The 144,179-nt window shown below is 38.4% G+C and overlaps 4 protein-coding genes and 1 long non-coding RNA gene across 14 annotated transcripts; 2 read left to right on the top strand and 3 right to left on the bottom strand.

Annotated features, from left to right (window-relative positions):
* Positions 1-50,271: 50,271 nt before the first annotated feature.
* Positions 50,272-53,437, bottom strand: LOC118806474. The gene is made up of 2 exons (XR_005007120.1): positions 53,179-53,437; positions 50,272-51,705 (listed from the first exon to the last, which is right to left on the bottom strand). It is a non-coding gene; the product is annotated as an uncharacterized LOC118806474 (long non-coding RNA).
* A 6,758-nt stretch (positions 53,438-60,195) lies between these two features.
* LOC118807291 (alcohol dehydrogenase class-3-like) lies at positions 60,196-66,498 on the bottom strand. 4 transcript variants are annotated; one of them, XM_036569275.1, is made up of 10 exons: positions 66,427-66,498; positions 64,450-64,491; positions 64,246-64,347; positions 63,480-63,630; positions 63,230-63,317; positions 62,848-63,067; positions 62,119-62,379; positions 60,889-61,021; positions 60,642-60,780; positions 60,196-60,401 (listed from the first exon to the last, which is right to left on the bottom strand). In XM_036569275.1, the coding sequence occupies exons 2-10, from the start codon at positions 64,465-64,467 to the stop codon at positions 60,377-60,379; spliced, it is 1,137 nt and encodes a 378-aa protein (XP_036425168.1). In that variant the 5' UTR covers positions 64,468-64,491; positions 66,427-66,498; the 3' UTR covers positions 60,196-60,376. The 4 variants fall into 4 exon arrangements, with proteins under 4 accessions (XP_036425168.1, XP_036425165.1, XP_036425166.1 ...); XM_036569272.1 differs by having other exon boundaries at positions 66,286-66,494; XM_036569273.1 differs by lacking the exon at positions 66,427-66,498 and adding an exon at positions 66,286-66,420 and having other exon boundaries at positions 64,450-64,599.
* Positions 66,499-69,737: 3,239 nt separating this feature from the next.
* On the bottom strand, positions 69,738-82,064 carry LOC118807289 (alcohol dehydrogenase class-3-like). Of its 6 annotated transcripts, XM_036569266.1 has the most exons (11): positions 81,877-82,014; positions 81,055-81,205; positions 77,721-77,758; positions 77,499-77,600; positions 75,479-75,629; positions 75,101-75,188; positions 74,741-74,960; positions 73,368-73,628; positions 72,561-72,693; positions 72,315-72,453; positions 69,738-70,273 (listed from the first exon to the last, which is right to left on the bottom strand). In XM_036569266.1, the coding sequence occupies exons 2-11, from the start codon at positions 81,125-81,127 to the stop codon at positions 70,249-70,251; spliced, it is 1,230 nt and encodes a 409-aa protein (XP_036425159.1). In that variant the 5' UTR covers positions 81,128-81,205; positions 81,877-82,014; the 3' UTR covers positions 69,738-70,248. The 6 variants fall into 6 exon arrangements, with proteins under 6 accessions (XP_036425159.1, XP_036425163.1, XP_036425162.1 ...); XM_036569270.1 differs by lacking the exon at positions 81,055-81,205 and having other exon boundaries at positions 82,002-82,064; XM_036569269.1 differs by lacking the exon at positions 81,055-81,205 and having other exon boundaries at positions 77,721-77,804; positions 82,002-82,020.
* A 2,301-nt stretch (positions 82,065-84,365) lies between these two features.
* tmem144b (transmembrane protein 144b) lies at positions 84,366-93,072 on the top strand. Of its 2 annotated transcripts, none has more exons than XM_036569277.1 (12): positions 84,366-84,469; positions 84,749-84,898; positions 85,601-85,723; positions 85,796-85,895; positions 86,704-86,784; positions 87,063-87,141; positions 88,343-88,416; positions 88,690-88,808; positions 90,020-90,139; positions 91,588-91,685; positions 91,816-91,869; positions 92,977-93,072. In XM_036569277.1, the coding sequence occupies exons 1-12, from the start codon at positions 84,376-84,378 to the stop codon at positions 93,058-93,060; spliced, it is 1,176 nt and encodes a 391-aa protein (XP_036425170.1). In that variant the 5' UTR covers positions 84,366-84,375; the 3' UTR covers positions 93,061-93,072. The 2 variants fall into 2 exon arrangements, with proteins under 2 accessions (XP_036425170.1, XP_036425171.1); XM_036569278.1 differs by having other exon boundaries at positions 84,376-84,474; positions 84,751-84,898.
* Positions 93,073-94,855: 1,783 nt separating this feature from the next.
* On the top strand, positions 94,856-106,296 carry gask1b (golgi associated kinase 1B). The gene is made up of 4 exons (XM_036569265.1): positions 94,856-96,820; positions 98,911-99,104; positions 99,767-99,993; positions 105,492-106,296. Exons 1-4 carry the CDS (start codon positions 95,998-96,000, stop codon positions 105,697-105,699), a joined length of 1,452 nt encoding a protein of 483 aa, XP_036425158.1. The 5' UTR covers positions 94,856-95,997; the 3' UTR covers positions 105,700-106,296.
* Positions 106,297-144,179: the final 37,883 nt, after the last annotated feature.

Here is a 144,179-nt window from a genome sequence, read left to right as displayed (position 1 = left end):
ATATATATATATATATATATATATATATATATATATATATATATATATATATATATATATAAAGCAATACTTGAGTACTTATGACCAGCTTATATGGATTTGAATGATGACATCAGAACTTTTATTGTGTAAATAATACTGCATCAACATAACGGCCTATAAAGTGATAGACATTAGTTCTATTTCTGACATTGCTGTAAAGTGTCTTTCCCTAGGAACCTTTTGATACTTTTCATACATGCTGTTTCTATATTATTTTAGTTTCTTTTATAGAGCTGATGCAGTTTATGGTGATCTTACCACTGTCTTATAAATGGAACAAATGTCTGTCACCTTAATTTTAAGTCCTCTTGTGTAAACACAATGTAATTTTCAATACGAAACATATTACATCAGCTTGCGATTACTGACATAAGCTATTTATAAATGTGTTATATAGTTCCTAAGTAGGTAACCCTCAAATGAACTCATTCTGCATGATTCACTTTAGATGCTTTGCACAAGTTTAAACTAAACATCTATTCAATTCAGCTTGTTTTTCCTTTTATATTGTAAAAATAACACTCATTCTTACCCAGCAATGAACAACAAATTTATATGATAAACACAATCATGTACATGCTTTTTTTATTGTGACCTCAAGCCAGAACATAATCCTAAGACTAATGTTATTTAGTAACAACTGAGATAATGTTTCCTAGCTAGGACATTGGTAGATCATCTACAAACCAGATGGGCAAAGTTCATGAACAAATTTTAAGTTAAGTGCTAAGGTGTTGCTAGGCCATTTCGATGTTACTGCAGGTGGCTGATAAGGTGTTACTGTAGGTAGTGTCTGTGTTATCCCAGTTTGTTGCTAAGGTGTAACTGGCCATTGTTATATTCTAGGTGGTTGCTTAGGTGTTGCATCGCAGTTTCTATGTTACCCCAGGTGGTTGCTAATGTATAATTGGCCATGGCTATTTTCCAGGCAGTTGCTAAGGTGTTGCTAGGCTGTTGCTATGTTATCCCTGGTGGTTGCTATGGTATAACTGGCCATGGCTATTTTCCAGGTGGTTGCTAAGGTGTTGCTAGGCTGTTGCTATGTTATCCCAGGTTATTGTGCTAAGGTATAACTGGCCTTGTCTATATTCCAGTTGGTTGCTAAGGTGTTGCTAGGAAGCTTCTGTGTTATCCCAGGTGGTTACTAAGGTGTAAATGGCCATTACTATATTCCAGGTGGTTGCTAAGGTGTTGCTAGGCTGTAGCTATGTTACCGCAGGTGGTTGCTTAGGTGTTACTGGACAATTCTATATTCCAGATGGTTGCTAAGGTGATGCTAGGCTGTTGCTATTGTATCCTAGGTGGTTGCTAAGGGGTTGCTAGGCCATGCCATGGTGCCCCAGGTGGTTACTAAGGTGTTGCTGAGCAATTGCTATGTAATATGTATACAAGTTTGTATATGGTGTCTATGGGGCTCAGCGTGAGAAACGTCCTTAATGACATAATTTGTCATAGATACATTTCAATTTTCTCAACATTCTGCCAAAAAGAACAGAATAATAAAATAAAAAAACAGTTGAATTTGTCAAGCCAGCTTAATAAAGTGGGTCCCAAATATGATTTATTTTTGTTTGAATTGTGCCCCCTGCATATCCAAAATCCACTTCAGCATGACTGCAACACTGCTAACTCTCCATATATTCGCTGGTAGATTGACTCTTCCCCACTCCCTAAACACCAATCTCTCTCAGCTCCTGCTCTTATCTCTGCTGCTGAAGTGGAGAACATATTTGCTCTGGGTTTTCCCACAGTGGGCCAAGGGGGAGGCAGGGGGATTGGGGGGGGGTGTCTGAGGATTCACAGAAACCAGACGACCATGCTCACGAAAAACATCATCCTCACCTTTACACTGGAGAGAGGAAGGGAGCAAGAGAGGGGCCCATCCAAAATGCAACATGACAGAATGTTAGCAAGAAATCCATTCAACTGCATGAGAAACTGTAACAAACAACTTATTTTTGTGTCAAAATAACTAAATTTAGAGTGTTACTGCATTCATGCAAGTTGGTTTGTGCTTGTTGACCACTTTTCTTCTACTCTGTTTCTTGAGGGAGTGTGAGGGGGCAGGGGAGTGTAAAGGAATGGGGGGATCCTGGTTTATCTGGCCACCCGCATGGTCATGCTGGTTGACGTGTACACCAGCCCCCAAATTACAAAATATGCTGGTTTTTCTGGTGACCAGCCATGTTGGTTTTTCTAGCAGGGAAAACAGCTGAAAAACTTTACACTTACCTTATGAATCAAATACATATTCCCAAAATCCTGAAAAAAAATGGTACATTTAATCTAATCTAAGAAAACAAAAAAAAATTATATATATATATATATATATATATATATATATATATATATATATATATATTATTTTTTGTTTTGTTTTATATATATATATATATATATATATATATATATATATATATATATATATATATATATATATCATTTGAAATTAAAAACACTCTAAATGCAAATATTATGATATAAACAGGGTTCTGTTCTATAAACTGATGCTCTATAAACTGAGTCTGTTCTACAGTTTTTAATTAGGTTGAATGAATAACTGATTCTAAATGTAGATATTGTTATATAAACTGAGTCTGAAACTAATCTGAATGAGATTTTTAACAGTGTTCTGTAAAGCTTGTCCAACTTCACAATGGTACCTGTGAAAAAGATGCATATGTGGTGGAGTTCAGTTCATTAGACCAAAATGTGATTATTAGGCCAAAATTATTTTTCATGTGTACCTAAAAGGAGGTGGTATATTAAGGCAGGACAAAAGTCATTATACTTTAATTGAAGATTAAAGGAAAACAAGAATTTTGTCTTTGGAATGATACGATGTGATGAATCATGCTTGATATGCTCACATAAACTAACAAGATAAAATAAAGCAATATCAATTTCATGTTTACTTGAAAGGCTTTTGAAGTAGATAAATTTATTAGGGTGAATGAATAATTACATGAATCTTATCAGTCCATAAGTCAGTGTGTGGGCTTCTTCTAGCTGGAGCTGTGTTGTGTCTGACTGATAGTAGTGTTAGAGTCACTCAGTAAAGAGCCGTGTTGACAGATAAACTATTGAAAGATTCCCTTTTGCCAGTCAGGTCATCAGTCAGTTCGCTATGATAGAGTGCAGCCCCATTTCGCGGGTCTAAACGGATGGGATGATGCTATCAGGAGAGGGGATGGGTGAACATGCTCCTCCATTCCATTCATCCCCCCATTCCTTTACACTCCCCTGCCCCCCTCAAGAAACAGAGCAGTAGAAAAGTGGTCAACAAAACTGAACAAGAAAAAGCCCCATTAACCTACTTGAGAAGTTACTGAAGGTTTATCTGTGAAGGATTGGTAGGCCTTAATGTCCACTATGTAAGATTCCACACTGATACTAAGACAGTCAGGATAAAGATGTAGCTTGTTGATGGAGTTGCTCCCCAGCTGGATCATCTTCTATGAGATGCTCCACCACAGCAATGCTTGTGGATTCAATGTAAGTATTTAATTAATTTTTGTTTAATTTATATATACTCTCCATTTGTCCAAAAGCAGATTTCTAGGTCTTACTGAGCACCAGAAAAGGAGACAGTGGCAAAAACTCTTGAAGAGCATGAGGAAAAAACACTGAGAGGAACCAAGACTTGAAAAGGGAACCCAACCTCCTCCTCCTTACTTCTACTGAGCTTTCTAAAAAGCTCTCTAGCTCAAAGGAGCAGGTCAGAAGGAGAATCTATCTAAGAGCTTGAGCAAGAACCACTGAGAGGAACCGAGCCTCAAAAAGGAGTAAGATCATGAAGAAGAACCACTGAGATTGGAACCAAGACACAAAAGGTGAACACATCCTTGTCTTCAATGTATTTCTATGGAGACTTCTCCAACAGATGTTGTCCCAAAATAGCTTTCCAAAAGCTTTCCAGTACCTTAAAGAGCATCACTGAAAGAAACAGGCAGGAAAGACTTCAGAAGCAAGAGAAAGACTCCAGAAGCAAGAGGAAGAAGCAAGAGAGGAACCCAGACTGGAAAGGAGAAACCTCTAAAAAGGAAGAAGAACCACTGAGAAGAACTCTTTAAGAAGATGGACTCCATCCTCTTCTGGGTGTCTCCAGATTTAGCAGTCAATTCCTTGAGGTTGGAATTTTTTCACAATTACTGAAGTAAACATATGCCAATTTTGCCAACTCAAAGACTCATGGTGTGCTCTTAGGCTTGAGTGGATCACGGTGACAGTAGTGTTGCTAGCAGGAGCCTAGCAGACCGCACATGGAGTCTGCTAGCCACATCTTTATGAAGGGACAGTAGGGTCAGTGTGGCCCAGCCAAATACTCCTCTTACTGAGGATTAGGAGCTGTCAGAATCCTCCGTCCCTCCCTTTCTCTGCTTTCTCTTCTACTTCAGTTCCTAACATTGCTGTGGACGATAGGCTTAATTAGCCATTGGTTGAGCCGACCAGCCTCGCCATGTTTATAGTGGATTAAAGCGAGGGACGGAGGGGTTAAGTCTGCCAGGCTCTCTGCCTGGAAAGAGGAGAGTGTTGTCATGTGTTGTCGACTGGCAGCCCCCTGCCTGCAGTTGTCTCCTCGCTAGCATTTGACTGACAGGTAGTGGGATTTAGCCGCCGCTTTTGCATGAGAGCCAACAAGGGAAAGTGAGCAGGACGGATTAGCTTGGATTATGTTGTCAGAGGGAGGTTTGACGGACAAACTGCAGAGGAATAAATTGCAAAATCTGTTTGAGGAGCGCCGCTATACCCCCCCCTCCTCTTTTTCTCTCCTCATCTACCACGACAGGGAGTAAAAAAAAATCATTAATAATTTATAAACAAGCCTGGCACATTACCTATGCGCCTCTGGCTAGCAGCCGTATTTACGCTAGCCATCTCTATGCTAGCCGGACTCGTAGGCTGGCTAATGTTATTTATTTAACAGCCTGACAGGCAGGTAATTGAGATAGCTGAAGCTTGACCTGAGGAAGCTCGCTTTTCCCAAGCTTGCACTCCTTCGTTTAGCTTTAGCCATGCACTACTAGCCTCTAGCACCATTCATTCTGGCCATCTGTGCACGCTGGCTAGTTTTTTTATTACCTCTGTTTACAGCTTTTGATGGATCTCAGTTGGTGTACGCTAACAGCTCCCAGTTAGCTTTTAGCGACAAGCTAAAATGGGGGGTTTAAGTGACTTTTAGAGCTCGAGCGTGTTCACTAAATGTACCACCGTGTTTATGATGGGCTCCATTAATTGCGAGCAGCTCTTGGCTGGCCTTCAGGCTGTAGTAAATCTCCGGCTTTCGTGATGAACTGGGCTTCTGTACGCTAGCCTGCTCTGCTTCATCTTGGCCCTCTCGCATACTCCCCTCTCAAGAGCTGTCTGTAATGTTTGCCTTAAAGGTCAAATTAAGCAAACCGTGTCTCTGTCTGTTTATAATGAATACTCAATTGCTACCCTGAGACGATTTTTATGCATATTTGAGTTGGGAATGAGATACATCAAACATCTGGGAGAAGGAAAAAAAAAGAAATAAAGTAGTTTAAGCTCATCGAATGTTTGAAATCGTGTGTTTACATGTACCTCATGAGCTTTAAGCTCCTCTGGAGAAACATGCATGAAATTTCACTCTATAATATCTCGGTCATATCTGTTTAATGTGCCTAGCTGTTTATAATGTTTATAATGGAGCTTGTGCTTTTTGTTCATGTGGCCTCCTACATGGCAAAAGCTTCAGTGCTACATTAACTATACTAACTATAGTTTAGTTTTCAGCTGGACTTAAAGGGGTATTTCACTAATTTTTCTAAAATCTCTGCATAATTAAACAGCTTAGATAATATTTAGAGTGGTTTGGTGTGAAATGCTCTGTTATATAGACACTTAAAATCAGGACTGTTCACAGTGGTGATAGAAACCAAGGTTACAACACAAATATAGCCATTTTATTTACTATCCAAAAACACCACAACATCTTCTGAGATTTTATATGGAATGTTGATGATGGTAAAGTAGTGATAAATCTGAAAGTAATGTGTTTTCTTTGCCTCACAGTGTCCTGCATGTACCGCTCCAGCATGTATGTACTTTAAAAAATACATTTTAAGACAAAATTTTCTCAAAACTATCGTAAACATTGATATCAGGAAGTGTATTCATAACCAGTTCAGTGTAATAACATTCTTTAAGTGTCACCAATTTCATATATCTGCATATTTGTGTCTTTGAAATGTTAACAGAGTCATTCAGAGTGGTTTGGTGTGAAATGCTCTGTTCTAGAGAAACTTACCGGGTCAGAATTGTTCACAGTGGTGGTGATAGGAACCAGATGTCCACCTCTAAAAGCTCCCTCACAGAAAGTTTTTACACAAAAATCTGAGATGTTATTTTACGATAGTTTTGAGAAGGTTTTGGCCTAAAACATAATTTTTAAAAGCCATTCAAGCCGGATAGTTACACGCTATAAGGATGTCATACAGCAAAATAGTCCCCAAAGAAAACTCATTATTTCAGATTTATCACTATTTTACCATCATCAACATTCCATATAAAACTTGGAAGACGTGTAGGTTCACTGGTGGTTTTGGATAGTGAATAAAATGGCTATATTTGTGTATCACCACCACTGTAAAGAAATCTGAGTCTCTACAATAAACCATTTCACACCAAACCAAAATAAAAATTGATGGTGTTTCCCTTTAAATGAACACTGTTAATACACAGCTTTCTTTCTTCCTTCATCTCTTCACTCTTTTCCAAAATGTCTGCGCATAAAAAAAAGGAAAGAAGAAGTTTCATACTTTCTTAACTAGGGAATCTTTGACATGCAAAGATGTTTCTGCAGGCTTCTGCTTAAGCGAATTAATTTCATGACGGTGCCCCCCCTGGGGAGAAATCTTAATTAGAATCACATGGCAGGCTGATTTCAGAAGCATGGCCCACAATATCAATGAGCTGATTGCATTCTGCGGCAGTTTGAAGCATTAAGCATGCACGTCTGTACGTTAAACATATGAATATGCATTGCCATAGAAAAATTTGCTCTCAGAATCAACAATGAGTCAGAGGTGTGAGCTGAATAATAAGGCATAAACAAGATTGGGAAAATAACGTGCTGTTAATCTTCCACTTTTGTCCTGGTGTTAATACTTAAGATTTAATTCATCTGTTGCTACTTTGGACACTAAATATAAGCATATTTATACAGCATTGGAGTTTAACTGTAAGTAATGTTGGGATAAAAAGTTCAAAGTTTATTACTGCAAACATTTTTTATGCATACTTATGCATACATGCAAAGGTACACACACATAAAATGCATGCTGCATTACAACTTACAGGTACAAGCATTAGCAACTAGCACTGTATCTCCGTATGACCATTCAATACATGATAGTCAGCAACTTGAATGACATCTGGAAATAATTGTATGATGAATATGAAAATGTTTTATTTCTAATCAGGCTACATTTCAGATTACTGAAGTGCAACAATGCCATCAGGCCTAATTAAACAGATGATTCTACTGAACTGGTTCAAAACTGATTCAGACCTCTAACTGACTTGGACTTTAGACTAAAATCCTCTGGCGTTGAGTGATTCTATACCTTAATTATGTTTATTTTATTAAAATAAATAATTGAAAATTCCATAGTGTCACTACCAAAACAGTTATAACACTACCTAAACTTTACCAATGTTGACTGTTTCAGTAGTGAAAATTTGAGCTCAATTTGAGCTCAAAAACAGTCAGTACATGATTAACAAACACAGCTTTGAACAGCTGTACACACATAAATTCATTATATTTTTCATTAAACTACAAAAAAGTGCTTAACTGCAGAAAATATGACTTCTTAATGTTCCACATGGATTTTCAGACTTTGGGACACTTTTATGTCAAAACAATGGGATCTAATTGCTCACAATGTGGCTATGAGTGACAGGAATGCAGCCTCACTTCCTGCTCTAAAATGCAGGGGTGTGGCTAAAATAAGGCTCCACCTATGGACTAAACTCTTTGGGTTTTAGTAGTGACCTGAAAACGTGGGGAAGCATTTTTCGGATAAAATTTATTTTTAAAAATTATAGTCATGAAATGGGCTCCCACGTGGCGCAAAGCATTGTTTTATTAAGCGTTGTATTATTTTATTATATGTATATTTTTTCACAAGTGTAAATTTATGGGTTAGGGTTTGGGACAGATGACTTCCAATAGAAAGTACCCTATAAATGATGATTTTGTATATATTTAGCTTATTACTATCTCAATGCCTTGGGTCTGAATAGATCAGAACCTAATCCATGTAAATATCTAAGGTCTGGATATGTAAGGTTTTTTTTTAATAGTTTTTTCTTGGTTTGATGTTTACCGTTTTTTTTTGACATTTTAATAGCATAATTACATAGAAAAAAATACGCAGTTAATATAAAAAAGGTAAGAATACAGTTTTTTAAAAGATCATTTTTTTTTCAATATTTCAAACTGTGTTTACAATGTATAGACCAAGTTGTCTTGTCATTATGTAGTCAGCATCTAACCCATACTGGGAACTCCAGGTCTATATTTATGTTTATAGGAATAGTTTTTTCTTGGTTTGATGTTTACTGTTTTTTTTGGGTTTTTTTTTTTGACATTTTAATAGCATAATTACATAGAAAAAAATGCAGTTAATATAAAAAAGGTAAGAATACAGTTTTTTAAAAGATCTTTTTTTTTCAAAATTTCAAACTGTGTTTACTATGTATAGACCAAGTTGTGTTGTCATTATGTAGTCAGCATCTCACCCATATTGGGAACTCCAGGTCTATATTTATGTTTATAGGAAAAATGAAAAATGAATGCTGTTTCGCAAACATAGCTCCAGTCATGCCCTGCTGTAAACAAAACTGCCCCATCGCTAACACTGCTAATGCTGCTGTGCACTGAACTGACATCATAAGACTGGCCTACCTTAACAAAATACACAAACCAGCAAGGTCCACCTATATGCAACATCCAATTTCTTCAAAACGCAGGACCAATCACGTGATTGTAGCACTTATGAAGACATATTTGTATTTCAAATCTGCGTGGAAAACTGAGGAAAGCATTTTTGTTTACCACAGAGTGAAACAGTGATGATTTTCAAAATCTCCATTCATTTTCCCATAGAGATAAACTGCTGAAACCCAGATGTCCTTATATGGTTGTAACGCTCAGCACAGAATGACAAGCCGATTTCGGAGGTCTGTATTGCTGGTATTTAGTTGTTGATATGTTTGTTAGTTATTTCTGTAAATAATCTTCTGTGTCTGATGATGTTTTTACAGAGTGACCTCTGACCTTCATCCAGAGACCCTGTAACAGCATCACGCTCCAGTGTGTAATACTCTCTCCATGTGAGTTTCCACTGTGTTCTGTGCTTGTTGGGACAGCATGTGTCTGGAGGGTAAGGATGCAGAGTGAGACGGGGGCTGGGTGGAGCTTTAACATTTTAATCAAATTCAGGATGTATGAGGATGATTAGTCAGTGCTGCTCTCAGAGTTTTGCTGTTTTGCTTGCGGGAAAATGCGACTACAAAGATTCATCCTGTACTGAAAGCCTGAGTCATCAAAGCCTGAGGATCAGTCTCGCAGATTAGCAATAACGTCTAATACACGATCTGTTTGTTATTGTTTAGTTTTAGCATTAGTCTTGTTTTGCTGAGGCTCAGCGGAAGATTTCAGGGTTACGGTGATGATGTCCACTGTGAATGAGGTCACTCACAATGCTTGGACAGAGTGTGTGTGCGTTGCATGTTCCCACGATGTCTGTTAAGATCTTCCAGCATCATGGTCATCATCTCATCTATATCAGAGGTTCCTGAACTTTTACAACTACAACAATCACAAGAAGATTTAACTGAAATGATTGTTTCTTCTGATTCACCTAATGATTTTAACCATTTATCAATGAGAGATGTATTCCATGTGATGGAAAACAAACATAACTAGCATTTTTGCCAGACCAATCAATGATAATTATACTTGATTAATCCTCTGGAGTCTGAGGGCATTTTCTTGATTTTTGAATATCTTCGTAAAGACTCTTCATACAACATGATACTCATATGTTTCATATCAAAATGCTCCATTATCTTCATCACTACTTTCCAAAACCGCTGCAGCAACTTCAGCAGCTGTACTCTCTCTGCACGCCATTTCACATGTGTCTCTGATGTGGACTGAATGAAGAATGAAGGGTTTCTGGCGTGATGGGTCAGTCCTTAGTGATTTCCTTAGTGTCCATTGGTCAGTTTCTCACAGAATGTAGACGGACACATGAATCCACCAGTTCCACATGGTGAGAGGCAAATGACATGTATCTCAGTCCCTCTTCATAGCCTCATAACTCCAGGCTATATATATATATATATATATATATATATATATATATATATATATATATATATATATATTGCGTATCTAAAATAATGGGGGATGCATTTCAATATTATTGCCTAGGCTTATCATTGAGTTATTAATCTTAAGAATTGCTATTTAGTAACTACTATGAATTATTCAGTATATATATAATGAATTATTTAGCATCTGCTATTAATTATTTAGTATATATATAATAAATTATTTAGCATCTACTATGAATTACTGAGCATGTATTATGAATTTTTTAGCATTTACTATGAATTATTTAGTATCTACTACGTATTATTTAGTATCTGTGACGAATCATTGATTATGTCTAATACTAAGTGAGAGTGAGGAACTGAGTTGCCATATGCAGTTTAAGACTTAGAGTTTAATGTGTTACATTATTGCTGGGGGATTCAGTTGGAAACGTGATGGTCACTGTCTTTCTCTCTCTGTCTCATTGTGTGTTTAGCTCTCCTGCCTCTGTTTTATCTGTAATGTGTACTATAGCGTGTGAGCAGCTACTGCCTTCAGTGTGGCCCATCTGTGAACTCTGCAAGAATAACATGCTCTCTTACTCTCTCTCTCTCTCTCTCTCTCTCTCTCTCTCTCTCTGTTTCTATATTTCTTTGAATCTGGTGTGGCCATTCTTTTCCTGCAGACTCAGCAGAAGTGTATCACCGCTGTTATGAGAAAAGAGATGACACACATCATCTTTTGTTGTTTTTATTGTTACTTTTCATTACTTTAATTCAATTCTACCCGCAGGGCAAGTACTGGTAATGAGATCCAGACAGAAAATCTCTCTTTCTCTCTCTTTCTTTCTCTTTCTTGCTCTCTCTGTCTCAGAATCTCTCTTTTTCTTTTTTGCAGGAAGTCCAGGTTAACACTGCCACCTGCAGTGACCACCCAGTATCCACTAACACTGTAGGGACGCTGATCCAGGGAGGATTTCATTTGACATTTTGGTCATTTTTGTCATAAAGAAAACAATTTTCCATTCATGCACGTGGCAGAGACAGCAGGGTTTGTATAATCGAAAGCAGCTACTTTTAATTACTTTTAATAATAAATTGAATTTTTAACTAATGCTTTGATGGTCATGACTTATTTTACCAAATAATTTATTCTTTAAATAATTCTTCACCTAAAAACTCCTGTTCTAATCAATAAGAGGGTTTATTAAGGCAGTTTATAGACTAATATCTTCTATTCATGTGTGTAGGAGCCTTTGCTGAGATTTTTTTATGAACTATTTTAATGAATATATTTTAATCCCTACTATGTTAGTGCACTGGACTGTTTATTGAGGTTTTTTTTTATAAAACATTGTCTCCTATTTTAGTATATAGAAGTCTGTACTGTTTTTTTTTGTTTGTATGAACTAACATCTTAACATCTACTATTCTAGCATAGCATTGGATCATTACTGAGGTTGTTTATGGACTAATATCTCTTATTCTAGTCTACATAAGTGCTTAATGAAGTTGTTTATGGACTAATATGTGCTAGTGTATTGGATTATTTAGTGAGATTGTTTATATACTAATATCTCCTGTCTTAGTCTATATGAGTGTTTAATAAGGTTGTTTATGGACTAATATCTCCTAGTCTATATGAGTGTTTAATGAGGTTGTTTATGTACTAATATCTCCTCTTCTAGTCTATATGTGTGTGTTTAATGGGGTTGTTTATGGACTAATATCTCTTATTTTAGTGTATTGGATTGTTATTGAAGTTATTTATGGACTAATATGTCCTATTCTAGTGTATTGGGTTGTTTACTGAGGTTGATTATGGACTAATATCTCCTATTCTAGTCTATATGACTGTTTAATAAGGTTGTTTATGGACTAATATCTCCTCTTCTAGTCTACATGTGTGTTTAATGAGGTTGTTTATGGACTTATCTTGGATATATCTTATTCTAGTGAATTGAATTGTTTACTGGGGCTTTTTATGGACTAATATTTCTTATGCTAGAAAATGAGTGTTTAAAGAGGTTGTCTATGGACTAATATCTCTTTTCTAGTGTGGCCTAATATCTCCTATGCTAATGTATTGGCTTTTTTACTGAGGTCGATTATAGACTACTGTTTCTTATTCTAGTACATTGGATTGTTTATTGAGGTTGTTCTTGTGGACTGTATATGACAAAAGCTATGCATTGAATTGACTTGATACAAATGTGTACATTATATCCACATGAATAAAATATATTACATCAACTGTTATTGCCCAAACTACGTGAACTGAAATTATGTGAGATTTGAATTGAGTAAATTCAGCTCATCCCATTTTATCAATGTGCGACACAGTAACAGATTTGTTCACCAACCAGGTGATTGAGCATCAATCCATGTCGCCTTAATAAGCTCTCATCCTCCATCCAGTCCTTAACCAAAGTGGCTATAAAAGGAGGCTAATCGCTAATCGCTGCCATTACTGTTTATCCTCTCTCTTAATCACCTCTGGCAATACGCTAACAAATATTATCTCATTCTGCTAAAGCCACTCTCTGCGTGGCTCTTACTGCGGCTCCTGAGTTTACCTCGGGATTTACTGGGCTTGGGAGTGAGTGGCGGCGGGAGGCCGAGCGCTAATCTACACGCCAAACTCAGGATTAGCCCGCTGAGCCAGGTGACCTCCGGGGCCGCCGCCTGATTGGCCACAGAGGAGGAAAACCTGTGAGCCGATTGGTCGAGAAAGAGTATATGAGGATGCATGCTTTTGATGCTTAATGCTCTTTTTCTGCTCTCTTTATTCCAGTCAAAGCAAAATCTATGGTTAAATTCTAAAATATCAAAAGAATATGACATAATACATTTTCTATTTATTTACTTTTATGTATGTAGTGAATCCCTCTCCTCCTTTCTCTCCCTGTCTTTCGTTCCCTTCCATCTGTCTCTCATTCTCTCTACCTTCCTCTTTTTCATTATATCTTTCTCTTCTCTTTTCTTTCCACTTTCGCTCCGGTTTTCTCTTTTTAACTCTCTCACACACTCTTTATCTCTAACTCTCTCTCTCTCTTCCTCACCTTCTCTCATCCCTTCCACTCTCTTTTCATCTCTCTACCTCTTTTCTTCTTTCTCTGTCATTTCTTCTCTCTCCCCTTGTATCTCTCTCTTTCTGTTGTCTATTTGTTCTCTCTTCCCTTTCTCTTTCTCTCTTTCTCTCTCTCTTTCAATCTCTCCCTTTCATTTTCACCCTTTCCACTCTTTTTCTTGCTATCTCTACCTCTCTTTCATTATTTCTCCCTCACTCTCTCATTCTCATTTTTCTCTTTTCCTTTCCTCTCCTTCTTTCTCTTTTTTCTCTCTCCCTCTTTAATCTCTCTCTCTCTATCTACTATCATTTCTTTTAATTTCAATAATTAACATTCTTTAACATAAAACAAGCAGGTAAAGAGCTTAAAACTGCAACACAAACAGCTCATTAATGGTCAATATTATATAATGGTTATATATAATGGTTGATATAGTTTCCTAGTTGGTTGCTAGGGGGTTGCTAGGTGGTTGATATAGTATCCCAGATGGTTGCTAGGGGGTTACTAGGTGGTAAATATAGTATCCCAGGTGGTTGCTAGGGTGTTGCTAGGCAGTAGATATAGTATCCCAGGTGGTTGCTAGGAGGTTGCTAGGTGGTTGATATGATATCCCAGATAGTTAATAGGGTGTTGGACCTGTAACATTGTGATGTAATTTGGGTGCATTTGCACCCCATTGTTACCTAAAAAAATAATTTTGCAATAATTGTATGAAAACCATATGTCTAATCAAAAGCCCACCATTCCCGATTCAAACAATCTCGGAGTTGAAATGGTGACAACATCTTAAAAACTAAAAACAATAGTGTTGTGTTTTGCTTTGCAGTGAACAACCAGTAATGACACAGTTCTTTAACATTTATCTTAAAATCGGTCAAGGGGACAAACTACTCCAGTTTCAGATGTTTCTGCAGGTCATTCCACACAGATGAGGCAGGAGCACTACACATAAAAGCTGTCTTGCCACATTCAGACCGCTCTATCAGAACAATCACACTGTAATAAACAGCATCACTATTAAACATCTCTATTGATCTGTTATTCATTCATTTTTTAGAGAAAACATGAGTGAAAAAATACAAAAAAAGGTTTAGAGATTTTCTTATGACAGTGAAGATAAATAAAAAGGTCAGAACCCTGACAACCAGCCGTTTCAGTGAGGAAACACTAGCGTGAGTCACTTTAACTCTCTGTGGAGCTGAGCTGAAGGATGGATCTCCTTCACTGCTGATATCAAGCATTTAAAGGATTACAGAGTGAACACATTCAGTGCGGACAGCCAAGACCTCTCTCTCTCTCTTTCTCTCTCTCTCATTCTGTCTCTCTCTGTTTCTTTCTCTTACTTCTTCCATCTTTTTTCTCTGTCTCTTCTTTCTATCCCTATACATTTCACCTTCTTTCTCTAATCCTTTCTTTTTCCTCTCTCTCTCTCTCCTCTCTTTGTTTCTGAGTCTTACCCTTCTCTTCTCTACTTTTTCTATCTTTTCTCTCTATCTTGTCTTTCTCTCCCTCTCTTTTTTCTTTCTTTATTTCCTCTCTTTCTCTTATTCTCTCTCTCTCCTCTGCCTGTTTTTCTCTCATTCACTCGTACCCTCTCATTTTTTCTTTCTTTTTGTCTTGCTTATATTTTAATTTTCTTATCTTTCTCTCTCCTTCCCCTCTCATTCCTTTGTCCCTCTCTTTCTCTTTTCCTCATCTCTCCTCTTTCTATCTCTCTCTGTGTTCTCTCTTTATTTCACTCTCCTCCCTCTCTCTCCTTTCTCCCTTTTCTCTCTCATACCTTTCTCTCTCTGAGTCTCTCGACCTTTCCCTTCCTCTCTCTCTCTCACTTTCTCTCTCTCTGTGTTCTGATGAATAATCCTCCATCATGTCTGACTGTCTGTGAGTTTCTGACCATAGTCTGACCCTGTCCGTGTTCTGTAGTCAGACATTTTTTGGGTTTTTTTTTTTTCCTCAGAGTGGACCGGACACTCATCAGTAAACACACACACACACACACACACACACACAGTGTCAAACTCATACATGACTAATAAACAAATATAAAAAATAAATAAGTATTACAAATGCAATATATTTATATTTCTAACTTTATTATGAATATTATTTTTATGTGTACAACTTTTAACACTTGCATATATATATGGATGGAACAAACTTCATGTTAAAGCCCTGCATGACAATACAATGTCATTTCCTTCATAAACAAAACTAAAATCATAATTGTGATGACTGGCATAAGCTTTTCATCAAAACCGCGATATTAATTTTTAAAATGTTATTTGATGCTTACGCATGTGTTACAATGTCCCTGTTTAGGTAGTTTGTAAATTTATTTTTTTCTTATTTTCTTTCAATAGATTTTAATGTTAATTTAAGTTTATAATTTGAGTGTCATCCACATCACATACTGTATTAGTCCCACTTAGTTTATAATATTTAGAGCAGACATACTTACATGATGAGTGTGGAAGGCTATAAAACATTAAACATAAGCTAAAAATACACAGTTAAAACAGTAACTTAAAATATAATGAAAATAATCACCAGCTACCCTCACACATCTCTGTGTTGTACAGTCATGCAGTAATACATCTCCCAAATCCTTTTAACAGCACTGATCTGCACAAAGATCTCACATTACAGGTAACACACAAACTCTGCACAGCCATCCATCAGATACCTCACTAATCCAGGAAGTCTCTCTTATCTTCCCACAAATGGACAGCAGAGGAGAAAAATCCTCCTCAAACACAAACACTGCATCTCCAAAGGTTTGTAGGCACCTGCTCCTCTAGCGTTTCTTCTGAAATGAAGGGTATTAATAGTGAGTTTATGCTGCAGTAACAGCCTCTACACTTCTGGGAAGGCTTTACAGTAGATGTTGGTACATTGCTGTGAGGATTTGATTGAGCATTAGTGAGGTCAGGTACTGATGTTGGGTGATCAGTTCCGGATCACAAACTCAAAGGTATTGAATGGAGCTCCATCATTTAGGCGAACACAGCTCCACTGCTCCATGGCCCAATGCTGGGGGGCTTTATACCCCTCTAGCCCACACTTGGCATTGGACATGGAGATCTTAGACTCATGTTTGGCTGTTCCAGAGTTACCCTTTCTATTGGTCCGTGTTTCTATGCTATTCTATGGAGAAGCTTCTAATAAAAAAGCTAAAGTCTAAAGCAGAAAGTTAGTTAGCTCTTTCAGTCACTTTACTGATCAGCTTTACCTGCAATGACAGTACATTTGGCAAGTCCAATCAACTATTGTCTTAGAACAATGTCATTCATGCTAGTATATACAACGTTAACTTTGCTAGCTACAAGCAGTATAACAGCTGCAGCCAGTGAACCTCCTCCTTAGCTTATTAGTCAGATGTTTATTCCAATAAAACCTCAATTACTGGTTCAATCTGGTCATTGTTAATAGAATGATAATTGTTATGTTTACATTTTAGGATAATATTTTTAAAATACTTACTAAATAAAAAAAATACAATGTTCATAAGAAACACCATTCATGCTTGTTTATTAATTATATTAAAATAAGTAACAACATGTAACAAACATGCTCCTTATATGATCTCAAAAAGAACCTTAATTAACAGTTCCTACTAAAGCCTGAGTAGACTGATAAATCACTGTGATCAGTTATTATTCTTAGTGTTACTGAGTTCTGCTAAAGCCTGATAAATCAATGTTATGATCATTTATTAATCTCACTGTTACTGAGCTCAGCTAAAGCCTGATAAATCAATGTGATGATCAGTTATTAATCTCAGTGTTAATGAGCTCAGCTAAAGCCTTAGTAGACTGATAAATTACTAGGATCAGTTATTAATCTCAGTGTTACTGAGTTCTGCTAAAGCCTGAGTAGACTGATAAATCAATGTGATCAGTTATTAATCTCAGTGTTACTGAGTTCTGCTAAAGCCTGAGTAGACTGATAAATCAATGTGATCAGTTATTAATCTCAGTGTTACTGAGCACTGCTAAAGCCTGAGTAGACTGATAAATCAATGTGATGATCAGTTATTAATCTATGTTCTATATAGCACCATCTACAACATATTCTCCATCAATCTGAAGAATAATTTAACCATACGAAGAACCATTTAAGCATGTGAATGGGATGAGGAATATACAACTCAAGGTTCTAAATATAACCCTTCCCTTTACTAAAGAACCCGTAAACAATAATTTTTAAGGGTAGTAAAGCTAATGCAGGTTCATTATTATTTTAATTATGGTAATTAGGGAGGTGAAATGTTTTTGTGTTGATTAGATAATTAGAGTACATTTCATAATCATGCCATCTTTTTCATGTTTTTCTACTCATTTTTCTTCATCTGCCACAATTTCTGAATAAATTTTCATTTATGCAAATTCATCAGTTTGTTTTATAACCGGCCCTGATTGTGTTAGTGTGCTGTGTGTCCAGTGTGTGTGGTCAGATGAGTTTGGGATATGAGCTGAATCCTCTGTCAGGAGGGATTCGGGGCAGAAATCCGGCTGTCGTTCCATCCAGCTCTGCACCTGGGCATGGCTCTCTGGATCTGGACCAACTCAGGCATGAATAATTCATCACAGAGTGCGTCTTCATTCTGCTACTGGACTAAAGTGATTTTTGGGTAGACTAACAAAGTGAAAATATGTAGACATTATATATGTTAATTGTGGCCTTTAAGGAAATTGTTTTCATCAACAATTGACTTTTATGTTAACAAAGTCCTTTGTGTACTGACTCATCTCTACTTGATTGAATGAAAAATATGCTTCAACATTGAATAAAGTTTTTACAGCTTTTTTTCAATATAGATTGATTTTTTTTCCCTATTAACTGATTTGTTAATTCACTCATTTATTCATTTACTTATGCTTTATTTGATGGGTAAGCTGTATGATTTGTATCAATATTTTTTTTATTTACATTAAACAATTTGCATAGTATTGCAATACTAATAATGGAAATGTGTTAAAAATGAGAAAATCAGGTGAAAACATTTTTTAAAAAAAATGTTTCTTTCATCCCAAAAGAAATATGTCCATTAACATCTCCTGTAATCAAATATGCAAAGCAGAACTTAATTCCAAACATATTTTACAGTCACTGGTGTTATATGAATGTGGTGTAACACGAGTGACTGTGACTCCAGTGACATTCTGGTTAAAACTCGTTGGTGGTCAGGTGACCTTGTGCAACTATAATAAAAATGATAAATAGCATTATTTTGACAATATTTTAATTATCCAGCCTTTAAAGCACATAAAACCAGTGACACATAGAAGTTATGTGCTGTCTGATAAACAATATTATTAATAAATTAATCAAATATAGTGAGCAAGTGTGACTCGCCTTCTCATGCCTTGAGATGCTTCCTCTCTGATGAGCCTTGACCTAAAGAAGCAGCTTAATAGAGCCAAAAATACTGTGTTAAAATGTAATATTATATCCCGATAACATCAGTGGCCAAAATCTCTGTGACATATATATTTTTAAATGTAGTATAACATTAATGATATAGAAAAATAAACATGAATCTGTTTTTTACAAATGAATCCTCTTAAAGGTTTCTGCCTATTCAAAGAGAAGATGCTGATCTCATAAGAGTCAAAATACAAATTTGTGATTTTAATTAGTTTAGATCATTTAAAACAACAACACAATTCACAGATCACATTGAGCATCAGGATTTACCCTGTGTGTCCAGAGTGAATTTCTGAAGTGTTAGTGAAGATCCAGTCAGTAATCCAGTTCAGAACACCACCGTTCAGATCCTGCATTTACATCTGTTTAAATGCCTAGTTTAAATCCCCACAACAACGTGTTCGGTATAAAACTTTCCCTCATGTCTCAAACAGTCCATAGGTTGAGTCAGACTCTGAGTTTAGTGCTGATAATCAATAATTTACAGCTAAATACACATAAAAATCTATTCAAAAACATGATAAAGTCGACAAATGCAGTGTCCCAATTCAACACACTGAGTGCATTTTCCCTCAAAATCACACAAACAGGCCCAAAAACACATTTTAACAGATAAATAACAATGAATTTGACAAATATTATTAGAAAATGAATATTATTTAGCTCAAATTTTGCAGGTGCTAGGCAAATTCTTGATCAGAAATTGCCCAAATTCATAAAGATATCAAATTTTTGATCAAAAATTACCTTAATTCATAAAGATATCAAATTTCTGTTAGTATTTACATGTCAAGCAATGGTATATCTGTGAAGCCCAGGGTCTCCTGAAAATAACAACATATGGCATGTGTGACTGTCTCATGTGAATACTTCATAATTGCAACTGTAATTGTAATTGACCCAAAATACCAAAAAAAAAAAAAATTCTAGGGTTTTAGGGGTTACCTTAGATAACTACTGGGCTGACTTAAAATTTGAAGTTAATTAAACTTTGAATAGTCAGTTAACAGAAGAAAAAAAAAGTCTCTTTATTTTGCTGTCAACTTATTATGTGAAGTTCAAATACATAGAAAAATTTAATGCAGCTAAATTTGATTTAACCAACTTTTTGAAGTTAAAACTCCATTTTTTTTTTTTTATATTGTGCCGAAGATGGCCTTTGAGTGGGGTGTGCCGAAGATGGCCTTTGAGTGGACAGACCCATAAGAGTCCTATAAGGACTTTTTAGATTCAGATTAGCACAGATTCAATATTAGTAAACAGCAATACTTTTCCAACTGGACACTACAGAGGACATACTTAAATGTGGCATTTTTCTTCAAATTTTAGTACACAATTTCTATTTATAGATGAACATTGGGAAGCATAAATTATAAAATATACTGTGACTTTTGCACAGACCACATTTTATGACTTATTGTTTCCCCAGTGTGTTAAAGTCAGCAAATGAACAGTAATTGTGTATTACAATGTGCAGAAGTATGGTATCTGTAGAGGATGGTGACTTATTTTAGCTTAGAAAAGCAGCAATATGCAATTTGACCATTTACTTCTGTGTATAACTGTAAAGTAGTACTTTAATAAAACAAAGCCACCAGGAAAAAAAATACAATTAGTTTGAAAGCCGCCAAAACTAGCTTTTCACCTATGCTGGATGAGCAACTGACTGAAGAGAATTTTCCTCAATACTGATTGGTCAGCTGAACGTTCTCCTATTCAGTTAATGGAGTTTTGTCACTGGATTCCACTGATAATTATCCTCGTGTTATTGTGTCTCAGAGAGTGGACTGAAGTGGTAAACTGATCACAGAGCACAAAGCAGCTGTGTTTTTACAGCCACTGAAATATTACACTCTCCACCTCAGCTACACCTGTCTGATCCATCTATATTCACCAGACCTTTATTGTGCACGTGTGTATATATATGAGTGCCTGCCTCAACCATGAAATATAATAGCAGTTATGAGTTAATAAAGTGTATTGTTCTACTGTTAGGCTAATTTATATGGAACCAAATAAGGCATTTCAAATGTGGGTCAAACACACTTGCATGTATGAGAAATCTGTCTTGGTGAAATGAATGCTTACATAAATGAAACATAAATATACCTATTGAATGTCTTATGTCTATTCATAATAAATCTGGTCTGATGAAGCTTATTTTTTTCAATTCACATAGATTTGCCAAAATGCATTCAGGGCTTAATTTGACTGATGTGATTAAATCTGATTAACTAACTACATTAAGCTGCATTATGTTGATTATTTCAAGTCCACTTGAAACTGGACTTTGCAATTTGCTTCTGATTAGTTTTGCAGTGCTAAATTAGCACAAAAGAAGATTATACTGCGCTATGCTGCACAAAGAATCCACCTCGACTGTCCTTCATGTACTGATAACAGTAATGCTTTTTCCGGGTTGTCATTTTTATTTTTAATGCAAATGTGTAATAAAAATTATTAATAAATAAATGAGAATCTGTGATCGCCACATTTGGAGCTAGCAGTGTTCTCTTCACCACTGCTGACCATTTCTGTCACCCATAGAGCTTTTTTTGCTAGTAAAATTCATCACAAACAAAACAGTCTTCATACACCAGCTTTTCTCACCATTTAGACCAGTTATAACTCTGTGTTGAGCTGCTAGTGAGCAATGAGGGGTGAAAAGGAGGGGTGAGATCCCCTCGCTGTGAAAAACAATTCACACCTCTCCTCAAAGATGGCTGAGCCGAGCAGGCCCAGATCATCCAGGGGGTCTTATGGGCCTGGGCCACTAGAGGGCCCCTGCAAGAAAATCTAAATACCTGTTTTGACTCATGGTGGAAACTTTACTAGCGACACAGTGAAAAAATGTAAAATGTATCACTGTTATGGCCGATCATAATCCTGATAGTCTCCATGTCTTTCCTAAGCATCCACTTCATTTTCTCCTCCAGTGACTGCTTAGCAACAACTGCACTGTCACCATTGCTTCGGTCAGGCTTTTCGGTTTAGCTGTTAGCTAGCATTCCTTTAAAGGGGAACTCCACCAATTTTGCAAAAATGACTTAATCATTCAATGATTTAGATATAAACAAAATCAGAGTGGTTTGGTGTGAAAAAAATCAGAGTCAAAATTGTTCAGCATTATAGTACTAGGACGAGACTAGTACCAGACGTCCAATGCATTTAATGGCTCTAAAAACTACATCCCATTACGTTATTACACAAAGTGTTTATGAATGTGTTGCTTGATACCTGAGATGATGTTTTGTGAGTTTTGTTATAAAGTTTTGACCTAAAATGTATTTTTAGTATAAACTATTACTCCAGGATCACTTCTGTGTTTCCTCTCAAAACCGTATTCTCAACTGAGATTAATGTACGTAAGCTACCATGCCTTTGTTATTACTACCCCATAACTACAGCCATTCAGCACAGCTAACAGCTTTCGTTTACAGTTTAGTTTTACAGTTTTCTTACCTATTTTTGGAAGACGGCAGAGTATGCGGAGGACTTCAAAGAGATCCGTTTCCAAAATGTCATAGGGCCATATCGGTTTCAGTTTGAACCAGAATACACAAATGTGTTGCAACAACTTAAAGAAGAGAGAGAGAGAGAGAGAGAGAGAGAGAGAGAGAGAGAGAAGGAAAAAATTGTACCCGAAGATAACATATTACTTATATAACTTAGCACTATTTCACCAAGTTCACTGGTCATTTTGAATAGCAGATAAAATGGAGATATTTGTAGTGTAGACATAACAACGTCTGGTTCCTAGTACTACAGTGGTGAACAATTTTGACTCTAGAAAGGCACCTTTCACCCCAAACCACGATTGATTTTCTTTACATCTAAACCATTGAATGATTAAGTAATTTTGCAAAATCGGTGGTGTTCCCCTTTAAATGTACTTTGAAGTTGAAGCTCCAGATATTCAGTAGACGTGGCTGGTAGATCTGTATAAGCAAGATCTGAAAAACGAGAGTAGAGGATGCCCAAAGGGCAAATATAAAATATCAGCCACACAAAATGAAGAAAAGAGTAACATCGTCCTTGTTGGCAGTGATCTGTATCATCATGTCGGATGTTTGACACTTTGGGTTTTTAAGTTTGCTGCTTTTTCCTCACATTATGCACATTTCAGCTGTCTGATTTTAATTTGTCATCTTAATTGTGGTAAATGTGCTAAAGAGCTTATTGGGGAAGTGCTGCACTGGTCGTTGAGTTGATGTAAACCTACGTTTTCATTGATGTGTGTATGATCTTGCAATTGTTTTGTCTCAATTCGGAAAAAATATGCACTTACTGTGGTGGTGCTGAATAGGCCTTATGTAACCTACTGTGAAATCAAAAAACATTCACTGCACAAAATGGGTAGCCAGGTGGAGGCCCACCAAATATTTGTGCCCACGGGCCAATAAGTTGATGATTGAGGCCTGGTGCCGAGATGGACAGTACAGCTGCAGCTTTCTTCCTATCAAACAATACTGAAAAATGTCTGATGTCATAATGTCTGATGTCATAACAGATTATGTCACATGCTGATATTTGCTCTAATTAGACATCATGACATCTTTCATGGCAGTTGATGCTAATGGCAACATGACACTTAAATTACTGAACAAAATCTGACAGTATATGACATCTGCTATGACACTTTTATGATGTACGATTGAAGTAAAGTATTTTCTATGCTTTATACTAAAATGTGAACACATATCCAAAAAGTGTCCATAGAAACACCCGCTAATCAACAAATCTTCATAAATAAAGTTTTCTTGTTTATTTTGCCAGAGTTTAGCCTCGTTTCCATTCTTTTTGCCTGTAGTGAATAGGAATGGGGTGTTCCTCTTGACTCTGTGACTCTTTTAACAGAGTGCTTCCACTGTGCAGTGATCTAGATATTTCCTCTCTGTCAGCTTTAATCAGGAGCTCTCTCATCGTTGGTGGTCACTTTGTCCTGCCTGTGCTCTGTCCCTGCACCTCCACTGACACCCTGTGGTAATAAAAAGACGCCCCATGGTGATGGGACCTTGCGGGGATTAGAGGGTTTCCCTCAGGACCTGCTGGCTTTACCTCCGCCCCAGAGGAGCGAAGACAAATATTAATCAGCTCCATCCCACACACAGCAAGACCAACCTACAGAGGACAAATGCTGGGGGGTGGGGGGTGTAATGAAACTCACTGTGTGTGTGTGTGTGTGTGTGTGTGTGTGTTTGTGTGAGCCAGGGCTCAGAATAAGTAGGGAATGCTTTCATTGTTGTGGTTTTATGCAGCAGAGTACATGACTTGTACCTTTTTTTGGCTTACATTATATATACAATACATATAATGCAATGTAATTTGTATTAATTGTTTATTTTATTTACTCATGTATTTTTTATCATTTTAATTTGCTTTTTTTGTTTTTGTCCTTTTTATTTATGTTCTATGCATGTCTATGTGGGTTTTTTGCCTCTATTCTGTTATTACTCTTTAATTTAATGATTGTGTTTTTGTATTTTATTTTATGTTGTAAAGCATTTTTGTGCATTTTATCTAAAAAATTGCTATACAAATAAAAAACTTACTTGCTTATTTACTCACTTATTATATTTTATACAATATACATACCATATGATGCAGTTTTCACATAATTTGCTAACACCAGCTGCCTTTAACATTGTGTGAAAATTTCAGAATGAATTGACCAATAAAATTAATCCCAAAATTAAAAATATTAGAATTATTAGAAGTTAACTTCCAGTGTGAGTTAAGACTGTTTACTGTGTATTTATATATGTTTATTCTACATTAACACTTAACTGAAAAGCAGACAACACCTACATAAGACTTTCATGACAACTGACATTAACCTATGTGGATGACTGAACTGACTCAGAGTCAGAGCTAAATCAGAGCTGACCTTTTAACTGTTCTTAGACTTTAGACTAAAATCCTTTTGCTTTGAGAGACTCTGTATCTTAATTACGATTATTTTATTAAAACAAGTGATTGAACAGCCCATTTTGTCTCTACCAAAACAATCAAAATGCTACCTAAACTTTACCAAATGTTTCTGTAATGATTGTTTTGGTAGTGACAATTTTAGCTCAATTTGAGCTCAAAAACGTAGCCAGTACATGACTAATAACAAAGCTTTACGCACATAAAATCATCATATTTTTCATTAAAACACAAAACAGTACTGACAATACTTAATGACTGTTAGACACTGGAACAGATTTACTTCAAAACAATGGGATCTAACTGCTCACCATGTGGCCACGAGGGAAAGGTATGCAGCCCAACTTCCTGCTCTAAAATGCAGGGGTGTGGCTAAAATAAGGCTCCGCCTACAGACTAAAACTCTTTGCGTTTCGGTAGTGACATGATTTTTTTTAAAGTAACAAATCTATGAGCAAGATGCAGGTCAAACGTGTGTAAAAGAAATCTCTCTAAATGTGGCGAGATGTTTATAAGGCTTCAGATTCTTATCCAAGAGCTAATTCTCCATTGTAGATAAAGTAAAAACAAGTGCAGTTTAAACACATAAATAAGCAAAACAGCAATACAGGAAAGAAAAAACTTACTAAAATCAATAAAAATGGACATGATTATGGACATAATTCAAGCTGACTGCTACAAACTTTTAGCTATGCTAACATACTAGTCCATGTATATAGATAACAGGGAGTCATACAGTGTCGGAAACCACATAATCAAGTCTATTAGAGATACTGAACACCTCCACAGGTTTTAAGATGAGTCTAAAGCAGTTACCACCATGCTAATTGGTAGACTGTAAACTTCAATTAAGTTTAGCTATTAGCCTTGTAGCTCCAGTGCTGGAACTAAAGAAGTAAACTTTAGACTCTAAACATGCCTTGGCTGAGTGACTACATTTAGGTGAAAATTGAAAATTCTGTTGATTTTTTGGCAGAATTACCACATTCACAAGTAGCTAATATAAAAGAACAATCATGCTGACAATCATAATCATAATTTTTGTTCACAAGACTGTTCAAAAGTTCAAAATATCAGAAACGGTAAGAAACCTAAAACAATACAGATTACAGTATATATGTATGTATATATATATATATATATATATGAAACATTAAAAGTGATGAAATAACAGGGACTGCTCTCTCTCTCTCTCTCTCTCTCTCGCTCTCTCTCATTTCCCCCACCTGAGCGCCTGGCCTCGGCTGCCACGGCGCCATCTGCTGCCCGCTGCAGCCATGCCAGCCCGGCCGTGTTTAAACAGCACATATGAGCAAACAGAGTGTGTGGCGAAGGCCAGGTGGCCCCGCCGGCTGCCCGGGCGAGCAAGGCCCGGGCGGCCAAAACCCGCCGCCGCTTCAAAGCCTGCGCCGGGATTTAGGCAGTAACCAGCACCTAATCCACCCCGTTATTGGCTCCATTCATATTGAAATGCGTGATCAGAGGCCTGGCTGGATGCAGTGCGGGACAGCACAGCTGCACGGATAGAGTTCCACCCTGAGAGAGACACTTTATTAGAAAGCTAAAACCTCACTGATTGGATTAGAGAGAGAGAGAGGGAGAGAGAGAGAGAGAGAGAGAGAGAGAGAGAGAGAGAGAGAGTGTGTGTGTGTGTGTTTAGGGTGCAGGGTTTGATCTGAGAGAAATATCATTCCGCACTTGTTTTGTGTGAGTGTGTGTTTGTTTTCCTACATTTTCAGGACAAAATTGTCCTCTTAAGGAAAACAGGACTGACCTACAGACCAAACAAACCATTATTGCAAAAACTTTTAGATTTTTTTTCCTACAGGTTTATTCTGCATGTGAGAATTATTTTTTTTTAATATAGGTTCTTGCATATATTACATACATCCCATATAGGTAGTCACATACATATAACACATGACAAATAATATGGGACAAATTGGCACTGGCATACTATTATTATTACATATAGACACTTATGTATATACATTACTGTATATATATATATATATATATATATATATATGTGTGTGTGTGTGTGTGTGTATGTTTTTCAGTTTTTGACATAATTTGATTCTTCCAACAACAGCGATATATATAATTATATTAAATATAATTATATTAAATATTTTACTACACCTACGTACATGAATAGGTATATATATGGCCACATGATCCTGTCTTAAAGTAAAAGGCTGTGTGTTTTAGAAGCTGTGATTGATCTTGACATATCATATAACATGACTCCTCATTGTGTGTATGTGTATGTGTGGGGGGTAACTTGACTTTAGCGGAAAGGAACAAGGGGATTTTGTGAGAACTTGGCGGCCCACAGAGGGGTCAAGAGAGGCAGAGAAAATAGGCAGAACAGAATGGAGAGAGAAGGCTGAAGCGTGTGTGTGTGTGTGCTGAGGTTGTTGGAAGCCCTCAGTGTGAGCCGGGCTGGTATTAAGTTGTTGCACGACAGTTTCTTAGCCAGGCGACTGAAACAAGAATTAGCCAGAGACTTAAAGGTTTTCTGTGATTCCTCCGCAAGGAAGCAGGACCCGTTTAGGAATGAGTGAATGAGGCTTATGGAGGATCACTGATTATCCTCTTCACTGTTTTGTTTGAGGGGATATACTGTGTGTATGTGTGTGTGTGTGTGTGAGTGTGTGGGTGCGTGTGTGTGTGTGTGTGTGTGTTTGTTCATTTGTTTTCATACATTTTCAGGACACAAATATACTGTAACTTTGTTGGAAAACCAAACAAAAACAGGGCTACCCTACAATCCTAACCTGATACACATACATATTTACATATTCAATATATCATGTATATATAGAACATAAGCATAGTTAAATACAGCACATAACACATATAAGCCATTCTTATTATATATATATATATATATATATATATATATATATATATATATATATATATATATATATATGGGAAATATTATTATATATATATATACATATGGTAAATATTATTATTGCCTACAGATAGCAACAAATATATAGGGCATTATTTATAGGAAACGTACACACACACACACACACATACATATATATATATATATATATATATATATATATATATATATATATATATATATCTCAGTCCTGATTTTGTTTAGGTAAGACCACTGTGTAGTATAAAGTTAATATAAGGCTAATTATAATGTTAATTAAGGTTAATGTAAACTGTGTATCTTCTGTGGATGAGAGAATATTAACTGCTATGTTTACATGGCTTTTTTCTTTTTTAATATACTAAACCTGTCACAAAACTTAAAGTTACCAAAAGATGGATCCTATCTGGTGTTTCACTTCTACTTTTATGAAATATGCTACAGTTTAGTTCAGTGTGTTTCCTAATTCTACAACACATAATACATGTGGATATTTAATATACTGTATATCAGGTATAATTCAGAGCTTTTCTATGAAAGTTCAGTCTCAATGTTCAAAATTTGCTTTTACAGACCAAACCTTCCCCAGACACCATCATAACTACAGCCCACTACTACAGATAGCTTGGTATCTTTATGATTTATTGATCTTTATATGATGTCATATTCACTCGGAAAGTCCACTTTATGTTACAAAACTCACTGCTGGAAAGAAAAGGTCACCGGATCACTTGTCCACTTAAATAACTCTCTGAGCACATGAAGAAGAGCTAAATACATACAAAAAATGTTTGTTGGTATTATTTTCCTCCTTGATAGCTGAGAAGTCAGTACACCTGAACAGAGGATAAAATACAGTATATGGTCATCATATCATTAGTGGGTAAAATTTCCCTCAGAAACAATCCTGCATAGGAATAAATAACATTAGAATCATAAAATGTTGTCATTTGTATTTGTAGTGCATTTTGCTGTCTGAACCAGAATTTTTATGTGTTTATTTTATGTCTTCTTGCAGTAATTTTTGCAATTTATTTCAGTGAGGGTGGAAATCACAGAATTAGACTCAAGTCTTGTGATGCAGCTCATGGCTGAACCAGTAAAGAAAATCAACAATATAATATTTCCTTCAAAAATGTATTATTACTGTTGGAACAAAATATCATGCTTCCAAATCAGAAACTTTAAAAGAGAACAGAAAACATATCATGGAAGTTAATATAACAAGACTTTTTCTAAGTAATTCTGGATCATTTCTAGGAGTCCATTCATGATTACGTTTTCACACAGAACAGATAGAGTTTACAAATTATGACAAAAATGTAGCTTCTGAGCATTTCCAAGTCTGGGGCTGTTAAATAAAGCTGTTCTCTGGTTCAGAGTTTCAGTGAAGGGGCCGAGCACCAGTTGCATGTCAAAACTTTTCTCACTGAAGCGGAAAAAAAAAGACAAGAAAAGAAGAAGTGTTTTGTCTAATTTCGGCAGTCGTTCCGCTCTGCCCTGCCCGCTGTAAGGTGGAAGAGGTGAATAGTTTTGAGGCCAGAATGCATTAGGGGGGGTTCCAGGGTCCGAAGCTAATCCATCTCGAGTATGTTTAGAGTCTCCAGCCGGCGGACCCCGGTGGAATCCCTGTTCAAATTCAGCCGGCCCTGCCAGCCAGCCGGCTAGCCGCGAAGCAAAGCCGCACTTGACATCTTATTTAAAGCTTACTGAGTGGAGGAGACTTTGTGCCAAGCAATTTCACAGTTATTTGCAAAAGATAAACCTTGGATCTGGAATCAGAGCGGTGTAATCTGACAGTGGGGGGAACTGTTACCGTAGCTAAAGCCCAGGGTTTCTCCTCAACAAGGCAATGCTCAGAGTGCAAAGCAAGGAGTGCCTCAGCCTGTTACACGCTGCTAATTCGGTGTACATGGTACTGAAGGTTAGGCCGTGGGGGCATTCATCTTTATTGTTTAGACATAGTAATAGTTGATTGAAATGTGTGCGTTATTTCAACATGAACGCAACATATCATATCAAGTCGGAGACCCTTCATTTATTTAATTTAAAACTGAAAAAATGAGACTCCTAACAACCATCTGGAAGACGTGGTAGACTCCAAAACTGCCCCCATCAGATAAACAGCACTTAAAGCTTTCATCTCTGAGAGAGAGGAGAAAATCAAGCTGTTTCAGATCTGAAAACATCCACAGGTGTTTCTGTCCATCCTTCCACTGTGAGAAGACAACTCAGCGCTGTGGGTCTGAAAAGATGTGTAGCTGTCAATAAACCTCACTGAGAAAAGGAGACAGACACATCAAACAAAGAAGCTGAACTATTGACTGACCACCCCAGAGTCCAGACCTCAACATCACTGAATGTGTTTGGATTCAGAAAACGATCAACCAACTTCTAAGACTGAACTTTGGAGGTGTGTCTGCAGATTTCTTTGAGAAACTGAAAGTGAGTCTCCTGAAAAGAATGGAAGCTGTAATAAAGGTAAAGAGTGACACACTGAACACTCAAACATCTGATAGTAGATTTAGTTGTCGAGGCTTCCGTGTCATTTTCTGTTCATTTTGTGTTTTATGCTTTTGGTGTATATTTGATGGCTGTTTTGAGCGCAAATTAAATAAAGTGGTCTCTGACTTTTGCACAGCACTGCAATTGTTGAGAAAAAAAGTCAACTGAAAAATTGTGATAGAATGTATTATATTTATGTGGAAATTAATAATCATGTAAGTTTGATGCATTACTGTTTTTAGTGCAGGGTTTTGTTTGCATGCCCTTTGTTGTCTGTTGCATGGGTCACTGTAGTTGCTATACACTTATATACATACCATAATGCATTTTACAAGAGGATGTGATGCAACATAATTTCAATACATGACAATATATAATCACATCTATCTATCTATCTATCTATCTATCTATCTATCCTTACACAAGCTAGTACATATGTACATTAAGTTTAGGTAGAATGCTCGAACTTTTACTCAGTTGCTATTTTCATATATTCATATTTCTACTTCATTACTTAAAGCATACAAGCATCTGCTTTTAAAAGCACTTAAATATCAGCAGTAGAGGTACTAAGCTGTGACTAAGTGGTAATGAGACATGTCTGGATGCAGATCTGGAAAGACAGAAAGCAGGTAAACCATCATTTTTATTAACATCAAATATGTAGTTGTATGGCTTTAGCTAGTTTTCTAGCTTTATAATTAATTTAGCGATTATTCTTTATTTTATATTCTACTTATTACATTTTTATTGTATTTGTTTCTTAGTTAAATGCTTTTTATCAGTCTCTTTGCTTGTCTGATCTGTTCAGTATGTTACAAGTCATATATGTGTCTCTCCAGCTTCTATATAGACACAACAGGTCGAACAAACAGGGCAAGCACCATGCTATTACGGAGCCCTGCTGGTGACATTCCATATAAATAAAAATAATGCATGGCTTAGTAAGACATGGGAATGAGATAATTAAGTCGTGGCCAGGACTTAGTAAGGCTTGAGAATGAGATCATGCATGCCTTACTGAGTAGTGGCCATGCATTAAGATCTCATTCCCATGCCTTACTAAATCATGGCCACGCATTAGGATCTTATTCCTATGCTCTACTAAGTCATGGCTATGACTTAATTATCTTGTTCCCACTCCTTACAAAGTTGGGACCACACATTACTTTTATTTATACAGGATGTCTCCGGCAAGGCCCGGTAGGCTATAACTGGTTTCCTTCTGTTTCTGATATTTTAGACAGTTTTGTTATTTCAGAGTAACGATACAAACTACAAACAGAGTAAAAAGTAGTTTGAAATGTAGTAAAAGTAATTAAAAATGTTATAAAAGTGAAGATTCGAAGCAAGTACTCGAGTACATTAACGTACCACTTGTATGTGTGTGTATTTGCATGTACAAAACTCAGGCTGCTGCTGTTTTTAGCTATGCTGATGTACTTCCGTCCTTGTTTAGAGTTAACAGTGTTTCATGCAGTGTCAGAAACCACATAATCAGGTCTATTAGCAGCACAGCTAATATAAAAATGAGTTCAAAACAAAAAAAAAACACAGGAGGAGAACTGCATACAATTGATTTCTGGCCAAACTATCACTTTAACGTTAGATCTCAGATCATGTCTTTCAGCCTCTCCTCAAAGTGCAGCTGGACTCGCAGCAGTACAGTAAGTAAAGCTCAGATTAACAGACACTTTTAGAGCCAGTGATCCACATGTTGATTGTGGATGAACTGGATTTGGTCTGTCAGCGCTACACACTCGGCCCGGGGTTCACGGCTTTGTCCCGCTCGTCTGCTGTTTCTTTAGCATCGGAAAACCCCACTGAACGACTGTGTGTTTTGGCTTTGCCGGAGTTTGACTGCACTGTCAGGGCTGAGCTGCGTGTTGATGTTACGATGAGCCGAGGCCTGTTTGGACGCATTGCTACCATAGCCGTGAACTCTGTTTGATGTTTCATGAACTGAAGGCATGCCTGCTTTAAAAGCCTTTGATTGACCCTCAATTGTAATGTACTCAAGGGTAGGGGTGGGCGATGTGATGAGATGTTAGTGTTATTGTGATAAATTCTCATGATATGTTTTTTTTTGTTTGTTTGTTTTTCCTCATTAACACTAAAAAATTATGTTTTGATGGAAAAGTGATTTTAAAACTGGATTTCTGTCTTTGTAGGTGATCGAGTCAAAAATTAAAAGCAAAAATAAAAGTGTTTTTTTATTGAGTTTAAATGCTGTTTGTTTATTGTGTCAGGTGTACAAGATTGAAGAAAGATGCAGTTTTGTGAATTGTTTTTCACAGCACGGGGTTCTCACCCCTCCCCTTTTGCCCCCCATTGCTCACTAGCAGCTCAACAACGTTTTACACACAGAGAGACAACAGAGTCTTAGTTCATCTGCTAACAGAGTTCCAGGGAAAGAATAGTTCATTTGATTATATTAACTTAAAATATCAGAGTCGGTTTTCTTTCTATGGGCTGAATGGGCTCTAGGGGGTCTGCAGAATGCGATGGAAGCTAATGGGTTTTGGTTCTTCCTAGGCATAAAGGACTAGGATATCTGTATATGTATTGTGTATTGTATATCTGGTTGCGTGCAGTTACACCTTTCCTCCAGAGAGGTCTCCAAATCCCCAAAAAGTACATAGTGTGGCTTCAAAAATTTCATGCAGTTTTGTTTTCACTTTAAAAGATGACATTAATGTGCTGGTTTACAAAATGACTCAAAAATTAGACTGAGGTCTTCTTGCAGCCACATTTTGTCCTTTTCACTTCAGAAAAGCTAAATAGTGATACTTATAATACTTCACAACAATGTCGTCTAGGAAAGCTTTGCCATTTTGCCCACCTTTACCCAAATACTCAGACCTGGCACTGTGTGAAATTTCTCCATTATTACCAACACAGAGCTGTTTTAGTCACGTGAAATAGCTCTTGTTTGGGTTTACAGGTGAAAACACATCCTCTGTAGAGGATGTGTTAGAGGGAGAGATAGGAAAAGAAGTAGAAAAATAGCTTGGGTAAAAAAAAAAAAAAACTTTTCCCAAAGTTTCAGAGCCTGAGGTCAGCTGAGATTTATCTGCATAAGGACACACACTCTCTCTTTCACACACACGACGGACTCATATGGTGAAGACATGTTTTGAGGTTCGGGACGATGGAAGATTTACGGCGGTTTCATTGAACCCACGCTTCACCGTCATAAAATTCTATGATATTTTTTCCAGGATAAAGATTTTTAAGCACATCTTTACTTCTAGCATGAAGCTGTAACTCACGCTTTCCTGTAACTCACTGTGCCATGGCAGCATTTCAAAGCATTAATCCTGCTCTCCGAAAGCATGAAAAACGAGCCGCTCACCAAATAGTTTGCTCTCGTTTAAGAATCGGGCCAAAAGGCCAGCACTGAGTCAGAGCACTGCTGTATTAGCTCAGGGTCGAATCTGTGATAAGCTCTCGGGAAAGAATTAGGATTACAGTGAGTGGAGGCTCACTGTAAATAAAGAGCAGCACAATTAAAAACTCAACTTGTTACATTTTGCCTTTCAGACATTCAGGCCTGGGTTCTGCCTTATTGTCTGGGCTCTATCGCCATCAAGTGGTGTAAACAAACACTGTCAGAGAAGGCCATAGTCTAATAATAAAAATAATCATTCACTTAAATTCTACAAATCAAATTCTAAATTCTAGTATATATAAAAATACTTGCGTATTATCTTTTTTTACTACATGGTTGTATGGAAAAAATGTTGGCTAAACAAAAATGAGTGACCACATTCTCTATTGAGAACACACTTCTGCACATTTTAATAAAGAACTACTGTTCCTGAATGTAACATAAGTAAAAACAAATGTGCCTGTGCAAAAGTTATGGCACATTTTATATTTTATGTTGTTTTTTTCTAATATGTTAAAGAAATTGTGCAGAAAAATGCTATATTTAAGTGAGTTCTCTGCAGAGGATGTGGTAATTTTCAATGGGTTGCATATGACTGTATATGTATTCGTATATCATCGCTGACCAAAGAAAAACATGCATCTCCATTTAGGTCAATTTTTATTTTTCGCTGTTATTTGTGCTCAGAAGCTGCCCTTTGCATTGTGGGAAAATTTCATAAACATTTGTTTTTCTTTGGACAGTGACGATATACATGTACACTACCTTACAATAGTGAAGCGGATCTGTCTGACTTTTCATATTTTTCCCTCTTGCTGTATGAACTGATGATGCTAACAGTTCATGTCAAGAGGCTGCAATCGAGCTAATCTGTAAACCGTCTATTGAAGAGAGTCTCTCGATGTGATTGTTTATTGTTTACTCTCTCTCTCTCTCCATCTCTCCTCTAAACCTCCCCTGACACTTCTCATTCTCCTCTCTCACTTCCTGTAAATATTTACCCATAATTACACAGAACCGCCATCCTCAACCCAAACGCCGCTCAGCGCTGCTCATCTTCAGCAGCGTTATGAGGTGAATTCTCCCGCTCTCGAAAACACCCAGACTGAGCTGCTGTTTATGTGTTTATTTGATGATCTGTTTAATGCAGAGACTTTTGAAAGTGTTTGATAGCCCAAATCTTAGAAATATTCTTGATAGCAATATCCGTTATCCATGATTAATGGGTGATTAACAGCATTACAGTGTGAATTTCTCCACTGTTGAAAGATGCTGATATTAAGCTGTCATTTGTTTGGTTTTTTTTTTGTTTTGTCTTTTGTTTTTTCATAAATAGAACTGCTTTGATGCCATACTCTCCAAATCATTGAAATTCCCCTGGAAGTTTCCTGTTTAGCAATAGCAGTAAGCTGTGATTCAGAGTTGATTAGCAGTGTGAATTTCCCTACTCTCAGAAAATGTCTGGTTGTTTATTTGTTTATCTGTTTTTTTTTGTTGTTTGTTTGTTTTTTAAGATGACTCTTCTTGTTAAAATGTCTTGATCCCACGCTCTCCAGGTCTTCTTCCAAATTGTAGTCAAGACTGCTAGGTCTGATTTAAATAACATTAAATAATTTATAGCCTAAAACATTATTAATTATTATCATATTTTAGTCTTAGTCAAGAATGAGGTCATTCTCTGTTTCTTTCTTCTTTAAAACTTCTTTTAAAAAAGTCAGAATCACCACCTAAAGTCAAATAAACATAAACTAAACTACATAGACAGACATTTTTATTGATAAATATAAAAAAAAGTGATATTAACTTGTGATCTGCTCTGATACAGAGAAAGAACTTTTTTATTCTGTTTATTCTTTTCAATACGGAGTCATCGTACTCAACAGTCCACCTTAAACTGAGACAGAGACAAGACCAAAACCACTCGTTCATGGTCTCAAGACTGGTTTTGAGTACCACAACACTACCAATATCATAGCATAAGCAGTTAGCCAGGATTCATGGGTGATTGGCAGGTTTACGGTACACTGTTAGAAATAAAGGTGCTGTCCAGATACATTTTTTGTTCATCAAGGTATAAACAATGTAAATGTTACCTCAAAGGTACCTCAAAGTTTTAGTAAATAAGTACAAATTTGTACCTTTCCATGACCTAATGTTTTAAAACAGAACAGTAAAATAAAAAGCCTGGAGACGAGACGGGGTGTGTGGAGTCAGTACAACTTAGAAAATATGATTTCAATGGATTATGGTACAATTATGTTCCCTGATGTATAGATGACTCTTCTTCTTGTTAAAGTGCTTTTATACCATGCTATTCAAGTTTTCTATTTCTTCCTAACATCCCTGTTAGCAATCGCAGTTAGCCATTATTCATGGGTGCTTGGCAGCACTGGGGTGTGAAATGTTCAATTCCCATAAAATGTACCTGTCATTTATTTGTTTATCTGTTTTACACATAGATGACTCCTCTTCTCGTGAAAGTGATTTGATACTGTACTTTCCAAGTCTTCAAAATTTCCCTGTTAGCAACTGCGGTTAGCCATGATTCATATATGTATATAAATAATTAGCAGCAGGTGATTAGTGCTGTGCGGATTAGCATATTGGGCAAAGTGATCTGTGGGAGGTGGGAGCGGTGAGAATTAGGGTGGCGACGGACTACGAACCGTCATTAACTATCATTAAGGCTCCACCACAGGGCAATGTCTGAGTTGGCCACCCACACGTCATTGCTAATGCAATATCCTAGCTATGTTGTAGCTCCAAAGTGTTGCCAAAGCAGCGGATTTTGACCTCGACATCTAGTGAAGATAAAATCTTGCTGACTCACAGCTCAATATAGGCCTCAGAGCCAAACCTCGACTACCTTAAACCACAAATTAATGCTGGAAGTGATGCACGTATCCTTATAGATCCGACCCTTAGACCTCTTTGATTGACAGCGACCTTGGTGGGTGTTTTTTGGGCCTGGACCTCCACAGGTGAGCCTGGGGGCATTCGTGACGAAGTGAAGGCGCCTGTTGGGGCAGATGCTAGGGCACTTCAGGGTGGGAACTGGCCCCAGGGTGAAGGATGAGGGATTAGAACCCAAATCCTCATGAGCTCTTCACAGGATGGGTGGCATCTCAGCCACTGTCAGGATGACTGTCCCACCTTCACACTGAGTTTGTTTGCTTATGTCTGTGAGTAAGGAGGGGGGGGGGAAAGGAGAGATATTTTTACATCATCAACAGGAAAGATTCAGCCACCACAAATTGTGTTGATTTTTGTTCTTAGTGATTCTAAGCAGTGCTCTACCAGCCTCTAGCAGCATGAACCGTCTCAAGATATCCACTCCAACCAATACTAGCCGATCCTGCTAATAGAGAACAGAGTAGCATGGATATCTATGTCTAGAGAGTGTCCTTGTACTTAGCTTTACTCAAGCTCCGATTAGGCTCTTCCTGCTAGCACAGACATAAGCTGGGCTTTCCATCCTGAGCTCCAGAGGACCCGCTAAAGCCGTAATCAGAGAAAGGATGTGGGCTATGTTTATCTTCTATGACACTAACCCCTCGACCACACAAATTAAACCTCGCTCACAAACACAATGCCGCCCAAAGCCTTTCATGCCCTCATCAGCTTTCAGTTTGCAATAGGGTCCCCGGCAGTGGATTACCATTGATGTCTTAGCCTTTGCACTCTGCTCTCGCTAATAATACTGCATTTTCGCACGTGCAGCGCGTTGCCATTTTGTGAATTTGAATCAGGATTAGCTTTGTTGCTGCATGATAGTTGTCTTTACAGCATTTTCCTTCCATCTAATTCAGTTTGCACTGGCTAATAATAGGGACTAACAATAGGCTATCAATGCATGTTAATATAAAATAAAGGGTTCATTTGCCTGAATGCTTCAATTGCTTGAAGGAATTTAATTCCTGGGACGCACTAGAAGGTGTGGACCAGTATTTTGGGCAAATAGATCTGTAAAGTAATTGGCTATGTTGATTCAAGGTTGGTACTCTATTACAAGGAAATAATAGTATTTGTACCAAAAGTGATTTGTAGAATTTGTACCCACCTATGCAGGTACTGGCTAGCAATGTTGAGGCTAATTTTCTTCAGGCACATATGTTTCCTGTGACAAATGGTGGAGATTTTTTTCACGCAAGTTAATCATAGAATTTGCATAAAAACTGATAGTATTTTTAGTATTTTTACCTATTTGAGTCTCAGGCTATTAAATCTGTTAAGTTATTATCTAGTAATATTAATCTAAGGCTAATTTCTTTCAAATACACAAGCTTTGTTTTGTAAAACAGATCATAGCATTTGTACCAAAGCTAATTGTATGTGTAGCTTTTCACATTAATGTGGGCTTTAGGCTAATACATCTGTTAAGTTATTGGCTAGAAGTATTGAAGCTGATTTCATTTGGGCACACATTTCATTTTGTGTGACAAATGGTGGAGAACATTCTCATCCGAGTTAGTCATAGAATTTGTACCAAAAATGATTTGTAATATTTGTACCAATGTGTGTGAGGCTAATAGATGTGTTATGTTAGGCTAGCAATGTTGATCTTTAGCTATGTTTTTAACCTTCATGTGTTTTGTTGTGCACACTGACAGGTGGAAATCATGCTAATGCAAAATTATATCATTTGCATTATATCATTATAGCCTTTGTGGCATTTCTTCCAACATGAGTTTTAAGCTGTTATTAGCTAACGCTGTGTTTTGTAATGCTAATTTCATGATTTCAGGTTTTGTTTTGTGTAAAAATGGTGGATACGATTCTCATGAAAGTTAATCACAGAATTTATACCAAAAGTGATAGTATTTGTACCAATGTAGGTTTTAGGCTAACAGAACTTTTACATTGTTGGCCAGCACGGTTGGTCTTAATGCTAATTTCATTCAGTTTTTTTGTGTGTGATTAAGCTAATAGATGTGATATGATGTCAGCTAGCAAAGTTGATCTTAGGCTAATTTGATTCAGAAGGCTAACAATTTCTGTGTATGATGTAGATCAATCTTATGGAAGGAAACCATAGTATTTGTACCAAAACTGAAACTGTTTATAGAATTTCAGGGTTCTGTTATGTTTTTGGCTAACAAAGTTGAGCGTAGCACTATTAATATTCAGGCAAGTGTGACAAATGGTGGAAATCATTCTCGTGGAAGTTAATTTATCCCAAAACTAATAGCATTTGTAACTCATAGTCTTATAGATATGTTATGATATTAGCTAGCGAAGCCGATCCTAGGCCACTTTCATTGAGACTCACAAGTTTTGTTGTGTACAATGACAAGTGAAGACATGCATGTGAAAAGAATGCTAGCATTTGTAATAAAACTTACAGAATTTGTAGCTTTTGTACCAACATGATCTTGGGCTAATAGATCTGTTAAGATTTTGGCAAAGCGTTGTTGATCTCAATGCTAATTTCATTCAGTTTTGTTGTGCGTGACGACAGGTGGAGATCATTCTCATGCAAGGAAAGGATAGCACTTGTACCGAAAAGGGAAAAAGAAAAAGCCACTGAGCACCCTGGGATTGAGGAGGCATTACACATTCGCGGGGGGGTGGATCTAATGCAATTACGGGTGTTTGCTTAGACCATGTGCGGCCCCGTCTGCTGCACCCTGCCAGTGGCTGCCCAGGCCAGCCGGGAGGAGCTCGGAAGGAGAGTGGAGGAGAAGGGGAAGCCAGCGTGGCTGTGTTTGTTTTGAGAGTTTAGCCCATCTCCCACTGCGGGACACACAATAGGAGACCCCTGCTAATTAAAGCTAGCCGCTGAGTGGCGGGGGGCGGCGGCGGTGGGGCTGGAGTTAAAGAGATATGTTTGGAGACGAAATTGAACTCTACCGGCGCATTGGATGACTAGAAAATGTGGGGGTGGTGGAAAAATATACATTATGTATGATGTGAGAGAAAGTAGCCCCTGTAGTGGTGCGCTAGCGTTTGTTTAAAGGATTAAAAACGGCCGGCTTATTAGCAGCCATCTGAGGAGTTCTCCTTTCAGCCTCTCATTAGCAATGCCTTTCACACCGGGCCTGTCTAATTTACCTCGTCCTCAAATATTTTCATTTAGAGGAAAAAAAAGAAGAAGAAGAAGAAGAAGAAGAGGGCTTTTATTATGTTTTTTTAATATAAAAGCTTCCACACAAACTAATCTCCCTGTCGGGGAGGGTTCTGGCATAAGCGTATGTGTAGGCCCTCTTTTCAGACCTGGCTCCCGCACCTCGCTTGTTTGACTTTTTCTATTTTGACTTTGTATCGTGGGACAAGGGTGACATTTTGTGTGTGTGCTTTGCAGCTGAGCTGATATTAAGCAAATGTGTGAATGCTTTATGTTTGCTCTTAGGGATTTATAAGTGTAAGCATGGACGGAAGCGCTTCCCACCACCTGAGGAGGAACGTTCGATATTTACCGAGTGGAAAGCTTTCACAGCATGTGTTTGATACACACACACAACACATTCACACTCACAGATACACAAACACGGCACCCGTGTGCAAATAAATTCATAATCAATAGAGAATCCACTCATGCACTGGCTAAATTTCCAGTACTTGTGCATAAATTTGACCTTCCACTGAAAACTATATTAAACTAAAGTGTTATTGTATCACTGTACAGATGTTTATTATATTATGTGCTGTAAAACTGATTTGGTGCTTTAAGTTAAAAAAGCAGCCTTAGAAGTTTGAGTTTTAAACCTCTAATAATAAGTTAACAAAACAACAGTTTGTGTGTGTAGCACTTTTCTGCCTATTTGAGCATAGAATTTCTATTTATCTGCTCAGTTTAAATATTGGAAAACAAAATTAAAGGCTGTATTTTATATTTATTTATATATTTATTTAAATTTTAAGATGTTAAATTCAGTAAATAAACAGTAATTGTCTATTAAACTGTGCAACTTATTTTCACTTAGAAAATCAACAACAACATGTCATTTGACTGGGATTCCCCAAACTTTTTCTCAAATTTGACCCTAAAGAAATATATTTTTTTTTTTTTGTTTGAAAAGCAGTGAAGTGTGTTATAGCTATATGAATGGTCAAAAGGAGCCTCATCAGAATGTGTTTATTGCTTTCAGTAGTTTTACAACATCATTGTGAATGTAGAACCTGAACATGAAAATTAGATGATCTCCATGGAGATTCCAGTTTTTACTAATTTCCAGTGAGAGCAATAGTGTCTGCATGCTCCTGCCAATGAGTGTATATGTCATATATATCATATTTACAATCAATGAGCATATATATTAAATATTTAATATAGTCATTAAATGTATATCATGTGTATCATGTATATAGTAAATGAGTGTATATATCATATACATCATCTATACAGTTAGTGAGTGTATATATATCATAAATATCATATATATATATATATATATATATATATATATATACAGTTAGTGGTTCAGCTCCTCTGTGATTGTAGCTTCTTGATCTCGTTCATACAGCTTGTGGGTTCTTGTTACAGTGGAGGATCTCGAGGGGAACTGGAGCTCCACCAAGCTGCTGCTTTTGTTAATTTGCTGCTCAGTGATTTCTCTATAGTTCTCCCACAAGCGTCCAGCACAGTCTGCTGAAAGTTTCACTTTAAAAGTCATTTAAAAGTCAAGTGAGACTGCTACAATCACAAATTGTACTTGAACTTTACACTAAAATCTATACTATATCTATACCTTAATTATGTTTATTTTATTGAAACAAATAACTAAACTTTGCATTTTGTCTCTTTTGGCTTATTCATGGGGGCTCAGACCTGGATTTATCTGCAAAGCTGCTTTTTATCTGTAATGACAACACCTGTTGTAAAAGATGCTATATAAATAGACTTTAACTTGACTTGACTACCCAAACAATCATAAAACTACCAAAACTTACCAAATGTTTCAGTAGTGACTGTTTTGGTGACTGTTTTAGCTCATTTTGAGCAGAACTCAAAAACGGTCAGCAGTCAGTACATAACCAGCAAACACAGCTTTGAACTGCTGTGTACACATAAAATCATTATATTTTTCATTAAAACACTGAAGAAGTTCTCAACTGCAGAAAATGTGACAATTCTTAATGTTCCACACTGGTTTTCATACTCTGGGACACATTTACTGCAAAACAATGGGATCTAACTGCTCACCATGTGGCCATGAGGGACAGGGGTGCAGTCTTACTTCCTGCTCTAAAATGCAGGGGTGTGGCTAAAACAAGGCTCTGCCTACAGGCTAAAACTGTTTGTTTCATTAGTGACATGAAAATGTGGTACAGCACTTTTAGAATTTTATTTTTTTAATTAAACTTATAATAAATATTTTAACTTCACTTAAAAAAGGATATAAAAAAACACTAAATAAATAAATAAGTAAATAAATAATGTCCCAATAAAAAGTACCCTATAGATGATGATTTTTATATAATTAACTTATTACTATCTCTATTAACAGTCTGTATGCATTGGTCAAAAGTAGTCTCAGAACACATTCTGAATACACTGTGCATTAGTTTCCAAGCTAAAGTTATCATTTATTCCTTTTAGTCCATCAGAAAAGCCTGAATAATAACCCATAGTGACCAGCTTTACTAACTGAAACTCAAAATGATCCCTGGAATTTCGTGAAAATTGAGTAAGACAAGAAAAAGTACACAAACATTAGTAGAATAAACATTATACTCTCTTTCCTTTCTATAGGTCAGATTTTCATACGTTATATATGTCTGTATTTTGTTGCATATCACTTCATCTGGATGAAAGCTTGGAGTCTTCTAGGCCAGGAGTGTGTGAGTTTGCACAACTGATGCTGAAGCAGGTTTGTTAAATCTTTTCTTTTGGAGGGTCAAACAGTGGAAGTTTGTATTCATTGTAGAGTTTTGCTTGATTTTGGAGTTTGCACTGTGTCTGTGCTCTTTCTTACAGAAATTTTGTAACCAAAGACAACCGTTTTGACCGGATCCGGATATTTGGCAGTTCAAGTCAATATTCATGTTTTTTGTAGCCATATCTTACACAATGTTAATGACATTTAGAGTCAGGTGTGCTGGATGGTGTGTTGGAGATCTCGATTGTTTTGAACTGAAATAGAGGTAGTTTTCTAGTCTGCTATTGTTCAGTTGGACCCACAGCACTGACTGATAAGTCATAATATACCTGGAATTATGTACTTTAAAAAAGTTAAAGCCCAATTTTCATAATGCAGTAACAATTAAATAATTCTAAAAACAAATTAATGACAGAAGTGTCCAAGGTGCAAAATAGAGGGGTCCTGGGTGGTCTAGGACCTCCTATTTAACCTCTTGGGCCCCCTGAATGTCTCACTTTCAAAATTCTGGGGGGTCCCTAAAAAACAAACTCATTATGACTATTATATTATGCTGTCCGTAAGAGAAAAATAGACCTAAATACAGATTCAGTGAAGCTCACTGTTTGGCCCCTTCACTCAGAATCAGTGAGTTTCTGTCTTTGGTATTCTGAAGAAACTCACTCAGAATCAGTGAGTTTCTGTCTTTGGTATTCTAAAGTAATTAGAGCTGCAGCACTGCTCTGCCTCAGGCTGGCGCTGTAGCAGAATGGCTCACACTGTTGGTCCTTTATAGCCTAACAACTATAACTCTGCCCTGGGTTCCTCTGAAATCTTTACAATGTGCCACAGCTTATATGTAAATCTGAAAACTCACCAATTTCCCAAGAGTTTGGTGTAAAGAGTGACTGTTGTGACGTGGTGTAAAATGTAAATAAATCTAAATAAAAACAGAATGTGATAATTTGCAAATCTCACAGACCCATATTTTATTCACAATAGAACATAGAACACGTATCCGATGTTGAAAGTGAGACATTTTACCATTTCATGAAAAATATTAACTCATTTAGAACTTGATGGCAGCAACGCATCTCAAAAAAGTTGGGACAGGGCCGTGTCTACCATTGTGTAGCATCCCCTCATCTATTAACAACAGTCTGTAAACGTTTGGGAAGTGAGGAGACCAAATGCTGGAGTTTTGGGAGAGGAATGTTGTCCCATTCTTGTCTGATGTAGGATTCTAGCTGCTCAACAGTCCTGGGTCTTCTTTGATGGATTTCTCGTTTCATGATGCGCCAAATGTTTCCTATTGGTGAAAGGTCTGGGCTACAGGCAGGTCTGTTCCGCACCCGGACTCTTCTTCTGCAAAGCCATGCTGTTGGATGCTAGTGTAGTTTAGCAATGTCTTGCTGAAATATGCAAGGCCTTCTTTGAAAAAGACACTGTCTGGATGGCAGCATATGTTGCCAAAACCTGTATATTTCATTCAGCATTAATGGTGCCTTCACAGATGTGCAAGACACCCATGCCAGGTGCACTAATGCTCCACCATACCATCATGGATGCTGGCTTTTGAACTGTGTGCTAATAACAAGCTGGGAGGTCTTTAGCGTGGAGGAGGCAGTGTTCATTATTTCCAGAAAGAACTTCAAATTTTGATTCTTTGGACCACAGGACACTTTTCCACTTCACCTCAGTCTATCTTAAATGAGCTCAGGCCCCGAGAAGTTGGCAGCTTTTCTGGATCCTGTGTATATATATATATGATTTCTTCTTTGCATGATACAACTTTAACTTGCGTTTGTGGATTGCACGGTGAACTGTGTTGACAGACAATGATTTCTGGAAATGTTCCTGAGCCCATGGAGTGATTTCCAGTACAGAATCATGCCTGTTTTGAATGCAGTGCTGCCTGAGGGCCCAAAGATAACAAGCATCCAATATTGAACATCGGCCTTGTCCCTTGCGTACAGGGATTTCTCCAGAATCTTTTGATCATATTATGTACTGTTGATGGTGGGATATCCAAAGTCTTTGCAATTTTACATTGAAGAACATTTTTTCTGAAATTCTTTCATAATTTTTTTGATACAGTTTTTCACAGGTTGGTGAACCTCTGCCCATCTTTGTTTCTGAGAGACTCTGCCTCTCTAAAATGCTCTTTTTATACCCAGTCATGTGAGTTAGTTGCAAATTACTCCTTCAGCTGTATTAGTACCACTTACTTTTCCAGCCTTTTGTTGCCCTTGTCCCAACTATTTTGGGATGCGTTGTTGCCATGAAGTTCTAAATGAGTTAATGTTTTTCATGAAATGATAAAATGTTTTACTTTCAACATCTGATATGTGTTCTATGTTCTATTGTAAATTAAATATGGGTCCATGAGATTTGCAAATCATCACATTCTGTTTTTCTTTACATTTATTTACATTTTACACAGCGTCCCAACTTTTTCGAAATTGGGGTTGTATATTAAAAGATGTTTTATTCAATATTATCAGGTTTTTGGTATTAACTGCTAAAAATATACTGTAATTGAGATTTATAATTAATTTATAATAATTCCTTAATGTCATCTTTCTTAATTTTAACAACATTTTTAAAATATTAATGTTTTTTTTATTGGAACTTAACTCTCACTTTAGAATCTAACTGCTGATACATGTCATATACATACATATATATATATATATATATATATATATATATATATATATATATATATATAGATAGATAGATAGATATAAATATAGATATATATATAAATAATATGAAATTTAATTTGCTGTGGAATAATGTACCATCATTTGATTTAGAAAAATAATAACATTTTAATAATAATTATATCTCATTTGCTGAAATTAACATTAAAAAATTAAAATATCTAAAATGTGGCCTGTACAAAGATTATAGAATTACATTTTATTTTTTTACCAATATGTTTAACCCAGCAAACCGAGCACTAAAGTTTGATGAAAAATGCCAGATTTAAGTTTGTTCCCAGGAGAGGATGAATTAACCTCTGGTAAAATAAAACTACTTCTCTTTCTGATCCTGAAGTCTAACATTTCATTATCATTTTTGTTGAAAAAGCGAGGGAAACGTCTTGAGTCAGTGGAGCAGCCCAACAAAAGAAATGACAAACCTGACTGAAAATGTCAAACAGTGCATGTGGTGTAACACTTAAGCTAGTGAGCGACCCAGCCCTGGGCCAGGCTTAACTGTGGGAGGTAACGAGCATTGTCTGAGAATCTTTTAGAGCTGTTTGTTTCTCGTTTGTGTGGGTGGAAGACAAAAGACGAGAAGCAGCAATCCCGTCTGGGTTACTGTCATTTTTTATTATTTCTCTTTTTGTCGCTCCCTGAATCAACCTGAAAAAAGCCCACAGCATATTTGCCTTCGGTGAGCAGGCTGTGTTTTTGCGCTTGCCTGTTGCTATACAGTATAAATATATGTATATTCAAGGGCCTCATGTGACTCCCAGGCGCCAAAGCCACTAAAGAACCAGACAGAGTGTGTTAACAAAGTAATTATATAATTACCGTGCAAATACACACACACTCACACACACACACACACAGTCTCTCCCACACACATATTCTCTCTTTGGGTGGTGTAATGTGGGTGTTGTTTGCTATTTCGTAGACTTAGACGCATTGCACAACGCAACCTCAAATCCTCCTGCACAGCACCGCTACTGTTCACTCCACCAAAACCCAAATCAAGGGCTGTAAGCACAAAACCACACTTATTACACCTCACTTAAAGTGTGACGAGCAATTTCAGCCCATCAATTACGACCATCAGTTGTTTTAGATGGTCAAACGCATGATTAAAGCTTAAGCCCTCTAAAGGCTTCCTGGTAATCCAGTCTGCCTGAAGTAACCAGCAGCCAGAATCACCAAAGCGCCTTGAGAAGTAAAGAAAAAAAAAGGCCAAAAAAATAAAGGCAGTTATTCTTTAAAAGTTTTTTTTTTCCTAAAAACAGTACTTTCTTAATTTTTTACATTTAAAAAATGTACAAAGTTTAGTTGTTATTCTTCAAAAAGTTGTAATCCGTTTCTCTTATTTTATTTTATTTTTTTTATACTTCTGCAAAAATTATTAGGCTTCAAATAATTTCTTTTGAATTTTCTCGATTTGCCTTATTCTCTCAAGAACATATCTAAGAACAGGTCATTTTCTTAAAAAGTTCTGCATGAAAAATAGTCCAGTTTAGAAAACGGTCAACAAATGTAGACTTTATATACTTAAAAACTATACAATTTCCTATAGTGATACACTACAAGAAGTCCAGGGGGTGATATGACTTCTATTGTTTCATTTAAAAAGTGCTCTATAATGTTCATATGATCCACACAGTCACTCTGACAGACTGTAATACACTACAGGAAGCAGTGACTTCCATATGGCTTCTATTGTTTCACTTTATCATAAAATAAGAGATCACCTGTCACACAGGCAGTTCTTTTGTCATAATGGCTCAGTTAGTCGATTAATTAAACACTATGTTTTCTGTGTGTACTAAGTCTTTTGTGAAGTGTTGTTTGTGTGTTTCGGTGTGTGTGTTGTAAAGCATCCTTTAAGAAAGACACAATATAAATGAAGCTTACTATTATTATTAATAGTTAAATAATAGAAATTAAATGATTATGAAAAGTGATCATTTATTAGCAGCCCATTAATTAGCAGCCCTAATGGCAAATAATGTAATAGAACAGAAAATAGCTTTTCATTTGCCAACTTCTTGTTTGAATCTTCCGGTCCCCAACTGCACCATTTAAGGTGGAACAGGAACATTCAAGCAAGAAGTTGGTGAACGAGGAGCTGACTTCACGACTTTTTAGTGTTTGACAGTTTCTTGTTGCAGATTAAACGTATCAGGGAAACCAGCCGAAGTGACTGTAAATGGTAATAAGTCCATTCATCTCTAAATTATCGATGTTCATCTTAAATCTTTCTCTTTGCGTTTTCGTTAGCTATTAGCTAGGCAAAAGTTTTGTTTGTGTTGCTATGGTGACCAGCAGTGCCAATCTTCAGGGTTAAAGGGTGAATTAGCAGTTATACATTAACTCGTGTGTTCAAGACCATTTATTGTTAAAACTGTGTTAGAACAATCAGCAGAGCTTTATTTTACTGTAAAGGAAGATTATTTTATTTATACCTAAAAATCTAACTCTGCTGTGGAGCCGCAACAGGGCAGTAAAAGAGCTGCATGTTGCTTAAGAAAATACCTATACAATTAATTGTGTAATTGCATGCTTACCTTTAAACAGTACAGCAAAATGACAGTAAGAGGTTCTGAGGTTTAATTCCCAGAATAGCACTTCTTATGAACGTCTTGTTGTTGATTGTAATTTCTTCGGAACGCTTTAATGAAGATAGCAGAAGCTTTAGCCTCTGCTAACCTCTCTGAGAGTGTGTGATGTGGGGGTTTCCCTCGCAGGTGTGTTGGTGTGGTTGGCTGGGGGTGGTGGGGGTGCAGGGTTGAGTCCTAGGCCAGGGAAGTCTCAGACATTGGTGGCATTAGCGCTAAAGGTGCAGATTTACTGCTCAAACACGGCTTCTACCTGGGGTGGTCTTTACCTGACTTACAGACGTAATCTTCCATAGCAGCCCAGCTTTGGGTCTATCACAACTCCTCTACCTCTCTCTCTCTCTCTCTCTCTCTCACTTGCTCTCTTTGAAAGCCTCTCTCTCAAGCATTTGTTTTACTCATTATCATTGTCACTGAAGCTTACCGTGTCCCTGCCACCGATTTAGCTAATTGAAAGGTTTTGTCGATTCTTGTTCTTTGCTAAAACCCCCCACTGGCTTTGAAGGGGGTATATATTTTTATTTGCTTTGCTACACAAACTTCACATGAAAGAAACTCTTTGGAAAAATGCTCATCAAAGCAGAACTAATGCCGAAAGAACACAGGAGGCTTTTAATTGAACACTTAAGCCTTTAAATTGTTCTTTCTACAGTTGGTTATATTTGGGGACTTTTTAGATTTTCCAACAAATGTATAGTTTTGATATTCAGTCTCAATGAGACAGAAAGCACCCTTCGAAAGTTTGGAGATACCTTGTGTTCTTTTGAATTTTAGCAAGCAATATTTGATTTTCACCTCTTTTTAATTCAGCATGAAACCCCTGCAAAGGTTTGGTTACTTTAAAACAGTTGAAGATGTGTGCAAAGGTTTGGACGCCTCAGTCGAATTCCATAGTTTGTTGTAAATAAATGTGCTAATATTTGCATTAAAATGCCATCTTAAGAAGATGTGTTACTTAAATAACTTACATACTTTATTTTCACTTAGATAATCAACAAAACATAGAATTTTACTGGAGCATCCTAACATTTGCACACAATTGTGTGTGCTAATCTTTTGGATATAGTTATCTCAAACACTCAGCTATGTGTTCAACAGAGTGTCTTCTCTGATAAAGAAAAGGTTTCTTTTCTAACTGTTATTAAAGCACATATTGAAACTCTTTTGGTCCAAAGGTGGTTTAAACACCTTTGCTGACACCACAAGAGGATACAATGCATGGCATTATTCCATAGGTACAGCTCTATTACTAATACTGTCAGAAATGACACCAACAAAAAAGAGCTAGTAAGGAAGTGAATAAAGTCTTATTCAGGTGTTTCTACAGAGACATCAACACTCTAGAGCAGTTTTACAAGCCAGGTGTTTGCAGTTTACTGTATTTCAGAGATTCTCATGGGTTTTTGTTGATTAAAGTAGCCAATTTTTTCCCAATTTAGTCATGACCAGTTACACCTGCTACAATGTGGAATAATAAAAAAAAAAAAACTATTAAAAAAGTCTGGCATAAATAAAACAAAATAAAACCATTACATTTTATAGTACTTCACAGTGAAAGTTACAGTGTAGGTCTTGTCCCATCTTACGATGCTACTAAGCTGAGTAGGTAAAGACTCCACCACATCTTTACAAACTGCTGTTAATGCACAATCATTAGACAGCTCAACATGCTTGGAGGAGAATACTATCTGCTAACTCTTTCATGCCCAGAGATGGATATTCAGGTCCAAAGTAGAAATCCTCCCCAGACTTTTGGTTTCAACTGCCTGAACATCTCTACATTTAAGCTAACTACCTTCTGGACCTGAACTGCCACTACTGGCTAACAGACACCCATGTTGGCTAGCATTACACTAAGTCATGGGGGAGAGGGAGGACCATCTCTCCTACCCAGAGAGAGGTCAGTTATATTGGTCAGTTACACATATAAATGTATCTGTAGAACCATTAAAAGGATTCAGCTATTGTAACAACAATAGAAGAACCATTTTCATATACAACACAATCTCCATTAATCTGAAGAATGATTTCACAAATGAAAAGAACCATTTAAGCATGAAATTGTTCTATATAGAACTGATGTGTCTAAGTAAAACCATTGCCTTTACTAAAGAACCCTAGAAGTATTATCTTTTTGTGTGTAGACAAAAGGGTCAACGCTTAAACGGTTGCACCAATCTGGTGCCCACAACTGCCTACTTTTACAGAAAGGGGCCATTTCACTAACATCCCAAATGACCGATCACAGACTGTTGTTTTTAGTGACATGTAGGAGCAGGCGATTATGAAATCCTTCAAAGAAAACTCTTGAAGGCCTTTTAAATATCTGATTATGCAAACTTTTTTTCAATTCAGTGGACCAATCGAACCTTTTCTTTAGTTCAGTTTATTCTGACAGGTGTGAACACTCCACCTGTACTTGGGTCTGCACTAAACAAATGAAATAAATATATTTGTACAAAGCAAGTTAACTTTGTTAACTTTCTGTAGAGTGATTACTTGTGCCTCACCACAAGCATTTCAATGAATGAATGTCCTGTGCAAATGACAAAAAACTTGAAAGCTCTTATTCAGTGGTCCACACCAAACAAGGGTATGCTTTACTTCTCTTCTAGCAGCTCATCAGTGCCACACTGTCTGGATAATCTGCCTGTTTTATTGTTGGACCTCTTACAGATGCGTATTTCATACCTGCAGCCCAAGCTACTGCTAATAATAGCAGACAAGCAATGAAAAAAGAGCAATGTATTTGTCTTTGGAACATGAATTGCAGAACATATTTCTGGTCCAGCATCAGTCTTTTGGGTACTTGTAAACTGACAAAGGCCCAATTTTCCCCCTCGCCCCTACCACTTAGTCCTTAGCCCTCTGTTTTGTGCGTTCACTCCTAGGAGTAGGATATCCTGATTTTTGTTGAGATAGAGGGGTAGGGCGAAGTGTCAGTGCTACATGGCCCTCCAAACAGAGGTTTTTCAGAGTATTTTTTATGTTAGAAAATAATGATAACCACTGTATTATCTTAGTTTAATGTCAGTGCAGTGTATTATAGTCCTTTACTTCATAACAAGCATAAAAAATCACTAATAGTATGCTAATGTCTTGGTAGCTAGCTAGCTAAATTTCTTGTTCCACCTTAAATAGTCCAGCGGTACTGACACCTGAAATCCCAGAATGTAACAGCTGCCCTATTTAAGGTGAAATGGAAAAATTCAAACAAGAAGCTGGTGAATAGTTTAAAAGCATATGATGCCCTAAATTTAACTCAGTAACTCCATTCCAAAGGACACAGTGAGACTTGAAAACAAGGTGTAGGAGTAAAATAAAAAATGGGATTGGGCCCTAGTGTCTCTGTTTTCATGTAACATAATGAGCAGGAAAATTCATTAATATCAAGAATAGATGTGAAGGACAGATAGGCTAGTGAAAGTTCTATTTGTGCACCAAGATGGTTCTTTAAGTAAAGTTCTTTTAGTAAAGAGAATGGTTCTATTTAGAACCAGAGTTGTATACAGAACCATTTCATGCTAAAATGATTCTTTACATGGTGAAATGGTTCTTCGGATGAATGGAGAATGCATTGTATATGGTTCTAAATAGCACTGACCAATGAACACCCACATGTAGAATTTGGTGCATTTTCGCTGTTGCAGGACTAGATTCAGACAGCGAAAGCTTGTACACGTGACAGCGCAGACAATCAGAGTGTAACTATCCGACTGGCTGTCAAAATTCTGCTAATTATGTCCATTTTAACACACAGTAAATACCATGAGGCGGGTGTAACTGTGGGCAGAGCATCTGAGACAGAAACTAGCAGTGGACAAAGCTCACTTACTCACATACAAACACATACAGTGCGTCCTGCAGGGATGTGCCAGATAATTCCTCATGTCACTCATTCACGTAAACAGGAAGTCTGGCTCCAGAGCTGTCAGAGAATTGTGACATACTCATGGCCTGAGGGAGGAAGTCTGAAAAAAAAATAATTTACTTTATTAATATGTGTCAATTGGTTGTAAGTAATAATTAAATAAAATAAAAATAAAGATTAAATCAAGATAATTTTGTTGTGTAGTTTGTGTTATTTTAGTTATTGTTGTGTTGCTGTTATATATTTCATACATTTGAATGAAGTTAATTCCGTGCATCACTTTTTCAGTGTGCATGCGTCACGCTCTCAGACACTGTTAGAGCTTGTGGCAGAAAGAATGTGCAAAAACTACTCAGACCAGGCCTTCAGTGCAGCGTGACTACTGTTTACAAAGAAACTCTGCTGTCACACAGCTATGATGTCTTACAACACAATGACAATGTTTGTATTGTTGCAGATCATACACACACTGGCCTGCTCAGGTATATAGTGATATATAATATGTGTAACATGATATGATATGACCTGATATGATATGATATGTAATATGTACTTTCAGGAGAATTTAACCATATCACCTTTTTCAACACAAATTTCTTGAGGACTTCAATATTACAGTAACAGCTCAATAAAAACGCACATAAAGGACAATTTAGATAAGAGATTATAAACAGGCTATATTTAATAAGAGGCTTATATGGTGCAGGATATAAAAAAGACAGAAACACAAAAAGGTGTATTTCTCTCTGAACACTGGCTAGCACTAGTATAAAGTGCTAATATTTACCAAGTATGCAAATATTTTCCAAATTTTGCTACTTTCATTCTATTCTTCTATATCACAGTGAAACATATTAATACAATAAAACTAGATAGATAGATAGATAGATAGATAGATAGATAGATAGATAGACAGATAGATAGGCAGACAGGCAGGCAGACATGCAGACAGATGGACAGATGGATAAATAGATAGATAGATAGATAGATAGATAGATAGATAGATAGATAGATAGATAGATAGATAGATAGACAAACAGACAGACATAGGCAGACATGCAGACCGACAGACAGAGAGACATACAGGCAGACAGACAGACAGATAGACAGATAGATAGATAGATAGATAGATAGATAGATAGATAGATAGATAGATAGATAGATAGATGTTAAAATGTTTTAAATTCAGTAAATAACCAGTGACTGTGCATTAAATTGTGTAGCAGTGTGCTCTCTGTACAGGATGTGTTAACTCATTGTATAGATTGTGTATGTGTGAATGGGCTGGTTGTTAATTATTTAAGCAGAGCTGATTGGCCCTTGCTGTGTTTTTGGATATAACTCAGGCTAGAATTCCATTACACTGGAGCAGTTCTGGGACGTGGGCCGATGGTGCCACCATCTGGCAGACACACACACACACACACACACACACACACACACATATAACACACTCACTAAATATAATAATTAAGGGAGAAATCTTTTGATCCCCATCTAAATATTGTGAAAGACAACTCAGCCCCTTTGACATTTTTTCTCCTCCAGGCTATATTTGCTCGGCAGTATTTACCTATGCTGGCATTTTGGGTGTTTGTCAATTTTCTTTATGAGGCTGTAGTGTGCCTGAGCGATGATGCGCTGGCTGACTGCACATTTGCCGGGGTAACTGGATGATATTTGCGTGGACTGACAGAACATGTGAAGAGCCATTTCATATCTGTTTTGACAATTGGAGAGGAAAAAATCATTATTCTTCATTTTCAATACAGAGCTGTTTTTGTTTTTTTTTCCCTCGCACTGTCAATCAAAATGAGCCTGCTGCATGAAACAACAACACTCCCTGGCCACTTTATTAGAAACAACCCAACCATGCTGGTGTACATTTAGAGACTGTAGTCCATCTGTTTCAGCACAGTTGGTGTTAACTATCTTCTAGTCCTTCATACTATATACCTACATTCTGGACCTATAAGGCAGGTGTTTATAATAAAGTGGCCAGTTAGTGGAAGTACAAGGTAGGTGTTTCTAATAAAATGGCTATTGAAGGAAGTACAAGGTAGGTGTTTCTAATAAAGTGACCAGTGAGGAGAAGTACAACATAGGTGTTTCTAATAATGTGGCCGGTAAGAAGAAGTACAAGGTAAGCGTTTCTAATAAAATGGCCAGTTAGTGGAATCTCAAGGTGGGTGTTTCTAATAAAGTGGCCACTGAGTGGATGTACAAGGTAGGCGTTTCTAACAAAATGATCAGTTAGTAGATGTACAACGTGGGTGTTTCTAATAAAGTGGCCAGTGAGTGGAATCACAAGGTAGGTGTTTCTAATAAAGTGGCCAGTAAGTGGATGTACAACGTAGGTGTTTCTAAACAATAATAATTATCCAACATCAGTACCTGACCTCACTAATGCACTCGTTGCTGAATGCAATCAAATCCTCACAGCGATGTTCAGAAGAAATGATGAAAGTACAGACATCTACAAACATATAGTGCAAATCTCAAAACACTCTGTCTTTTCCAGCAGTACATCAGTGAGCACTGGATATAAATATAAAGGGATTTTGACTGAGAGTGACGGCTGCTCTGTTCTGCTCTGTGCTGATATAGTGGAGTCATTTCTCTTCACTGTCCCGTCTGATTTTCTCAGGATTTAGAAATGAGCAGACTGAACAAGCACCTGCCTCGACTCGTCTATTTTCTCCCCTCTTTTGATGTCTGTATTTCAGCCTCCTCCCGTCTTCTTTTCCCTCTGAGAGAGGAGGAGAGGAGGGGCTGCATCACAGCTTTGAAACACTGATTGATTACACACACTGCTGCTACTGGAGAGAGAGAGAGAGAGAGAGAGAGAGAGAGAGAGAGAGAGAGAGAGAGAGAGAGAGAGAGAGAGAGAGGGAGAGAGAGAGGGAGAGAGATGAGTAAGACAGGAAGACAGGGAAGAAACAAAAAGAGAGAGGGACAGAAACAAGAGAAAGAGAAAAAAGAGAAAGAGAGAGGTAGAGGGAAAAAGGAAAGGAAAAGAAAGGAGAGAGAAAGAGAGAAATAGAGAGAGAAGAAAGAGAGAACAAAAACAGACAAAGACAGAGCAAGAAAGAGGAGAAAGAGAAAGAACAAGAAAGAGAATGATACAATAAGAACAGAGGGACAGAGAAAAGAGAGAGAGAGAGAGAGAGGAGTGAGATGGGGATGAAACAAAAAAGAGAGGGAGAGAAACAGGAAAGAATAGAGAAAGAGAAAAAAAGAATGAGTAAGGCAGAGAAAAAAATAAAGGGGAAGAAAGGAGACAGAAAGAGAAGAATAGAGAAAAACAACAAGAAAGGAGAGTGCGACAGAGTAAGAAAGGAGAAAGAGAAGAAGAGAGGGAAAGAGAAATGGCAAAATGGAGAAAGAAAAAGAGAGAACAAGAAAGAGAATGATACAGAATAAAAAGGACAGACAGAGAAAAGGACAGAGGGGAGGAAACAGAAAGAAACAGAGAGAAAAAGGGAGAAAGGAGGTGGAAAGAGAAGGGAGAAATATAGGGAGAAGAGAAAGAGAGAGAGAGAGTCAGAAAGAAAGAGAGACAAAAGGGGGGGAAGAAACAAAGAGATAGAGAGAAACAGTAAGAGAAAGAGGGTGAAAGAGAGGAGCACATGCGGAGAGGTTCTGCTTCATTTTTCCATTTTAAATAAAGATGGAAAAGAGGAGAGGAGAGGGGGTGACTGCCAAAGAGAGAGAGAGAGAGAGAGAGATCCATTTGATCTGAATGGAACTTCAATAAAGCAAATTCTTAGACAGCTATCTCAGTCCATCACAGCCGTGCATTCCCCAGCCAGCGCTCTGTCTCGGCCTCTGACAGACCGCAACTGTTACTCTGGGCCTCCAGAGCGCTTTAGATTAAATCAATATATAATATTACACAGGTCAAACTTCACCCAGACACTCGCCGCATTTGTCTCTGCGGCCCCCAGCGGCCTGTCCTTTTCACTGTGACCAAACACTATTTTTCTAGACTCGCCCCAGCGTGCACTGAAATACACTGCAGTGTTAAATGATATTGTTTTTGAGGATGGATAGCAGTTTCAAAGAGGATCGATGGTCAATGTGAAGCCCAGCCTGGGACTGTGTGATGTATATATAAACACAGACCGCGCTAACACACATAAGGGGTCAGTCTGAGAAATCTAGACTCTATATGTGTGACCACACTGGCCTGAGGGGGGGTGGTATGCTGACCCATGAGAGTAGAGAGAGCCTGGGGACATTTGATGATGCAAGCTTGTCACCTAGTGGCCAAATTGAGGAAATGCATCTCATTAAACGCAATACAGTTTCCTGTGATGCCGCTGTTTGTTGCAAATATTTCTACATAATTAAAGCCCTGCAGTCTAAACAGAGTCAGTCAGAGTGATTTGGTGTTGAATGGTTTAGACTTCTTTACGGTGGTGGTGATAGGACCCAGGGGTCACCATGACTACAACACAAATATAGACATTTTAATTAACCACCAGTGAACCTACACGTCTTCTGAGCTTTTATATGGAATGTTGATGATAGTAAAATAGTGCAAAATCTAAAATAATAAGTTTTCTTTGCCTCACAAAAACCTGCATGCATGTAATGAAATACATTTTAGGCCATACATTTAGCATAAAAGTACAAGATATCTCAGATATCCTGGACATCAGGCAGTGCATTCATAACCATTTCATGTAATACCTTTCTATGAGGGAGCTTTTAGAGGTGGAGGTCTGGTTCCTAACACCACCACTGTGAACAATTCTGATTCTGAGAGCATTTCACACCAAACCACTTTGAATGACTTTGTTTACATCTTAATCTTGTCCATTTTATCAGAAACACCAGCCATGCAGTCCAAAGGTTTCTATTCACCTGCTCCTCCGGCATTTCTTCTCAAATGAAGGGTATTAATGGTGAGTTTATGCTGCAGTAACAGCCTCTACTCTTCTGGGAAGGCTTTACACTAGATGTTGGAACATTGCTGTGAGGATTTGATTGAGCCTTAGTGAGGTCAGGTACTGATGTTGGATGGTCAGTTCTGGATCACTCCAACTCATCCCAAAGGTATTGGATGGAGCTCCATCACTCCAGAGAATGCAACTCCACTGCACCACAGCCTTATGCTGGGGGCCTTTATACCCCTCTAGCCCACACTTGGCACTGGGCTGGTGACTTTAGGCTCATGTGCAGCTTTTCTATGTGGATCACTCATAAGAATAGCTGCCTGGAGATATAATGCATACCACTATTTGTAACTTATATGATGTTTCTAATATCTTCCAACTGTATTGACTTGTTCTTTATTGTTTACCATATTATTTGTTGTGTATTGTTGACCTGAAATCTTTTCATTGCTAACTTGAGAGATTTCTAACAAAGGATAGCAAGGATAATGTAAATCTTCCTAAAAACTGCAAGCTTTAGACAATAAGAATTAATGGTACGAAACTACAATGGTATCTGAAGTCTCAATCTTATCATTAGACTTCTCTCCAAAGCAGTACAACAGTATTTTAGACTTGTTCTCAAGGAAAGATTACAGAGAAGAACCAGGGGCCTTTCTCCTAAAGCAAGTCCTTTAGGAGTTTCTGACTGTTTCAGCTTCACAAAACCAATGGAACTTTAGATCCTCAAGCTATAATTATATAAGTATGATGTTTATGATGAACAGCCATTTTCATGAAACTTGAGGAGTCGTGCAGCTTTTATTTTCAAAGAAGAAAAAAGAAATTGGCGTAAACAGGTAGAAAGTAAAGCACCTATTAGGGTAAAAAAGCAGCGCTGTGAGTGTTAGCACTTTTTGGAGTAAGTAATGCTTTTTAGTTTTTATATCTAAACAGTATTCTTTGCTTCATCTGCTAAAAAGCCAAAAAAAAAAAATGGTCAGAAGCTCATTTTTGGTTGGTCCGAGAGCTGTTTATCTTCCGAAATCCCAAACTTATCCTGAACTGGAGCGGGGGGCTGTTTCACAAAGGATTTCTCAGTTAGCCAGATAAGCCCAAGCATGAGGATTGTCCAAAAAGGGATGTCCATCTTTTCCTTTTGGACAGGCTTGACTTTGGGCTTAAGTTTTCTGGCTAAACTCAGAAATCTTGCTTTAGGAAATTCGCCCCAGGTTAGGTCATGGCAACAAATCCTTTTGAGACAGAAAAATTAGGGTTAGATTAAACTAAGCTTAACGTTAGCTGTGAAATTCTGCTTTGTGAGCCCACAGGGTATTTCAAATGGCAGGATTTCTTGGTTTACCTGATAACTTAGACCAAAGAGCCTGTCCAATAGGAGAGGAGCTAAGGAGCATTCCTACTGGACAAACCTAAGGTTTTGGCTTAGGTTATCCAGCTTACTAAGAAATCCTGCCTTGTGAAATACCCCCTGGTCCTAAAACCTTCCAGGAAAACATCACAAGGTTTCACACTCTTTTATAAGCCTGTAGTTTTTATTACAAACCCTGTTTACAGCCCTGTTAGACATAACAGAACAATTTTGGCTATGTTCACACCTGGTATTAACAATTAACATCTGTCTCGAGTGATCTGATCACAAGTGGACAGAGAGGTACAGCTGTTTCCGCTGACCACTTATGATCGGATTTCTGCCCACATTTACTACAGCAGTCTCTCACAATGTTTGTTATCAAACAAGAGGTCTGGTGGGTTCACCCGCGTGATCTGCTAAATAATTTATGGACAGGATTCATTTTGAAGCATCATTGCAGGTGAACAGCCAACATGTTGCGGGCTTGTGCAGGTGGTCATTATGGCTGGCTGGTTGGGGCGGGCTTAAACAATTATTGGCTGCTTGTAGAAGGGAACAGGCAAGCTACAAATAAGCTGTAAGTGTGCTGCAGAGAAAAACACATTAGTAATAACAAGTAGCAACAGACATGACGCTATAGAACATCCAGTGAATAACTATGCACAAAATCAGATTTTTTCCACAACAATTCTTATGGCTTTTAAACCTGTATTGTGGCCTCAGTCTCTGTTCTGCTTTAAATTAATTTTAGCTGACTTCTGGATGTCTTATAGAGTAATTAGCTAATGATATGATGCTTATATAGATAAAAATAATGTTAGTAGCGAAGCTGAGCTGCTATAAGTTGCTGTTTGTTTGCTTTTTTTTTGTCTGTGTGACCTCCAGTCATAGTTACTCTTCTGTGTCTTTTTGTGGCCGTTTTCTGTTTCCCCTCGTTTTTTCTATGATGTGCAGGTCTGCGAATGGCCACACAGGGGCGCACTGAGGTATAAGAGGTCACCAAGCCACCATCTTGGGAGACGTTCAGGGATTTCTCCCCTCTGACTTGACCTAGAAGAACACCTGTCCAGACCAGCCCGGCACTCTTAACACCATTCTTTGCTTTCATGCAAGCTCTGTGAAGTCTGTGAAACTCTGTGAACACTTGGAAAGGGGGTGAGGGGCTGAGGGGATGAGTGCGATTTTGTTTTGGTTACCATTTCTCGTGGTTTTAAAGCAGGGAGATAGGTTAGCCCTTTGTAATTTGTTTTGCTTTCAGATTTGGTTTTGTTTGTTATTTTGGCATATACTCATCTCTAAAGCCTTCACCCAGCTTGTAATTGAGCTTTTGAAGTAAATAAACCTACCATTTTCTGGTTTCCATGGTGTCCGGTGTTTGGTCTGGCATCCGGTCTGGGGAGAAAGCCCACTCTCATTCTCTATTACAGCCTGACCCTAGACCGGGTTGTAACACCTGTGGTGCCACCCGCTTGTCTGTCCACAGTGACGTCACATGAGTTCACACAGTTTTGAGTAGCCTAAAACATATGTATAACATATATATATATATATATATATATATATATATATATATATAAATATTATATATTTACTTTTCTTTTGCAACATTGAAGTGTTTAATTGTGCTGCTGAGTGTGTGGAGGTGCAATGGGTCTGGAGGCTCTGCTGTCCTACATCAGTGGAGTGGAAGACCACATGCTTAGCCCAAAGTATGTGGGTGCAGGTGAGCATGGCATGTGGATGAAGCAGGCGAGTGCGGCCAAAAATGGTGCTTGGTTTTGCGGGCAGGAGTGGACAGGAATCACACTAGGGCTCATTCCCATTTCACCCCTCACCCCTACCACTTAGCCCTTAGCCCTCCCTTTTGCATGTTCACGCCTAGGGGTGGGGTGTCTCAATTTTAGTTGAGATAGAGAGGTATGGGCGAAGTGTTAGGGCTACATGGCCCTCCAAGCAGAGGTTTTTCAGACACACACTCCAAACAGAGTGTTATGAAAAAAAGAAAAAAACGGGTACGGGCATTAAAAATTAGACTCATGCAGACATCTATATCAAACAGTGAGTCCTTGCTGGTGTAAATGTGCAAGCTGTTAAAACATTTATATTACATAGACTGCTAACGGAAAGAAAGAAGCTGCTTTCATCTCTGCTGTGACGTTGCAGCTGACTTAGGTGGTCTTTTGCTGCTGTCAGGGACCCATCGGGACACTTTAGCATTCACACTACAAATGACTTGTGGTCATAAACATCTGTGAACACCTCCAAAGGTGGATTAAGTCTGTACACTTATGATCAGATAACCCAAGACGTATGTTGAATGAGGCCTGATGACACATACTGAAGAATTTTCTTTTTTTTTGTATGAAGCGGTACATTATTAATTAGGAATGGTTTCCTGGGACCGCAGCAGACTGATGCTGTTGCTATGGTGACTGATCTTGTCGTTATGGCGACTGATGCTGTTGTCAAGGCTGCAGAACTAGGATTTGATACAGTATGTCAACATACACTGCTTCAGCTCACATCTTTATCACTGAGCGGATGCTGAGAAAGAAAGAGAGGAGGAGAGATGAATAAACAGTGTTATTGTAAACACACTGTGTTGTTTAGGTCTCTTGTCAACAATTATACTTATTCAAGCTAAATATACTTACTTATGTTTACACTTTATTCTATTTATTGTGTTCTTTTAACGTTTATGCGTCTTGTATGCTGCTGTAGTGACATTATTTCCTTCTGAGATTAATAAAGCAGCTTTAAAAAGTGTGCCCTGGTCAGACTCACCTCTTGCCACTGACCATCAGGTCAAAGGCCAGGTTAATCTGCTCCAGTGAGAGCGTGTGTGTCACAAACTCATCCAGCATCAGTCGGCCGCTCATGTAGTCCTCCACCAGCCTGGGCACTGAATCCACACCCTTCCAGCCTGAGGTTTATACAGCATTTATAAAGCATGCATAAGAAAATCAACTTCTTATTCTTGTTATTATTATTAGGAATAATGATTTAATCGTGCAGATAATTTTTTTCTTACCACCAAAGAAGCTGCCTTTCAGAGTTCGTCCTACTAGGATGTCCATGGGAGTCAGTGTAATTTCCCCCAGCTCTGTCCAGCCCACAATCACACAGGTACCCCACGCAGGTTTACAGGATTCCAACGCCACCCTCTGGTGGTGAAACATTACATTAACTGTTGGGAGCGGGACAAATGTGCAATGCAGAGGGATTTTGTTTTGGAATGTAAAAGGCCTAATGTCCTCCTAATCACTGGATGGCAATCTTACTTCACTGTGAAAGGGGAATTCCACCAATTTATCAAAATTCCTGCATAACTCAGGATTCATTTAGATTTCTTTACAGTGGTGGTGATAGGAACCAGGGGTCACCATGTCTACAAAACAAATATAGCCATTTTATTTACTATCCAAAACCACCAGTGAACCTACACGTGTCTTGAAATGTTAATGATGGTATAATAGTGATAAATCTGAAACAGCAAGTTCTCTTTGGCTAGGATTGTGCCTCACAACACCCTGCACATACCTATTCACCACGAATGGGATTTGTCTATAATCTTCTCAAAACTATCATAAAACAATGTGTCAGACATAAAGCAGTGTATTCATAGCCTTTTCATGTAACAGCCTTCTGTGAGTGAGATTTCAAAGGCATTAAACACTTCAGACGTCTGGTTCCTATCAACACCAAAATGAACAATTTGGACTTTACTCTGAATGACTTTGTTTAGACCTTAATGACTGAAATATGGAGAAATTTAGAAAAATCTGTAGAATTCCCCTTAGGAAATTATTACCGGTAAAGTATCACCTCAACCAAATAAAATAATGTACGTTAAAATATTATTAAAATAAGTCTACTGTGATTTTTTTTCTATTTGTAAAAATCCAATTTGCAACATAAAATCAAATATTTAAAAATAACAAATAAGAGCCTCAAGAGCTGTAAGCCACTAAAATGACCAAAAGCATTAAAAAAGTTCAATCAATTACAAGTTACAGTCACATGATTCCCATCGTAAAAAGCAATCTTAAAACGTTCCTGTTCCCTCAGGCCTTTCAGCTTCTCAAAACAACATGCTTTATTAATCAGTGCCAGTTTCCTGAGCACTAATTAAGCTTAGTCTTGTACTAAACTGCAGTATCTATTGGTGATTCACCATTAAAAAGCCCTTTCCAGTCCACAGGATTAGGCTTAAACTTGACCGAAAATGTATCGTTATCAATGTGAGAACAATTAAACCAACCATAACGGCCACGTTCCCCACACACTCAAAACAGTAGTCCAGGCCTCCACCGGTCATCTCCATCAGAACCTCCTGAATGGGTTTATCGTGGTCTTTGGGGTTTACAAACTCAGTGACTCCAAACTTCCTGCTGATCTCCATCTTAGCTGGATTGATGTCGACGCCGATGATCCTGCTGGCACCGGCAGCCTTGCAGCCCATAACAGCAGCCAAACCCACAGCACCCAAACCAAACACAGCACAGGAGGAGCCGGTTTCAACCTGCAGACAGAAGAACGTCCTCACTACGAGCTTCATGAACTACAAACTGCAACTCAAAAAAGTGTTTCATTACATTATTTCCACTTAAATACATTGTCATTACTGTGAATAGTAAAAAAATCAGAAAACAACTGTTCAGATGTTACATATTTTATTCATGTGAACATCTGAATCAGGTCAATTCAATATGTCACTTTCTTCAGTGTGGCAGCTGGTTCTGATACATGGATTAAGTGTGAATTGCAATTCCAGTTAAACATTCTTAACTTTCAATGCAAGTTAATGTAAATACAATTTATTCCAAGTAATTCTGAAGCACTTCTACTGGTCCATTGATTGTTTTTTACACAATGTAAAGTGCAGCTGCTGTGCTCAAATGATGCATCATGGCTAAGTCCGTAGGGAACAGCATACATTTTGAACCTACCACAGACACTGGAACGCTAATTAAAACACACACACACACACCTTTCCTGTGTTTAGAGCAGCTCCGTATCCGGTGGACACTCCGCAGCCCAGCAGGCAAACCTTGTCCAGCGGAGCGTCCGGGTGGATTTTGGTGATGTTGTATTTGGACACCACCGTATACTCACTGAAGCAGCTGATGCTGGTGAACTGGTACACCTGCTGCCCCCTACAGGTGATCCTGCTTGAGCCATCCTCCAAAACACCCTGCTGAGTTTTCTTCCTGAGAGACAGATAGAGAGAGAGAGAGAGAGAGAGAGAGAGAGAGAGAGAGAGAGAGAGAGAGAGAGAGATTAATGCCTCTCATAGATAGTAATATTAATACATTGTCTTTTAGATAGGTAATATTTCTCTCAAAGTATTTTAACACAGCACATGTACTCACCGGTTTTTAGGGCACAGGTTTGTTTTTGGACTCAGGCAGAACTCGCACTCTTTACACTGAGACATGAACAGGGGGATCACTTTATCTCCTGCAAACATAAAAAACGAACAAATACTACTACTACTACTATTACTACTACTACTATTAATAATAATAATAATAATGATAATAATGATAAAAATAAAAATTGAAACTATCATAACACTGTGTGTGTGTGTATGTGTGTGTGAGGGAGAGTGTGTTTTTTTACCTGGAGAGAATCCACACACCCCCGGCCCGACGCTCTCCACCACCCCGGCCCCCTCATGTCCTAGCACCAGAGGGAAGGGGCGAGGCCTCATTCCTTTACGGTACTCATACAAGAACCCCCAGTCCGTGTGACACACACCGCTCGCCACCATCTGCATGCGCGCACACACACACACACACACACACACACACACACACACACACACACACCCCGATTGTAACAGCATCCTCTGAATTACGAGGTCATAACAGAGTTAAAATATAAATAATGCTACATGCAAACTGAACTGACATTCTTCTTCTTATTATTATTATCATTATTATTATTATTATAGCATTCCTCCATGAAATGCACCACATAGCTTTCATATAAATGATGTAAATGTCTCTGTTTGATGTTATTCATGCCTTCTGCATTGTTTCAGTCATTTCTTTTAATGAAGGCTAATGATGTGTATATAAATGTGTGTATTTATTGTGCTTAGATAACATTTACAGATAAATAGATATAAAGAGTGAAATCACTTGTTATATTAATCATTGCTGATAATGAATTGCACAGTGTAGGTGGAATCCCTATAAGCTCGACACCAGAAGGTATTTGAAGAAGTTTTGGTGAACACCAAAAGTGATTAAATGATGAATAATATATTGTATCAGTCTATCTGTCAATCTATCGGTCCTGATCTCTACATATTAGTCCTGCATGTGTCCAAACACAGGAAGGATCCCTGTGTGTATTTTAAGATCTGCAGCTGAACACTGACCTTAATTCTCACTTCATGAGCTTTGGGTGGAGCGACCTCCACTTCTTCAACACAGAGCGGCTTTCCTGGCTCCCAGGCCACTGCAGCCTTACATTTGATCACCTGCAGCACAGAACACACACTGAAAAGAGAAGTAGAAGAAGAAGAAGAGCAACAACAACAAATGGAAGAAAAAAAAACATACAAAATAAAGAAAAAAATTACCTTATTTTCAGTTGCCATCTCACTCACAATCGATCCTTCTTTCTGCAAAAGTATGAAGCTTCTTTCACAGCTGCTCAACCCTCATGTCAAAACTCAACAGAAATATGTTTATTTCAGTGTTTTGTGAATTTCGTGGTCTGACTGCATTTTCTAAAAGTTAGCAAAAGCAAATTTAACGAAGGCTGAGTTAGCTTTGCCCACATTCAGCACCAACAGATCATGCCATATATCATTGAAAAGTGTGTTTACCAAGGAATCTAACAAGAACATTCAAAAGTGTCTGTTTCCTTTGTTTTAACAGCAACATCACACAAATACGGCAGTTCATTCTTATAGCTGTTTTTCTTAAAATCAGCTTTTCTCCACATTCTGAACTGAAAATTTCTGTTTCTACATTACCATTCCTGACATTTTACATATTTATTCATAACCAGAAGGATTTTCTTAGCTGGATACATGCTAAGTTTTGTACTAAAGAATGATATGAATTAGAATCATAGTGTATTCTTGATTAATCAATAGAACAATGGGAAGTTATTTCTCTGGAGTGTTTCCTTCACAACAAAATAACCATTTTGAGGCACTTACACAGTCATTAGCTCAGCTGTGGTTTGAAGTTTGACCCAAGTTTAAACCTGAATGAGTCACGTGGTTCCTTTAACTCCATTACTGGGTCCTTGCAAGCTGCAGTTTAAAGTGCACCTGCAGTTTAAACTAAACTCAGTTGCTGTGTCATTTAAAAACCTTTAAAAAATCTAATCTGCCACTGGATGGTGCTGTATCAGGTTTAACTGAGGTTTAAAGCAAGAACATTTTTGTACTTGGACCACATTCTCTGCTCAGACAGTATTGCATATGTAGGTCCATATACCTTATACCTGTCATAATGTTTTGTGGACTTTTGTGGTATGTTTTAATTTAGAAAATATTCTATATTGCTTATTTAAACACCCACTGACTTACCATATTTAACTAGACGAAGCGTAAATCAATTAAGCCTTTTCACAATGTTTGTTCAGAGACGCTAAAGATTATCTGTGTTTATCTATCACTATTACTTTTACTCAGTCCAAAGAGCAACTGCTGCAGACAAGCACATCATACCCCTACCCACCCCCCGACCGCAACTGATAGACAGAAAAACTCTAGCCAGGCTAAACAAATCAAAATGATCCGCAATGTTAAGCAAAGTGCACTGCCCGCAGTGTCTTCACCCTGGGGTCAGTGTACAGTATTAAAGTTGGTCAGATGTGCAGCTCAGTGTGAGTGTAGGATGCAGGGCTCGACCAGTCAATGGACAGCCAGTTGTGGAGGACAGCATGAGCAACAATGATTTCCTGAGTTTGATCAGATACTTCAATGTGCAATACAGCATTTACTTAAAATACACCATGAAGTCTTCAAAACATTATGAAGGAAGCTATACAGGCCTAGTTATGAAATATTCATAGACATAATAAACTCATTCAGGTTTAAATTTGGGTTAAACTCCAAACCACAGCTAATTAAGCTAATTACAGTGCAATTTCCCACACAATTCTAACATCAAAGAAGCTTAATTTTAAAATGTATATTTCTATTTAGAAATACTTAAGTAGATCGCACCTCATTTGTATATGTATCCCCCTATCCTTCCCCCCAAAACTTCCAATAAAAAAAGTACTTAAATAAAAATATCAGTAATAAACTGGAATTAAAGTCACTGTGATCATCTATTCAGCTGCTTACACGTCTTATTAAATCTGAAAGCTGAAACTGGATAATGAATGAATGAATGAATTAATTAATTATGAGGATTAACAGCGCCTAAAGTAAACTAAACTGCTGAGTTTTTACCTGAGCGTCACTGAGTGAAGAGAAGTTCTGTGAGTCTTCTGAGCTCTAACGCCTGTAAAGGCTGAATTCCGAATTTAGATTGTAAAAACAATCCCTACTGACCTTTAAACTGGACAGACTGTGCAAAAGGGAGAAATTTACCCTTAATGTGGACTTGCAGGCTGCTTAGCTTGTCAGGCTGCTCCATCCACACACACACACACACACACACACACACACACACACACACACACACCCTGACCACAGCCAATCACATAATAGCATCATCAAATAGCTCCGCCTTCGACCTCAACCAATGAGGTCTCGGAATCACGAAGGACACTTTATACACAATGCCGTTAAGAGGAAGTAGAGACAAAGGCTACGTTCACACAGCAGGTAAAAGTGGCCCATATCTAACACAGATGTGTCATGTGTGTCAGTGTGAACAGCAAAACACATTAAATCTGACAATTTCAATTCTGATCTGGGACATTTTCATATGTGGTACTGAAATCCAATATGCATCCGATATGCGACTCGTTCTAAACAGCCAGATCGGAATTCATGCAACTTATCTAAACTGCTCTGTGTTTGAAGAGATTTTGAAAGAAGTCACCGAACATGGCCATAGGAGAGCCTGCAGTATCAAAGAAAAATTTAATAGTCTGAAAGCAAAGTTTAAAGAAACCAAGGACACAAACCATAGAAGCAGCTGGGGCCGATTGACGCACCCTTTTTACAGCAAATGCAGGACTTCCTATTAGCTCCTGTGATGCTGGTGAAGATGAAACTGAAGCCTCCGGGAGCGGCTGTTCCTGTGGACCCCATTTTGATCGTTCACCTCTGGATAAGCGCGCCATGTAAGGCGTTGTTGTTTTGTGGGTCAGTTTAGAAGCATGATCTGTTCAGACTAATGTCGCACAGAGGTAACATTAAAAAGATATCGTGAACAGGCTTAACAAAAAAATTTGGATTTGGGCCACTTTTACATGCTGTGTGAATGTAGCCTAAGAAACACATCTGGTCAGCCTGCTGGTTGTTTTAAAGCATGGAAGTAAGGTGCTTCACAAGTTGTTCTGAGGAACTTTCTCATATCTCAGGTAGTGATGTCAACCGATTTATAAAAGAATATACTCACCCAACACACACCAGGACATATAAAGAACATAGCTGTTCTTCCAAAATTACAATTTTGACTTTCAAGGAAAGTTACTTTAACATAAGCAGCTAACTTAGCTAACTTAGCTAACCTGACTGGAAATTGTTGGCTTTTAAAAAATATATATATATATATATATATATATATATATATATATATATATATATATACACATTTAATATATCAATGTATTCATGTACATTTAATTTCAAATGATATGAATGATGAGGTGATAGTAAGGACCAGATTGTCACAAAGTACAGGTTTGACACAATTACGTCTAGAAACAAAGAGAAAGCTGCGGCTGCAGCGTTACTGTTCTGAGTAGACTAATCAAAGACGTCAGCTAACAATGCCAAATCTTGGCTGCAGTGCCTTGTTACGTCAGGCTCCTTGTACATTCTCAGTAAACTGCTAGACTTTGAACCTCTGAGGAAGCTGAAGTCAGGATTATATCACATTGTTGCTTGATATTGTTTGCATTTTGATTTACTTTAAGGCTGATATAAAAGGTATATATATAAAACACCTCGTCTTCCAGACTGATTGGAGAGTCAAATATAATATACTGCAATTTATTTAACATGATTTACTTAACATGCCTTCAAGGCTGATTAGATGGCCATTGATAATTTAACATTATTGCTTGACATCATTTGTGATTTGATTTACTTCAAGGCAGCTGTAAAAGGTTCCATGTTGAAGGGCTGACGGGAAATATTACTACCTCACAGGCTGATCAAAAGGTCAACTATCTTTTTTTTCAGTGTTACTTAACGATATGCCTTTCAGACTCATGTGAAGTGCACTAGCCTCGAAGGCTGATGGAAAACACCCTTTGCCTTCCAGGCTGATTGGAAGGCCAATGAAAAACTACTGTAATTTATTTAACATTGCTGGTGTAAATACTACTAGCTTCCAAGGCTGACAGGATAGACTAGCACAGTCTTTCACAACCCTGCTTCTAGACCCTGCCCTGCACATTTTAGTACTTCTACGGCTTCAAAATCATTTTGATGGTACACTGTCTCGTAATAGTGAGAATGGCATCTCTGTCATTGCCACTCTAGGCTGGAACTCCTGCTATAGTACTATGGAACTTTGGAGGAGCAGCAAGAAACCTCTCATGAGAACTGCGTGACGCTTTACAGCATCATGTCACACCAATAACTGTGGCTCTTTAGCTAGCTATAAGAAGCTTGCTCAGTATTCCTAGTATTGACATCATGGCAGAGGCTGCGAAGAGACTGAAGAAGACTTTGTTGGAGGATACTGACGTTCTTTAACTCGGCAAGAGCTAAACGAGAAGAAAGGAATCACGAGTCTCACGGTTAACAGGAAAACAATGAAAATCCAACAGCAGAGTGTTCCTCTACGCCAGTGTGAGTTATAAAAAATTGCAGTGTAGGCTGTGACCTTATCTGTGTCATCCCCATCTTACTGAGTTTTGTAGTAATTTTAAACACCAAAAGTCATCTAACCTCAGTCACATTACAGGCTAACATGCAAAGAAATAAACTGATTTTATCCCAAAAAAAAATTGGTCAGTTTTCATCACCTCACACCAAATAAGCCTTAAATTTTTAAGTTCCCCATGAGGGGGGCTTAAAGCGCGATTTGTATTTACAACAGTGGTGTAAAAATGAAATACAATACAAACTGCCCAGAAGTAAAAATGACCAATTTGCACATAATGCTGCCTTAACACACCCAGTTTTACTCAATAATGGGCTGTTAAAGAGTTGGTTTGTTGTATGAGGTGTGGTGGGAGCAGGAAAACCACCAAAAAACTGCTGAGCACTGGACTTCCAGGACCAGGTTTGAGAAACACTGGACCAACACATCAAAGAATGATTAGATGCCTTCAGCGCTGAGGTAAAAGGCCTCAAATCCTCAAAGTCTTACAGAAAAGACTAGCATCTCTCAGGCCGATAAGAATGCCAATCAGTTCATGTTATAACTTCTTTGGCACTTACTTGCTTATATGCCTTTAAGGCTGATGTAAAAGGTACAGTCTGAAAAGGCTGCTGAGAAAGACTGCCTATGAGGCTGATCAAAAGGTCAATGACCATGTAGCAGAATTTAGTAAGATGCCTACCAGGCTGATATAAGCACACTAGCTTCAATATTTGAACACACGACTACCTCCCAGGCTGATAGCCTGTAATTATTTCCTGATTTCCTGATAGCCAGTAATTATTTCCTGTAGTTTCTTATACATTACATACTAAGACGCCCCCAAGGCTGGTGTAAAGATTTTTGACCTCTAAGGTTGATAGGACAGAACAGAAGCGATGAATACCTCCCAGGCTGATTGGGCCAATTATTTTCCCTTTATTTATTAAACATCACTTTAGAAGCCTAAGAAGTATAAAGTCATGAAACTCCTTCTCGTGTTAGTATGAAGAGTTACAAAAACTGTCCTTGCTAAGTCCTCCTTACTTAATGAAATAATTATCAAGTTGTTTCAATATTAATATAACATCAAAACCTGTTACATGTCATACAGGTCATACAAGTCATGTATTTATTTTTCTTTTCATCAGAAAGATTGTGTCTACAATCTACAACATGAAGGTCTTTATGTAGATATATAAATGTATGAATATGATATATATGTATATGTATATATATATTTGATATATGATTTTTTTTTTTTCTTTAAAATGCATGGAAGTAGTATGTTAGGAATGGTTTCCTGGGACCACAGCAGACTGATGCTGTTGCTATGGTGACTGATCTTGTCGTTATGGCGACTGATGCTGTTGTCAAGGCTGCAGAACTGGGATTTGACACAGTATGTCAACACACACGGCTTCAGCTCACATCTTTATCACAGAGTGGACACTGAGAGAGAGAGAGAGAGAGAGAGAGAGAGAGAGAGAGAGAGAGAGAGAGAGAGAGAGAGAGCGCGAGAGCGAGAGAGAGAGAGAGAGAGAGAGAGAGAGAGAGAGAGAGAGAGAGAGAGAGAGCGCGCGAGTTATTGTAAACACACAGTGTTTTAGTCTTTTGTACAAGTCTTTATTCAAACTATGTATACTTTACTTTTGTTCACACTTTATGTAGTTATGTTATTACTGAAGTTTGTGGGGGGGGCATGGCTGAAACCCCTCCTTCTTCTAATCTAACACCCTATAAATTCACATCCTCACCTTCCGTTCCCGTGACGAAGCGTTCGCAATCCCCTCAGTCCTGCTACAGCTATGAGGGGGTCTAGCCTTCTAGCTACAGGCAGAAACTGCCCAGAACTCCAGCCCAAGGCATGATTTGAACTCCCAAAATCTTTTTATGTAACACCATATGAATCCATATCCCTACCTTCTGTTTCCTGTGACAAAGTTTTCAATCCCCACCACAGCTCCATCTCCTCCCTGTCCTATCAGACCTACCACAGTTAGAAAGGGGGAGTTCACCCTTCTACCTCCAGGCAGAAGCCACCAGAACTCTGCACCAATTCTCCACCAGTTCACCATATGTTGAGGCCATAGTCCAAACTCACAAGTACTTGTTTATCACCCTGAGATTAACAAAATAGTCAGTTTGTCTGTCTGTCCGTCTCTCCATTACAGGTCTGCGCGGGAATGTTTTTTCAGTCCTGTCCCTACAAGATTTCAGCCCGCTCCCGCAGAAAATCAGAATTATTTCTGCTGCACCCTCCCGCAACCAAAACGATTTGTCCCGCTCCCGCCCGCGCAGTTCCACGCACATCCAAAATCTGACACAGTCTAATCACAAATACATTATACTCTGCTGAAATAACACAGCAGTCATGGTCATCAGGCTCACTGTGAGTAACTTCACCAAATGACATTTATTCCCAGTAAACACAAAGCAGGAATTAAACCATAGAGTGGTTATTTTCGGTGTTTTGCTGGGCTGCTGTGGCCGTCTGACTGAAGGCTTCGCCATCTCTCTGTAACGCCCGATTCACACATGCTGTCTCTACGTGGCGTGAGTGAAGCAGCAGCGCGAGTGCTACAGCTCGAATGCGTTGGCCTTTCATAAGTACGGCATTTGTGCTGTGGAGCAGCGAGAAAATTACATAGACATTCCTGTTTTCAGACGAATAAATGGTCACATCAGTCACTCTGTTCAACAAAAATATAATTTATAATCGTACATGGTATATTTGTTTATCCTCGACAACATTCTGACTTGTCATTAGGCAAAAGTTTCAAGACTGTAGACCAACCAGGAAATCTGTCTGCAGCACAGAATGTTTAACTGATATTTCATCATGAATTATGTAAAAAAAAATCGCCTTTTGAAGTTTTTACACGGCCTTCTGTTTAATTTTCATGGCTTATTTCAGTGTATTTTGCTGTGTCACATGCACAGCATGCAAAAAAATCTGCCCCAGGTCTATTCTCTAACACCGCAGCATCTGGGACTGTTTGAAATCGCTGACCACTTAACACGGGCACCAAAATGAAAAGCAAGACTTGCTCATGCCACACAGAGGTAGTATGTATATCAGACCTATGAGAATTTGCTTTATTCATTTGAACTGTTTCACTGTTATATTGTTTAGATATATGACTTAGTGATCATTCTACTTTATTTAGGCTGGTCATTAATTTGCAGGATTTCTCTTCATGCACGCTTCCTCCTGCTCCCGCCTGAAGGGGTCTGATTTCCCTCCCGTTCCCGTGAGCAACACTGAAAATTAGTCCTGCGCCGCAAGATATTGTGGTGGGTCATGCAGGAATCCATGGTAGTGCAGACCTTTATTCTCCATCTACCTATCTGTCTGTCTGTCTACCTGTCTATCTGTAAAGAGTTAATGAGAGATGAATGGAATACATCAAACAGTCCTATTCAACTTTCAGTACCTCAGCTTATGATTTAATTATCAAAACTGCACTGCAAAGGTTTGCATTGCACTCACCTCTTCCCACTGACCATCAGGTCAAAGGCCTTGTTAATCTGCTCAAGTGAGAGTGTGTGTGTCACAAACTCATCCAGCATTATCTGGCCACTCATGTAGTCCTCCACCAGCCTGGGCACTGAGTCCACACCCTTCCAGCCTGAGGTTTATACAGCGGTTATAAAACATGTATAAGAAAATCTACTTTTCTTGTTATAATTATATTGAATAATGATTTCATGCCATAGTTAATTTTTTGGTTCTTACCACCAAAGTAGCTGCCCTTCAGAGTTCGTCCCAGTAGGATGTCAAAGGGTGTCAGTGTAAGCTCCTCCAGCTCTGTCCAGCCCACAATCACACAGGTACCCCCCGCAGCTTTACAGGACTCCAATGCTGACCTCTGGTGGTGATATTACATTTATCTTTGGGAGCAGGGAAATTGTGCAATGCAATGGGATTTTTATAGTGTAAAAGGCCTAGTGTCCCCCTAATGACTGGATGGCAACCTTACTTGAATGTTTAAAGAGCCACCAGTGAACCTACACATTTCTTCTGAGCTTTTATAAGTAATGCAGATGATGGTAAAATGGTTTTCTTTGTGGACCACATCCTGCATGTACCTCTTCACCATGAACGGGCTAAGGCTAAAATTCATCAAAACAGAATGTCTCAAACATCAGGCAGTGAATTCATAACCATTTCATATAACAACATCATGTGAGGGAGCATTTAGAGGAATTAAACTCTTCAGACGTCTGTTTTCTAACAACACCAAAGACTTTGTTTACATCTTAACCATTAAAATATGTAGAAATTTTGAGAAATCAGTGGAATTCCACATTAGGAAATGAAGGAAATGATTAGGAAAAGTATTTCCTTAAAATGAACATTCAGTGACTGAAACATGCTTTATTAATCAGTGGCAGTTTCTTGGGCACTAATTAAGTTTAGTCTTGTACTAAATTCCAGTATCTAATGGTGATTCACAATTGAAAATGCCTTTTTAGTCTAGAGGATTAGGCTTAATCTTGGCCCAAAATTTATTATTATTACTGTGAGAACAATTAAACCAACCATAACGGCCACATTTCCCACACACTCAAAGCAGAAGTCCAGGCCTCCACCGGTCATCTCCATCAGAACCTCCTTAATGGGTTTATCGTGGTCTTTGGGGTTTACAAACTCAGTGACTCCAAACTTCCTGCCAATCTCCATCTTATCTGGGTTGATGTCGATGCCGATGATCCTGCTGGCACCGGCAGCCTTGCAGCCCATAACAGCAGCCAAACCCACAGCACCCAAACCAAACACAGCGCAGGAGGAGCCGGTTTCAACCTGCAGACAGAAGAACGTCCTCACTGTGAGCTTCATGAACCACAAACTGCACAGACTCAAAAAAGTGTTTAACATTTCCACATGAATCAAATACATTATTATTACAGTAAAAAATATCAGAAAACATAACTGTGTAGATTTAATACATTTTATTTATGTGAAGGGCGGCACGGTGGCGCAGTGTGTAGCACTGTCGCCTCACAGCAAGAAGGGTCTGGGTTTGATTCCCCAGCCGGGCGACCAGGGTCCTTTCTGTGTGGAGTTTGCATGTTCTCCCCGTGTCTGCGTGGGTTTCCTCCGAGTCCAAAGACATGCAGTCAGGCCAATTGGACATGCTAAATTGCCCCTAGGTGTGAGTGAATGTGTATGTCTGTCTGCCCTGCGATGGACTGGCGACCTGTCCAGGGTGTATCCTGCCTTCTGCCCCATGACAGCTGGGATAGGCTCCAGCATCCCATTGTGACCCAGAAGGATAGGCGGTTTAGGTGATGTGGGTGTGTGTGTGTGTGTGTGTGTGTGTGTGTGTATGTGTTCATGTGAACATCTGAATCAGGTAAATTCAATATGTCACTTTGTTCAGTGTAACAGCTGGTTCTGACACATGGATTAAGTGTAAACTGCAATTTCAGTTAATCATTAAAAATCTATTTTAGTCCAGGGACAGTGTGATATCCACATAACAAGTTGTTTTTTTGGGGGCTGGTTCAAGATCATGCATAATGTTGCTGTCCAAAACACAAACAGTCTTAACTTTCAATGCAAGTTACTGTAAATTAAATGTATTCCAAGTAATATTGGAGCATTTCTAGTGGTCCTTCATAATTTTTTTATACAATCAGCACAAACCGTGTTGACCCACGCGCCCCCCCCACCCCAATTTTTTTCCCACTTGTAAACAAAAGATCGTAGTGGCATTCATGTGTGCTCATTTTATAAATATGATATTTCCAACATGATTTGAAGACAGCATAAGCTTCCATTATCTACATTAGCCTCGTAAAACTAAAGGAGCAAACTGAAGGAGGGGTGTGGGTAAATTTTAAAACCATCACAGACACTGTAACACTAATTAAAACACACACACACACACACACACACACACACACACACACCTTTCCTGTGTTTAGAGCAGCTCCATATCCGGTGGACACTCCGCAGCCCAGTAGGCAGACTCTGTCCAGCGGAGCATCCGGATGGATTTTGGCGATGTTGTATTCGGGCACCACCGTATACTCACTGAAGCTGCCGACGCCGACAAACTGGTACACCTGCTGCCCCCTACAGGTGAACCTGCTTGAGCCATCCTCCAAAACACCCTGCTGAGTTTTCTCCCTGAGAGAGAGAGAGAGAGAGAGAGAGAGAGAGAGAGAGGAGAGAGACAGAGAGAGAGAGAAAGGAAGAGAGATTAAAAGTCAGTGTACAGAATCTGTAATGTTTCTCTCACAGTATTTTAACATAGCATGTGTATTCACCAGTTTTTTGAACACAGGTTTGTTTTTGGGCTCATGCAGAACTCGCATTCTTTACACTGAGGCAGGAACAGAGGGATCACTGTATCTCCTGTAAACACAAAAATATAATAATAATAATAGTAATAATAATAATAATAATGAAAATTAAAACTGGAACTAAATAAAAACTAAAATACACTAACTGAAGCTAAACTAAAACAGAAAAGCAGTAAATAAAAACTATATTAAATAAGACATAATGAACAGAAACAAAATTGTAGTAACCCTGTTGTGTGTGTGTGTGTGAGTGTGAGACAGTGAGAGAGAGAGAGAGAGAGAGAGAGAGAAAGAGAGAAAGAGAGAGAGAGAGAGAGACTGAGAGAGAGAGAGAGATTTTACCTGGAGAGAATCCACACACCCCCGGCCCGATGCTCTCCACCACCCCAGCCCCCTCGTGCCCTAGCACCACAGGAAAGGGACGGGGCCTCATTACTTTACCGCACTCATACAAATACGCCCAGTCTGAGTGACACACACCGCTAGCAACCACCTGCACGCACACAGAAACACACAAATAACACTAACTTTACCAGAGCTACGACCAAATAAGGAACTCTGGATCTGGGCAGTTTACCTCTATGAGAAAAAATGAATGGCATTTCTGAAAACCAGCACTCTCTCACACTGAGGGAACAAAAATGTTCCAAACTCAATGTTTTGTGTTGTGTGCATGTTCCCCTCCAGTGTAACAGCGTCCTCTGAATTATGAGGTCGTTACAGAGTCGAAATATGAATAATGCTACATGCAAGCTGAACTGATATCATAACACTGACCTCACCAGAACACCTCACAAAAATCCAGCACACTCTGTCCAGTGTGGTAGTAGCGCTGGGCAATATGACAATATTTTATCGTTAACGTGATAAATTACGTCACTATAGTATTTTCTGAGCATTACGTGGATATCGTCACTACTGAAAAAACACTAATTACATATTTCATTACAAAGTGAGCTTAATTAAGCCTGTTTAAATGGATTTACTGCAGTGCATATTGTAAACATTAATATCAATGTAGTTATTGCAGTATATTTAGACTTTTTTAGATTTTTGTCTATTCCTGGATATGTCTTGAAGTATAGTGATATAATCAGTGAAATTAACAGAAGACTTATTTTCATGCAACATTTTTGCAGTGCGCAGCAGTGTTAGCTTGTAGCATGCATGCAGCAATATGTACGTTTTGACTAGTAAAGAACTCGTAACTCAGAGGATCCAGTTTGTGTCCAGTTTGCAATAGTTTTGTTTACCACAGGATGCGACAGCTGTGATGTTTTTAGGACTACAGAATAACAGTCAGAGATCTATTAGGTCTATTGTTCATATTTTACTGTCTTTTATTTAGCAGGTTTTCCTCTCCTTTTTATATTTTATTCAATTTTGTCTTTTATTCTTATTCTTGTCTTTTATTTTATTCTTTTTTTAATTAGTATTTTTTTCATTTATTTCATTTGTATTTTTTTTATTTGTATGTTTTTAATCTCTCTGTAAGCAGCAACATTATTATTATTATTATTATTATTATTATTATAGCATTTCTCTATGAAGTGCACCACACAGCTTTCATATGAATAATGTAAATGTTCCTGTTTGATGTCTTTCATGCCTTCTGCATTGTTTTAGTGATTTCTTTTAATGATGTCTAATGATGTGTATATAAATGTGTGTATTTATTATGCTTTGATAACGTTTATAGATATACAGATTTCTAGGAACAACATCTACACTGCTGTTCAAAAGAATGAAATCATTTCTTATATCAATCATTGCTGTTAATTAATTACACAGTGTAATCAAATTAAATCAAATCATGTTGTCACATCACACTTACACAGGTGTGATGGAGAGTGAAAATCTTAGGCGCTTACTGTAGGTGGAATTACTATAAGCTCGACACCAGAAGGAATTTGAAGTTTTGCTGAACACCAAGAGGTTATTAAATGAGGAATAATATATCATTAATCATGAATTTATAATCATCCTTTTAAGTTATCTGCCTCAAAATATGATCACCACTTTTCAAATATGAGGCATTCTGAATGTTAATTTAACTGAATATTGATTTACTTCATTCTCCATGTTCTACAGCTTTCTCAGTCATTTTCTCAGCTCTGTTCTTCATTGTAGACAAATCTAACATTTATTATTGAAGAATGGGATTCCAGTCTACACTTTTTAAGTTATCATTAAATAAAACATCAAATTATTCATTAAAAATATTATGAAACATGACTCAAAAATTTGAAAGGTAGTCTGTCTATCAGTCTATCAATCCTGATCTCTACATATTAATCCTGCATGTGTCCAAACACAGGAAGGATCCCTGTGTGTATTTTAAGATCTGCAGCTGAACACTGACCTTAATTCTCACTTCATGAGCTTTGGGTGGTGCGACCTCCACTTCTTCAACACAGAGCGGCTTTCCTGGCTCCCAGGCCACTGCGGCCTTACACTTGATCACCTGCAGCACAGGTAAAGATACACAGACACTAAAAAGAGGAGGAGGAGAAGAGGAAGAGCAACAATAACAACAACAAATGGAAACAAAATATGCATTATACATACATACTTACATACATACCTTATTCTCAGTTGCCATCTCACAGTCGATCCTTCTTTCTGCAAAAGTATGAAGCTCTTTTCACAGTCGCTCAATAAACTGTTACTACAACAGAAATGACGATTCCGGTCCCGTCAATCATTTTTTATATGTTTACTGGCTAACATTTGTTCTATTAAACTGGAATCACAACAATGTCGAAACTTAATAGAAATATGTTTCATCCAGCGGTTTGAGAATTAGCTTGAACTCTGACTGCATTTTCTAAAAGTTAATAAAAGATTTAGAAAATTTAACAAAGGCTGAGTTAGTTCTGCTCACATTCAAGTGTGTCTGTTTCCTTTCTAATAACATTCACACTAATACCAAACTCTAACTGCATAGTGCAGTTCATTCTTAAAAAAGTTTCTGAAAATTAGCTCTGTTTCTACAGTACTTGAATTCATGGAATTTAAAATATTTATTCCTAGCCATATTCTGAATATTCTGAAATATATTACAGAGGGATTTCCTTTGTTGGATTTATGTCAGATTTTATTTAAAGAATGAACCAAAAAAAAAATTTACATTAACTTACATTAAAAGTGTGTTTTTCCCTGTAAAGTTACCTTTTTGGAGATATGAGGTTTTCTTCCGACAACAGCGAGATATATATATATATATATATATATATATATATATATATATATACACATTTGGGGGCAATTGTCATTAGCTTAGCCGTGCTTTGGAGTTTAATTCGAGTTTAAACCTGAATGAGTCTCTTACTTTCTTAAACTCCATTGCTGGGTCCTCAGATGCTGCAGTTCTATTTAAAGCCTCCTGACTGCCAGAGGGCGGCTTTAGCCTATGGATGGTTCCCTAGCAAGTACCATGGGTTGAGACCAAAGTCATGTCTGATGTAGCCCTCACTATAAGGGGCATCAACACACATAATTCGTCCTCTTTCCCTTCTCATGTCCAGACCGGATGTGTTGTACAGCTCGAGCGAGCAGCAAGATTACCTTGTCCTCAAGTGCTGGGATTTATTCCGCTTCATTTGTAAGTACTAAAGCTCGCACACAGTGTCTCCCTGTGCTGGTGGTGGATGTCCCTTCCCACTATTCTCACCTCTTGTTTATCCAGGATAGCTTCATTACTATGGACAATCAGGTGTAACTCACGCTTAACGATGTCAGCCACACTGAATGCCCATCTTGCCTTAGTGCAGACCACCTTCGTGAAGCACTGACAGACCCATGCGTGCACTGCGCGGTCACGCCCCTAACTATCCACCAAGGGCGAATCGCAGCCGCTCTGGTGTGTAATGATGCTATGCTCTTCTCTTCGGAAGCACCGGCTACCGTGCGTGGAGTGAAATGCTCAGCTTCATACTTCATACTTCAGCGCATGGGCCCAAGAAGACGTATAAAATGGGTTCAAGATCTGTGCTGCATAAAAGTAGAGAACCTTTCCAGCTCTGTGGACTGTATAGAAGCCTTGTTGGTGCTTCTTCAGCCTCATTGCCTACACACTGGGCTCTTCCTGTGGTGTGGTGCAGGAGTGGAAGGCTCATCCTTAGGAGCCCATAAGCTGGTCTGTGTTTCTCAAAGGCACAAGGCAACTTCGACCTTACAGGGCACAAGGTAGCCCACAGTGTAACCTATACCAGGTACTAGATTCTTCATGCAACTTGATTTAATCCCACTTGATTTAAAGTGGCTCTCACTTAGGACTGGCAATAGTCTCTTCGGAGACTATTCATGCTTCTACTACTCATGCTTTCTGTTAGTCCTACCTGCTTGCAGTGGAGGCCAGATTCCTCTGGCCTAATCCATCTTTCTTGCCAAGAGCAGTGTCACCATTCTTTGTCAATCAATCTATTGGGTTGTCAGCTTACGTGGTTATGTCTGATGACGGAGAGTCATTTTTATGCACCATCTGTGCACTCTGGTAATACATGTCAATGACACGGTCTATTCAGCACACTGACCAACTATTCATCAGCTTTGGTGGCCGTACTGCTAGTGGCACACTCTCGAGGCAGGGGCTTACGCATTGGGTGGCTCAGGTCATTGCTATGGCTTATAAAACAGCTGGTGCTGCACTCCCCAAAAAGGTGGTCTGCCACTCAACTTGGGGTGTTTCAGCTTCATGGGCTGCTCCTAGAGGGGTAACACTTTCTGACATCTGTATGGCAGCAACCTGATTCTGTAGGATGAATGTGGCTTTGACTACAAGCTTGTGTGCTTCAGTTCTGTCAGCCATTGACCGGCCTTAACAGGACATACCAGTCCTCTTGACTATGCTAATATGTGGTTATCCATAGGCTAAAGCTACCTTCTGGTGGTCAGGAGGCATGAAATAGTATGACAGGTAGTAGGTCCTATGAATGCTGGATGACCGCCAGAGCCAGTTGTCACTCGGACACGGTGTGGTAACACAAGACGTTTTCCAAGGATGAATGGTGTGGGTTGACACCCCTTATAATGCAGGCTACATCACACATGACTAGGTTGGTATAAATCTCGATCTGCCCAACTTGCTAGAGAACCATCCGTAGGCTAAAGCCACCCCTGGCGGTCATCCAGCATTCACAGAACCACAATTATATTCGTAACTAATGTTTATAGCGGACCTGCAGTTTAAACTAAATCCATATACTCTGTCTTTTAAAAATGACATAACTGCAATTAGATGGTGTTGTATCTCAAACTAAGGTTTATATTGACATAGTTTAACCAAGGTTTAAAGTGAGATTATTGTAATTGAAACACATTTTCAGCTCAGATATTTTAATATTCCTATTCCTAAATATTCCTAGACACCTTCCGTCATAATGTTTTGTGGACTTCATGGCATATTTAAATTAAATGATGTATTGCACACATTGAGGTACTATACTCAACTAGAGGAAGCATTAATTGCTGCAGTGTTGATTAGGCTTTTATACACTCCATTGTTCAGAAAGCTGAAGATGACCTGTTAAGGCCATCACTGTAAATGACCCCAATGGGAAATTTAATCTCACCAAACATTCATTCTTCATTTCTCCACCTCCACACAAGAAAGAAAGAAGGACAGAAAGAAAAACAGTGCTCTAGCCAGGCTAAACAAGTTAAAAAGATTTGCAATGCTAAGCAGAGCGTATTGCCCGCAGTGTCTTTAGTCTGGGTTCAGTGTGCAGTATTAAAGTTGGTCAGCTGTGCAGCTCAGTATTGGATTTTCCAGCCACCAGTTTTTTGCATCTTTTAAAAACTTGAATGGAAAAAGGCCCTAAAACACCCAAGTGTTAAGTGATAAATTACTGGCCCTACAGATGGTCCATTTATAGTGCACAGCTTTTCCGAAGGTCGCTTTCGGTATTCTGAAATACCTAATCCAAAGCTCGTTTGAAAAATAGCTCTGCAAACTGTGCTCCAGAACTGTCTGGTGCATTTGCGTTCCATGCAAGGTGGACGTCATCGAGGTGGCACAGAGATTTCAGCCCTCATTAGGTGGGCCATCGTCCTGTCGGCATCTCTGAGCTGCACACAATTATAAAAAGATGGCGAATTGCTGTAAAGATAATTCTACTTAAAGCAAAAAACTGAGTTAAATATCTGCATTTTGCTTGTTTCAATGCATCCTCTAATAACTGTAGCCTACGTCATTTGTTCGCGTAACTCTAGTGAAAGAAACACAACTACAGCACAAGCAACAATGATTTCCTGAGTATGGTCAGGTACTTCAATGTGCAATACAGCATTTAATTAAAATACACAATGAACTCCCCAAAACAGGAAGGTATGTAGGCCTTGATATGCAATATTCATGAACATAGGTAATTAAGTAATTCAGATTCAAATTCAGGTTAAACTGTAAACCACAGCTAAGCTAATGACCAATGTGCAATTTCTTTGTGCAACATTTTTTTTTCATTATTAGCTATTATTTTTTTAAAATATGTAAATAGACCACATCTCATTTGAATATCTACATGTATTTCTTCTCCAAAACTTTCAACACACACACAAAAAAAAATACTTATAAAAATAATTATCAGTAATTAACTGGAATAAAATTCAACTGCTTACTCGTGTCTGTTTATCGTGGGTGTATTTTTAATTGTGTCGTTATTAAATCTGAAAGCTGAATCTGGAAGATTAACCACCCAAAACTAAACAAACTAAACTAAACTAAATTGTTGAGTTTTTACCTGAGAGAGACTGAGTGAGTGAAGTGAGTCTGAGTAACTGCGCAGTTCAGTAGGTCCTCTGTCCTCTAAGGCCTGTAAAGGCTGAATTAAAGACTTTGGACTGTTAAAATGCAATTATTACTGACCTTTAAACTGGACAGACGGAACGATTGCGCTTCTTCTGTGTGCAGGATTTCTTAGCGCCGTGAAGAACACCGCCATCTAGTGACGTCAAGTATGTTTACATGTAAAAAGAAAACCTACAGGTTCTAAACAGGAGTAACACTAAGGTACTAAAGAACCTTTGAAAAAAACATTTTTGATGCATAAAGCTAAAGATACAAATAATGTATACACACACACACACACATATATATATATATATATATATGTGTGTGTGTGTATATATATATCAAGGGTGGGAATCTCTAGGCACCTCACGATTCGATTACGATTCAGAGGGCTGCGATGCGATTATAAAACGATTATCGATGCATCTTTTTTTTCTATATAGCATTTATATTTTCTCACTGTGTGAGCTCAAGTTTCGAGTTCAAGTTTCAAGTTTATTTGTCATTTGCACAACATGTCAGGACATTTATGCATCGAAATGCTTGTGGTGAGGCTCAGCTAATCACTCTACAGAAAGTAAATAAGTAAAAATTAAAATACAAGAAAAAACAACTGAAATATATTAAATATTCACAAAATACACACAAAATATACACAGAATGTAGAGACAATATACATTTTAAAGTGACTAAGTGACTCGGTGTTATTGTTATTTAAAGTGACTTGGTACCTTTAAAGCAAAGTATTTGTAATGATCCATAATGAATTTACTTCCAATATCTTTTTTAATAAAACAAATGGAAGTGATGTGGCAAGTGAACTAGAAGGCTCTCATTCAGTGCTCTTGTTTGGAGCACGAGAAGCTGCTGCTACTCATCTGCGATAAAATGCGCAGTTACGGTGAAATAAGATCCAGTGGCAGTGGACGTCCACGCAGCACGTTACAGCTATTCTACCCGTTTTCTTTAGCGATTTTATAACTTCGGTTTTGGCCTCGTTGTAGAGACGGGGGGAATCGCTGTGTCAGTAAAGTATCTTTGTGCAGCATAGCGCGAACGCCCTGTTTCGACTGAGAACCGGCGTGCAGACTGCAGCTCACATAGCAGTGATACGTTATTCGCATTTATAAGCAGCGCAGTTGGTTTCCTGGTACGTTAAATCTGCAACGAGAGACTGTCAAACACTAAAAAGTGGCGAAGCTGAAGTCGCTTCTCTTTCGAATTCTCCCGTTCCACCTTAAATGGTGCCGAATTTACATTCGGCGCCTCAGTTAGAATTTAAGGTGGAACGGGTAAATATAAACAAGAAGCTGGAGAATAAGAAGCGACTTCAGCCTCGGAAAACAGTCGAACGTTGAGAGACATTTAACTGATCTACTTCTGAGGAAAAGTTTTCTGGCGGAGATGGGAGGAAAGCGGCTATAGCTGAGCTAAAGCTTAAAGCAGAGCGAAGTAAATCTGCGCTTTCGTTTATATTGTTTAGCCTATACTAGGACATTATCACATACTGGACATTAAATGTTGCGGCTCCAAAGGTGTTTTGACTTTTGTTGAAAGGACAAAATGTTAACTTTTGTCTTGTGACTCCTGACCTAACCTGGCTTTAATGCAGAGGGAGCCGGTCGGATTTCTCGCTCATCCAGTTGTGTTTTTGTTATGTGCCGCCACAGACTGTCCGGGCGCTGCACTTCCGCACTTCCAGTTCCGCCTTTTGCGTTCCGTGAACATCATGTTATAAATTAAATATTTAGAAAATCAATTTTTGACGTTTGTGAATCGATTCAGAATCGTTCACGTCTGCATCGCGATGCATCTAAGAATCGATTTTTCCCGCACCCCTAATATATATGTATATATCTTCTCAAGGAAGCCAGTATCATTTGTAGTTATCATCCAATACCTTTATCTAATCAATAGATAAAAAAGAAAGTAGAGTATAACTTATAAAAAGTACTCTAACAACAACAATAACAATAATAATAATAATAATAATAATAATAATAATAAACCTACATCTACAATGTTTTTTGTTTCAACATTTTACAAACTATACTAAATCCAATTAGACAGGCCTAATTATGTTCACTTTGTAATAAAACATGTAGTTAGTCAGTCAGTCGGTCAGTGTTCTCAAAGTACTGACGATATCCACTATGCTCAGAAAAAAACATGGTGACCACGATACCAATAAAATATCATCATATTACCCACCCTCACTTTGAACTACTATACTTAACTTGAAAAACACATCAGCAGATTTTGGTCTTTCTTTTCATGATCTCAGAGCGGAGCCGGCCTGTAGGTGGAGTTAATCGTAGTAGAGGAGGTATGAAAAGCAGCCAAATTAAAGGCAGCTGTGCTCCTCTCTCTGCAGAGCCTGAGCCATCCAGCAGCTACCTAACACATCCAGGTCACTTCCTGCAGCACATGACCTCTCCACACGGACAGCATGAGGTCCAGTGGGCTGCAGATGAGTTTACTACTGATAACACTACTGTTTGGCTTCTGTTGTTTGGTCACAGTAACAGCCGGTGAAGTAGGAGGTGAAGTGGCCTGTATTTTCTCTCAGCAGTAGGGCAGATTAGGCCTAATTATCTAGAACCAGCAGTTTGGCTTTGATACAGTTAATGCTCATAATGGGCCACTCTAATAGGCTCATGTTAGCAGAGCTTTGCACATGGACTTCACAATTAGGCCTGTTTACTGTTAGAAATGTCCATATTGTTACTGTCCATTGTTATTGTTACACAAATCCTGTGGCATTTTTGTTCTTGCATCACTAAACTCAGTTGGTCTGTTCCTTGTTTCTTTGTCATCCTCAGAGACATCTTCAGCTCAGGATGAAGCTACAGGTGGAGTCTCTGCTCACTCCGCATATATGGAAAAAATCTATGGCTTTTTGAGCTGCCTGGTGGCCGTGCTGCTGTATGGGAGTAACTTTGTCCCTGTTAAAAAAGTGGACACTGGAGACGGTGAGACATGTTTAGCATGTTCAGCATGTTTACAGTGTTTACATACAGTAACAGAACAAATTTTACACACATGCATCAAATGTATTTCAGATGTAAATCATTGAGTGGTTTAGTGTGAAATGCTTTCGGAATCAGAATTGTTCACAGTGGTGGTGATAGGAATCAGACGTCCACCTCTAAAAGCTCCTTCACAGAAAGTTATTACATGAAATGGTTATGAATGCACTGCCTGATGACTCAGACATTGTTTTACAGTAGTTTTGAGATGGTTTTGGTATTTTTTTTTAATCTTTAAATCAACATTAAATACACAATTTTAGAAACGTGTGAGTTTTGGATAGTAAATATAATGGCTATATTTGTGTTGTAGTCATGACAACCCCTGGTTTCTATCACCACCACTGTAAAGACATCTGAACCATTTCACACTAAACCACTCTGAATCACTCTCTTTACATACACAAACACAGAATTTTTGAAAAATCGGTGGAATTCCCCTTTAAAGAGATTTATGTGTGACACTTAAACTCTGTTTCTGAGATAACTAAGCAGCGTGAATTTACTTCCTGACAAAAGTTTTCTTTTGATATGATTTTTTAAATATACAGTAACTAATCATTTGCATTGATGCACTACAGTGTTGCTGTTGTAGATCCATAGAAGACATAGAGTGGTGTTAAAGTTTGCTCTCCCTATGTGTAGGAATGTTTTTCCAGTGGATTTCCTGTGCTGCTATATGGGTGGTGGGCTTGGTGGGGGACACACTGCTTCGCTCTTCTAAAGCTCATCCAGCCGCCATGCTGGGAGGAGTCATTTGGGCCACTGGTAAGTGTGTGTATGTGTGTGTTATTGGTTGCAGTCACAAATAATCACTTGACTTATATTTACTCGTTTCAGGAAATATTACGTCTGTGCCAGTGGTGAAGTGTATTGGCCTTGGGCTCGGGATGCTGCTTTGGGGAGCCAGTGGATTGTTAATAGGCTGGGCAAGTTCAAGGTGAGCTCAGTCTATGTATTACACTCTATAGGACTTCACCACTAACTCTAACTCTGTTGAAAATGGCCCCAAATCACTGAAACACTATCTAGAACACTATTAAAGAAACAGAAATAGCCTCCAAATCACTATTCATTTATATTCTATGTATTATTATGCATAGAAGCACTATATAGAGCACTATTATAAAAACAGAAATGGTACAGCAGATTTAGCCGTTAACACTTAGGGTAGAAGCCCAGCACAGAGATTGCTTCTAATACTACATTCTGGGCAATCTGATGATGTCACTTTTGCACTGTATGTGTGTTGTAATTGGGTCCATTCTGTCATTGCAGCAGTTAACCTGCATGTGCTGTCATGGAAATCCATATCATAATAACAATTTATGCGGCACTAGTGTACATTATGTTGTATATTCCAAGCATTTGTTACAGAAACACACAAAACTTTCAAAGTCCGATTACTTTTCTCCTGGTGTCCACTCAGGACCACTAGCTCAGGAGTCTCAGTGTCCAGTACAGTGTAGTGATTTTCCTGCTCAAACACACCAACTACATCAATTAAACGATGATGTGTTTGAGCAGGTAAATCACAAACTGCTGGACACCAGCCCTTCAGGACCAGAGTGTGGACCCCTGCTCTAACTCTGTAAGACTGAAAGCGATGATGCACATTAATCCAGTCTTTCTTCACTGCTCTTATGAACGCCTGGATTCGGTATTCATTCGGGTCATTGTGATGGACAACACACATTTAATGCTTATACATAGACAAATGATGTGTTTAAACGTATTGTTGTTCTCAGGTTTGGTCTGTTTGGACTGGATCCTGAGGAAGTCTCTAAGCCGGTGCTGAACTACTGCGGGGCTGGCCTCTGTTTACTCAGGTCAGAAAAACATCTTACTTTACTTGTTCTGCTCATCTCCTGCATCCTATACCTGATTTGGGCCAGGTTTTTTGGATATTGATTGAGCCTAATCTTGAACTAAATTGAAATGGCACTGGAGAATCACTATTGTAAGTCATTGTCTAATAATCATTATTATTTGGTGTATAATTAATCTAGGCTTCATGTTATTTAATAATCCAGTGTTTAGTGGAACTGGTCATGTATTAGTTTAACAGATTGATTTGATGGGGTATGTAACACTTTTTTCCCCCCAGTGCTGTCATTTTCTTCTTCGTGAAAAGTGATGTGCACAATCCTACGTCACCCGAAACAACGCCAATACTGATAGAAGAGGTGAGTTTGCAGTGCTTTGGTGTCACCATATTTCACAGGACTTTCTTTAAACCTTTGCTAGATTCTCAGATTTTGGCAAAATGCTATTTTGTTGCATCTCTTTGCTGAGCTGCCTTTTCTTTATCTTTTTTTTTTATTGTGTTTATAATCTATTTTTATGCAAGCTATTTCTGACCAATGATCTGATTGGTTAAAAGGCATTCTTTTTCATCATTCCATTATCATTCTACTGACCAACTGTTGTTAAGTAAAAACAATGATTGATTTTCTCTAAGCTGCTTAAACTACTTTTTTGGATGTAACAAATTGTAATCAAAAATTTGAAATTGAATATTTAAAACAATGTTCAGGGATTCTTTGCGTTAGTAGATGTTAGCAGACCAAGCCCCCTGAGCAAAGCCTCAGCAGAGGCAGAAGTTGGCCAACTAGCTGGTGGAGCTTTCTATGTTGGCTAGCTAACATTAACACTGGGTAGAGGTTTGTTAGCACATTGTTTCAGGGAAGGCTAGCTGTGGTTACATAATGGCATAAAGTTAGATAAGTTACCTCTCTTTCTATGCAGTCATATGTAAAATCTAAAATGTGGCTCGTGCAAAACTTATTTTATGTTTATTTCTTTCCAAATTGCTGAATAGAGCTTATGAACTAAATTTAGCATAAAAATGCATATTTGAGTTTGTTCCGTTTAAAGGATGTGTTAAGTTTAACTCTGAGAACATTAACAAAGCTCATTTTATTTACCTAACGATCATAGGAGCTACCTTATCAACACTTTAGCTACCTAGCTAACATAGATAACTTGCTAATCAGTTAGCTGACATTTGTCTGAAGGCTGGTACTTCTTTAAAGATGTACAGAGGCCACAATGTGTACAATATCTCAAACTTCATGTTGTGCAAACTGGCGGTGCACACACTGATTAGCTGTTTCTTAGCTTTGCGAGCAGCGCAAGAGCCAAACAAAACTCGGTTTCCATCAGAACTACCAACTAAAAGTTTGAGGATTATCTATAAAAAGAGGTGTAACATTACAAGCATTTACATGATCTTAAAATATTACTAAAACAGTGAAGTATTAATTCTTGGGCAGAAATAAATGTAAGACTTTCCGTTTCGTTTTCTGTACATTCATGGTGTTATTCGTGATGACACGCTCCCTCTTGTTTTCTATTACTTGACTGTCCTTCTGTCTGAAATTTCAGAGGTCACTTTCTGACATCCCTCTTCCCAGTGACTCATGGGTGGACACAATATCACCAAAGACCAAAAGGCCACTGTATGTATATATCTGTTCGTGCTGTTTTATATCTGTAACATATGTAAAGTACACGACTGCTCTAAATGACAAAATGAACTACATGTAAAAGTGACAGACAAAAATCTTGCTTACGTGATTTTTTCCCCCTTAACTAAAATCAAATATGGTCAAACAGCAGATTATTAATAATTAAATAAATCTGGGGGGGGGGGATGGTGTAAATTGGATTTTTATTCAAACACTGTGAAGTGAACTGTGCTGAGTGTGTTCATGTTAACTCTCTCTCTGCAGTGGCTGTATTATTGCTGTCCTGTCAGGCCTGCTGTTTGGTTCTGCATTTGTGCCCATGCTTTACATTAAACACCACGCTACGAGCAACAGCAGCATGTTCACTGGATCTAGTCAGAATGGTAAGAAACTGTGCTTGTATGATTCAAGGCATCGCAACGAGAGACCTGTTTCACAGCTGTTTGACTATGCAGTGGTTGGACAGCATAGGGGTTAACATCATCACCCAACCACTACAGATTGGGATTTGATTTTCCATCCAGGCAGGAGCTTCACTGCTATAGCAATAAGAATACAGGCCTGAAAATATGCAGCAAATGTGGAGAATTGTTAAATATTGTTCATAACCAGCATGCTGCCAGAACCAAACCATTAGTGGGACAACCGAAAACACTGGGGCAAGTGGTGAGAAGTGTACAGTAGATCTGTTCAATGGAGCCAGATTTACAGCAAGTCATCAAAGGTCTGCCTGTTTTGCATACAGCGCATTCCAAAAATGCAGCCAACACAAAGTGATATATGCACACTCTCCTCTGTTCATCAAAGTATTGCATTAGCATATATTGTTTTTACAACATTGTTTTTTGCCACTTTCTACTTTATATAAACATTTAAGAAATAGTAGGTTTAGCAAGGTATGATGATTAGAAAACATAAATGTGTTTGTCATTCGTGATGAAGACCAGTCTACCATTGCCTGATTGGCTAAATGTAGTGCAGTGGCTGCATTCATTCGAATAAAGTTGAAACCTGATGAACGAAGCAGAATTCGCCACACTGCAAACCATCACGCACTGTGCAAAGCGCTTCCACCGAAATAAATAGGATGTGGCTAGGCGACATTGCGAGTGGACATGTATCATTATCCTTAAATGCTTGTTTCTAAGATTAATGAGTTAAATCCATCTGTGAATTTATTTCAAAAACTAAAATATTGAACTTAAATATGAAATGCCCATCTACAGTACAGCGTGATGTGTATATTTTTCAGTCCTGTTGGAAAAGCATCTGAGGTGGTTCCTCATAAAGCTCCTTAAGAGAAAGATCAAGAATGTGTAAAGCTACATCATAGCAAAAGGGGTGGGGCTTCTTTGAAGATATTATTGATAATAAAAATAAAGGGAAAAAAAACTTCATAAGTAGGTGTGTCCAAACGTTTGACTTCACTATTCTAATTGGTACTCCGTGGCCTGGTTTTGTGGACATGGATTAGGGTTAATGTGGATCTTTAATGTGGAACTGACCTTAAATGTTTACTTACAAACATCATGTCCTGTGCCAAATGACAGTGCTGTAGGAATGAAACTTTCACAGACGTGGTGCTGTTTTTCAGATTTAGATTACTGTTTTGCCCAGAGCAGTGGGATTTTCCTCGCGAGCACAGTGTACTTCACTATCTACTGCGCTGCCATGAAGAACAGGCCGCGGATTTACCCCCGAGCCATCTTGCCAGGTCCTACACCCACCCTCCCAGTTGCTTTCAGCTTCAGTAGAATAAGATTATTTTATTGTAACCTTGCTTCAAACTGTGTGGAGTTATTCAGCATCTCTAATAGACTTGATTATGTGGTTTCCGACACTGCATGACACACTGTTTGGTTTTAGTAAGGTGCTGTGCTTTTATCCATGTTTGTGTAATGATTTAGGTAGAGCTAATTGGTGTACATAAGCCTCCATTAATTGTTAGCTACATTAGCTACAGTGCTAAGACTATAGAGGCAAACCTCAAACATCAAACATGTCTCCATTTGGGATAAGAGGGGAAACATAAATGTGCTTTTTTTTGTTTATTTTTTGTTTTTTTGCTATGCTGTCACTAAAGGGAATTCCACCAGTTTTCCAAAATTATTGCACAATGCAGTGTAAACAGTAATTCAGTGTGATTAGGTATGAAATGGTGCATTCTAGAGAGATGCTTTTATACAGAGCAAGCCCAAAGATTTTAATGGTATAACATGGCACGTTTGCCCAAGTGGGGAAATTGAACCCAGTTTGGCCAGTGGAGGGCAGTACCACCGTTACAGTGGTGGTGATAGGAACCAGGAGTCATGATGTCTACATCACAAATATAGCAATTTTATTTACTATCCAAAACCACCAGTGAACCTACATGCGTCATCTTAGTTATTATAGTCAGGTCCATAAATATTTGGGCGTCATTTTAGCTGTCTGCCCCTGATTATTGGAGTTGAAATCAAATAATGAATATGAGCTCAGTGACAATCAGCTTTAATTTTAGGGGTTTATATCTGAACATTATAGTAATTGCACCATTTGCAAGGGCTCAAAAGTAATTAGACAATTGGCTGTTCAGGTGTTCCAAGGCCAGGTGTGTGTTATTCCCTCATTATTCCATTATAAACAGGTAAGTTTTTAAGTCATTTGGAAGCTGTAACTATCAACTCTGAATATGACATCCCAAGAGCTTCACTGCAAGTTGGCTGAAAAATCAAAACAAACCCATCAGAGAGAGAGAGAGAGATTTGTTGATGTTAAATTTATGGTAAATCTTAAAGTTTTCATTGAGGAATATTTTGCCTCACAACACCCTGCATGTACCCCTCCACCACGAAGTAATTTAAACAATTAGTTTTAAGACCAAAATCTGTTCTGAAACTAGAGTAAAACAATGCACCGGACATCAGGCGTATTTATAACCATTTCTTGTAATAACTTTCTGTGAGGTAGCTTTTAGAGGTGGGCGTCTGGTCCTTATCACCACCAGTGTGAACAATTCTGACTCTTTCTCTGTAGAACGACTTTGTTTACATCTTCACCAATTAATTATGAAGACATTTTGGAGAAAGTCTTCTGACTGTGGGAAGAATAATTGTGGGATGAATATTTGTATACTCATGTAAATTCCTGTGTTTTTTAACTGAACGGTGTTTGTGTGTGCAGGGTTTTTAACAGGTGTAATGTGGGGGGTGGGCACGTATTGCTGGCTCCTGGCTAATCGGTTCCTCGGCCCTGTGGTGACCTTCCCTATAGTTACTGCTGTAAGTATAAGCCCTGCTGCCTGTGTCTCTTCAGCCTGCTGCGTTCTCCACGTTCTTCTTTTGTTGCGTGGAGCTGAAGCCTCTGTACGTTTGTACTGTTTCCTTAGTGATGAAGCTGTTTTGTTTGCAGGGTTATGGTTTAGTGGCTGCTCTGTGGGGAACTGTGGTCTTTAAGGAAGTCAAAGTAAGTAGGGGAAGGATATACGCTGTGGATGTTGCATTGTTCTTTGGTCATTACTCAGAGGTTCCCTTCAGCTCACTGTTTATCTTTTTGAATTATGAAATATATCACCACTGTCATATCAAAACATAACTGCATCACCTGAAAATACCAGCTGCCCTTCACACACTTTCTTGTAAACTCATGGTAAACACTTCATTACGACTGGATTGGTCCAACATTACTTGACAGTCTCAAATTAAAGGGGAATTTTACCTTTTTTTCCCCCCAAAATTCCTGTTCTGTTCTAGAGAAACAAAAGAAAAAAAAAATTGTTCAGTGGTGGTGATAGGAACCAGACAGCCACCACTTAAAGCTCCCTCACAGAAAGTTATTACATGTAATGGTTATGAATACACTGCCTGATGTCTGAGACATTGTTTTATGATAGATTTGAGAAAGCTAACTTTTTCTTTTATCATTTAATCAGCATTATATATACATTTTTTTTTTATTAATTTATGGTGGAGGGATACATGTAGGGTGTTGTGAGGCAAAATAGTCCCTAAAGCAAACTTACTTTCAGATTTTCTACTATTTTGCCATCATCAACATTCCGTATAAAACTCTAGAAAAATAGAAGACACGTTTAGGTTCACTGGTGGTTTGGGATAGTAAATAAAATGGCTATATTTGTGTTGTAGTCATGGCAACCCTTGGTTCCTATCACCACCACTGTAAAGACATCTGAACCATTTCACACCAAACCACTCTGAATTATATTTCAACCATTCCATTATGAAACCAACCAATTATGGCAAAATTTAGAAAAATTTCCAGAATTGCCCTTTAATTAAAAGACTAAACTGAACTGAAAACTAAACTCTTCAGATGCCTGGTTGCTATCAACTGTGAACATTTCTTACTCAGTAAGTTTCTCTAGAACGGAGCATTTCACACCAAACCACTCAGAATGACTTTGTTTACAGTTTAACAATTTAATTTTCCAGACATTTTGAGAAATCAGTGAAATTCCCCTTTGATGTACTTTATTTTATTTTTTCTTTAACTTTTATGCACTTCTTATGAGTTGATTTTTTTTCTTTGCCATGTTGGTATTTGTTTCCTCAGGGCCTCGGGAACGGCCTGCTGTTTGTTTTGGCCTCTTGTGTGGTGCTGACCGGCTCTCTCCTTACGGCCTTCTCAAAAATCTGAGAAGCACCAATGCCCACCAGCTGCCTGCAGGAGGCAGCACATACCACAGAACTGCATCCACACCAAACCTTACCAGTTATCCACCTCAAATTATTATATGAAGAGTTGTTTATTTGAATTCTTGTTTATTTAAACTCTTTTTCCCCCCTTTTCTTTTGTGCACTCTGCTTTAAGGCCTGTTATATAAACGTGCTATTTCTGTCTTTTCCTCTGTTCTGGCTCGTCTGCCTGCTCTATGTATTTAATAAGCACATAAAAGTCCTTGTATCTCAGGAATTTGCTTTCAGCCATTCTGCACTCAATCTATGAGTGAAAAAATGCTGTAGCTATGACTGAACCCACGGCCAGTGCGCCAAAACAGTTTACATAGTCCAGCTACAGTGGAACAACTGGGAGCCTTCCAGCAGGCCAAGCCTTTTTCGAAGAGAGTGGTTCCTGTTTAGGGATGGGACCTTTGCTAGTTTTGGTGTTATACTGCTGTGTAAAGCCTGCTGATAATCATACCATTTCAGATTTTAATAAGTTAGATAACCGTCTACGATTAGCATATTTTTAAAAAGTGCTCATAGAAGCAATTAGCTCTACTGCTATGACTGCAAAGCATGTCAGGACAGCATGTTTGCTTATTTAAATTCTGAACAGTACTAGTTCTGGTGCTTAATTTCATATTTTATTTGAATAGTAGTAACCCAGTTTTTCCACCCAATTTAGTCATGCCCAGTTTCACCATTTAACCCCACTAGCTAGGCTTTCCCACATCACACAATGCCGCCAACCTGGGAGAGTGGAAGCTAGCAAGAGCTTCCTCCAAGACACATGAAGCTCCATCACATCTTTGTCATTGGATGGCTCAACACGCTTAGAGGAGAACACTAACTGCTAATATTGTTACATTAGCTAGCATAATGCTGAGTGAATATCTCATCCAAACATGCTAATGTGGCTAATAATGAGTACAAGGCATTAATAAGGTATTTTGCATAATGTGATTAGGTGGCTAGGTGTTTAAATGATATGCTAAAACATAAACATCATTGATAATCATAGCAAATGTTTATTGATTAGTGTGTTTTTTAAAAATGTGTAGTGCAAGTAAATAGCTCCTCTGCTATGTTCATAGTCTAAACAGCAGTCCATCAATATAATATCTGTAGTGTGTATCAATGTGTATTAGTGCTTTTTAAACATTTTCAGTATATTTTAACAGGGTTTCCATAGATCCTTAGAAGTCTTTTAAGGCTGGTTGACCAGACACAGACGAAGCCTAAGCCTAGACTAAATGAAATTTTTAAGGTTTCGTCAATAGGGTTTCACTGTTAAAAATTGTATTTAGTATAGGTTTAAACTTAATCTAGGTCTGGGACACCATCCATTAAAGGTGCCATTGGCAGTTTAGTCCAAAACTAGGCTTAATCCACAAAACCAGCCCATATAATGTTAAAATACTTTTTACCACTAGGTGTAGACGGAGCTTCATCTTGGACAATAAACTAAGGGGTAGCAATTATGCAGAAAACTATGATGATTTCGCTCACTGATATCATTATAGAAAGATTTAGTGTTATCCCATCCATTTGAACACGTTTGAACACTGTGCCAGTTTCAGGGACCCTGATGTAGCTTAATCTTTGAAGTCAATGGGATTTCACACTAAAAATGTAATTAGTGTAGGCCTAGGCTTAATCTGGATCTGGGAAACCACCCTTATAATAATCATATAGTATACAATTCTATAATCAGTTGGTTTATTAAGCCATTTCCGTTCATGTTCATAAATCTGTCTTCTTTTTTTTTTTTCATTTTGCCCCATGATGATGAACTGTTGCTCTCTAACACGTGTCCAGTTAGAGATACCACAATTTGTACTACCTTTAATAACAAATTGTTATCTGATCAATTATAGATTTTTAGGATTAACACATCATTTCTGAGGGTGTTTGAGAGACGTATTCAGCGTGTAGGGAAATTCAATTCAGTTCCATTTTGTTTATTTAACACTTACAATAGACGTCCTCGCCAAGCTGCTTTAAACAAATCAGACTGAGAAGTAAACTAATGCGCTTGGTGATTAGCTGTAGCACATCCAAGTATTGCTATAAATCCCAAGTCTTTTCCTGGAAGGCTCTGCTAGCAATAAAACCAGCCCTCACTAGACTATAAAAAGTACAAACTCCATAACCTATATTCATAATCCGGCCTGCTAGCATATGTTATTCTCATTAGCTTTGATTGCTCATCCTGGGGGGTGGTGTTCAACTTTTCCTGTTTCTTAAAATAGGCAGAAATGCCTCACTCCACCATGCTAATGTGGCTAATTAATGCAAGCTAAGAGCCAAGAATGCTGTTTTCATTCATTGTTAGCAACATAAGCATTTTGTTGAAGCCATCTCTTAAGATTAAAAGTTAAAACTAATGACTTTAAACATGGATAAAAGACACCAAGCTCAAGTGTGCTATCTGCTTTGTCTAACTAGTCAGTCGTGAGGTCAAAGAGCACAATCCGCTGTTGTTATTGCGCCAAGTCACCAGCAGATGTCGCTTTCAGGAGGTGTTCCTGAGCGAAGTGAAACTTCTCATCAGTTTTTCTTCTCTTGCGCTTCAGTTAGAGGATCCTCCGTGTTGCCAGAGCACATAAGGAAGCTATGACAGGCGTACTTTCAAAGAAAACACCTCCACGTCTTCATCCTTCATGAGGATATTTGGCGAGAAGTGCCATTCTAGCGGATTTCGCTGGACGCTGTAGAGGCGAGTGGGATTTATCTACAAAGGGAGAGGCTGGCTGGTCTGGTAAGTCCAACCGGTGCATGTCTCGTTCCTGTGCGTGGAAATACACGGTTTACTTATAGGAAATAAAGGATATAGGAGCAGCAGGGCAGCCTTGGGCACCAGAAAAGAGGCTCCGTCCTCTGCACTGACCATGTGGAGCTTCGCGCCCTAATGGAGCGCTGCGTAATTCCTGCCAGTTTGTTCTGTTCCAAGCTTTTTCGAGTGTCCAGCCGCTGGTGGAGATACCCCAGGGCCAGAAGAAGTGCCATCGTAGCCGGACTTTGCTTCGTTTACCTCTTTTTCGCCGTGCTTCAGGTTAGTTCCGCCCCAGCTGCTGGTAAAGGGCGCATTGGCACCGTCCCCTTGCGCCAACACGATGGTGTCCATGGCCAGAAAACGGATGACAATCCAACACCCACACGCTCCAACGTGGTCTACATAACCCTGAGGTCCAAACGGCACAAGCCTGCTGTCATAAGGGCCACAGTGAGGCCCAAATTGCGCAGGAAGAAAGTGGGGACCTTTGGGAAGCATGACGCACAGGCGCATGGAGGTAAAAGCAGACATGGCCAGGACGCATGGGCGCCAAAGCGCGCCAATGCCAGTGACGCTTGGGCCAAAATCGTACACAAGGGACTGACACTATACAAAGGGGGCCACTTTGAAGATGGCGCGGATGATCTGGGCAGCTCTATCAGAATATACAGCCAGAAGCCTCCTCCATGGTTCAGCCAGGAGGACATGGCCCACATGCGCCTTCTGGCCAACAGTAAGGTCAGAAAGCTGGAAAGACTGCAGCATGAAGGCTCTCCGTCCGTCCTTTTGTTCAGGAGTGCAGCTCAGACACATTCAGAGCACTCAGCAGAGTGCAGCGGAGGCTGCGGTGTCATCAAGCCGCCGGTGGACATGAGTGAAGTGTTCGCTTTCCACTTGGACAGGGTGCTGGGACTGAACAGAAGTTTGCCGACTGTGAGCAGGAGGTTCCATGCACTTGGTAGTGTCTGCCTTATTCACATCTCATAGTTACTGTACTTTAGGAACCAATATCCAATTTATTATATGTGTTCTCATGTGAGTGGACCAGATGTAGCAGTGCTGCTGGAGTTTTTAAACACTGTGTCCATTCACTGTCCACTCTATTAGACACTCCTACTTTGTTGGTCCACCTGTAGATGTCAGAGACAATAGCTCATCTGCTGCTGCACAGTTTGTGTTGACCATCTTCTAGTCATCAGTGGTCGCACAATGCTGCCAACAGGACGCTGTTGGCTGAATGTTTTCAGTTGGTGGACTATTCTCAGTCCAGCAGTGACACTGAGGTGTTTAAAAACTCCAGCAGCACTGCCGTGTCTGATCCACTCGTACCAGCGCAACACACACTAACACACCACCACCACGTCGGTGTCACTGCAGTGCTGAGAATGATCCACCACCCAAATAATACTTGCTCTGTGGGGGTCTTGTCAGGGTGCTGACCATTGAAGAACAGAGTAACAAAGTACAGTCTGTAACTGTGTAACTACATAGTGCTCCTATATGGTCAGTGGAGCTGATAAAATGGACAGTGAGTGTAGAAATATGGAGGTGGGTTTTAATGTAATGACTGATCTGTGTATACATACAATGAAGGCCCTTAAAAACTAATAATATTCCTAAAGCAACCTCATATTGAGACATATTATGTGTATTGCCTACATGTAAGATAATTTCACTTGCCTGTATATAATATTTTGCAGTGCTGCATGTTTGTTATTAATGCTTACAGTTGCAGTTTAGTAATCCGTTTGTAAAACTGGAAGAATGATTACATGACTTCAGTTTTTCTTAAATTTATTAATACTTTTTAGAAAAAAACCCTTTACAAAGGCTTAACATATTTCACCATTGATAATCATTCACTATGGCTGAATCCAAACTTACCATTTGGTCCAAGCCTGATAATGTTTATGTGTAATGTGGTGGTAGAAAAGCTCAGGTTTTCTAAGGTGAGCAGTTTTTGTCTACAGAGGCTGCATATATTTACGTATTTTAAGACTTACAATCATGTTATATCCCTGAAACCACTATTTCTGCTGTACTTTGGGACAGGGTGAGCCTGTTTCAATGTAATTTAGTCATTTCCTGCTGCTCCCACGTTATCCGGATGGATAACAAATGCAATCAGAGCTTGTTTTCAGCTGCTTGGTGAAAGCCACCAGTTAGATTCATGCCACACATTTCCACATCACTTTTTTGGGTGGGAGTTTGCAAGAGCAATAAACACTGATTTTCCAGTATACAGTCATAGAGGTGGGCGATATATCTTATAATGGGATACTTCAAGAAATTTTTACAATAGATGATATGTCACGGTATTTGTTTTTGGTATCTGATCTGTTATAACAGAGAAAAAAACAGTAGATCTACATTTGTAATGATACTATCAAAACGACAATGATTTTTATTCAGTATTTGGCACTAAATCCAGTTAAACAGAACTAATTTAGCTCTCTTTATAATAAAACATGCAGTCGGTCAGTGTTCTGCATATACTGATGATATAAATTATATATTCAGAAAAGCATACTATATTATATTGTGACATATTTTATCACAATAACAATATACACCGATCAGGCATAACATTATGACCACCCACTTGTTTCTACGCTCAGTGTCCATTTTATCAGCTCCACTTACTATATACGTGCACTTCGTAGTTCTACAATTACAGACTGTAGTCCATCTGTTTCTCTGCTACTTGGGTAGCCCTCTTTTCCCTGTTTTTCAGTGGTCAGGACCCCCATGGACCCTCACAGAGCAGGTACTATTTGGGTGGTGGGTCATTCTCAGTACTGCAGTAACACTGACGTGGTGGTGGTGATGTGTTAGTGTGTGTTGCGCTTGTCTGAGTGGATCAGACACAGCAGTGCTGCTGGTCAGAAATTGACCACTGATGAAGGACTAGAGGGTGGCTAACACAAACTATGCATCAACAGATGAGTTATAGTCTCTAACTGTACACCAGCAAGTGAGTGGTCAGGCAGTGTAAGTACACAATTTAAACCCCGCTCATGTAATTTTCTATGCTGCATTGTGTTTCAGGTGGTCAGCTGTGTCCAGTGACCCTGTGGGACCCCTCTATCACCCCTATATCTGGCCAGTTGACCTGGAGCTCCTACCAAACCTCCCTCAAATACAAGTGCTGGCAGCGTGGCACTCCGAAGCCAGAATGGCGCTGCACCAGCATCCACCACCACGAGTGGAGCAAGATGGCTCTGTTTGACTTTCTCCTGCAGGTAGGCCAGTATGTTCATTCTAGGGCTGCACGATATGGACAAAATACTAGTATTGGGATTATATTGCAAGACATAATCATGAAATTTTAGCTTGTGATTATTAAATAATAGAAATGAACAATTTCATTCTTATTTTTGTTCATTGTATGTAACTATTAAAGTAAAGCCTAGAGTGGTCAGATTGGCAGATTAGCTCCTTTGCATCCTAGCCGTCCATACATAGTGGCAGAAACAGCTTGAGCTGCATTTATTTGCATTTATTTGCATGCATTTTCCTGAACCAAACAGATAAAAACAACAATTCACATTCTGTGTGTTGTAATATAAACATAAAACAATTTGCATGTTGTAGACTTCTGTGAAATGAGTATTGCAACTACCAATATTGCAGTAACAATAGGTAAACTATATTGTACAGCTTTAAATTTATGCATTATTTTTTGTTAATTTTTCCATAATCCTTAATTAGGTTATTAGTAATATGTTCTTTTGTTGAATTTTTTTTACATACTCTTTTTTAAATACTCAAATGTCTCAAATACAGTTTTTTGTATTTGCTAATGCAGGATTTATTGTCCATCACTGATTGCACTGAACATAAATGCATAATGTTGATTATAGTTATACTAGAATAAGCCAAAAGCAAACGTGCTTTATTTTAGATTCACCAGCGGCTGGACAGGAACTGCTGTGGGTTCAGGCCACGCCCGGAGGACAGCTGTGTTGAACTTGGTTACCATGGCGAATGTGGGGACATGGACAATACTGAACTGTCCACCATCGTCCACCGCAGACGTGACCCCCATCGTCTCGTCTTCATCAACAACAAGGGCTTCTTTGATCGAGATGAAGAAAACCTCGACTTTAAACTGCTCGAGGGAATCAAAGAGTAAGTGAAGCAAAACTCTCCTGCCTGGTACCGGCCATCAGATACAGCCGCTGGCCACTTTATTAGAAACAGCTACCTTGTGCTTCCACTCACTGGCCACTTTATTAGAAACACTTACCTTTTGCTTCCACTAACTGGCCACTTTATTAGAAACACCTATCCTGTGGTTCCACTCACTGGCCACTTTATAAGAAACACCTACTTTGCTCTTCCACTAACTGGCCACTTTATAAGAAACACCTACTTTGTACTTCCACTAACTGGCCACTTTATTAGAAACACCCAGCTTGCTCTTCCACTAACTGGTCACTTTATTAGAAACACCTACTTTGTACTTCCACTAACAGGCCACTTTATTAGAAACACCTACTCTGTACTTCCACTAACTGGCCACTTTATTAGAAACACCTACTTTGTACTTCCACTAACTGGCCACTTTATTAGAAACACCCAGCTTGCTCTTCCACTAACTGGTCACTTTATTAGAAACACCTACTTTGTACTTCCACTCACTGGCCACTTTATTAGAAAGTCCTACCTTGTACTTCCATGCACTGGCTGCTTTATTAGAAACACCCACCTTGTGCTTACACTCGCTGACCACTTTATTAGAAACACCCACTTAGCTACTCGCTGTCCATTTTATGAACTAATTCTGATTTATAGGTCCACTATATAGGTGCAGTTACACCTTGGTCCACTGACCAAAAATATCCAGACAAGAGCAGCTCTGTGGTCACAAACTGTCCATTGATGGGTTAGTGGTCACCAACCCTCTTCCTGAAGATTTACTTTCCTGCCCTTCCCCCATACCTAACTCTGCATCTGATCCAGCTAATCAAAAACTCCTGAAGAAGCGAAATAGCTGGAGCAGGTGTGCCAAGTTGCGGTTGGAACTAGACTTCAAACAAAGGTAGATCTCCAGGACCAGGGTTGATGACCACTGGGCTAACACAAATGGTATATTATCACATGATCTCTAACCATCCACCAGCAAGAAGGAGCTACAACGGTTTCTGATAAAGTGGATGAGGGTGTGTACATGTGTGTATTGCCTGGTGTTTCCATTATTTTGTCCTCTCTGACTGTCCACTTGAAGAAGATGTTGATGTCAGACACGCTCTGAGGTAAACACAGATGGCATGTTATGGCTGATAGATGATACCGCTGAGAACATCATGTGTGTCAGTTTGTGGGAGCATGACTGTAACTCACTCTCTGCTACACTGATACTTAATGTGCAGAGAGATAAATCAGAAAGTGAGGGGAGACGTCCCAGCAGAATATTTCAGCTGAGTACGTGCCCTGCATTATAGCACGTTCTTATTAATATACGCTGCCTGTAAACGTTTGATGACACCTCGCCTTCTTTTAGAGTTAATGTTTGACTAATTTGATTACTGTTACTTTTCAGTTGAATATCTGCAACTAGGCTTAGTGACCATAAAACAGTTCTAGGTTCAGCTTCATGTTCATGGAAGTATCTTCCTCTGTATGAAGAGCAAGTTTTGTCTAATTAATGATTTGACAGTTTTCTTTTCCAAACTAGGTTTGAGTGCTGACATCACAACAATGAATAACGTGTGTGGACTTTGGCTTTATTTCCAAGATAGAGCTTTTATCCTTGTGTTCCTTGTTGCTTAGTTGCTTTTTTCAGGATGTAAACCAAGCTCATGTTGCAAACTAGGCCCCCTAACTTTTTATGGGTAATGTATGAGTGTGCCGCTCCTTTTGGACAGCACAAGAGGGGTGATTACAGCCTTTGGTTGTCTTATTGTAGAAATTACACACATAATAATAGTGTGACAGTTTACTGATTCCTGGATTAAAGGGGAAAGTAGTTCATCATGGACTGGAGTGATGTAGTATTGCTGGCTTTGATAGTCAGGCTTTTATTCAAATGTGTAATTTTGGTTTTTGGGGGGTGAGGGGACACTATGAAGTTAGACCTGACTGTTATTAGTTACAGTATCCGTTAACACAGTTTCATATATAATATGTTATGCTATGTGTAGTACAGTGTGATTATAAGAAAGCTAAATTATTTTAACTTAGCTTATCATTGGGGCAGTAAAATCGAGTTCCATGTCACAACAGCTGTTATTAATGTTAATACCAGCTAAGGCTAGCTATGTTACCCCATTTTACTACTTGTCTGGAATGCACAGCTAGAAAAACGTAACGTTGTTGAAGTTGCTTTGACAGAATTATCCTGTCACGGTTGCCTTTTTCATTCACCCCCCCACGTTTCATGCTCTGGACTCAATACTCTTTTTAACTAGCCCTTGTTCACTCTGACTCTCCACTCAGATGTATGTCACAGCTACGTTACACAAGTAGCCACTCGCAGGACAGTGAGGAGTGCGCTCAGTCTTAGCCAGGTTAGCCTCTGAGCTAATCAGCTAGCCATGCAAATGTTGCAATGCAAAATGTTTTTTGAGAAGTTTGAACATAACATACATAGAATTTGTGAATAGTTGCTTTGTCTGGGAAAGTTCTGCTGCTGGAGTTAATACTCAATCTACCACACTTCACTTGAGCTAATAAAGTAATAGAACTGCTCCTAAGACAGCATCTGGGATTCCCCCCCAAGAGGAAATCACAAGGCCAAGTAACGAGGGCATGTTAATACTAGTATTGAAACGGGCAGCTCGCCTGCCTTGTTTCTTCCTAGCTCCGCCCTTTGTTATCATGTCTGTTTGTGTTTGTGCTGCATGGTTGTATATTCCTTCTTCATAGATGCGCCCACTACACAGAAAAGGAATGCATGGAGACCCAGAGAATACAATCCTGCCTTTTTCTTTCCTGTGTTAAAAAGCACACAGATCTAATAGAAGCTAATTAATTAGAAGGTTTTTTTTTCACATTCATTTCTAGTTTAGCATGTTTCATTCGTGAAAAAGGTGAAAGCTTGCGTTATACGTCACATCTCGTAAACTCCTGTATCATCTAGAGCTCATGTGTCAAACACAAGGCCCGCAAAAGAATTTTACTTTTCTATTAGTATTAGCCTGTTTCACAATGTGCTTCACTACAGTCCCCAGCATGCACTGTATCGTAATGTGCTCCGACTCTCCTACCCCAACAACAATCTATGGGACAGTGGTTACACCTCAATTCCACACAATTCTACACAATTCCACACCAGTCATATCACCAAAATGCATTTCAGCTGCAGTTCAACCAACATAAACACTTAACATTAGCAGCTCAGAAATTGAGCGCGAGTCTTAATGAACTTGCAGCAAAGAAAGTATGCCACGTGTGTAGTTCAAGCAGATAGGTAGGTTTAAAAGACAATTGTTTTTTTGGATATTTCAAGTGTCCATGTAATAATTCAAGGTCTACTACAAGTGTCTGTATTTTACTGTTGAAGTTTTTGCATTTTTGAATAAGCAGTGGCCAGTTTGGGTTATAGCACAACATTAATTAAAAATTAAATAAAACCTTTTTTTTTTTTCTGGCCCACAGATTTGATAAAATTTTTAATATGACCCTTTTACTAGAGTTTGACACCTCTGATCTAGAAGAAGAAGAGTTTGCCAGTTGTAAATACGAATTTGTTTGGGAAAACTGGTGTTTCCCAGTTTCCGACACAACTTGAACGCAGCATTAGTCTGTGCGCCTGCTCCATAATCGGTGTTCCCAGCAGGGTCTTGTCAGGGTTCTGGGTATTTTTACCACCTTGCAAGCCATTTTCCCCACTGTACATTATTGATGTTCTTTTGTTCTGCTATGTTGCTGGTTGTCACCTGTTTTGTTCCAGTTGCTTTTTTTTAGTTTCTTGAGTTATGTTCCTAGTCTCATCTGCTTCATCTTCCTCTACTTCATCTTTTATTTGTTTTTTTCCCCTCATACTTAACACATTGGCCTGCTCTGTTTTTCTCCTTCATATACACCTGGGCCCTGTCTTGTGAAGCGGTCCGACCAAATGGAACCATGGTTAACTTGTTTCCCTGGCAGTTAACTTATCAGATCCCCAAACTTGGATGAGTCCTTGCACATGTGCACATGAAAGTGTGATGTTTATGATCAACAACCAATCAAATGAGACATCAGAGGGAGTGGTGTTTGAAAATAAAACATGGGAAAACAATGGTAGAAAAGCACCATGGAAATTTGTGTAGCATAACCAGAGAAATGGGTGTACTGTAACCATGGAAATATGTGTGGAATAACCATGCAAATCAGTATAGTGCAGGGGTCGGCATCATCTGCATCCCTCTTTTACTGCCCTGTTTTGGCTCCACAGCAGAATTAGATTTTTAGGTAAAAATAAAATGATTATCCTTTGCAGTAAAATAAAGCTCTGCTGATCGTTCTAACACAGTTTTAACACTAAATGGTCTTAAAGGCTGGAGTTAATGTATAACTGCTAATTCACCCTTTAACCCTGAAAGTTGGTGCGCAGACTACTGGTCACCATAGCAATGCAGACAACAATCTCACCTAGCTAGTAGCCAATGAAAAGACAAAGAGGAAGATTTCAGACGAACATGAATAATTTGGAGACGAATGGACTTATTTGCATTTATAATCACTCCAGCTGGTTTTCTGATACGTTTAATCTGCAGCAAGAAACTGTCAAACACTAAAAAGTCACGATGCTGAAGTCAGCTTCTCATTTTGAATTCTCCCGTTACACCTTAAAGTATGTGGCAAATACATTCAGGTGCCCCAGGCACCATTTAAGGTGGGGCTGGAAAATTCGAACAAGAAGCTGGCGAATGACAAGCTGACTTCAGCTTCGTTAAAGCTTTAACGTTGAGACACATTTTACAAGAAACTGTTCTACTTTTGTGGAAAAGTTTCCTGCCAGAGATGCAAGAAAAGCGGCTATAGCTGAGCTAAAGCTTAAAGCTAAGCAAAGTAAGTCTGCATTTTTGTTTATTTTTTTTTACAACCAAGATGATAAAACAGACATAATGTTGTGGCTCCTAAAGTGGTTCCATTTTTGCTGAAAAGACAAAATGGCTCTTCTTAACATTTGGGTTGCGACTCCTGGTATAGTGTAACTATGGAAATGTTTGTAGCATAACCATGGAAATGAGTGTAGTGTAACCATGAAAACATGTGTAGGGTTACCAGAGAAATCAGTTTAGCATAACTATGGAAATAGGTGTAGTGTAACCACGGAAACGAGTGTAGCACAATCATGGAAATGTACATAGCAAATCCATGGAAATGGGTGTAACGAAATTGTGGAAATGTGTGTAGTGCAACCTTGGATGTGAGTGTAGCATAATCATGAAAAATGGCATATCCCTCTGATCCAAAAAGTGTTTTTTTACTTCAGAGTTTTACTTCGGAGGTATTTTGGTCCGTTATCTCGGGTTGTAATTCTAATTTCTATCATCTGGATTTTGACTGGGCAGTAACAGTGGACCTGCACTATTTACTGATGTCCTCACAACCTCCAGATAACTTTGAAAGTGACTGGGACTGGGTTTTGAAAAGTATCCCCATATAATTCATGATGACTGTTTGTTTTGTCTCAGGCTGCCTGATGTGGCTGTGGGTGTGCTGAGCTCTCAGCGTTTGAGGGAAAAGCTCCTGCAGTCTCTGTTCCTGGATCAGCTGTACTGGGACAGTCAGGGCGGCCGGCAGGGCATCGAGAAACTCATCGACGTCATCGAGAGACGGGCCAAAGTTTTACTCAGATACATCAATGCCCACGACATCAAGGTCATTCCCATGAACAAATGAGGATTCAGATGAAGAGGACACTTATTTTAGTCTATAAATATTCTGCGTTGTTTTGTTTTTTTCGGTTCCAGCTCAGTGTGCTATAAAAGAGGGAGAACGCTTCCTTCCATTGGTTTACAAACATCATCCTTAAAGCCTGAAGTAGATGCGTTTCAGTCTGTGTACAGGAAATCACCTAACAAAAACTGTCCTTTTTCTCATCGTATCAGTAGCTGGGTTTCCATCCATGTTATTTGCATTTTGATATTTCAAATAAAAATAAAATTTCATCAGTGGAAACGACACATATTGGATAAAATCTCCCAAACTTGGGGTGGATACAAGTTTTTTGCTGCGTTAAACTGCTGAATAAATAACATAAGTGCTAACTGAATAAAGTCACATGACTTATCAGGTGACTGTGATGCCCAGCCGTAGCTACGAAATGTTGCAGAAGGCAGGGACTAATGAAGAAATTAAAACATACGTAATCAGATAATGGAAAAACTCCAGGTCTGCATAAGTCTGACAATAATTCAATTTCTGCTTTGCAACCAGCCAATGAACTCACAGAAGAAGACATTATGTAAATGTAACGTAAAACTCAAACTACATGCCACGCCTAAATATTGTGCCACTTTACCTGAAAATATGAACATACATCATCTAGAAGATGAAGAAAATTTAAATCCTTTGTTTCGTCAAGCATGTGTTTTGCTGCCATCTCGCGGCAACACTGCTGACTTATTTCCGGTACCGCCATCTGTTTTTGCACATGCCCAGACTGAGAAATTCAAAAGAAATCAGAGTAAGAGATTACATGCGCTGAGAAATCTGATTACTGAGCTAACATCCAGCTCTCTTTATCAGATTTCTCATTCAGATTTCTAGACTTAACTCCGATCTAAGAAATCGGAGTGTGCTGTTTACATGACCATTTGAATTATCAGATAATTGCAGAAATCCCATTATGATCGGATTATCGAGTGCATGTAAACCCATTTGCTGATATTAGATGGTAAACTGGTAATTGGTGCCAGCAGCTGATCTTGAGACACTTTGTTTTGCCTTTGTTCGCTTACAATATGAAATATTCCAGAAAAATTGAACAAAACAACAAAGAGAAGTTACCCAATAGTAAGGAAGTATTTTTATTAGCGCAACATAGAGAGTTTCATTGTGTTGTACAGAACTGATGGAAACAGCCTAATGTACTTTTTTGTGTTTTAGTTGAATTTAAAGAAAGAACACTCAGGTTTCGCTATATTTTTAGTGCACGAAGACACTGCGTCATTCCAGAGGTTTAAAAAAAAGTGTTTGCTGTCAACACCAGTTCAGGGAAATAATTAAACCAAAAAAAAAAAAAAGAAAGAGAAGAAAAACTGCACCAGTTATGTTTTTGAGCTGTTTTCCAGCAGCTAAAAGCAGTGTTAGTTCTTAAGAGTACCTCAGCTCGGGTTCTCTGTTTCTACCGAGTGTCCATGTTCCAATCTGGGTTTGATGCTCAATATCTTTAGAAGCATGAAGCAAAATGTGATGATTTTTATTCATATGGCTAGAAAATTCCAATATCCAAGCGTGAATGGTCCCCTTTAATTCGACAAAACAATGGATGAAATAGATACCAGGATTTGTTAGTTCTGTGTTTATAACCATTTTAGTTTTTGTTTCATTGACAGTTTCATCAGCTCACTATCTGTGCATAAATCCGCACAGTGTTTTCCTGCTCTAACGCTGACTTTACATGGAAAAACATTAACACAATTTTAGCATGCACTCATAACACGGTCCACAGCACTGCTTTACAACATAGCATTTGTATTGTTTACTCCAGTTAACATTAACAGGATTCTGTGTTTGCACTGAGCTTATTTATTTTTCTACTCTGTTCAGTGATGTACTCTGACTCAGCTGGTGTCATAAAATAAACTGAACCTGTACATTAATCTGTTTCTGATTGACATGTGAGTTTTCCTAGCCCAGAAAAGGGTGGCATGCTCACTCTAGGTAAGGGGAAGTACCTGCCCCAGGTTTAAGTATCCAGGAGTAAGTATCTCGGGATCTTGTTCACGCGTGATGGAAAAAGGGATTGTGAGATCGGCCGCAGGCTGGGACAGGCAGCTGCAGTAATACAGTCGCGGTACCAGACTGTAGTGGTGACGAGAGAGCTGAGCCATTAGGCAAAGGTCTCTGTTTACCAATCGGTCTACATCCCAATCCTCACTTATGGTCTTGAGCTTTGGGTAAGGACCAAAAGAATGAGATTGCAAATTCTTCTCAGAGTGGTGGGCTGCACTCTACTTGACAGGGTGAGGAGCTCGGTCATCCGGGAAGAGCTCGGAGTGTAGCCGCTACTCCTCCACGCTGAGAGGAGCCAGTTGAGGTGGTTGGGGCATCTGATCAGGATGCCCCTGGACGTCTCCCAGTGGGGGTTTACCAGGCACAGCCTACTGGAACGAGACCCCGAGGTCGTCCTTGGACCCGCTGGAGGGACTACATCTCCAAGTTGGCCTGGGAGTGGCTCAGCATCCCCCGGAATGAGCTGGAAGTTCAGGGGGGACAGGTTCCTCTGGGATTCTTTGCTGTCCCAACTGCTACCATGACCCTATCTGGATTGAGCAGTGGATGATGATGATGATGATGTGAGTTCAGCTATTAATATTGACAATATAAACACAAAGAACTTGGATACAGGTCATATTAGTCCTCTAAGAGCACATCACTGTGCAAAAGTCAGAAACCACCCTTCATTTATTTCATTTTCTAGTAAAAACAGCCAACTTATAACAACAACTTCATAAATCTAATATCAGATGTTTCAGTGTATTTAGTCCGCTCTTTGCCTTCATTCCAGCTTCCATTCTTTTCAGTAGATTCACTTTCAGTTTCTCAAAGAAATCTGCAGACACACCTCCAAAGTTCAGTCTTAGAAGTTGGTTCATCATTTTCTGAAGTAATCTAAACACATTCAGTGATGTTGAGGTCTGGACTCGGGGGTGGTCAGTCCATTGTTCAGCTCCTTTTCTTAGTGAGGCTTCTTGACAGCTACACATCCTTTCAGACCCATAGCGCTGAGTTGTCTTCTCTCAGTGGAAGGATGGACAGAAACACCTATGGTGTCTACCAGAGCTTCCAGGTGGTTGTTAGGAGTCACATTTTCTCTGAAGCAGTTTTGGAAACTCCTGTTTCTTTCATTTTTACTTCTTCTTTTTGCAAGTGGTCTATCTTATATCTGATCTCCTAGAAAATGAATAACTTGTACTCCATGGTTGTTTTGAGAGGAAGTTAAATGAATTGACTTTTGAACAGTAGTGTATGTAGGTGCAGTAAACACTGTTTTAAACAGTTGAGGTGCCTGATAGTCTGTTCTTCAGAAGTGTTTAGAAGTTGTGCAGGGTTAATGGATCGCCTGTGCAGGAGAACCGTGTGAGGAGTTCAAACCAGAGTGTGGGCTCTGTTTGTTTTACTCAGCTAGGTCTGTGATTAAACTGCACTTCAACAACTGGGTACTTTAAGGTTATTGCTCCATACCTGTCGCATGTCTTCTCATGCGGAAGGGTTTAAAGTGAAATCTAAATCTACAGGATTTCCCTTTGTGTGCAAAAGTTTGTGTACCCCTGGTCAAAGCTTTTGTTTATTTTCTTAGTGAAAATAAATGAACATGCCTTCTACATTTAACATCCTACTGAACACTTTAATGCACAATTACTGTTTATTTGCTGAATTAACACAATGGATAAGAATCAAACACAAATATAAAATGCCACAACATTTGCACAGGCCACATTTTCTCTGTAGAGGATGTGTGAAAATAAAGAAAATCAGGAATGTGAGGGTGCCCAAACCTTTGCATATGACTATGTATTATCATACTGTAAACACAGCATTAGCTTCGTTAGCCTCCCAGCTCCTGTGCAAAAGAAAGAAGAAGGCTTCATTTATCAGACATCTGATCTGATCCACCTCTGGGGGAATTTAGAAACTGAGTAAATTTGATTTTCGTGCTGAATTATGGCCGTGGGATGGTTAGCTGTGTGTGAGCAAGCTGGTCTTATTTATGTAAGCAGTGCAGTGGGTTTCTGTGAGAGAACAGCTGAGCCTCATATACTCGTTTTTCTCTCCTCTTCCTTTAGTTTGTGTGTAATGCAGTTTACACAACGTCCTCACACCCACACACACACATATTTGCACATAATAAGCTCCTTTGTCAGAGTAAATACACTTAATGTGTGACAGCTTCACTCACAATATTCTTTCTGTCCTTTCTCTCGCGCTTTCTCTCACATTCCCTCTTTCTGTTTCTCTCTCTCTCTTGCACTCTTTCCCTCTCACACACTCCCTCTTGCTCCCCCCTCTATATCCCCTCTGTCTCTATATCTATCTCCTTTCTCGCACTTTCTCCATCTCTCTCTGCCTGTCTCTCTTTCCTTCTCCTTCCTCTCGTCTGTCTCTATTGATCTCTCCTTTCTCACTCTTTCTCTCTCTCCCCCACTCTCTCTCGCTCTTTCCCTCCTCTTTTTTTTATCTGTCTCTCTCTCTCTCTCTCTCTTTTCTCTCTGCTCTTTTTTAACTCTGCCCCCTCTCTCTTTTTCACTCTCCCTCCTCTCTCCCATCTGCCTTACATTCTCTCTCCTTTTTTGCTTTCTCTCTCCCCCTTCTCTCTCTCTCTCTCTCTCTCTCTCTCTCTCTCTCTCTTTCTCTCTTTCCTCTTTTTTATCTGTCCCTCTCTCTCCCCTCTCTCACCCCTCCCCCTCTCTGTAGGCTGTTATGTCTCACCACACTCATACTATAGGCCAAGTCAGTTTTTTGGAAATGTCACTTTCTTTCCTCTTTCCTTCTTCATGAACTCTCACACACACTTGCTTGGAGGTACACAACATGCAAACATCTGCTTTTTGACAACATTGAGTAGTTTTGCCCAAAACTGTCTTTCCATTTTATGTAAAGTTTGGGGAGGCTTTGCTCTCTTTTGAGTTTTACTGATCATGAAGCTGCTTTGTGCTGATTCTTTGTGCAACATTCATTAAAGTATCTTCCTCAGTATGAAGAGCATGTTTTATGATGATTTGATAGTTTTCTTTTCCAAAGAATCTGATAAAAAAACACTTATTGAAACTCTTCTGGTACAAATGTGCCTTAAACACCTGAAAGGTTTGAGTGCTGATGAGTGCTGACATCACAAGGGGATAAAATGGGTGGAGCTTGGGATTTTTCCCAAGGTGGGGCTTTTATCAGGTGTCCCTTTTATAGTTTTTGCCATGAAAAGGGCAGCATCTAAACAGCTTTCTGTATTATATGTTTAGTTACTGCAAGCAGACAAAGAAACAGCACTCATTTGTAAAGCATGCACTAGGTGTCTTCGGTGGGCTCACCTTGATGGGCTGTTTCAATTTGTGGCATCCACTGGAGAATATCTGAAAAACACGTCTGCTGGTCATAATGTCAGAATCTTGATTATCAGAAAGAAAGCAAATGCATAATTGTGTGACCTCAGCATAGCTATGAAAATTGATATCATGTTTGCTAATGACCACCTAGAGGAAACATGTACAAAGAGAAAAGCAAGGGCCCTAAAACTGAACCTTGGGGGACTCGAGACAAGAAATGTTAATTTTTTAAATGAAAGATTTCCAAGTAAAACCATGAACTATCAATCTATTAATGAATCTGATTTAAACCATTCCAAAACTATGCCTGAGTGGCCTACTGTGTGTTCAAGCTGGTGGTTTAAAATCTTGTGATCAACAGTATCAAAAGCTGCACTAAGACCCAATAAGACCAGAACAGAAGGATTTTGTGTATCACCACTGAGCCTGAGGTCATTGACAACATGGATCAATGCTGTCTCAGTTCAGTGATTAGAACATAAACCTGATTGAAATTTCTTTAATAACTGTTAATATGCATTTAATTATTAATAATTATTTAGTACGGAAGGATCCATGCTACTTTTCTTTAGCAGAGGCTTCACCAGGGCAGTTTTAAAGGCATCTGGAAAAGAGAGAGAACAGTTTACAATAGTTAAGACATCGATTTGAACACGGTCAAAACCTCTCTTAATCAGTGAAGTAGGAACAGGGTCAAGATCAGATGTGGATGAACTTCATGTGTTTATACCAGTTGTAAGCATTAAGAAGAGAATTAAATAGGTCCATACAAACCTACAAAAACTAACGTCAAAATAATGTAGATAGAACAGCATTAAGCTACTGCCATTGTCTATTAGCAGGTTTTGTTGTTAAAATACAGTGATGTTGATTTGATCAGGACTGTTATGACTGAAGCAGCTCCAGAATTGGTGAATTATAGAAAATATTTCATTCCAGAATTATTACTTAGAAGACTTGTAAAAACTACAGACAGTGTAGATTCATACTGGATTAAAATCACAGATCTTGTTGGTAGTTACTAAGTAGTTACAGTGGACACACAGCAAACAAGTATAGAGCAATAGAACTACTGCTACAGAGTGCTGATTGGTTAGCATTACTGTTACTGAGTGGCGGAGCCTTATTTTAGCCACGCCCCTGCAATTTAGAGCAGGAAGTGAGGCTGCATCGTCTTCCCTCATGGCCACACGGTGAGCAGTTAGATCTCATTGTTTTGAAGTAAATTTGCCCCAAAGTCTGAAAATCAGTGTGGAACATTAAGAATTGTCACTACTGAAACACTGATTTTTTTGTAAAAAAAAAATTGTTTTGATGAAAAATATGAAGACGTGCTGTGTGCGCAGCTGTTCAAGGCTGTGTTTGCTAGTTATGAACTAACTAGCATTTTTGAGTTCTGCTCAAAATGAGCAAAATTGTCACTACCAAAACAGTCACTACTGAAACATTTGGTAAAGTTTGGGTAGAGCTATGATTGTTTTGCTAAAGACAAAAAAGGAATCTTCCCTCATTTGTTTTAATAAAATAAACTTAGTTAAGATATAAGGTAACTCAAAGCCAAAGGATTTTAGTCTAAAGTCCAAAATCAGTAAGTCCCAAACGTGTTTCAGCTCTGACCACAAATCAGTTCAGTAGAATGATCTGTATAGCGCCTCTTTCAGGTCTGGTCAGCGTCCTGTGTTTCTGAGTCTGTTTAAACAGTGAGAGAGTGTAAAACGTGTTCGCTCTTGTTTGTAAATACCAGATAGACCCAGCACCTCTGAGATGCAATACATATCCGCTTCATTTGAAGAACGTTAAATGAAACATGTTTAGTACTGGTAGCCGATAAAATCAACAAATTATGCATTTATTTACATCATCATTTTGACACACTACATCATTGTTGTGTCAAAGGAACATACCCCAAGCACACTATCTTTTAATTATTGTTTTTGATTTTAATAAATAGGTCCATTCTATACAAGAAGTGTCTCAAACATTTTTTTAAACATTGTGTTCATAATATGTGAAGTAGATATTTAAAATATTAAAAGTTAAACAAGATGGAGGAAGGTTTTGTGTTTTACTTCCTCCCTCCCTCTCTCTCTCCCTCCCTCCCTCTCTGTCTGTCTGTCTCTCTCTCTCTCTCTCTCTCTCTCTCTCTCTCTCTGCCCTTCATCCACTCTCCCTCTCTCTCTCTCTCTCTAACAGAAGGAGCTTTATGAAGCACATTTCTTCAGATAATCACTTCTCTTGAGCATGACCATGTTTTTTCCCATCATTTTTTTCTCATTCTAGCCAGTTGTTCTCACATACACACACACTCTCACACACACACATACACACACACACCCAGTGACCCCAGTCTGAGCTGAACAGAGACAGCTGAACGCTCATTAATTCAGATGAATTTTCTATTTCCTTCCATATCGGTCTGTAGACGAGTGACTGAACAGCATGGTTACTGCGCTGTTTTATATTTTAAATGGATCAAATATTTTAAACTAATAAAATGGCCTGTGAGTGGAAGCACAAGGCAGGTGTTTCTAATAAAGTGGCCAGTGAGTGGAAGCACAGAGTAGGTGTTTCTAATAAAGTGGTCAGTGAGTCTGTGAGACTTCTGCAGCTGGATGCACCATTAGTCTTGGTCCATTTCTCAGCCGTGTGAAAGAATGGAGTCATATTTCTCCAGAGCTGGATGCCAGGGGAATTTTTTCTGTCTTTGCCAACAACTGTGGCAAGAAGCTCTACAGCAATGTGGGTTCAACCTGGGTGGCACGCACAAAGATATGGCATAACTTTTGGTTTTGTACTTTATTTTTTAGCTTTTCATTGCTGTGTTTTTGTCATGTTTCTTGTTGTTCTTGTTTTATTATTTTATTTTTTGACCATCTTTTATTTTTGTTTCTTTCCCATTTTGCTGTAAAGCATATTGAGAAGCATTTTAATTGTATGAAAACGTGTTATACAAGTTTATTATTATTATTATTATTATTATTATTATTATTATTATTATTGTTATTATTGTTGTTGTTGTGCATAATAATACAAATAATGTAAGAAATGTGTTATATAATGAAGTTTTGTATTATTTATTTATTTACTCATGCATTTATTTGCGATTACTTGCCATCTTCACATAGTTTAAGGTGAATGTGTTATGGTTTAGGCATGCAGTTAGCCCCATGCTAATTGAGGCACATAAGCTTCCATTACTTGTTAGCTACATTAGCCTTGTAGCTCCAGTGTAAAACTATAAAGCTTCAGACACCAAACACGTCTCAGCTGATTGTGTTTGTGCGGTAGTAACAACAGCGCATCTCCAGATCAGAAAGCAGCGTTCATTCCTTTGTGCCAAAACATTCAGCTCTAGACACAACACCTACCTGCTTTCCTCTCTAAAAACAAAACTGCCCTCTCTCTGCGCCCACTGCGCGCTGCGAGAAAGGAGGTGTTATCTCGCCTAATGCAGCCGTGCCCCTTTATGAAAAAAGGAATCAAAGGAATGAAAACAAAGGTGGCTGTAAAGATAGTGTTTTTGATTCAAATCTGAGCATGGCATCCTGCTCGCTCTCTCTCTCTCTCTCTCTCTCTCTCTCTCTAGACGTGTTAAAGCCTGAAAAAGACTCTAAGATGATACTGTTTCCTTTGCTGGGTCAGAGCACAGATGAGTTTTGCCTTGGAAAAGTCCATTCAGAACTTTAGGCGCACAGCCAGATGTGTAATTCAATTTTCCCCCCTTACAACAAATGTACTCGATCAGCCAAGACCTGTTGGAAGTCTGAAGTTTTTTTTTTTTTACTTTTCCACTGGAGCTATGAAGCTAATATAGCTAACAACAGTTAGCATGGTGCTAATTGCATGCCTAAATCATCACACACTTGCCACAAAGTCATTAGGCCGTCTCTAAAAGACTTCATTATATGGTTTCTTACACTGTATGACACACTGTTATCCAACATGGACTGCAGTACATTAGTATAGCTAAAAAACAGTAGCAGCCAAGTTGAATCCTGAATTTTGTCCATGTGTAGTAATGCTAATACTACTAGTGTGTCATACAAGTTCAGAAACTACATAAGCAAGTCTATTAAAGATTACTTACTCAACTGCTCTGAGATGTCATGATAGATTAAGTCCAGTAATATAACAGTGTCATGTTACCACTACAAGGCAATTGTCATGAGTACACTAGGAGTTGCACAGACTAGTTGACTGGTCGATTTGTCGACTTTACTGCTCGGTGATGACGCTTTAAGCTTGATCACATGATTATTACACTAAAAACATGGACACCTCAGAGAAAGCAACAGGTGATGAGTCTGGTGAATACTGGATCAATGTGAGCCAGGACTCGTTGGAAAAGCTATGTCACACACTACTGATGTGTGGAGTTTAGCTTCTTTGCTAATCTACAGTGTTTCAAAAATCAGATATTTACCCAGCTAACATGTCTATGTCGGTTTGATCAGAGTCACTTGTTGCAAAGCATTCTATGTGGTTTTATTCATAACATCATCAACGAACATCGACATTGACTCAATTTTCATTACATAACTGTTGAGTTTAAATATCTGAAGTCCTGCAACCCCTGGAATACACAGCAAAAATTTGCATGTGATATAAGCTGTTATAACATCAAACATTATGACATTACGTGCTTGGTTAGGTCCTTGTTATTTAGCAGTGACACTGATTAGGCTACTTTTAAAAAAGAGAAAGGAGTACAGAGAGTTTGAGAGATTCATAGCACAGCTCTAAACTCCGTAACTCCGGCCTCATCCAAACATATCCGAATGTTTTTAAAAAACATAAATCTTCTTAGTTTTCAAAAAAAAATTCATCCACACCAGCAGTGTTCTTGAAAATCTCGCTGTCCACAGGAGATTTTAAAAACAGCATTTCAGCCCAGTAGATAGTGATAATACTTCGTAAAATGTAATGTCAAATCCCTCAAGTAGATTGTGAGCATGCACACTGAATATGATATAGAGTGTGAAGCTGGAGCAGAGATTTCTAACAAAGTGAAGGTGACATGTTACAAACACAGTAGACTTTGACTTGCAGGCTGTCAGACCTTCATAATTCAATATTTCAAACAGACTCAAAGTCTGATTCCTTCCAGAAAATAAATGCTTAAAAAGCGAAGGAAAGCTACCACTTGCTGTGGGGTTGTTTACACTGCAACGGCTACACCATCATCTCTGAAATGTCCACACAGGTGGTTTTCACTCCATTAGAATTATTAAGTTTGGGTTATTTTCAACACAATAATGGATAATGGTTGATGGTTAATAGAAAATGATCATTTAGTCATATCTTTAGAATCATTGATGTATTTTTAATATTTGCAGTCAAGGTGAAGGCCCATTTACAAGAACTGAACGCAGTACATTCTGTCACCACTGCACTGCATTTTAATGAAAAGTAAAGCTCAATTCAATTATAAACGTTATCACCTCCAAACTGCCAAGCACACAGAAAAAACTCCAGTTGTCAGTCATATTTCAGTGAAAATACTCATGTTTGTGTGTTTCTTTGGAGTGAGCCTCTGAAAAAACTCCATTTGGAGGGCCATGTAGCCCTAACACTTTGCCCTACCCGTCTATCTCAACAAAAATTGGGACACCCTACGCCTAGCCGTGAATGCACAAAATGGAGGGATAAAGGCTAAGTGGTAGGGGCGAGGGGTCAAATGGGATCGGGGCTAATCCTTGCCAAGAGCAGGGCCAGCAGTGATTAAAAAGAGGGTGAATAAAATAATGCCACCCATTTTCGCCACCCAGGAATTCATGTTTGATGTGCAAGACATCATCAGTTACAGTCATATACAAAGTTATTTATTCACGTCAAAATAAATTGCATGAATAATTCATGCGTAAAGGCCTTTATTTTATACGTCATAGCTGTCGTGCAAAATCCTTCAAATTTCATATATTTTTTCACAATTTGAAAAGTCCAGTTCCTTTGCATTGTGTCAAAATTTGATGAGGAACAGCTGGACAGAAATGCTCCAGAAATACTTGGGAAAAAATATTGTTCCATTAACTTCCATTCAAAGTTAAGAATGTTTTTTTCTTCTCTTGTAAGTTACTATTTTGGAGATGGGAGGTTTTGTTTTGATAGCGATTATATATTCGTTTCAAGCGTGTATTCAATGCTAAGTGAGATACATCAGCTTCCATTACTTGTTAGCTACATTAGCCTCATAGCTCCAGTGTAAAAGTAAAGAAGCAGATTTCAGACACCAAACATGCCTTGGATAAGGAGGGCTAACTGCACATTAGATTTTTAGTAAAACTATCCCTTTAACTCGCTGCTGATCACACTTCTCTCTCTCTCTCTCTCTTTCTCTCTGCCTCCAGCTCTTCTCACTACATGGATGTTGTTTCCTCTTTCTGCCCCAGAGGAATGCACTCAGAACAAAGAGTAGAATAAGCTGTGTGTGTATGTGTAAGTATGTATATACATGCGTGTGTGGTGAATGGTCAGTGGTCATTGGCATGTTTAGAAAGCCTCTCTGTAAAGCTGCCCTGTCTCTCTGTGCTGGGGTTTAACCCCACATGAGTGCCCCAGATTAGGGGACCCGGCTTTGCCCTCTTATTCCCACACCCACCCACCATCCTCCTCCTCTCAGTGGCATCCCAAACAGCTCCAGTGCAGCAGCTGCCCACAGCTTATACCTCTAAATATAGACGGCATGTGATGTAGAGAGAGCACAAAAATGAAAAAGACAGTCAGGTCACTCTTTTGCTTGAATACTTATAGGCACATATCATGGACAATCAAATTTCCCTCTCTTTAATGAAATAAAAGAGCCTGTAAACATTGTTAAAGTTTTAAACAATACAGTTCACTCCCCAGCCTATACAGTATGGAATCTAAGCTGCAAAAATGGCCTGTTTTGAATTAATTCTTTCTGTGATGTCACAAGAACCAACTCATTTACTTGCATCAGCCTATTCATAGTATTCAATAATGTCATTAAGAAGACCACATCACCATTGTGGTAGGTGAGTGTAACTCTGCCTGTGCTCTGATAGAGCTCGTCTTGTTACCATTACTGCACCTACAACCCTGCAGGTGGATAAAAACCAAGCAAAATAGTCCAGAATGACCACTAAAAAGATTTAAATACATGTAGATACCTTAGATGCATCTCCAGAAAACACTGATAGGTGACTGAATCCATATAGCCTGTATATATATATATCTCCAGAGTTCATAACATTCCAGTGCGTGAGCTTCTTATTTGCCAGCTTCTCATTTGGATTTTCCATTCCACCTTAAATGGTACTGTAGTTACACTGAGGCACCTTAAACGTAGAATGAATTTTGAAAGTTACTGAATATGAAGCTAACATTGGTTTACCTCAATAATGCATTAATTTACCTCAATAAATGATCCTTAATCAACAAATACCTCAGACTAACGCTTGTGTGCAGCACAGCGAAGCAACAGTCAGACATTAAAGCCGCAGATTGCATCTCACTGGCTGATCTAACGCTGCGTCCCAAACCACACACTTCTGTACTTCACCTACTACACTAATGAGTGCACTTCTAACGGTATATGTGCTAATTGTTGCATACTATTTAGTGTGCTTGTATGCAGTTTGGATTGCAAAATTATTACGCAGCGGTTATCTCAGGCGTTTAGATTATACCTTTCATTTGTCATCACTACAACCACAAATCAAATGAAATCAGGTCAGTACAGTACAAATACATGGTTATTGTGCTTTACAAATTAAAAAGGTTTAAAAACATGTTTTACTGTTTAACATAGAGTTGTATGTATTTATATTTCTGCATAAGTATACATTTATATATACTTATACGTAAACTTATTTTAAAATGGCCTGGTTCAAATATGGGAGCTGTCACCGCAAGGGCCTGGGTTTGATTCCCCAGCCAGGGGACCAGAGTCCTTTCTGTGTGGAGTGCATGTTCTCCCAGGCATATGTCTGTATGTCTGCCTTGCGATGTTGCGGTGTTTCTCGCCGTCTGCCCAATGAGTGCAGAGATTTTACATTATTTTACGTTGTTTGTACTCTAGCATCTTAAATAAACCTCTTTTCAACCTAATTGCTTTGTGCTGCATCTGGGTAGCTGAGTTAAACTAATCTCTCTTTACTTAGAAAAGAACTTTCTGTGAGTTCTGTGAATGAAGATATGATACATCATGAATTAAACAGTGTGAGAAAGACTAAATTATACACACTTACAGCTGAATTTACCGAAGAATTCATGAAAATTCTACAAAAATACATGTTTCGTATAAACATTCACTAATGGATTTCAGCAGCTGACCACTGGCTTCTATTGTAAGTGAGTTTCATATCAATAAGTTTACTGTTCTTTTCTAAAAACAGGAAACATGATGGAAGTATTGTCCATAGTGATCAACGATACACTACAGATAGAGCAGATAGAGATTAGGTTGAGTTTTCTTTGAAGAGTAAAGTGTGCATATTAGGTTCCAGGAACCATAAAAAGCTGCTTTCTCACTTTTCCTGTCTGTCTGTCCTCATTAACCTAATTATTTTGTGGTAAAGCTTGTAAAGTAAAGCGAGCTGTGAGAGAGACTGAGTGTATAAAGAGCATTCTGTGTTCAGAGTTCTCTGAGAACATTTAGACTGAAATAACAGTCTCAGAATTGGCTGAGGCAGTAATGACGGGGCTATAATTACAGAGTTGGTTCAAACCGGCCTCTGCCATCTCCCAGCAGAGGCAGTTCAGTCTGATTGCCTGCGTTAAATGGGGTGAGACACATTTGGAGCGGCAGATATAATTGAAATTGATTGAATTAGAATTATTACTGGTGAAAAACAAATTAAGGATATATTTAATTGAATTTTTGATGAGGCATAACAGAAATGAAGACAGATGCTGAGTACAGTCACTGGAATCAGGGCAAGCAAACTCTGCACAAAGTTGTACAAAGTTACATAAAGTCCTTGAACTAATCTAATTATTTATTTTTTTATTTTACACATGATTGTCCTGAAAAAAGTTGGTGCTTTGAACTCTTGTCTTGACTCAGATCTGTGCATAATTTCCACATGAATAAAATCTATTACAACAAAACAGTTATTTACAAATGCAAGTAAACTGAAAGTTGATTTGTTCATGTGGAAAAGATTTGAGCTTTTTCAGGTGAATTCTCCCTCTTCAAAGCTGCTGATGCTGTTTGATGTTTTCACTTTATTTTCTCTTACAGATCAAAAACCCCAACACTTTCATGATAACACTAGCTAGGAAGGCCGCAGAAGCCATCCTTTGTTGTGGCCTCCTCTGATTTATGAGCTGTTTCAGCTGACATGGTGGATCGTAAAAGATAACACCGGTCATGTTCGTAAAGTGTCTATTTGGGAGCCGCAACCTTTGCTGCCTTTGTTTTGGGATGAAAAAAGTGTGTAAATCAAAGCTTGGGACAGTTGCTGGACAGCACAATCAACAAAAAGAACTGCTGGGCCTGGAATAGTTTTATTGAGAAGATTTTAGTATTCTATGGTATTCTATTCTATGGTTTTTACAGTCTGTAATAATCATGGAGTGATTTTAATCCAGTATGAATCTGCAGTGTGTGTAGTTTTTACAGTCTGACAGTAATAATTGTGTGAGCGATTTTAGTCCAGTATGAATCTGCAGTGTAAGTCATTTGTACAATCATGCAGTTATAATTGTGGAGCGATTTTAATTCAGTATAAATCTGCAGTGTGTGTAGCTTTAACAGTCTAACAGTAATAATTATGATATAGTTATATATATATATATAATAATAATTTCCTTCTATTAAAAATCTACTGTTGGAGATCTTTTAATCTGACAGTATTATTTGCTTGATAATATGATCCATATAATGAAGAACCACACATACATTTACACATGCATTTGCTTTTCTAAAGACTCGGGAAGCTTCTTAAAGGAAATGATGTCATGGCTAAAGGAAAGCAAACAGGAATATGTGGGCAGGAAGGGAAAAAAGCCAGAGAGGGAAAAAATAAGACATTCCTTCTGTCCAGAGTCATCCAAGGGCATGCAGATGACTGCAGCGTCCAGACTGCCCAAAGCTGGAAAACACAGTATGCCCTGATGTGGGTGATGCAGTTCATTCTTCAGGAGTTAGATGATTAACTGTGGGCAGTGCCACTCACACTGTCACAAGATGGGCACATAGTCTACATTTTTCTAGAATGCTGTTTTTTTTTTTCTTCCCTGAAGTTCACATAACACATCGATAATTCATTTTTCATGACCATTTTCTGAATTTTCTTTATCCCTCAAAATTCAACAGTACTGTTCCTTTAAGAATGGTATATGTAAATGCTCTGTTCTGTTTGGCTGCCAAGTATTGTGCCTCATTCAAAAAGTAGTAACTTCAGCATAATTGTACAGAGCTAAAATGCTGTTTGCTGATTAGATTGGATAAATGTAAGTGAGTTCAAATTAGTCTGTTTTTGCAGCTTAGTTTCCATATATGGACTCTCACACTTAAAAAAGATGTTTTTTTGAGGGTTCTTTAGTAAAGAAAATGGTTCTATATAGAACCATGAGCACTCAAAGAACCTTTTCCATGATTAAATGGCTCTTTGCATCATGAAAGAATCCTTCAGACTGATGGAAAATGTGCTACAGATGATTCTGCATGGAACCTTTTTGAAAAGGGTTCTATATAGCACCCAAAATGGTCCTTCTATTGTTACAAGCTTTACATCATTATGATAGAAGAACCCTTTTGGGTGCTTTATAGAACATTTTTCAAAAGGATTATGTACAGAACCATATACAATACATTCTCATCAATATGAAGAACCCTTTCTTGATGCAAAGAACCGTTTAATCATAGAAAAGGTTCTTTGAGTGCTCATGGTTGTATATAGAACTATTTTCTTTACTAAAGAACCCTTGAAGAACCATTTGTAAAGAATGTACACTCGTTACATTTTGAGACTTTAACATAATTTACATAGTACATCAAACAAAGTCAGTTTTCCACAATATTCGTTCTGTAACTTTAAGCTAAAAATAAATAAATGATGTATAATAATGTGGGGCAGCACAGTGGCGCAGTGGGTAGCGCTGTTGCCTCACAGCAAGAATGGCCTGGGTTCGATTCCTGGCTGGGCGACCAGGGTCATTTCTGTGTGGAGTTTGCCTGTTCTCCCTGTGTCTGCATGGGTTTTCTTCCGGGTACTCCGGTTTCCTCCCACAGTCTGAAAACATGCAGTCAGGCCAATTGGACATGCTAAAATTGCCCCTAGGTGTGTGTGTGTGTGTGAATGTGTATGTCTGTCTGTCTGCCCTGTGATGGACTGGCGACCTGTCCAGGGTGTATCCTGCCTTCCGCCCAATGACAGCTGGGATAGGCTCCAGCACCCCACCGCGACCCAGAAGGATAAGCGGTTTAGATGATGTATGTATGTATGTATAATAATGTAAAGAATGTTCTAATATAAAAATAATACAATAAAGTAATAATAACACATATAATACAGCATTTTTAAGTTACAGCACTTAAAGTGCTTAAAAATGATAAAATAATAATAAAAAAGAAAGTAGAAAATATTTGTTTAAAACAAATAACAGTGCAAATAAAAAATTATAAGAATATTTTAAAGTACAGTAGGACTATGCTGTATAAATCTAAACATATATGTTATAATTATACACATACAATTGTATGCAAAAGTTTGAACACCCCTGGTCAAATGACGTTTTATTGATTTATGATGTATATACCTATATAAAGAAAATAAAAACTATATTTATTTAATAATATGAAACATAAAGTCTGCCATAGCTTTTTCTCTGGCCACATCTTACATTTTATATTTTCTCCAATATATTAAATTCAGTAAATAAACAGTAACTGTGTATTGAAATGTGTTGTCTGTAGAGGATGTGACATCAACAACAACATGGAATTTGCCGAGTGGTAACAGTGCTGTGCTCAGTCTGTCCCTTCAGCCTGAGCTCAACCCAGCAGACCCAAAGCTGAGGCAGCTCAAACATGAGCAAAAGCCAAAGAAGTTGGTCAATATGTGTAACGATGGGCTTCTTCTGCGTACACAGTTCCAGACGAGTGACTGATCATCCTGTAAACAACTCGGAATATTAAGCATTCCTCCTCTGTTATTGTCATTATCTTAAAGCACTGCTAAGTAAAAGTTGTGTATACAGTCCATTAAGGCTGCAGTTCAAACAGAGTGTTGGTTACATTCTAAGGATTTAAACTGTGTACATAATTTAAGGATTACGACGGGACTTTATTAGCAAAGTCAAAGCTCTGCTGCCATCTAGTGGTGAAATTTGGATATTGCACAAACTTTATATCAGGAGACACACTAGGGTGCAGTCTGTTTGTTTTTGGTCAAACCACCATAAACCATGCTTTATCATACTTAACAGAACTAAAGAAAGGGGACTTCCATCAATATTTTTTAAATTTATTTCAGAATTAAATGGTTAAGATGTAAACAAACTCATTCAGAGTGGTTTGGTATGAAATGCTCCGTTCTAGAGAAACTTACCGTGTCTGAATGGCCTTCAGTGTATTTTTAAAATCCATTCATGGTGGAAGGATACATGCAGGGCATGTGAGGCAAAAGAGTAGAGTGACAAGAAGTCCTCGTTTTCCTGGAACCGTCCTCGTTTTTGGTGGCATGTCCCCGGCTGGAGCTGGTCCCGGAAATGTCCCCATTCTTAACTGTGAATTAAAAACACCCTGGACAGTCCTAAGAAAGACCTGCAGCAGAGAAGACAGGCGGACATCTCCCATTGTTCTCCTTTTGGCCAGCAGAGGGGGCTGCTGCTGCTATCTACAGACCAATTGTACCACTTGCCTAGTTTTAGAGAATGCTGCTGTGTAAAACTCGAGCAGAAGCTAGCAAGACTCAGTTGAATCCACAACATCATCACTAACGTCTTTTGAAGACATGAAGTGACCAAGGGATTAAAGCACAGCGTTGCAGGACTTGAATTGTACTACCAGGTGATCTGTTTTGTACAGGTATACAGTCCACTTGAACGTCAGCTACTATGCGATCTACAGATAGTTCAGCATTTTTTTTAAACTGAATCACATTTTCAGACATCGATATGTGACATATGGCATATGCTGATAGCAGTGTCTCTGTCTCTCCAGGACTGAAGATGCCCAGGGGTGAGTTTAGGGTCTGGCTATTGGTTTATAGCCACAAGTCTCTTTTCTGTAGCCAAGGGTCTCTTTTATGGACAAAATGTTTAATATGAATGAGAATTACAGGCCCATACAACCACTGAATCTTTTGTGGTAAACGGATCTCTGCCTCATCCCTGCCTGAGCTGCTAGACTTAGTGACTTTTGAGACCTTTTTTACTAAGAGTTTATTTCTAAAAAGTGATGAGTGACAAATCTTGCGAGGGGGAAAACGAGAAATATAAATCTTACAGGACTACTATAATCTATTCCCATGCATGCTGACCATTTTCTTCGCTCCATAGTTGACCAGCTTCACTCTCCATGGTAGCTATTGTATGATTTTCTGCCACGGTTTACAAAGTTAATTAGTTAGTACCCAGTTTTATTAGTCTGGCTTCACCATAGTTTATTACAGTACAGCAGTTAACATGGACAAAATATAAAACTGAAACTGTCCCCTTTTTTCAGTCCATAGATAAAAACATTGCATATTTTAATGATATTATAGCATTCTGCTACTGGCTGGAGCTGGCACTGAGAGACTCTGGAGGTGTGGCTAGGCAGATTGCCACACGCAAAGGCTCATGGTAGTGCATCCTCCAACAAAGAGACTATTTGTGTTATTTGCTGCCAGAGGGTGTGGGTTTTGTGTGTGAGGGAGGGTCACTGTTGGGGTGAAGCGTGTGGCTAGTGGTGACCTCTCCCTCAAGTTTGGTGTCCTGTATGTGCTTCTTTCTGCCAGTGCATTTAATAAAGAGCACTTCTTGCAGCAGATCATTCTTGCAGCTATTCCTGTGTTACTTCTTCCGCCAATGCTATTGACCACCAAACTGGAAACATCCCTGGTTTTCATTTGACCATCAACAACATTCCATATAAAACTCAGAAGACACATGTAGGTTCTCTGGTCGTTTTGGATAGTAAATAAAATGGCTATATTTGTTTTGTAGTCATCGCGACTCCTGGTTCCCATCAGCACCACTGTAAAGAAATCTAAGTCTCTACAATCAACCATTTCACATTGAATCATTCTGAATCACTCTGTTTACATCTCAAACACTGAATTCTAAATAAAATTTAAAAAATTGGTGGAAAAGTTCATAAGAATAACCATTTCAAGTATGAATATGATAATACATATAAGCATACAATTAAATGGACATGCAACAAATATAATAATAATAATAACAATAATAATGCAGTTTAAAAAACAAAAACAAAGTAAATAATAAAGTAAATATGAAAATTTAAGTATATCTGAACATCAGGAATCAGAAATATTGATTAGATAACTGAAGATACTCTCTCTCTCTCTCTCTCTCACTTTCTTTCTCTCTCTCTCTCTCTCTCTCTCTCTCTCTCTCTCTCTCTCTCTCTCTGTCCCTCTCTAACCCCCCCCGTTGGTGTCTTTCTCTCGTTAATCTGCTATCATATTGAATAAAATATCAGAAGCCGTTCTCTGCGATGAGGAGTTCTCTTTCTTGCACTTCTGGGCCGGTTGCCATGGCGATGGCCTCGGTGTGGGAAGTGGTGCGGACTCTCTTTATGGCCGCTGTATTTTCGGGCATCAGCGTTTAATCCGCCGCTCACTGCATCCACAGAAAAACCATCACCAAAGCTTGTCTGCACCCCTGAGGAAAAACAACACCACCAACAAATCAGCCAGTTTAAACTGGAACAGACTAACAGCTGACAGTGTGGAGACGCTGCTCAGCATCCACTCAACATTCCACATTCCAGCTCTTATTCCTGCTGTGTGGGCTGTTCTGATGTTTCTTCAGCTCAGCTCAACATGAGCTTCACTGGCATGAGCGTAACAGGCCACAGTGCCTCACTGCTAATCTGAGACCACCTTTCATTTATTTGATTTCCAGTCAAGTTATTCAAAACATCCATTTAACAGAATATTACACAGAAACCTCAACAACTAAACTGCATTTATTACAGCTTCCTCTCACTTTCAGTTTCTCAAAGAAATCTGCAGACATGCCTCCAAAGTTCAGTCGTAGAAGTTGGTTGATCCAAACACATTCAGCGATGTTGAGGTCTGGACTCTGGGGTGGTCAGTTCATTGTTCACCTTCTTTGTTTGATGTGTCTGTCTCCTTTTCTCAGTCAGGCTTCTTGACAGCTACTTATCCTTTCAGACTCATAGGGCTGAGTTCACTTCTCACAGTGGAAGGATGGACAGAAACACCTGTGGATGTTTTCAGATCTGAAGCAGCTTGATTTTCTCCTCTCTCAAAGATGAAAACTTTAAGTGCTGTTTATCTGATGGGGGCAGTTTTGGTGTCCACCAGGTCTTCCAGGTGGTTGGTAGAGTTCCATTTTCTCTGTAGCTTTTAATAATTTTTTGTACTTCGGTTTTGGAAACTCCTTTGACCTCCTCCTTCCATATGTAAGTGGATCATTTTAAAGCAAAGCTCCTCAGAAAAATCTCACGAAAATGAATAACTTGTACTGAAATATGTGACTGGTGGTCTCCGACTTATGCACAGTAGTGCTAATCATCCTGCTGAAGGATACTGCACTGTTTATTAACCTGATGTCATTTGCATGTTTCATGTTTCTTCGCTGCTGTGATCTAATGTTTTCTGGAACTGTCCATGGACAGCGACAAATAGAAAATAGGTGATGGAGTATGCTTATACACCTGGATTAATATCTCTCAGGAGAAGAGAGGAGAGAGAGAGAGAGAGAGAGAGAGAGAGAGAGAGAGAGAGAGAGACTGTTGAATGCATGGAACGCACGTCATTCTTTTATTATGGACTACAAAAAGCTCTGACGCAGGTTCTCTCAGCTTGGAAGTGTTTCATGAACTTTGGCAGTGAAACTGAAGAATTGTGCTCTATCTGAAACATGTGAATGTGGATATAGTCCACCATCACGCCTACATAGATCACAAGGTGCTGGCTTACTGTTAGTACCTAGCAGAGATGGGAACTAGTCACTAAGTTGCAAGTAACAAATAAGTCTCAAGTCTTCACACTCAAGTCCCAAGTCAAGACAGTCAAGTCTTAAGTGAGAACAGTCTCTGGTTGAGTCTCAAGTTGAGTTTCAAGTCAATAGTCCTAATCTTCGAGTCCTAAACAAGTCAGTCTACATTCTTCAGCTAATTTAAGGCCATAACAATAATGCTAACAGTACTATAGCCTTTTGATAGCAGCATGTCAGCAGTGAATGGAACATTAGGCGCACAGGATTAAAATAAAAACTAGCTCAGCCGGTTAAAAACAACCACTAGTTTGAATTAAATTTAGACGACAAGAGAAACCAAAATGACAGAACTCAACACAGTTTTCAGAAAAGACAGCAAAATACTGGTGAATGCTGAAGCTGAAGTTGACTTTTTTTCACCAGCTTCTTATTTGAATTTTCCATTCCACTTTAAATGGTGCAGCAGTTCCAGGGTTTCGCTGCCTCACTGCTGCACCATTTAAGCTGGAACAGTAAATTCCAAAACAAAGCTGGCGAATCAAAAGTCAACTTCAGCCTCATGGTGAATGCTACGCTTGTTTACCTGCAGAAGCTGTAAAATTGGTCAAACAGAGAGAGCTGTTCCTTTTGTTTTGCTGCCATGAGGAAAACTGTCAGTTCACCTTACAGTTCTCCAGTAAGACTGGAGTTTAAGAGCTGAGCGATTGATGCTGTTGACGCTTCGCTTATTTCTATCTTATGAAGGCAAACTTGAGCTAAAAATGCTTCTTTTGTCTTCCGAAATAAAATAAACTGAACATAAACACAGTGATGGACATTTGACAACGTTGCTATTTATTCAATTTACGGTAGGAAATGAACTTGAAAAATAATCAACCCGTCTGCTATCAGACTCTCCATGTTTCTTCCACTTTGAGTCTTGAGTCTTTCTGAGTCATGATGCTCAAGTCTGAGTGAAAGTCTGGCATTGAAGTCAAAGTCATCAAATTCGTGACTCGAGTCAGACTCAACTCCAAGTATATGACTCGAGTCCACACCCTTGTTACCTAGAATTAATAAAGTTACATTATGGGGTAGAGATATAAGTCCAAACCCCACCTGCATGAACTGACCCTCCCGATGCTGCTGCACAGACTCGAACTACTTCATCATAGTCATTGCTTCACCTGCTTTTCCCCTTTTCTGTGTTTTAATATTTCATACTAACGTTAAAACCTTATTCTCTGCTCATATTGCTCTTTTCTGATTGTTTTACTATCTGATATGAACCAGAGAAGGATGCGTTCCCCTTTTGAGTCTTCGCTCCTTTCTCTCGCTCCTGCTCTTAGGGAGTTTTTCTTGCCACTGTCACCATTGGCGACTTTGCAACAATGTCTTTTGTAAAAAGCGCTTATATGAATGTAGTCCTTGTTTAAGTTTCTATATGACTGTTGTGATTGATGTTTTATTGCATCTTGTTATTTATTGTAAATTACAAACAGAGATGTATTGTAAGCAGCAGGACAAAATAGGGCAATTTTATCTCCTGCTCAAATGATCAGACTAAATTTAACCTCAGCACATTTATTGAATGGCTGTGGATTAATTTACTCTGGAATTTCATCTGGATGATGAAATTCCTAGGATTTCTCCTCTCAGAACTTTTTGGGCTTTGTAGATCTAAATTTTGTTGTCAATTTCTTTCTTTTAAAGTTGTATTTTTTGGGGTACAAACACCTACCAGACAAGGAGCAAAAGATATCCATTAGCATTTTGCCTTAAAAATATTGTTTAGTTAGATTTTTATCTTTAAGGCACTGGCTAGCTAGTAGCTTTTGGCTGGCAATAGATGTCATTAAATATTGCAATCATTTAAGGGTTTATTTATTTATTTATTTGTCTTTATTCAACCGCTCTCTTTGTACAAACATTCTAATCTAATAGTTTCAAAAATGAACACAATTCAAAAAATTGCACTTAATTATAGGCTTCCCCAACAGAACATCACCAACTAATAAACTACATACATACATACCCACTTTGAACACCACTTGCAAAGACTGTAACATAGATTTTCAGTCTGACAAAGAATATTAGGGAATATGCAAATGAAACAAAGACACTTCAGGATCACTTTGCCCTTGAATGTGGGATAGACCTTCTCTTCTGCTATAGGCCAGATCCAGTTTAGCATAATGAGCTATATGTTGTATCCTGAGATGTGTTTGCAAATGTGTAGTTCTCTGTGTTTGTTTGGTTAGAAAACATAATATTGCCAAACTGATGCATTTACAAATAATGACTAATATTAGGAGCTTGCCCAGATAACAATTGTTTGGTTATTGTTGGGAAAATATGAGCTGTAGTTTCAGGTTCTGAAATGCTCACACGAGGTACTTCATAACTGAATTTGGACAATGATAATATTCTATGTTGTGATAATTCTGCAGACAATAATCATTTGTCTAAATGTGCTTCTGTGTTACCTTCTGTGTCATGAACCCACACCAGCAGGAGCTTAACAATGCATTAATTTTCTGTCACAGCTTTGAGTTACAATAATAATATTGTATATTGTAATATTGTTATAATTTCATTACAGATTTTCACTGACTCAGTTAATGCTTAAACATGCAAGCTTAAGCAGTGTTGAAAGTAGATCATTTGTGATTAACAAGAAAATATTGAGTTGATTATTTTTCAATATTGTCCAGGCTTAGTGAAAAGCGGTTGTTTGTTAATTAATGATAGACATTTGTACATGTGTGAAAATTCAGCTGGTCTGGGCTGAGTTTCCTGAAAGCATCTTAGCACAAAGATGATTCTTAAATGGTAGAGCGAGCATCATACTGACACTCTCTCTCCACCAGTTAAGATTATCTAGAAAGAAGTTTTCGGAAAACTGGGCTTTGGTAGTTGGGTGGGGAAAAATCAAACAAAAAAAGCATCATCAAGGCCACAGTGACATTAAAATTAAAGGTGATTTATACAACATTTTAAACCTTAATATAGCAGCAAATAGCTATTATCCTTTTAAAGAAATAGTGGCGTAATGGCGTTCTGAGCAGCGAATGAAGTCACGGTCCCTCTGTTTGTTTTCATAACTGGCATGTGCATGTTAGTATCACCCTGTGAAAACATCAGCCCTCCCCACGTTTTGTTTTACTCTCCCCAGACACTAACTGCTCACACAGTGTGCCCACACAATTTAAGGCAGAACAGGAAAATTCGGACAAGGAGTGGAGGTGCCTGAATGTAGTCTTTACTGTGGCACCTTTTAAGGTGGAATGGGAAGATTCGAAGAAGAAGCTGGCAATAATGAATCTGACTTCAGCTTCACTTAGAGTTGAAATGCATGAAAACAGTTGAGGAGGTCGCTCCTGTTTGACAGGTGGGCAACATTAACTCATTTTTGCTGTTTCACGGAATCAATACGTCAGTATGGTGGTCATGTTTGTGAATGTTTGTGATAGCAACTGGTTATCTTCACAGCAGAAAATGTAGCGACAGTCTGCTAACCTGCTATCTACCTAACATTAGTTACAATACTTGCTGTGTCATTGTTCACTTTAACGTTATATCATTGTATCTGTCTGTACAGTGTTTGCGAAGGGTTTTATGATCACAAAAACAAAAAAAAAAAAGTGTTGGCCTTGACAGTGTACATCCATGAATTTGGGAGGCGGAGCTTCTGAAGGAGTATTGAAGGGTGGGCTGTGTTTGTTTTGCTGTTCGTATAGTACTCTTTAAAATGATTATTGTTTAGGCTGGAGTATTGTGACTTTGTTTTATGTGTAGAACAAATTCCCCAGTATGCAGAGTCTGTATATCTGAAAATACAACATAAAAAATTGGTCATAAAAAATGGACAGTACAGGGAAAATGAGTGGCTGTTTGGCTTCTGTAGATTTGACATAAACAGTCACCACTCCAACTAGAAGAGGAATATGAAGTCCTGTATAGGGAAAACTGACCACATAACAAATACAGGACCTCATTACAGTGGTCATGAACTCCAGTCAGTGATCAAAATTAGCCATGTGGTGAGGTGCTTATATTATGGACATGGCCACTCTGGGCTTTTTTCCTCAGTGGTTGTGATTTTAGAGACTATTTTGTCATTGAACATCAAATTGAATCAAATTGTAATTAAGCCTAAAAATATGTTTGCTTTTTGCACCTCCACTGAGAAAACAATTCTGGACTCCAGTTGTCTCATTTATAATCACTCTAAATTAGTAGTAACAGTACTCTCCACATATTCTATTTTCTCTTATTTTTAATCATCTCTCCTCTTTTGAATGAACTCCATGTTGACTGAGGCACATGCTTTTTAGCGGTTTGTACCTTCATCTGAATAATATTCCCTTTAAAATTGCATGGACGTGCTAAATGAGTCATCCAACTAACAGGCGCATTCAGAACAGGCTGTTCTAGAAGCATTGCTGTGGAAACCTTCCATTTGCGTTGCTATGGACGTGAAAAAGGCCTCCATTCACGATTGCATGGCTAGCAACAGACTAATCAGCTCTCACGACCCCTTACACTTCACCTCACTAAGAATCTGCACTAGGGAGAGTTTAAAGTGATAGTTTGGTGAAACATTAAACTCAGAGTACTCCAAATGGAAACATGTTTGGTGCCTGCAGTTTGCTTCTTTGCTTTGGAACTAAAGGCTAATGTAGCTTACCAAGAGTTATTAAATAATCTCTAATAGACTTGTTTAGATGATTTCTGACACTGTTTGACACACTGTTATCTACAATTCTATGCTAAAGTTTGAGCCCCCTGGCCAAATGACATGTTTTGTAGATTGTTTTAATAGAAAAGAAAACAATCTCTGCAGCAAACAGTTGACAAAAATAAAAAAAATGAAATAATAATAATAATATACATTTTCTGCAAATGTTAATGCAGTCACTTTATTTTCAATTAACTTAAAAAATAGAAAAAAAAAAAGTAATTGTAGTATGTGTATAACTTTGCATGCCTGTCCTGTTGCAAAGCCTTAGAACTTAACTAACTCATTAGGCCTTAATTGATTAATTAGGACTAGTTAGGCAGGTCAAGAACTGTCACTAGGAAATGTCAGCTGATGGAAAGAGTGCACTAAATTCTCTGACTCTTCAAACTTTGTGCTAACACTCAACAACCATTTATCCAGGGGTGTCCAAACTTGTCAGTACAAGTGTATAAACATTGATCAAAGTATGGCGTATAACTAAAAATACCATCTGTTTAAAAGCCTGATATGTATCCATACCTTTGATTATTTTTAGGATATAGGCAAGAGGAAGTAAAATAGAGAGAAAGCAAAATGGAAAAGCTAGCTTGACAGAGTTATTATAAACAAAATAGTGCTGATGTGTTCAGAGGTAAAATGCAAGAATCTCCTCAATGATTAAACAAAAGCTTTTATTACAACATGGCTGTGGACAGAGATCTCTAAACACATTTCAGTGTTAGCCACTGCACAAACTCAACACAGGTGATATAAATAACAATGTCTGCTCAGTCACATGACTTCCTGAGCTTCATGATAATATAACATTTTCTAATAAACCAGTCAGTCAGGTCAGTCTAATTATAAATCCACCAAATACTGATGTGCAATGAGGTGGCACTTTGAGCCATGTCTTCTGCTGAGCAGTCAGTTCCACTGTGGCACTGTACCAGATCCAGATAACACCATGCAAATCACCATGCAAAACCCTTCCTATTGTTTTCTCTTTTCTCCACAAACAGTGACAAATGGGTTTCAGTTTGATGGAATGTATAATATAGATCTAAACTAAACCATTGTTTTGTCATTTCTTGTAAACAGTAAGATGACTTAACATATTCTTTTAAATACTCATATGTGGGTTCACATTTCAGTCCTTCACTCTCAACACTACAGAACTTGTATATTATTTTTATAGCACTGAATTATTCACAGTAGTTACTGAAGATCTTGAGAGTAATAACTGAGTATTAAACCTACTGTGAATAAAGAGTTAATCTCCTTTACCTTAATATAAATGTCCACTTGAGGGCAGTGTGCCATTGTTCTGATCAGACTGATGCATCCTGATGGAGATGCACAATGAAGAGAAGGACACAGCACGAGCTCTGAGTTAGAGCTTTTTGCAGATTTGAGCTGAGTTAAGTGTTGAGGTGAAAATGTTCAGCATGTAGCACACTGTGCTGACTTTACAGTGACTGCACTGGTTGCATGTCTTATTTCAAGTCATATTTAATACATCTTAATTCATTCCATCAGAATACTATCACATATTTTAATGAAGATAGTAGCTGAGCTTCAACAGTATTCACCAGCAAACACTGTCATTCCCAATGGACAAGCAATGCTACTCAATGAAGACCATTGTCTAAATGAACAGCATCTTTACTCTAGCACCAGAATTCTCCACCAATCACAATCATTCTTCAGCAAACACAATTATTCTCCAACAAATACATTCTACATCAAACATCATTCCTCAAAAAACACCAACATTCCCAAACATCACCATTCCTCAACAAACACCATCATTCCCCAACAAACACCATCATTGCCTAACAAACACTGTCATTGCCCAATAAACACTAACAATCTCCAACACCATAGTATCCCATCAAACACCATCATTCGTCAACAAACATCATCATTGTCCAAATACCATCATTCCCTAACAAACATCATCATTCCCCAACAAACACCATCACTGCCTAACAAACACTGTCATTGCCCAATAAAAACCAACATTCTTCAACAAACACCACAACATTCCATCAAACACTATCATTCTCCAACAAATATCATTACTGTCCAAAAACCATCATTCCCCCACAAACATCACCATTCCTCAACACCATCATTCCCCAACAAACACCATCATTGCCTAACAAACACTGCCATTACCCAATTAACACCATAACTCCCCAACACACACCATAATTTTCGAACAAACACCATCATTCCTCACCAAACATCATTGTCCAACAAACACCATCATTCCCCAACAAATACCAACATTCCTCAACAAACACCATCACTGACCAACAATCATTGCCCAAGAAACACCATCATTCCATAGCAAACACCATCATTGCCCAAAAAACACCATCATTCTTTAAGAGACACCAACATTCTCCAACAAACACCATCACTGACCAACAAACACCATCATTGTCCAACAAACACCATCATTGTCCAAGAAACACCATAATTGTCCAACAAACACCATCATTGCCCAACAAACACCACCATTGCCCAAGAAACACCATATTCCATACCAAACACCATCACTGACCAACAAACACCATCATTGCCCAAGAAACACCATCATTCCATGCCAAGCACCATCATTGCCTAACAAATACCATCACTGCCTAACGAACACCATCATTCCTTAAGAGACACCAACATTCTCCAACAAACACCATCCCTGACCAACAAACACCATCATTATCCAAGAAACACCATCATTGTCCAAGAAACACCATCACTGCCCAACAAACACCATCATTGCCCAAAACACCATCATTCCATAACAAACACCATCGTTGTCCAAGAAACACCATCATTTCATAACAAACACCATCATTGCCCAAGAAACACCATCATTCCATGGCAAACACCATAACTCCCCAACAAATACCACCATCATTCAACAGGCAACAGCAGTCTCCAACAAACACCAAAATTCCCTTACAAACATGACCATTCTCCAGCAAGGTCCATCATTCTCCAACAAATATCACCAAACACCATCAATATTCTACAACAAATTCTTTCATTCTCCACAAAGCATTCTCCATCAAACACATATGTTCTCCAACAAATAGCCCAACAAAGTGCAGCTGAAGCTGTATGAAGACTGTTAATCATCTACAACTCCCAATGTTGAATTCTTGAATTACTTAGGATGGTAAAAACTCTCCTGTAGCAAAATGAAATTTGTGAAACACAAATGCAGTTTAAATGATGCAGAACAGCTAGTTTGCAACCTTTGTTTATTTGACAGTACCTTGTTATTGATTCTAAAATTTTCATAATCAGTGTCATTGATGTCTACAGAAGCTTTGATAAACCTGACATGGAAATTTGGGGAAATCTGGAGATTAATATTTAACTCTCTATATTACATAACTTTCCCAGTCATTTTAGAATCTTTTACAGCTCTGTTCATCATTCTGGACACATCTAACATTTCTTCCCTTTTATTTACATTGTTCTACTAATTATTTGAAACCTGTGAAACTGCACAGGACCAACGTTACTCACTTATCTGGTTCGTATGAAAGCATGGCATCAGGGTTTTTTTAAAAAAACATTTTCAGGCTGTTTTAAAAGTGCACTGTACTCTGCACCACAACTAAAGTAACGTGATTATTTCAGCTGACGATGAAAAGCATTTTGCTGGATGAGTGCATTACTCTGGCCATTAAAAAGCTTTGAACTGTGGCAGATATAAAATTTTCATTGCTCGGCTGTGGCGTAACATAACATTGCAGCTGTGTACACAATAGCTAAAGGCTTCAGAGGTTGACTTTTTTAGACTTTTCTACTGAGGAAATTTAAAAATAGCAGGTTAAGGCTGACAGATAATCTAATCACAAGATACATAGAGATACAGGTACATAGAGAGAGAGAGAGAAAGAGAGAGAGAGAGAGAGAGAGAGAGAGAGAGAGAGAGAGAGAAAGAGAGGTTCAGGAGTGTTCTGGCCTAATTAATTTCACCCTGTGAAGTACTTTCATGGTGCGTTCAGTCTCAACTGTTTAAATGCTCCGAGCACAGAAACACAATGGTCGTCTCAGACACTGAAATAAATCAACCCTGGTTTCTGTGCTTTTTGAAGTTCAGGCATTTTAACTTGACTACAATACTATGCTGGTACATTATACATATATAATGACCCTTCCTTGTCAAAGTTGCACAAAAAAGAGCACAGATTTGATCACCTCAATCAGCTTCAGTGCGTGAAATCTAGCGCCAGCCAACCAGTAACTCATTTACATACCATTTACATGATATTCATGCAGATGTGTCTATAGGGAGCCAATAAAATGACAGCATTCAGCAGCCCTTGAGCCAATGGCTGTGCTCATACGAGGAGTTTGAGGTGGAGCAGTTAGTGCAGTGCTTCCCCAACTGACCAAACTTTATTGCGTTAAAATTATGAGAACTGGAAAGTATAGTAAGCTGTGGTTTGTATTTTGCTCAAATACATATATATATATATATATATATATATATATATATATATATATATATATATATATATATATATATGTGTGTGTGTGTGTGTGTGTATTACATTGTACACTAACTATTCATCAAATTCAAATCATAATAAAATATGCTTTCTGCTACTCACTAACACTAATGTGGTATGGATTAAAATTGTAGGAAAAAAAAAAGCAATGAACCAAGAGACAGTCAACAAATCTTAAATGAAACTGTTATTAAATACTGTCCACCGTCTGGTCATATTGACCATTGGGACTCATTGCGGGTCCACATTGAGCTCCAGTAGAGAATGGAGCCAGAGCAAACATCCAATTTTCTCTGCATTGCAGTCATTCTGAAAATGAAGAGCGATTCAGTTAAATCTTTTTAATGACCCTCTGCAGAGTGGACACCAGATGCCCACAATATATTCAGTGACACCAGCAGCTGGCAATGAAAAAGCATACCTCACCAACACCCATGGATTACAGTAAATGGAGCTGGAATACAGCAGCTTAGCTGTAATTATATCACACACTTATTTAATCAAAGGTAGCTGATAGCAATCAACCCCTTACATGGCCAGAAAAAGTTTTATTACCTGTAGTTACTGAATAAAAAGCCTTCGTATGTAATAAGCCTGGGATTTTAAGGAGTTAAAGAAGACACATTTTTGAAAAAGAAGATGCCAAAGGAGTTCATAGAACAACCACCTTTGATTCCTTAAATAACATCTCTGTGATTGGATCTTTGAATGAACACACCATCATTTTCAACTGAATCTCTATCTGCTGCATCTGCAGTGTACAGTTGAATACCATGGACAGTAATCAAGATGCTTATTTGGTAAACGAACAGAATGCTCATTAAGTCAAACCACTCTGCCCATCGGCGTCTACTGTAAGCATGTTTCGAGTTAATGAATTTTCTGTTAAAGGGCCCATATCAAACTATTTTCTTGTGTTTTATTACATTTTCTGTTTTATGTTTTTATCCACTTGTGACTATTGTGTTTATGTACAACTCAGAGGAATACATTTCTTTAACATAAATTATTATGACTATTTATATAAATTATGACTATTTTCCCATCTCTCTTAACTTCTTTGATTTAAACAGGCTGTTCCTGTTATTGCGCCTTAAGACTGACTTATCTAAATGAGTTCTGTTCTGATTGGGTAACCTGTATTGCATCTCATTCTAAAAAGCAGTCTGGACTGAAACACTCTTTATAACTTCAGTGTGAAAAGGCAGGGCTAAACTGCTATAGGCTGAGGATATATATATATACAGTTGTTTGCAAACACTGGGGCACCCCTGGTCATTTGGTTATGTTTTTAATGCACAATTTCTCTTAATTTAACATATTTGGAACCAAAATAAAATGTAGCCTGTGAAAAAGTTATAACATTTTTTATGTTTTATTCTCTTTTCCAAAATGTTTGCAAATGAATAGAAATTATGCAATAAAATGTGTGGACAAATGATATATGTGAGTATGTTCTCTGTCAAGGATGTGTCATTTTCACTTCAACATAGCATGTTTTGGTGACACTTTATTTGGACGGTCCACTGTAGATGTTTTGTAGATGCTCAGTCTGTCTTTAACTAACATTCAAAAAAGTATGTATTAAATGCAACTGGATTCTATTAAGATTCTATTAAAGCTATCCCTAATCCTAAACCTAACCCTGACCCTAACCTCGAGGCAAAACCTACACCTACTCCTAAACCTAACCCTAACCATAATGTTGTTGATGAATATCCAGGAAGTGTGTTAATGATTTAAGTATCGGTAGATCATCTATATGAGACCATTCTAATAAAGTGTGACCCATGTTTTTTGACTGGAGAAGTTCAAAACTCGTATGGCTTTTTGTGACATCACAAGATGGACATGGACTGTATGGACTGTGGAGTGAGCAGCACGTTTTGAACAGTGTTTAGATAGTTCATCAAACTCATTTCAGAAAAGCAAGGAAAATTCAGTTTTCCTTTATATGGGACATTTGCATGAAGTAAATATTAAAAGAATGGTTTGGTAAAAAATCTAATTTACACAATTTCCCATTTGCAAGGATGTTTGGTGTCCAAATTTTGCTTCCTTGGCTACAAACTCAAACTGCACCCAGCTCTTCATTAAGGTGGCACAGACTTGATGTGGTTTAGGACACTGAAAATGTTACTGTTTAAACTCAACAAATAGCAACTTTAGGAGTTGTGCTGAATTGCTCCATAGAATCTGACTACTTTCTCGTGCACGCTATCGATTACATTTGTAGTTTCTATTGTTTTTCTTTATAAATGTATATCTTCAGTTTGAAAACTCAAGACCAAGGCCCCGTCCCATTTCACCTCTCGCCCCTACCACTTAGCCCTTAGCTCTCTGTTTTGTGCGTTCACATCTAGGGGTAGGGTGTCTCGATTTTTTTTTGAGATAGAGGGGCAGGGCATTTCAGAGGCACACTCCAAACAGAATAAGATTAAAAGAAAAACCAGCAAGCGACCAAAGAAACCCACAAATGTGAGTACTTTCTCTGTTAAAAAATTATGATAACCAGTGTATTATCTTAGTTTAATGCATTTCAGTGTATTATGGTCTTTTTCTTCATAACAAGAATAAAAAAATCACTATTATAATACTAATGTCTCTTTAGCTAGCTATCTAAAATACCTATTCCACCTTAAATAGTCCAGCAGTACTGATGCCTGAAGTGCCAGAATGTAACCGCTGCTCCATTTAAGATGGAACAGGAAAAGTTGAACGAGAAGCTGGTGAATAGCTGACTTCAGCTTCATATCACTGAAGATAGGTCTAAGATCAGTTATTGCATCCCCCTTCTTTGAAAGCATATGATGCTGTAAATGTAACTAAAGCCCAGCAGTGAGGTTGCTGAACTTTACCCTCCTCTGCTATCACTGCAGACTGGCAGGGTCGCCTACAGAGCACCGCTAGTAGCCTGTTAATGAAGTAATGTTCTTTTTTATTTGAGGGTTTTTCCATTTCGTAGGGAAAATTTCAACCACTACCCCTTCTAACTCAGTTCTAAAGTGCAAGATTACACTGGAAAACAAGGGGTAGGGGTAAAAATAAGAAATAGGATTGGGCCCAACAGTTATTTGTAATTATGAATGGAAATTGCGAACATAATCTGTAGTGTGGATTGTAGACCTGAGAGGAGTCCGAATTTAGCACAGCGCCTGTTGTCTAAAGCGTTCAGCTACACTATTCACTGTAAGTCGTACTGTGTCCTAAACCACATCAAACAAGCCTGTGCCACCTTCATGAAGAGCTGGAGGCAGTTTGCGCAGGTTGAGAGAAGTTTTGAGATATTTTTAAGGAAAAGTTTCGGGTGACTATTGACTTCTAGTGTGTGTTAGCTACATAAGACTTGTAGCTCAAGCTTACAACTAGAAAAGCAAAATTTGGGCACCAAACCCGTCTTGGCTGATCAACTCTACATCTGGGGTAAGTGAAAAACTGTGTTATCTTGATCTTTCGCCAAACACTTGGCGAAATGTAACCCATGGAAATCACTGGCTGTGGGAATCAACTCTGCTCTACAGATGCAGCAGATAGAAGTTAAGACTGAAAAAACATCAAAGAACCATCTCTTGAGCAGTTCTCTGGGGCACCAAAAGTGGTTGTTATATGGCATCATCCCAAAGAACCTTTTTGGCACCTGTTTAAGTGTTTTGGCTGGACCACAGCTTTCCTTTTTGCCTGGAGCAGAGCATCACATGCTGACACAAAAAAAAGAAATCTTTGGCACAGAAGAGGTGGTGGACAAGATCCTAAAGATAAAGCATCCCAGGCGGTGTATCTCACTTGTTTCTGAAGAAGACAGCACCCTGCTAGTTTTCTATTGTGATACAATGTCTATCTGTCATCATTTTACTTACTAATGGCCTATTCTCCATCACAACAAAGCAGTTCAGAGGTTCAGAAAACAGAACAGGGCCTTAGAGACGCCGGAGTTAACAAGAATGGTTGGAATAAGGCTCAATCGATCACTTTGTTTGCTGAGATTTTGTTGTCTCTAGCCCAGGGGATGAATTGTGTTTGGCATTTTGCAAATGCTGGCACAAACACGGAGGCTGGAGAATTTTTTTTAGACTGCAGTAATGCTGCATCCAAAGAAGGAGTCACAAGATGAAGCATGTAAAACAGTATGCTGTTCTAAGAAGACTGTAAAGCTTCTTTTTTTTGATTGCCCACTGTAGATGCCTTGAGTTTAATTTGCATTCAACTAAATATCTATTCAGTTCAAATCTTGCTTAACACTGAACATGCAGTTTAACCCTATTCTTAACCTCAGTATACTTACTGGCCACTTTATTAGAAACCCCTCTGTTGTAGCTCCACATTGCTGGTGTACGGTTAAAGACTGTAGTTCATGTGTTGATGCACAGTTTGTGTTAAGCCGGGCCTACACTATATGATTTTTTGCCTGATTTTAAGCCCAGTTTGCTCCTTGCATTAGATTTTCACAATCTGAAGTGATTTTCCAGGTCCGGAGCTCAATTGGAAGTGACTGATGGTGTGGATGATCTGGTAGTGTGAGAGGAACAACGAGTGAATCTTTAGCCCTCTGATCGAACTCTGATGTGATCGGAGACCCTCCGATATAATCAAACATGTTTGATATAAAACTTTCACGAGTCCTGTAGTGTGAGAAGCTCAGAGATTTACTCAACAAATGATTCAAACAACAGCCAATCAGAGAGCTAGAAGAGCGGAGAAACAGGCGAAGAGATGCACATTAACTGAGGAGCGTGGAAACGATGAGCTGCATGTAAAACACAGGCAGATAAGAGCTGTTATCATGTTTGTAATGTTGGATCCAGACGTCAAAGCACTCGCTTTACAATTTTAGCTGAGCTGCCAGTTTGTAGCAAAATATTTCTCCAGCTTTCACTGTATCAACGTTTCTTGACCCCATTTTAATTCCCAGTTTGCGCTTTCTCTGTGCATAAAAGCGCAAACAGTTTCGGTCCAGTATGTTTAGCTTTATTTGTGCTGTGTGATCTGAGGAGATCTGGGAGTTTGAGTTCTTATTAGCAGCCCAAACTCGCTATATGTGTTATACTCGCTGTCCTCTAATGATTAAGCTCAATGGTTGGTTTCTGACCACAGAGCTGCTCCTGGCAGGATATTGTTGGAAAGTTAAATCACTCTCAAGCTAACAGTGACACAGACATGTGTCAAAACCCTAAGACTGTTGAGCCTGAGAGAGAGGAAGTCTCAGGGCCTCCTAGGCCTTATGGTTTCTGTAAAATAAGGAAAATACATGTCTGTAATAGCAATTGTAGTGATGCTCTTGTTTTGGTGTTACATTTTGAATGGAAACAAATGGACCAACAGAAAATTGTCCAATTGGGATTTTTCTCTCTGTGGTATCTTGGTAGATTCAGCCGAGCTGCTAGATACATCACTGAGTGTGAATATGAATTAAGCAGGCTTGGGTTAGTTGTTAGGAATGGAAAACAGTGGCTTCAGCTCTATACCAGAACTCTTTACTAAAAGAGTCACTGTAAAACTGATACATACAAGCTCAAATATATGTTAATGTCTGTTACAAGTTTCAAATGTCTGTATTTAATCTAGAATGGCCAAAAATGTTTATGTGAATTGCCATTAGGTTAGTGCTAATATACTATTAGAATCTTATAGGGTCGCAAACAAGAATTAGCATTTTTTTTTTTTCCGTTACTTTTTGACAAAGTTCTGACATATCTGGTCAACAGCGGTCCTGAGATCAGAAATAGAGATGCACCCCTCCCAGTTTTTCTCTTCCAATACTGATTCTGATACCTGAACTCTGTATACCTCACTATGTCAAACCTCCCTCCAGCATGGCTGGAACTACAGCTGACATAGCCACCTCAACCACTACATTTCCCAGAACCCCTCCTTGCCTCACATGACTCGGGACTCCAATCAATCAACCTATCAAAGCTCAGCTTCACCGGACTTTCTGATATCCAACTTGTTATTAAGGTCAGTATCAGTGCTGATGCCATCCAGAGTATCAGATTGGTGGATCTTTTGTAAGTCGCTCTGGATAAGAGTGTCTGCTTAATGCTGTAAATGTAAATGTAATTTAAATGGGTCACTCGTCAGAAACTGATCGGTGATGAGTGGGGTAGACAGGGGTTGACAAACTGTGCAGCACCAGATGGGCTACTGTAATTATATGTAATATAATATAGGTGGGTGTTTCTAATAAAGTGGCCAGTGAGTGGAAGTACAAAGTAGGTGTTTGTAATAGTCCAATCTAGTGTGTGTCGTCATACCAATGCAGCTTTATTTATAGCTCCATGCAAAACTAGTGCTGTTCCAGATGCACGAAATATGTAATATGACAGCACGGCCATTCATTTTGCTTTAATGACTGAGGTACTACATGGCACTGATTCATGAGCAAAGAAGATGGAATATAATTGGACTTTATTGCCTTTGGCACAATTCTTTATAATGGCTCCCTCATTGTTCACATCACAATAAATTCAAAGCGATTTCTTTTTTATAATAAGCTGCTGTCATGGTAAGGATATGCATATTTAAAGCAAGAAGGTTCGTATAGTGAAGAATATGTACTCTTTAGATGAGTGCAGAGGAGAATGAATTTAATGTGCAGCAGAAATAATATTTTTTTTTTTGCCTGTGCTTATGGCTGCACCGTAAGGAAATGTTTACAAGCACGGCATGTTTTTACCACATGTTCAAGATTTTGAGTGCCAAATGACTTTACTGATTATGCTTCTTGGAATTTTGGAAGGCTACGTAGCTTCATCCTCCAAATTTTGCCCCACGAAGCTGAGTCTGAGGAGATACTTTATTAATACTGCATGAATTATGCCAGATGGTATTCTGCGAGTCTACTGTATGATTCATCACCCCAAAGCCGGCATGAAACTCACTTATGTTAAGATGTGGTCCCTTTTATAGAAAATAAATAAACTACCCATCAAAATTTGGTGACAAATCGGCTTCTTTTGAAATTTTTCAGAACAGTGATTGAATTTTGTGGTTACTTTTTAATAAAGTGTAAAAAACAATGCAAAGGTTAGCAGCTCTGTGCTAATACTTTATGTATATTTCTCATTAACACTCATTCAAAGTAACTTCCTCAGTATGAAAAGCAGCTTTTGTCTAAATAATGATTTGACAGTTTTCTTTTATAAACTACTGTTAAAAAAAAAGACCATGTTGTAACTCTTTTGGTCCAAAGGTGCTTTAAGCACCTGAAAAATTCAAGTGCTGGCATCACATCAAGGGGATTAAATGGGTGGGGTCTTACACAGCACTGGTGAATTGTTTTATTATTTGTCAATATTACAATATGACACCATACACAGTAATGATTAAAATGTGAAATAGCTTGCACAGAGTTTACAGCTGCTGAAGTTGCTGCAGCAGTTTTGGAAAGTACTGATGAAGATAAAGGAGCATTTTGATATGAAACATAAAAGGAGAATTTAAGAAGATATGCACACATTGAGAGAATGCCCTCAGACCCCAGGGTTAACATATTGGTTAGAAGAAACAGCTGATGGGTTTTATGGATGCATGATATGTGATAAATATATGATGTATGATAAATTAAGCAGCAATATATGAAATACATAAGTTTCTAATACAGTCGAAAGTGTTAAACTGTTTTTTTTTTTTTTCATTTATCACTGTCTTATGAAGCATGCTGGTACATACTGCTTCCCTGCTGGATATTAACACTCAAAGTGGGAGAACTCAGTTATGATTGTGAAGTTTTGCCTCTTTTTCACCTCCTTGCTCACCTTCGATAAAAATAAA

This window comes from Colossoma macropomum, unplaced genomic scaffold, assembly GCF_904425465.1.
Source record: "Colossoma macropomum unplaced genomic scaffold, Colossoma_macropomum, whole genome shotgun sequence".
Taxonomy (NCBI): domain Eukaryota; kingdom Metazoa; phylum Chordata; class Actinopteri; order Characiformes; family Serrasalmidae; genus Colossoma; species Colossoma macropomum.
Note: the sequence above shows the minus strand (reverse complement) of the source record. Positions and strands in the feature narration are given on the sequence as shown.

Bases quoted from the DNA above. Each gene is read 5' to 3' on its own strand.
- tmem144b (XM_036569278.1), top strand. From the start codon at position 84,376: ATGAGGTCCAGTGGGCTGCAGATGAGTTTACTACTGATAACACTACTG. The intron at 85,896-86,703 runs GTGAGCTCAGTC...TGTTGTTCTCAG, and splicing joins ATAGGCTGGGCAAGTTCAAG to GTTTGGTCTGTTTGGACTGG. The intron at 90,140-91,587 runs GTCCTACACCCA...TTGTGTGTGCAG, and splicing joins CCCCCGAGCCATCTTGCCAG to GGTTTTTAACAGGTGTAATG.
- LOC118807291 (XM_036569275.1), bottom strand. The intron at 62,380-62,847 runs GTGTGTGTGTGT...TTCTGTCTGCAG, and splicing joins CTGCTCTAAACACAGGAAAG to GTTGAAACCGGCTCCTCCTG. The intron at 60,781-60,888 runs GTAAGAAAAAAA...TATAAACCTCAG, and splicing joins GAAAGGCAGCTTCTTTGGTG to GCTGGAAGGGTGTGGATTCA.
- gask1b (XM_036569265.1), top strand. From the start codon at position 95,998: ATGGAGCGCTGCGTAATTCCTGCCAGTTTGTTCTGTTCCAAGCTTTTT. The intron at 96,821-98,910 runs GTAGTGTCTGCC...ATTGTGTTTCAG, and splicing joins CAGGAGGTTCCATGCACTTG to GTGGTCAGCTGTGTCCAGTG. The intron at 99,994-105,491 runs GTAAGTGAAGCA...GTTTTGTCTCAG, and splicing joins CTGCTCGAGGGAATCAAAGA to GCTGCCTGATGTGGCTGTGG.
- LOC118807289 (XM_036569266.1), bottom strand. From the start codon at position 81,127: ATGGAACGCAAATGCACCAGACAGTTCTGGAGCACAGTTTGCAGAGCT. The intron at 77,601-77,720 runs GTATGTATGTAA...CCTGTGCTGCAG, and splicing joins AGATGGCAACTGAGAATAAG to GTGATCAAGTGTAAGGCCGC. The intron at 72,694-73,367 runs GTTGGTTTAATT...TATCACCACCAG, and splicing joins TGGGAAATGTGGCCGTTATG to AGGTCAGCATTGGAGTCCTG.